The sequence below is a fragment of the Canis aureus genome, chromosome 31 (genome assembly GCF_053574225.1).
Source record: "Canis aureus isolate CA01 chromosome 31, VMU_Caureus_v.1.0, whole genome shotgun sequence".
Lineage (NCBI taxonomy): Eukaryota > Metazoa > Chordata > Mammalia > Carnivora > Canidae > Canis > Canis aureus.
Window position 1 is genome coordinate 31,978,607 of NC_135641.1, and position 144,179 is coordinate 32,122,785.

General features: G+C 40.7%; 2 protein-coding genes and 1 long non-coding RNA gene across 8 annotated transcripts in view; 2 read left to right on the forward strand and 1 right to left on the reverse strand.

Annotated features, from left to right (window-relative positions):
- The first annotated feature begins 6,296 nt into the window (after positions 1–6,296).
- Positions 6,297–18,248, forward strand: LOC144302645 (uncharacterized). 2 transcript variants are annotated; one of them, XR_013369596.1, is made up of 4 exons: positions 6,297–6,927; positions 7,394–7,435; positions 8,578–8,679; positions 18,008–18,248. It is a non-coding gene; the product is annotated as an uncharacterized LOC144302645 (long non-coding RNA). The 2 variants fall into 2 exon arrangements; XR_013369595.1 differs by lacking the exon at positions 18,008–18,248 and having other exon boundaries at positions 8,578–8,840.
- SPTSSB (serine palmitoyltransferase small subunit B) lies at positions 15,301–44,424 on the reverse strand. Of its 5 annotated transcripts, none has more exons than XM_077880189.1 (4): positions 44,262–44,422; positions 31,570–31,667; positions 22,244–22,368; positions 15,301–16,859 (listed from the first exon to the last, which is right to left on the reverse strand). In XM_077880189.1, exon 4 carries the CDS (start codon positions 16,825–16,827, stop codon positions 16,597–16,599), a length of 231 nt encoding a protein of 76 aa, XP_077736315.1. In that variant the 5' UTR covers positions 16,828–16,859; positions 22,244–22,368; positions 31,570–31,667; positions 44,262–44,422; the 3' UTR covers positions 15,301–16,596. The 5 variants fall into 5 exon arrangements, with proteins under 5 accessions (XP_077736315.1, XP_077736316.1, XP_077736314.1 ...); XM_077880190.1 differs by lacking the exon at positions 44,262–44,422 and adding an exon at positions 42,162–42,617 and having other exon boundaries at positions 22,244–22,320; XM_077880188.1 differs by lacking the exon at positions 44,262–44,422 and adding an exon at positions 42,162–42,616.
- Positions 44,425–139,581: 95,157 nt separating this feature from the next.
- The window catches only part of OTOL1 (otolin 1), a 9,903-nt gene continuing 5,305 nt past the window's right edge, over positions 139,582–144,179 (forward strand). The window contains exons 1-2 of the mRNA XM_077879529.1: positions 139,582–139,932; positions 143,891–143,980. Coding sequence (XP_077735655.1) covers positions 139,587–139,932; positions 143,891–143,980 — 436 coding nt within the window. The 5' untranslated portion in view covers positions 139,582–139,586. The remainder of the gene's footprint in view (positions 139,933–143,890; positions 143,981–144,179) is intronic.

Genomic DNA, 144,179 nt, shown 5'->3' on the forward strand with positions numbered 1-144,179 from the left:
AAGAGTGGTTTGATATTCCTATACATCATACTTGGGGTGCCTGGGTGGCTTAGTTAGTTGGCTGACTCTTGATTTCCACGCAGGTCATGACCTCAGAATTGTGATATCAAGCCCTATGTTGGGTTCCACACTGGGTATGGAGCCTGCTTAAGATTCTCTCTCTGGCCCTCCCCACCTTAAAAAAAATACCAAGCAAACAAAACATTATGCTAAGCTCACAAGTCTTGCTGCTGTCTGTCACCATAGGACACCATTATAATATCACTGATTATATTCCCTATGCTGTACCTTTCATCCTCATGATTTACTCATTCCATAACTGGAAGTCTGAACCTCCCACTCTCCCTCACTGCTTTTGCTAACTCTTTTTATTCTGGCTTTTTCCCCTACTTTGAACCCCTCCATACCACAATGACTTGAATTATTTTATGTGATGGCTTAAATACATACTGTTATATAATTAGGTACAAACCCCCCTTGTGCTTCTAGGTCGTACACAACTATAAAACCCAAATGAATTAAGGACCAACAAAATTTCAAGATAAAAAATCATCATTAGTGTAATGCAGTTTAATGTAATTGAAATGAAATTATAGATGGCTGCGTTTAATAGGATGATGTTTTATTTTTCAGTTGTTGACTTGATCCTTTTGATTTTAAGCATGATGGCCCATTTTTGTTATATCATCATCATTATTTTTATTTTTCCTTTTAAACAATAAACACTATACTTTCCTTTGATCCTATGACCAGTCAATGTAATAGATTATGCCAAACATATTGGAAATTTCATAAAGGACCATTGAACAAAAATATTTTCCATGTATCTCTACAATGACATGTTCTGACAATAAACTTTTGCAATTGGTACAGAAGGAGATACATACAAAAAATGAGCTTGTTTCCTGAACGGTACCAATAATCATACCACCACATCTGAACTACAGTGTATAGTGTGACCTGATTCTCCAACAGTTGTTTAGCTTTTGCACAGCATCAGATGAGGTAATTTGGTCTCCAGTTGAACTTGGTACCTTGTTTCCATCCTAGGTCCGTCTCAATTCTTTCCTCATTAGCTTCCTACCACAGAGTATGTTACTGTACGTTTTCATGATGTCATATCAAAATCCCAATTTATTAAGTAACTTAAGAAACTAAAGTGTTAGTCCACGAAAATGTCTTTCAATTTTGAGGATCATTGCAAATATCAAGATTTATCTTTATAATTGGCCCAAACCAATCATTTAAGTATAATAGCAGATATGTTGTCCTTTGGGTATTAAGATATGCAAGCTCAAAGGCATCCAGTTTTGTCTATAAACACATTAAAGTTAAATGCTGTCCTTTCAAATGATCAGGTGATAATAAGCTGCTTACAAAGAGCCGTGCAAATATGCAGAGGCTGGAATTAGTGGCAGTTTGTGGGTATTAAGTGGTCATCCAGATCGATCCAGAAAATGCCTATTATTTTCTTAAGAGTGTCAGCCATATGAAAATAAAGAATTAAAATAATCCCAAGGTATTTGTGGGTATACCTCCCTCCCCCCAGTTATGTGTAAGTGAACATTCACAGTTTGAGAACCACTGTGCATTGTTTTATGTTCCTGCATGGGGAAGAAAGGCAATCAGGATTGGGGGCAAGGAGGAAAGAGTTGCGGGACACCTGGGTGGCTCAGTTGTTGAGCGTCAGCTTTCGGCTCAGGTCATGATCCTGGAGTTCTGGGATCGAGTCCCATGTCAGACTCCCTGCATGGAGCCTGCTTCTCCCTCTGCCTGTGCCTCTGCCTCTCTCTATCTCTCTGTGTCTCTCATGAATAAATAAATAAAATCTTTTTTTTAAAAAAAAAAGGAGGAAAGAATTACTAGAACAAAGAATTTGTAGAGTCTCTGTCTGATACTGGCAAGGAAGTTGGTGTTAAGAAAGGGGTACTGTGGTTTGTGGGTTTCTGCCTCCCCAATCCCCAACCCAAGAAGATATTTCTCCCTTCTTCAGACAGGCTACACTAAATTTTTTCTGTGGATGTCTAAGCCCTGAAAGATTGATGTCAACCTTCCAAATTACCACTCCACTAGTTTGTATTGTGGCTTGAGGCCCTTGTTTCTTGTTTCAAGGTGTAGAGGTAGGAGGGATTCCATAGTGGTTATTGTATGGCATGTAATGGCCTCATCAATGTATTACCCTACTGTATAACTCACCCAGGTGGCATGGTGCCAGAAACGTGTTTTGTTTCTAGATCTTTTCTTGTGATTCAATATGGGTATATCCCATTGAAATAAAAGTGTCCCCTCAACCAATAGTTAAGAAAAATACAAAAGGTTAATTTTTTCTGTTTCTCTCCTCTCTCCTTCCCTCCTTTCTTTCTTTCTTCTTCTCCTCTCCTTGGTCCTTGTCTTCTTCTTCCTTCTTCATTTTTCTGCAAGATATCCTTTAGGTTACCTTTTTTGACTTGGAAGTATAAAACAGACATTCCCAAGTTGATAAATCTCATTGGGGCAGAGCTATCGCTAGACAAAGATCTCATAGACTCCCAGAACTGTGCTTGTCATACTAAGAATTTGCTAAGGGGCATAAATCAATAATATATTAATCAACACTGAATCTTACAGAATTCCAATTAATAAACATAGAAGGAATGAGGGAAATCTAAAACCGCCATCGGGGCAAATACCACTGTCGCAGGCAAAATCAACTGATGGATAAAATCAGTGGGTGAAAGTTGGAGTAGAAACAGATGATTAGCAAAACCTCAAAGTATCTCTCCCATTGTATTTGTCAGTTAAATAGTAACTTGCAATGGAGAAACCCAATAGATGCCACAGTAGCCAAATGGCCAAGGATAATGTCACTGGTACTGAGACATATCAGTATTGCAAACCTCTTGATATGATGCACTGAGGACACATCACTTTCATAGTAATCTTGTCAAAAAGGCATAAAACCTCTGTTTAATCATGAGAAAATGCCAGATATATCCAAGTCAAGGAACATTCTACAAAATACCTGTCTAGTACTCATTAAAAAGTCCAAGTCAGGAAAGACAAGGATAGACTGAGGAAGTACACAGGTTGGAGGAAACTAAGGAGAAACCAAATGCAATACAGGATCCTGAATCAATCCTAGAACAGTGAAAAGACATTAAAGGGAAAAAGTAAATACCTTCAAGTAAAATCTATAGTTCAGTCAATAGTATTGTACCATGATTGATTTCCTGGTTTTGATCATTGTGCTACTGTACAACGTATGTTGTACAACATATTAACATTAAAAGAAGGGTATATGGAAATGCTCTGTACTATTGTTGCAACTTTCTGGCAAGTCTAAAATCATGTTATTTATTAAAGATTTATTTATTTATTTTAGAGAGAGAGAGGAAGAGAGAATGGGAGGAGGGACAGAGGAAGAGGGAGAGAGGGGCTCAAGCAACACCACACTGAGTGCTGAACCCAATGTGGGGCTCGATCTCACAACCCTGAGATCATGACCTGAGCTGAAACCAATAGTTGGCTGCTTAACTGACTGTCTCAGTTTAAAATTATTTTTAAAATAAAAAGTTAAAAACAAAAAGAAAAAGTACTCGGGAGAGAGACTCTCTCTTGAGAAGGGAAGAAAAAATCTCAATCTTTAGGACCATCTTTATAGTGTCAGGCAAGTTGATGGGATATAGATCTTTGAGAACATTTGTATATTGTAGTTTGTGTGAGGATGTATGAGGGATTTCATTGATTTTATTTGGTCTTCCCTTTCCCATTTTCTGCCAAAATATCCTGCTTATCCTTGGTAAGTGTGATTTGAAAGTTGTGTTGTATTTTAAATGTTGTCATTATAAAATTCTGAGCACACATTTTTTCCTGTTCGGAAAACTCATTTCAAACTTTTACAGGGAAATAAAATGAGTCTTGCTTCCCCCAGTTATCTGTGGCAGTCTGCTTTTAGGGATTATATCTCATCTTTCAAATGAGTCACAGTTGTATCCAAATCTGATAAAATTAATCAATCAGCAAATGTCTATTGACCACTTGCTGAAAACTCAGGACATAGCTGCAGTCCTCAGTAAGCTCACAATCTCTTTGGGAAAACAAGTAAACATAGAAAAAGCAGGGCAAAACCCTAAATGAAGCTCTGAATGAGGTTGTGGTGCAGAATTTAAGTGCTATGGGAGAAAAGGAGGTGGGTGGTTGGAATGGTCACAAGAACTTTCCTGCATAAGCAATTATTTCACTGTCAAAATGTCAAGACATACACATTAAGTACAAACAATTTTTATATGTCAAAGATATATCAGTAGAGCCATTAATAAAAAGAAATCGTTTGATCTCAGTCTTGAATTGTGGGTAGAAGTCCATAGATGGTGGAGAAGGAAAGGATTTCAGATAGGGAGAGAATAAGCCAGCAAGCCACCACCCGAGTGATCAATGGCAAGCACAGCTTGCCTGGAGTAGGCAGTGGATGTTGACCTGAAGTTTGATCAGTAGCCAATAGTAGGGGAAGGAGGGGGACTGAATTATGGCAATTCTTGAAAACTAGGTCAAGAATATTAGATTACAAGCCTGTAGCAGATAATAGAGAATCGTTGCATGTTGGGGAAGAGGGAGTCTGTTGTAGTGATCCGGATGAGACCTGAGGCCTTGCTAGGTTTGCGAGTTGATGGTGGGGATAGAGAATGGACATGACGCAGAATATCATAGGAAATGTACACGATTTGATAAATATGAGGGAAATGGAGAGGAATCATAGAGGACTTGAGAATTTTAGGATCAGGTAGGTGGATGTCAGTCCTACCGACAGCAGGAAATTCAGGACGCAAAGGAATTCAGGGGAAAAGGACACAATTTGGTATAAAGTTTGAGATATTCTAAGAGATTTGAATGAAAATGTTTTAGTAATAGTTTTATAAACTCATTCATTCTTTCATTCAAAGAACTATCATGTGTTTTGTGTCAAGAATTACACTAAGTGCTGCATATCTTATTCCAGGGGAGGCTGGTAGAGACAGACATATAAGCTATGATTGTAGGGAGCATGAAAAGACTCTCAGAGCATCAGGGAAGGGCTAGTTTCTCAGGGTGTTGGGAATATGGAACTACAAGTCAGACAAAATATGGAAGATCTGGAAATGTTGAAGTCATCTGCAAGAAGTGATAAGTGGAAGCCAAGATTGGCTAAATCCAATTTTAATGAAAGCAAAAAGGCAGAAGGTCAAGGTATGAGTCCCGCTGAGACACAGAGAGAATAGGAGAAAATCAAATGTCAGTGACAGGGAGAAAGTGCTGGAACGGTTGTGTAAAAAATATGTAGTGGTGTCACAGACACTGATGAGTTTCAAGGAAATTGTTTGGATTTCGGAGCAGCTTTAAGGGGATGGTTTCAATGAAGCCAATATAGCAGGAGTTGGAGAAGAGCTTAGAGAGGAAGTGAAAGCAGGAAGCGCTCCTGTGAAATGTATAGTAATAAAAGAAACCTAAAAAAGGGGGAAAGTAACCAGACAGGGCATCAAGAGAGAGTGATATAAGATCTTCTGCATTCATTGATTCCATTAAAAAAATGTTGATTCAGTTGACAGGCATTGTGATGGGTACTTCATGTTTTCTCTTTTATTCCCGACAATTTTTGAGCGAGTAGTATCTCTTCAGCAAACGTTTATTGAGGGCCACTTGGTGCCAAGTAGTGTTTCAGGTGACAGGAATACAATAGTGGACAGAAAGAGACAATTCCTGCCCCCATGGCACTTATGGTCTAAGGGGAGAATCGACATTAAATAAATTATGTCACGCATTATGAAAAATTGAAAAAGGAACAAGGTGTACTGTTATAGGACTTGCAATAATTCAAATGGGGCTGTGCTCCAGTTCACCTTTGTCCTGTGAACACAAATTTTGCTAAACAAATTAATAAAGGGAAGGCCATGACATCTTTATGAAAAATGTTCTAATTTGCAGAGAAGTGTGCAAATGAGCACACTGGGTTTGCTGTAACTCTTAGGGCCGCTCTAATTGTAGGCACTGATGTTAAGTGACTTCAAGTGGAAATTTGTTTTGCTGCCCTCCTGAATCTTTTGATTCATCCGAAGTACCTCATCAAAGCCAAAAATTATGCCAAGAGTGTGCTCTGAAAGTAGTGGAGCTGGTGCTGAGCACTGAGCCTGGGAGGCTGGATCAGGTTGACCAAATGCCCCTTCTTCCCCACTTCCAAGGGGCAGCCTGGAATTTAGAACTTGCAGACATGTCTTACCAACAGTGGGAACCATGGAGTTTCCAGGCACTATTCCCACTCCAGGTTCTGGAGTTTCCCACTTGGTCTTGACACCCTATTTCTGTTCTCCTGGCTCTTGCCAATCCAAACAATTGGCAAGATTATTTTCTTTTTGCCCAGATCTTGATCTTGGTTTTTAACTCCTCCCAATAGACTGATATCACCTCTGTTTTTTTTTTTTTTTAAGATTTATTTATTTGAGAGAGAGAGAGAGAGAGAGAAAGAGAGAGGAGGAGGAGGGACAGAGGGAGAGGGAATGCCAAGCAGACTCCATGCTGAGCACAGAGCCCAATGCAGGGCGTGATCTCAGAACCCTGAGATCATGACCTGAGCAGAAACCAAGAGTCAGATGCTTAACCAACTGCACCACCCAGGCACCCCACCTCTGACTGGTTTTATTGTTTTTTTCTAAGTTTGTTTCTGTCTCTGGAAGAGTCAGGATCGCACCATCTTGATAGATTTTACCATTTTTTCTCCTACATCTTATCTGGGAGGCAGGAAACTTCAAGTTTCCAGGATTTATGACCATCTTTAAATCAGATCAACTTTTGAGCTTGATTTGAGTGTCCCATTATGGTAATTAACCTAGAATAACCCAGGGTTTGAAGAAGTGAGAAGCAACCATGTCCTCCTTGAGATATCTTCTCTGAGCTTCTCAATGCTTTCAGGTCTTACAGGTAAATGTGTCTTACGAGGCTTGTGTCTTTGTGTGTCTGTGGAATAAAGTCACTGTCATGGTCAGGTTGAAAGTTAATCATTATTATAATTAATTTGAAAACTATGGCTGTTAAATAAAAGACATGATCACTGAAACAGAAACAAATAAAAACAGGATTTCAATGTGTCCCTTTTTATTTTCTTTGATCAGTGTGCTGTCCTGTTGGCTCAACCATCCTTAAACTAGGGCTCAGAGTGTTTAGGTGGAACCAATCCATATTTGTCTGAAACTCACCAAAATCTAGCATCTTTTACCCGCACATCCTCAAGGAGTTACCGGCTCATTACCTTTGATTTATTGGAGAGTCTGAAGCTCTTGCCTGTAAAAGGGAACAATTTCCCTCACTCTCTGCTACCCTGAAATGTTTTCTCCTTTCCTAATCAAGAGTTTTATTAAATCTTTCCCTCCCTTTCTAACAACCCAAGGACATCACCTGGAAGTGACATTCTAAGCCTTCCGTATGTAAAGTAAGTAACCACAGTTGTGACAGGACTGCACTTTATTCTTGCCCATAACTTAATGGTTTTTTTTTTTTTTTTGAGTTTTGGGGAGGGATGGTCAACTCCATTTATGAAATAATGTATCTCAGGACCCTGCCGTGTCCAGTTCTCTGCTCCATGGGGACAGTGGGGAATCTGCTCCTCCTTCTCCCCCTGCCCTTCCTCTGTCTCTCAAATAAATAAACAAAATCTTTAAAAAGAAAGAATGTATTTTGGGGTCCAAGCAATATGACCAACTGGAATGGAAGAATGTTAACAATGGAGGATAAACTGACTTTAATTGCTGATTTTAAGGTGGCCAATTGCTATTTATTCTTTAATAAGTAACTCAGGCATCATCTCAGGTAGAAAGCCTCTGAGTTTTCCCAACACCCACCCCCCCAGACACTGGCTGAGCAAACCAGGATGTATGGTCACCCTCTGTAAAATTCTGTCTAAATCTCGAAGTGCTTTACCACATGGATTGATCTCTGGTAGCCACATGGAGTCAGTAAATAATAGAATGGAAAAAAAAAGAGTATGGTGTAGGGGGATGGTTGACGCAGACATTCAGAAGAAGACACTGTTTCATCCAATGGTTCAGCACTTTTCCTCTGGTGCAGATTGCCTCAGTTCAGATCGCAGCTCTCTCAGGGACCATGTAACCTTGAACAAGTCCCTGACATGATTGGTAGCCTCAGCTTTCTCCCTCTATAGAATGGGGCTAATAATAGTAGCTCCCTAAATGGATTGCTGTGAGGATTAAGTGAACTACCTATGCAAAATGTTTACAATAGTGCCCAACACTTAATACATGCTGCCCAAATGTTACGATTTATTATTACGGTATGTGGTTGGCCTAGTAAAAGATGTAGAATTTGACTTGGAGCTGACAGGTGAGTGTGACCAGGTAAAGACAGCTATATGCCAGTGTGTGTGTACACATGTCTGTATATGGCTATAAAGACTAGCACTAGGGTGGTGTAAATAGTTTTCATTTGATTTCTACTTGTTTCCATCCACTGTATTGGGTTGGGAAATAATTCGCTTGTGTTCAACCCAGTAAAAATTAAGCTTCACTTTCCTTCTCCTGAGAGGCACTGATAGGTTGATCATGGATTTCTTTCCAGTGAACTGATACAGCCCCAGAATGCTTCTCAACACACCCTCCAGGAAGGCCCTGTTAGTGACTGAAGAACCCAAAAAAGGCAAACACGTATGTTCCATCCCAGGTGAGTGCCTCATTTCACAGCAGAGAAACCTGGAGCCGGGATCCCTGAGTGGCTCAGCAGTTTGGTGCCTGCCTTTGGCCCAGGGCATTATCCTGGAGTCCCCGGATCAAGTCCCACATTGGGCTCCCTGCATGGAGCCTGCTTCTCCCTCTGCCTGTGTCTCTGCCTCTCTCTCTCTCTGAGTCTCTCATGAATAAATAAATAAAATCTTTAAAAAAAAAAAAAAAAACCACACAACAGTTTTTTTTTAAAAAAAAAAAAAAAAAAGAGAAACCTGGAGCCTAGAGAAGCAAAGTGACCTGCCCAACATGACACACAGCTACCGGAGCAAGAACTAGAGCTTGGATTTTTCTGCTCTCTGGTTGGCATTTATCTCTTCATCATTCACGACTGGTATTTGTTTTTCTTTTTTCTTTTTTCTTTTTTTATTATTCTATTATTCATTATCACTTGGTTAACTTAGTTTCTAATTAGAATGGCTTCTGTCACCAACTATATTGGTATAGCTTTAGATGGTTTAAAATGTGTGTGCGTGTGTGTATTGTCAAAAGGTCATAATAGCAGAAAACCAGGGATCACCTAAGTAGTAATTAGTAAAAGGTTATTGTGCACATACCAGAAAGGTGGCTCTCGGGCAGCCCGGGTGGCTCAGCAGTTAAGCACAGCCTTCAGCCCAGGACCTGATCCTGGAGACCCAGGATCGAGTCCTACATCAGGCTCCCTGCATGGAGCCTGCTTCTCCCTCTGCCTGTGTCTCTGCCTCTCTCTCTTTCTCTGTGTGTCATGAATAAATACATAAAATCTTAAAAAAAAGAAAAAAGATGGTTCTCAAACTGAGAGCACTCAAACTAATACACAGAATGAGACTCAGGGGTGTATTGTTATAATTTATATACACAATTCACAGTGATTGGTTTTATAATATTATAATTTTCTTAAACAATAGGGAATTGGTTTGTGGTTACCTCATATAACTTGGGGAAACTATTTTGCTTATGATTTCCAGAGGCACAAGCAAGAAATGACCTAGTCAAGTTAATCTTGCAAAACAAGCTAACTTAAGCTTTGCTTATTATATGACTAAACTGGTTTTGTCTGCTCAGGGAATTTTTAAGGCTGGTCCCCATTTGTTTTTGATTTTTAGCAATCTCCTATATTATGTATAAATTATACGGAAGACGGATGGGTAACTGCAAGTAATTAAAACAAAAGGTACAATCACACATCCACAAGACGCCTTGATGCGTTACAGCACGGTACGGTGAAATGTGGAAGCCTTGCACGCTCTGCAGCAGTGCTGATGGCACTATCTATCTGGCTTAACCAAATTATTGTGACATGATCTTGTACTCAGGTTGCAAATGAAAAAGCTCCACCAAGCTCATCAGCAGAAGATTGAGTGTACTTAGAGCTTCAAGCCTAGAAGCATAAATTGTGATATTTTACTGCTTTTAAATGATGCATGATGAAATGATTGAAGACATCATTACGTGGAACAAAATCTGGTGGGGAGTATGATGTTCTTAACTATTTAGCACTTCAGGCTCTTAAGGGAGTGTTAAGTGCTTTTACAGAAAAACTGTAGGGAAGTGATATTAGTTACGATGAGGACTGTATCTAGAGAAACAGTGGAGCCTGGACCATGTCTTAGGTATGTCTGGGGAACCCAACAAGTGGGAGAGATAAGTGGAGTGTCCAGCTTTAAGCTGGAGTTAAGGGACTTAATTAGCATCTAGTGAAGCCCTGGTAAAGCGGTTCTTAGTCTAGGCTGAATATTAGAATCACTTGGAGAGCTTTTTAAACTACCATGCTGGGGCTGCCCTCAGGAATTTTGATTTAATTTGCGGGGGTGGGGCCAGGACCTGGTGGTTTTTTAAAGCTCCCAGATGATTCTAACGTATACCCACAGAGGAGAACCAATGGTGTGGAACTTGAGCAAATTCATCAGTTAAGCTTTAAAAATCCTCCTTCTTTTAGCAATGAGCATGCGGGGATGGCTGTGAAGGAAAGGTTTTAGGAGCGGAAGAGGAGTAACAGGTAGGAGAACCTAACAGAGGGTCAGCAATTTCTCAAAAACCTTCATCTACTCGAGCAGAGTTTAAAAAGTCTCCTTTAAGGTGAATCACTCAGTACAAAATCTAATGACAGATCATATCTGGAATAAGACTCTAGGCTTCCCAACCTGGAATTGTAAAAGGGCTTATTCATCAATCAGTTCACTTAATGAGCTTTTATAAAATTATGTGGGGAACAAAACACACAAAAAACACATGACCTGTGCTCTCCAGAAGCAAGTCCCACATGACTCTTTGGGAACTGACCTAGGAGGGACACAGAATATGCATATGTGGGTAACTAGACTTTCCTTTTTCCCTCTCCTTTGGAGCTAGGAGCCAGTTACTTTTTCTGGCTCAGGGAAATGTAATTTGGGCTGGGAGGATGCAGTGCCTTTGCATGATAAGGTGCGAAAGATAAACTATCAGAGGTTACTTGTCCATTGGCCAGACCAGGACAGGAACCAAACTGTTTCCCACTTTTTAGATTCTACTCAGAACTGGTCCTCCTCTCTCCCGGTCCTTTGTGTTTCTCCAGTGGTGAAAACTGAGGTTGCTGAGAAGGACTGTGAACCTTTCTCCTGGGGCTGCAAGAGTCGGCAGGGGGAGGGCCGTGAAGAGGGGTGGGGCGCGATGGGGGCGGGGCTGTAGAACCCCCTGGAAGGCCTCGCCTATAAATCCACCACTTATGCAATGAACTGAATTTTTCTCAGCTGACCCTGAGGTTAAGGACTGACTGATTTTCCTTGGGATTTTGTGTGTGTGTTTGTTTTTATTTATGGACTGTGTTACCTTCCTCCCATAGCAATGATGGTCAGTGCTAAGGTTACAGAGGCCATAGAATTCCAGAAAAAGGGTTCCTATCCATAACCAGGACAGCTTCAGGAAGCTGAGATGCTGAAAGTCATGAGGATTTCTTAGACTGTAGACTTCTTACTTTGAAGACTCCATGGAGAGACCCAAGTCCATAGTCTAAGGAGGTTATTGAGCTTTGAAAAATAGTGATATAGTGGGGCTGGGTTGAGGTGAGGCAGTGAAACTTAGAAGCCAGGCCATAGGGGAGGGAAGACATAAGACCCACTGGAGGATGGGGGTGGGGATCAGTTGCCTGGTTATTCAGAAAACTTATTTTAACCATGGACAAAGGTGAACTATTTTAACAAGAGAAACAAATATTAACACGAACGAGATGTAAAACATTTGGATATGGCTCATGTCAGGAAAAAAAAATGAGATCAGGGAAGTTCTTTGAGGGGTGAGATGGAGGGACACTGTACTTGGAAGTGTGAGCTTCCTAGTATAAACTCAGAAAACAAAAATATATGCCTTCTTCCTTTTTCCTTCTTCCCTTCTCTCCCCCAATCTCTGTCTCTTCTTCCTCCTTGTCCCTTTCTCCAGTCTCATTGCTGACTGGGAATCCAACTTGGGGCTCTCCTCCGTCACTGCATCCCTAATGATCAAGATGATGCCATTGGGGGAATCTACCTACTGCCAGGTGTGTGTGTGTGTGTGTGCACGCGTGCCTGTGCCTGTGAGGGACCTGGGGTGCTCTCTCTACTATTTTGCAGTCTCCCCTCCCCCACAATCAGACATCTGGGTTAAGTGCTGCCTCTCTTAGGAACAAAAGTACAATAATAAAAAGCAGCAATTTGAATTTTGAACTCCATCTGGAAATGATTAGAAGTGTGAATTTTGTTAATGGTATATGTCATCATTGTTCACAAAAAAAGCTACAGAAATAGGCTTTGCCATTATAGTAAAGGCAACTTAATTTCATTTTGAAATTCCTTCACTTCCTATTTCCTAATAATTTCAAACCAAATAACTGAAATTGAAAATCAGTCAGCCCTGCTCCAATAACACTGCCATAATCTTCTCGATATTATTATTTTCACTGTTGTCAGCATAATAATTCGGGAATGAATCAAAGAGAACCCGCCCTGAAGTGTGCTTTCACAGCCTTTTCAAGCTCCAGAATTAGTCTTAGGATCATTTAATCCCTAGAACAACCATGCTACTGAGATTTTGGTTAGTCCGTTCTGATGATGCAAAATACCGAGAGAACAACATTCTATTTCATGGTGGGAAAAAAAAAATCAGAGTCCTTTCTTCCAGCCAGAAGTATAAGGACTCTTGATGAGATACAGTGAAGCTTTAAAAGCTGGAAAAAATAGAAAAATATATGAAATTGGCTTCCTTCAACCTCTCTTAGGATAGTTAATTAGCCCTGGAAATAACTTTACCAAAATGAGAAGGAGGTTTCTTTTGGGTGGGTTAGATGTTTAAAGAAAAAGGTTTTGAGTATTACCGAATGGAATTTCTCCTTTGATCCAACCTAGAAGCAAGACATGTTGACTTTCTAGCTCCAAAATACGAGTCAAATCAGACCATCTGTCTCTCTGCTTCTGATCCTACCTTCTTAGTGCAGGCCTTTCCTCATGGGGCTTCCCTGCCCTGACCCCTGCCCAGCCCATCCAGCCTCACACAACAGCCAGTGTCCCCGTCTTACAGCGTAAGATCACCTCCTTCCCACATTGTCCCCCTGCTTACCGTCCTACAGTAAGAGACGTTTGGATTTAAGTCTCACTGTGTCCCCCAACTGCTCCACCCTCGCCGACCCCCTGTTGCTTCTTCTCCAGTACTCTGCTGTGTCTTTCATAAGACCTTACCACAACTCATAAATATTTTGTTTGCTTTTTTTTTCTTGTGCACCAGATTGTATGATTCATGAATTTGGGGATGTTACTGTTTCTGTCTCATATTTATCTTTGTTTCCTAGTGGCAAGCTCAACGACTAGCACGTGGTAGATTTTTCCTACAGCATTTTTTTTTTTATAAAAACTTTCAAACACGCAGTAAAGTTAAGAGGATTTTACAACAGATAGGTGAATACCTACCACCTAGTTTCTACTATGCTCTCTTCATTGGATGTCTATCCACCTCTCCATTCCTCTATCAGTACCCAGTTGGCTTTTAATACTTTTGTTGAATAAGTGAATATACAGATGAATGAACATTCCTCTTTTGGTTGATAGATGGAAGCTTCATTCTGAGGTTGGCCCAATACAAATACTGAGCTTCCTTGTTTCTGTGTGGATACAGGGTATGGGGAACCATGTAATGTGTTCTAGAATGTGTATCTGCTAAACTCTGTCTTGTGTACCGGGCTTAATACTGGGGATTCAGAAATAAGAACAGATTTTCTGCCTTCCAGGGGGACATGTTCTCCTAGTGAGAGAATCTAAATATGGTAATGATGGAAGAAGAAAGAAGTAGAAAATGTGAACTAGTGATTTTTTTTTTTTTTGGTACACACAACTTATTAACAACAACTGACCAGTGTTATCATGATGTTAAAACTGCCCAATTTCCCTGCATTTTGTATTTTTTGTTGTAAAAGCAGCTGTTGACTTGGCCAATATCAGTGACTTGGCCACATATTTTATGATTCCAAGTTTAGTGAGTGACAAACGCAAGCCCATTTTAACCATGAAACTTTTGGCTATTCTATTTTTAAAAGATCCGTGACCATCATTGAAATATACAAATAATAGAAGAAAAGAAAAAGCATATAAAACGTGTTTGTAATCTAGGCTAACTATGGTCATGGTAGAGAGCATTTCTGCGTCTAGAAAATTGACAGAGCAAGCACAGCAGGTAGGGCTTTCTTCCCTTCTGCATGCAGATGGGTTTTTTTTTCCCTGAACTATGTTTGATTATTTGTTGGGCCCTGTATTTATCACTTCGATTGCTCAGAGGAAATGCTTACCTTCAAAGTGACATCCTGGGGCGGTGCTTTGCAATATCTTTTATTAAGCTTTACTGTGTCTATTCACATTTATTTTAACTCTCAGTTTTGGAAGGAGGATTTTTAAGAAGGTCAATGCAGTACCTTTGTAATTGAATTCCAAGACTACTTAGCAGGGGTCCATGTCTATAGGGGTGTTGAATCATTGCGAGCTGGGAATGCGTCCAAGTTCATGCTTAGCTGAGAATCCTCTGTTAAATATTTAAAAGTGAAAGCAATCTTTCAAAATAGGCATATGGGCCTGGACAGCATAGAAATGGGTGAACACAGCACCTGGGTAAGCAGCAAAGGTGAAAGCTGGCAGCTGGGCTTCTCGGTCCTCTGACCTCAGATGTCTCCTCACGCCCTTGACCCTTTTAGTCAATGTGGTTCTGCTTTGAAACATGTCACTGACCCCATCCCATCATCTTTCATTTGCTCACGTTGTCCTCCCATGGGCTTGCATGTGGCCAATATTTCAGGGGCCAGTGAGGTCCTGCCCTGGATTTGCTTCCTGGCTTTGCCACTAGTGGCTAAAGGACTTTAAACAAGAAATGCCTCTGTTCCAGGTTCCACATTCCATACATATAACCGGGAGACCTTAATATCTACTCCAACATGTAAAATGTGTTCACCATGGAGAAGACCCTTGATAAGTGTTTGTTATATCCTGCTGTTTTAAGATCAGCTGCCACATTGGATTAGTAAGAAAAAGATAAGTTTGGAGACAGATGTGGATGTAAGCACCTAGATATTTAGTGCAGTATGAAAAACCAAATCTAGAGGTGAATATTTTATTTACAAAATTAAACCTAATTTTATTTTGCAAAAATCAACAAGTACATGTTCAGATCTGGTTTGTCTTCAAAACACGTTTGTTGTGTTAAGAAACATGCATGTTAATTTGGCATGCCAAACATCTTTCTCTCTAGCTTTCCTTGGAAATTTTTTCCCCATAACACAAACATGGGTGCAAATATTATCCAAAAACTATTTACATTTTACCTTCTAGAATTATGAACCTTAATATTTATTGAAAGGGAAGACAAACTGTAAGGTTTGGTCTTTGGCATTCACATTTGATTCAGCAGTACAATTAAAAACTTGTATTTGTTTTAAGATAAACACTTTGAAGGAAATTTAATAAATCTTGTTTTTGCTCTGCAAAGGAGCCACTATATCAAAGCGTTTAACTGGAGCTGTCGAGTTCCTGCTGGTAGAGTATTACTTCCAGCCTATTTATTAGCTTTTCTTCCTGTAGCCTAATACGTGCTCCCCCCCCCCACCCCAGCTCCACTGAGTGAAACCACAGAAAGAAAGCAATTTCTTTTCTCTTCCCTCCACCCCCCAGCATCATGCAAGGCAAGGCAGCATTGCAAGTCACAATATCTGAATTTACTTTGATTATATTTTTTGTTCCTTACACTTAATATTTTTTGTATTATAATACTTACTGGGTTATCTAAAATCAACATTGTTGATTTTAAACTGTTATAAAGCCAGACTTTTAGAGGCATTTGAAATAATTCATGAACCATGTCTGAAAAGAGATAATTGCCTCCAGCCTATTCTTTTGCACTTGAAGTAAAAGAATTTTAGGTATCAGCAGTTTACTAGAAAATAAGACTTTAGGGGGCCCATATAATTTATTCACATCTTTTTATATGTTGTAAACAAGGATAGGATACTTTTGACAGGAGCTTATGAACAATTTCTTTTAAAAAATATACCCTTTAGTACAGAATAGGTATCAAGGGAACATTTTAAATATGATTCTGGTAGGTCTCTTATAAGCCTACCTTTCAGAAAAATTTTATATGAAGTTTCTTGATTAAAAACAAAATCTAAAGTCTAAGTTGAGAGAATATGGTTGGTATGTGAGGTAAAGTGTTTGTATGTATGGACTGATGCACAATGTAGCATGTATAAAAGAACCTAAAGAGACCTCTATCCCACGTTTCAGGCAAGATATAAGAGTGCATAGAGAAGAGAGCTTTTCAGATCAGTATTCACGTAAATTGTAAGTCATAAGCAACATATACATAGGCAATGCCGAGTCACAGAATGCAAACAAGATCAATTAGAAATTGTACTGTGATAGCCACATATTTTGGAGAAAAATTCCCAAGCCAGACGAATGTGGATTGGGATAAAAACATAGGCGGTGTATACCACCATAGCGAAAATAGTTAGTAAGATGGTATTGAACATGGATTGTTCCCAGGGCTCCAACACGGCACAGCAGCTGATGATTTGGTATTGATAGTAGAGCCAGGAGAAATAGTCCTTCACACGCTTGAAATCCATGGTTGGCTCCTTCAAGCTGCAATAAGTCTGTCCTGTTAACAGATTAGAAGAAAAATAAAATAAGGAGCCGAACACAGAATCTCCTTAGATTTTCATGATCTCAGAATGTTAATGATCATTGGATGGATCACTTTTAGGATTCCTACGTAGAAATAATTCACAGTATATTAATCATAGGAATTTATAACATTGTCACTATGAATAAGAATTACTACTAGGATTAAGGGCAACCATATTATTAATAACAGTAATATTTGGGGCACCTGGGTGGCTCAGCGCTTGAGCATCTGCCTTTGGCTCAGGTCATGACCCTGGGGTCCTGGGATCAAGTCCTGCATTGTGCTTCTTCTGCTTACTCCTGAGAAGCAGGAGCCTGCTTCTCCCTCTGCCTGTGTCTCTGCCTCTCTCTCTGCCTCTCATGAATAAATAAATAAAATCTTAAAAAGAAATAATAGTAACATTTATCTAAAAATGATAATTGCTAGTCTAGTGAAAATATCTAAAAATGAAGGATAACCACATTTTCCTTAGCCATGTATACAAAGAGTGAGGAGTGTGAATATTCTATTTCCTACAACATGTATTCTGAAAGATTTAAAGAACGGTGTACAGAGAAGAGTTGATATAGCAAGCCTGAGGCTGCTATTTTTAGAAAGGTCTGCTTGCAAGTTTTTGGCCCTTGGCTGGCATCTGGGAACTTGGCTTTTGGAATGTTCTCTCTATTCCCTGATGGTTAAGGATGATTCACGATGCCTAAACTGTGCAAACACCGTAATTTATGGTGAACACCTACTTTATTCTGGAAGTCTGAAATTTTGGCAATTGTCAGGCAAAGAGTGTCCACAGAACCAGCCCCGATAAAAACCCTGGTGCTGAGTCTCTAATGAGCTTCTCTGGGCAGCAATATTGTGTATGTATCACTGCACTTTTTGCTAGTGGAGAAAGAAGCACACTTGGTCTGTCCAATCATGGGAGTGCCCAGATTCCTGAGCCACAGAAACCATGAGATGGTCAATGGTCACTGTTTTCAACGGTAAAAAGCAATCAATCAAACAGACAATAGATCTGAAGCACACCAACATGCGTTATACCAGCCAGTGGATGCTTGGTAAGACTTCGGTTGGATACTGCTAACAATTTAAAGAATCAAGATTTTTAAAAGTTTTTCTTTCCTTGCCAGTTTTCCCGGCCCCTGGTGTCACTTCCCAGCACTCTCAGTAGCCAGCTCGGACTCGTAAAAGTGCTGGTACTGTCACATCTCACATCAGTCTCCTGAAGTCCAACAGTCAATAAAAGCCATTGATTTCTCCCCTCACTTTGATTCTTTTTTCCCTTATTGATGACAAGCGCTTTTAAATATGGTTTATTAACTGTTTCTTAGGTAGCAAGGTAACTATATAAATTAGTCACAGGGATGAAAAGTACAGTATAAGAAATATAGTCAATAATAACTAATAACTTTGTATGGTGACTACACTTCTGAGCACCGGTGAGTGTGTTGAATTACTACATTGTACACCTGAAACTAATATAACATTATATGTCAACCATAGTTTAAAAAAATTACTGATGCAGTTGAAAAAAAAAAAGAAAATAGAATTATAGTATGTTCTAGAATCTACGTGCATTTTTGCAGAATAAAGTGGGATAAAATTTTATAAAACATTAAAAAAAAGAAAAGGTGAGAAGAGAGAGTTGGTTATTATTGGTAAACCATCTGCTGCAGTCTATTGTTAGAATAATACTATATTTAGGTTCTAGATTTGCTTAGGTAATATATTTCTACTTCCTTTTGAGCCCATTTTAAAATTTCCTTTGGGACTACATCCAAAATTAAAAAAAAGAAAAAAACACAAAAAACACTCTTTAAGATGAGTAATGTGGGTAGAAGAATTCACTCATTCATTAACAAATGCATTTTGAGTACTACTGTGTGATTTCTTCTGAACAGCAATGGCTTCAGAAGGAATCTGTCCCCGAAACTGCCGGCATTGTCTTGTCGGCATTGTCGACAGGAGGTGCTCTTATAGGCAGCACACTGGGCCAAGTAACAAACACACAGTGGATGAGGGGTCAGGAATGAGCAATACCTGGGGAAAGGATGCAGGAAGGTCCTAAGGAGGAAAGTAGGAGAAAAGGCTGAATTTGAGGAGATAGGATGGCAGAAATGCCATGAAATGAATTACCCACAGGTAACTTAGACCTGGATGACAGCAAACATCTTAAAGTCTTCATTTCTCACAATGAAATGTGCAATTAGGCTGCCCACTTCCTTAAAGACCTAATGCCCTATCCTGGCAAAGCTAAACAAAGGACTTGAAATGGTAACTTTACTCAAGCACACAACAAATCTCCTTGTTCTCAGTTACTTGCTTTTGTAAGATGATTTCCATATTTGGTAGTGAGGGAGGCAGTAGTCTGTTGCCTTTAAAAAAAAATTCCCTCTAAGCTTGATGATTTTTAAAACTTTCCTACATCTTTAAGGAGGCTGTGCTTTCAGGGGTGGGATTGCTTCAGCAGATAGGATGACCGCTGATGCTGAGTGATGGGTACACCACTGGGTGAATGGGAGGGCCAGGAGCCCCCATGGAACATGAAGCAATTGAAACTCCAGGTAAGAAGTAGGGGGTGAAGCAAAGGGTCGAAGTGTTACCTGGAGGAATGGACTGTGAAGCCCAAGGAAAGGCTTTCTCTGGGCCATTGTTTTAAAAACATGAGGACCAGTGTGGGACCATACGCTAAGGTGCCTAATGGATTTGATTTAAGAGAGTCTCTCTAATACTAATAGCAAAACAATTTATATTTTCAGAGAATCACTTATAGTTTGGAAAGTGCTTTGCATAATGCAGAGTATGGGTTTGGGAATAAAGATAAATGTTGGTTCAAGTCCTGACTACTCAACAGACTGGCTGTAAGATGTTGGCCCAGTTACTTAATTGTTCTGGGCCTCAATTTCCTCACCTGTAAAATGGAGATAATAATCCCTACTGTTTTAAGGTTGCTGGAAGGATTAGCAGAAATGCAAGTAAAGGATCAGTTCAAAAGATTTGCATAGGGAGGAAGCACATAGATAGGAAGACAGAATCTAACTGGAGAAAGCCTAGTCTCCTTCCCTCCCTCCTTCCCTTTTATTTACTGAAAATAATGATTGTCATGCTGGTATTTGCACTAGGAACTGGAGATGCCATGGTGACAGAAACAGTCATCATTGCCCCTGAGGATTATAATTCAGCTGAGTACATTCCACTGATATACATTAGAGGTAATATTTACCACATGTATTAGGTGGCTAAGGTGAAATTTAGAATGTTAATGACTGGATGGACTGTAGAGATCCCCTGGACCAAATCACTCATTTTAAAGCAAAGGACCAAGTCTATGCGGCTGACGTCAAATTGATATTAAATTGGTTGACATTGAAATTGGTCTGTCCAACTGAATCCAAGTGACTAGACCAAGCAGGGAACATCCTGTATCTTGAGAACTGACATTAGATGGATGAAAATTCCAGTGAAGGTCTCTGTGATCTTAGAAGACTTAAAGTTGAGTAAGGACAGTGGAATCAGGTGTGTAGGATATCTGAAAGAGCTCAGCCCTACCCTCTGTTTCCCCAGAATCTACTCTTCCCTTACTCAAGACTCTTTCCTGAATTCCCACAGCTCAGATGCTCCTCTGACCAAGTGAGAATCTGAATACCTATTTATTATAAATGTTTCTGGGAACCGGCAAAAATTAAGGTTCTTAGCGACGTACTAATGGGTAAAACCATGCTAAGATGTCAAAATAATAAACTCTTCTATTATTAAAGAAATTCTGAAAAATATCTTCACCCAACTTGGTAAAGCAGAGTTTTACCCAGTTTAGGGGTGGAAGAGGAAAAAGGAACATTAGAGTCCTGGGAACCACAGGAAGAGACTGAATCCTAAAGGAACCAGTAAATGAATGGGTGGTGGAAAACAGTAAGGACCTGGGAGTCCCCTAAAAAGTTATCTTTAATTGATGAAGGAGTAAGTGACTAATTTTTATTTCTTTTTAAAAAATATTTTATTTATGGATTCATGAGAGACATACAGAGAGAGGCAGAGACATAGGCAGAGGGAGAAGCAGGCTCCCTGCAGGGACCCTGATGCAGGACTCAATCCCAGGACCCCAGGATCACGACTTGGGCCAAAGGCCGATGCCCAACCACTGAACCACCCAGCCCTCTATTTCTAAATGTCATTGCCCTTTTATCAACAGGTGATGATTTTTTCCTCTCACTAGATTTGTGTACAGTGAGGAAGGAGATGAAGTTACACCTCTTCTCCCAGAATGAATGGAGAGGACCTGGGACTTATGACCCACATTACTCAGGGGCAGGGCTTTGTTCTGGCCTGTATGGACAAGAAAGAATAAATAGAGCAATAAGAAAACCCCACGTGTTCCCATGAACCCACGTGTATGAGTCATGAAATGAGAGCATTGTACGGGAAACGTGCAGGGAAGGAACGAAAGGAGAGGCTGGGCTTGCTCAGGAAGTTCTGTGTTGTTGTTTTCTGTCCACGGGAACCGGAGTGGCGGGGGTTAGGCAACTGCAAGGAGGGGAAAGCATCAGGTGGTTTTGGCAGGCTGGAATTGACCTTGCAGATAATGCAGAGGCCTGATCCTGCAGCCCTCTTCCACCTAAAGAAGGTACTCCAAATTACCAGATTTTCTCAGTGTGGGATCTCCCTTTCTAAACATTAGCTAAAAATGAATCTTCTCTCGTGGGGGAATAAAAATCCTAACACATTTTAGGTTAAATTTATTTCTAAAACGTCAGAATCTGGGGCTGAGAAGAAAAGTCAGAAGGATCTGAAATTGATTTTGGGTTAATTCCTTTCCTACTTATTTTGGAACTTTGCGTCAATCACTCAGCTTTTGTGTGTGTGTGTGTGTGTGTGAGTGAGAGAGAGAGAGAGAGAGAGAGAGAGAGAGAGCGCTTCATATTTGGAACCTGAAAAATCTGAGATGTGAAGAAAGTGTCCTGCCTGCTGCAGAGATAGATGCTGTATCTAAAAAGAGACTGCGTCTGTACTCGGAAGCAGCTTTCTTTGGAAAGAACTCAATATGATTTACTCAGGTTTAAGCTTCCCTTTAATTAAGTAATTCATTTTTAAAAGGAGCAGAGTGATTTCCTCTCAAAGGGTACTATTTGACAAGGGGGTTACAAAAGTAAATTGACTGTGGAGAAGACTGATTAGCACTACCTCAGCCAGTGGACCAAGGCCAAGATCAATAGTGATAAATGATGTTGATGGTATCTATCCATGGTATCATGGCATGAAGATGGCACTTTACCTCTGTGGTCTTCCCCCAAATAACCCCCAGCCTCAGGGTAATCATGAGAAAAAAAACATCAGACAAAATTCCAACAGAGTAGCATCCTGCAAAATACCTGATCAGTACTCCTTGAAACTCTCAAGGTCATCAGAAGCAAGCAAAGTGTGAAAAACCGTCACAGCTCAAAGGAGCCTATGGAAACATGACAACTAGATGTAATGTGTTATCCTGGATGGAGTCCTGGAACAGAAAAGAAGGCTATTAGGTGAAAGCTAAGGAAATATGAGTCAAGTATTGCCTTTACTCAATAGCATATCAGCATTGGTTCATTAATTGTGACACGTGTCATACTAAAGTAAGATCTTCATAGGGGAAACTGGGTGCAGGGCATGTGGAAACTCTGTACTATCCTCTCAAGTTTTCTGTAAGCCTAAAGCTGTTCCAAACAATAAAGGCTATTAATTTTTTGAAGGCAAAATAGTAATTAGGAAAGTCTTGAAAATCCAGAGTTAGTCCTATTCTAAACTCCAGTGAACAAAACTCTGCTCTTCTGGGGATGTCTTGCTAATAACGCTGAACACAGTTAAATAATACCCTTTCATAAAGGAATGGCTTTCAAACATTTTTAAACAGACTAGAGAGGAAAAGCACATTTTACATTGTGATCCACAGTACACACACACACACACACACACTCTCTCTCTCTCTCTCACACACACACAGCTCTATAACTGCAAGAAATATCCCTCACAGCATTACTCTAAGGTGCATGCTACTCAAATAGAACAAAAAAAGTTCTATTTGATTTGATTTAATTCTACTCCATTCTATGCTATTCTCTTAGGTCATTAAAAAATATCCCAATCGTGAGCTACAGCAATTTAAACCTGCAGTTGGAAACACCCTCCTTTAGGGCTTAACTCAAGTGCCAGCTTCTCTAAGATGCCTCTGCACTATCCACTATGGCAGCCACTAGTCACATGGGGCAGCTTAAATATTTAGTGCTCAGTAGCCACATGTAGCTCACGGTTACCATACTGGACAGCATGGATATAGAAGATTTCACTGCAGCAAATTTTATTGGGCAATGCTGTGGATTCTCTCCATGTCTTATTGGACTAATGAAATATCCTACCAATGTATCCCTATTCATCTTACAACCTTCTATTCTGATGCTGGAATTAACTTTCTAAAATCACAGATTAATTTCTCTGCTTGAAACCCTTCAGTGGCTCTCCATTTCCTATGATATGGAATATTCCTGTAAGGCCCTTCACGGTATGATTTTTCTACTTCTCTAGAAGCATCTCTGAACTCTCCTGCTGAATTCCATTCACTCTTAAGCTCCCATGCTTTTGTTCATCTTTTTTTTTTTCTTTTCTTTTCTTAGAAATGTTCGTGTGCCCTTTCTCTTCTGGATAAAATCCTGTTTACTTTTGAGACCTAGCTTCTATATCCTCTCTTCTATGAAATATTCTCAGGAAACTACCCTTCCTGAGGAAAATATATTGCTTTCTTTTGTGTGTCATAATTGGAGCAACGTTTCAGCACTTATATTATAATTTCTCATGTACAGTCTGTTTCTGTAGTAGACTATGAGGTCTTTGGGGACTGGGGATACGCCCAGTCATCTCTTTCCCCCAGTGCCTGGAATGTGGGATACTTGTATGCTGGCTGGTGAGCTGGTTGGCTGGCTGGCCAGCTGACTGAATTGTAAATGGTATGAGGACAGGGACCACAATGACACTTGTACTTATATAATATTTCCACAGCACAATGTGGGGTACATAAAAGGTACTTATGAATTCTCATTGTCTGCTTTCAGGCAATGAGTTTTAGGCAGATTGTTTTTGCAAATTCAGTACAATCTGTCTTTTTATAGGAAGGAAAGAGGTTGGTACTAAATTTTTTTCAATGCAACCAATGCTTTTTCTTCTTCTTCTCATACTGTTAAAAGTTCATGGACTCTGTGGGGAATAAAAAAAAAAAAAAAAAAACACTTGTGAAGTGATTTTAAAGCCCATTAAAATGGCTTTTACAAGCGCTTACTCTAGGTGAGTAATAATATAAGATTAGCAGGTAGAAAAAATTGTTCTAATAGAGAAAAATCTCAGGATGGGAACATCTGGAGACCTGAATTCTATTATAGCTTTACTCTTTTCTATTCACACATTCATTCATTCATTTTTACTTCATGTCCTTAAACAAGTTCCAAAATTTTCTGGGTCACAGCCTGTCTATATAAAATGAAAATAATTCTTAATTGCCTCTAAGCCTGTCTCGGCGATGTGGTGGGGAATGTAGGGATAGGTTTGAGCTCTTTAGAAGTCATAGTCATGGTCATAGTAATGTTGTATCTTGTGGATTGGTACAACTTTAAACTATCTGCAAGATTTTCCTAAGTTACAGAGCCAAAGAGCCTTTGTGAAGCAATGGTTACCTATAACGGAGTGCTATGTATATTTTATAGAAAAAGAAACCAAAAAACCTCAACCCTCATTTGGGTTTGCTAGTTGAATCGCCTGGTAATATTTTTGAAAAAATAAAACAACACATGTACATAGCGATTACCACAAACCACTACCTGAAAGGCACTGCAGTCTCTGAGCACATTTTCAAATGAGTCTTAGGCAGGGCTACCACATACCATTGTGTGGGCTGTGCCCTGCACAACTTTATGTAATAGTTCTTGTCTTGGGGACCTAATTGCAAGCTGCTGCTTTATGTGAACACAATTTGATTCACAAAAGATACAAAGTTCCTATGATCAGTGGCAAAATCTCATATTGTGTCTATGTAAGAATCAGGCATAGTAGCAGTTTATTGGCCTCCCACTTTCCAGATATCTTCCAGATATCCAGCTCTAAGTTTTCCGTGGATGATGCCAATGTTTTCTGTGCCTCACAGAAAGTTTCATGCTTGCTTAACATTTTCCTATGAATTTCCTTTCCATCTTAGAATCCTCTCCAGCCATCCTTTGGCAACCAATTCCTCATGCTGATACCAGGGTTGATATTAGAAATCAGACCACAAGTGACAGATCTCAACAATTCTAGGTTCCTTGGAGAGGAAGAAACAAACCATTGTTAAATCAAAGCATATTACTGCTTTGGGCAATTAGGTTACACTAAGTTTTCTAATCTTTTACTTGAGGTGAGTTCCTGAAATAAATAATACTAAAAGGAAAAAGTCTCACCAAGAATTTAACCAGGTTGTTGTGGGTACAGTATTGGTTTGAATTAGAGGCAAGAGCAGTGTTTTTGTGACTGTCTGAACCAACCTTAAATTGTCTCCAATTTTCATTGACACTAACAAAAGCTGAACAATAGAAACCATGTATTTCTAGTCCCATCAACTAAGACCACTGGGCAACATGGCATGTGTTCAATAAGTGTAATTTCAAAGGAACTGTTGTTGTTTGGGATTTTCTGACAGATTCCAGAGGGGTTTATGAATTAAGGACTTCTGTCTGGGAAAGAAAATTTGGAACTTGACTTTAAAAGAAAATTTCATAACAGTTTAAGAAATACTAAGTTCACATTGGATCAGTCTCTATGTTGTGTCATCAAAAAGAAGATAAATATTTTGAAACCAAAAAAAAAATCAGTAAGTACATTAATGTTGAATAGGTTTATGAATAGGAAGAGACATTTGCAACAAGTGGGATGATATATCTTGTGTCGTTCCTGGTGTCTTTCATTCACTCCTACAGAAAAAGAACAAGTACCCCTGTTTATTTCTGCCAAAACTGGAGTAGAGAGTAGGGCTTCTGAGCCAAGCTTTAACTAGAATGTCATTTCTTAGGATGAACCTCTTCATTACTATTTTTATTAAAGAAAAAAACCCTATTATCCTATAATGAAGGAAAGAGTATAGCTCCTGGGTAGTCTTTTCCTTCTGAAGATACTATTCCCAGGGTCTGCCAAGCTATGTTTAGAGGTAAAAATGTAAACAGAGTTGCAGCACTAACCATGGCTTTAAAGTCATTACAAATAATTTTTTAAAAAATCAGTGAATGTACACACATGTTAACCCAGCATCATTCACAGGAGCCAAAAGGTGGAAGGAACTCAGATGTCCACTGGCAGGTGAATGAATGGTGGAATAAAGTGTAGTTTATACCCATAAAGGAATGTTATTCATCCCTGAAAAGGAAGGAAGTTCTGACACCTGCTACAATGTGGATGAAACCTGAGGACATTATGACAAATGAAATAGGCCAGTCACAAAAAGACAAATGCTGTTGACTTCACTTACAGGAGATATCTAGAGTCGTTAAACTCCTAGAGAAAAAAGTAGAAAGGTGGTCTTACCAGGAGCTAGAAGAAGGGGCAAGTTGGGAGTTGTTGTTCAATGGGTATGGAGTTTTAGTTTTGCATGATGAAAACATTCCAGAAACTGGTTGCACAGCAATGTGAATATACCTGACACTTCTGAACTGTACATTTAAAAATGGTTAAGATAGTAAATTTTTATGTTACATCCAGTTTATCTTACCACAATTAAAATTTTTAAATGTCAATGAGTGCCTCTAAACATTATAAATAATCTGAACAGGGGCACCTGGGTGGCTCAGTCAGTTCAACATCTGCCTTTGGCTCAGGTCATGATCCCGGGGTCCTGGGATCCAGCCCTGTGTCAGGCTCCCTGCTCAGTGGAGAGTCTGCTTCTCCCTCTCCCTTGGCCCTCCCCCACATTTATGCTTGCGCTCTCTCTGTCAAATCAATAAGTAATATCTTAAAAAAAAGTCTGAACAATACATATTTTTGGCATTAAAAGTTATTAAGATTCTCCATGACTAGCTGAGCAAAATCACATAGATGTACCATCCAAAGCTGAGTAAATGAATAACCCTAAAAGTCTTCAAATAATAATTCTGAGATCCCAGTGGAGTTCCCTTCTTCTCGACTTTTAGGATATAGTAGGAAAATCGGAGACTGCCAAACTATAAAGAGCCTTCTGAGAGGAGGGATGACATGTTACTGTGTATTCTTGGCTTCAGTGAAATTCAGTATATAGAATACAGTACTTGTGGGAATTGTAAATTCCATGATATGCTTATTCAAGGATGTGAAATATGGGGCTTCTAAAACCCCAGTATCCAGAGCACTTAACAAGAAGTAAGAGTGGAAAGGCAGTTAAATTGGCCAAAAGTTTTCTACTGTCATTACAAAGCCCTTTCTAGGCAACTGTGTTCCGTGCACATCCTAACAGTCCTACCTTTGTCTTTTCTTCCCCAGTTCGTGGCCCTCAAACCCACGATTTGGTAAAGGAACTATGTGCTTACTGTTTCTTTCTAAGGACTCAGTTCTCTTAGGAGCTGCAAGTCTGACCATGAAAAATTAAGCCTCTATCTCATCTCTATCATCAGTATATTTGATGTGTCTTTAGAAACAGGAAACTTCTTTCCAAGAACAATTTGATGCCAAAAAAGGTGAGTTACTGCAACACCGACTTGTCACAATCATACCTGCTGAGCACCTGCTCCTAGAATTCTGTCGATGGAAATCTGTTTGATAGGCAGCTGGTCAACTGACATATCCAACAGTATGTACTAACAGTGGTTTTATTTGCAAATTTATTTTTTTGATAACATTGAATATTTGCTTATAAAACTTTTTTTTTTGTTTTTGTTTATTTTTCTATCCTTCCTCCTCTTTCTCATTCTTCTGGTTTATTGTTTACTTCTTATTACACTGTTTGGAATGCTTCTGGTGATGAGTTCAGTGTTTTTCTTATTTTGGTGACCAGCAACACTGAACTCCTATAGGCATGATTTTTGTGACAGTAGCAATATAGTCTTTGCTTTTTCACTGCCTTCAACTGAACTGCTCTGTATCTCAGTTATTACTGCTTTTAGGCAAATGAGTAGAAATGTAGGCTGACTCCGAGGGTCATGGAGATAAAGCATTGTTGAGGTGTTTTCTCTGCTAACCCACAGGTCAGGGGGCATTTCCCTACTGGGTTGGTTGGCATTCTAGGTCAGCTAGTTTCTGGGGAAGGGAATAGATGGGGCAAAGGAAGAAGGGGAAAAAGAAAGGCAGGTGTTAACAGAGATACGTCAAAACATGCTGCTGCTTTTGGGCAATTACTCTAAATCTTATGATCTTGTACTTAAAATTGGGTTACTTAAATGATAGACTAAAAGAAAAAAGTCTCATTGACAATTTAGCCAAGTGGGTTTCTCGTTTTCCTGACAAGAACAGTGTAGATATAGTATTGCCGGCTTCATTCTCTTTCACCTGCTCCCAAGTTCATGGCTACCTTGCATGATTCTAGTGAAAAGTGGACAAGTGCTGAGCTCCAGGCAAATTGAACTCCAATAAAAAAATTAAAAATTAATTAATTAATTAATTAATTAAATCTGCTGGCTGAAAATATTTTTCTTAATATACCCAGTTGCCACTAGCCTTCTCACATTTACCTGGAACTCAACAAAGTTCTTAGGAAACAAACAAGTGCTACCCACTTAAAAGAAGTTTGAGTTCCAGGTAAATGTGAGAAGGCTAGTGGCAACTGGGTATATTAAGAAAAATATTTTCAGCCAGCAGATTTAATTAATTAATTTATTTATTTTTAATTTTTTTTATTGGAGTTCAATTTGCCAACATATAGCATAACACCCAGTGCTCATCCCGCCAAGTGCCCCCCTCAGTGCCCATCACCCAGTCACCCCCACTCCCCACCCATCTCCCTTTCTACCACCCCTTGTTCATTTCCCAGTTAGGTGTCTCTCATGTTTTGTCACCCTCACTGATATTTTCACTCATTTTCTCTTCTTTCCCTTTATTCCCTTTCACTAATTTTTATATTCCCCAAATGAATGAGACCATATAATGTTTGTCCTTTTCCGATAGACTTATTTCACTCAGCATAATACCCTCCAGTTCCATCCATGTTGAAGCAAATGGTGGGTATTTGTCATTTCTTAATCAGCCAGCAGATTTTATAACCAATTTAACTATAGGCCTAAATTGGGTGAGATAAAATGTTCTTTTCCGTCTTTGAATAAATGTGGGTTTGTTGGTCAAGAATACCAGAGGGAGGGGCACCTGGGTGGCTCAGTGGTTGAGCATCTGTCTTAGGCTCAGGGTGTGATCCCAGGATTCAGTCCCGCATCAGGCTCCCTGCAGGGCACCTGCTTCTCCCTCTGCCTATGTCTCTGCCTAGCTCTCTGTGTCCCTCATAAATAAATAAATAAATAAAATTAAAAAAAAAAAGAAAAAGAAAAAGAATACCAGAGGGAATCTCCCAAGACATAGTGTTTTTCAATTAAGATATCGTAATAGGGGGCAGCCTGGGTGGCTCTGCGGTTTAGCACCGCCTTCAGCCCAGGGTATGATCCTGGGGACCTGGGATGGAGTCCCATGTCAGGCGCCCTGCATGGAGCCTGCTTCTCCCTCTGCCTGTGTCTCTGCCTCTCTCTCACTCTATCTCTCATGAATAAATAAATAAAATCTTTAAAAAAAAAAAAAGATATCGTAATAGGGTGAACGGTGGATCCCAAAGAGATATGTCCACATCTTGGAACTTGTGAATTTGACCTTATGTGGGAAAAGTCTTTGTAGCTGTAATTAAGTTATGAATCCTGGCAAGGGAGGTGCAGAAGAAAAGTTTCTCCTAAAACTTTGGAGGGAGCGTGGTCCTGCTAACGTCAATTTCAGACTTCCAGCCTCCAGAGCTATCAGAGCATACATTTCTCTTGTTCTAAGCCACCAATGTTGTAGTGCTTTGTTATACCAGCCCTAGGAAACAAATTCAGATCTCTAAAAACACTAGAATTTTATAATGTGGAAGTCTCTTTAGGCAACAGAAATAACATTAAGCACATGGGGAGCTGGGTGAAAATCTTCCCAAGAGGTGGTGTGTGTGCTGAGTAGTGATGAGCTCTGGCCCTGGATCAGGTCTGGGTTTGGCCCTGGCTAAGTTACTCAACCACCTGACTCAGTTTCCTCAAATGGGAATTAGGCATCATAACAGAACTTCATAAGATTTCTGGAAAGATTAAAATGTGTAAGGTATTTGCAATAATACATAGGAAGAGCTAAATGATATTAACTGTTATGGTTACTATACATTGTTTTACACACTACGTGACTACACGCTGCACACTCTATCAATACTACTAATCGTAGCCTGAGCTATGAATACCAGGTATAGGTTAACAGAATGAGCTCATTTTTTTTTTTTTTTTCAGAATGATCTCATCTTTAAGACAAGGCATCTGAACTTCATTCAATTAGAGGCCCTTTTAGAGATATTCTTCTTTAGTATGTTTATTCAATTCTGCTGTGGCTGTCCTAAAGGAGATAAAAAAATATCACTTCATTTTAAAGATGAGAAAACTGAAGTTCATTAACTTTTTGTACCTCGCCCATTGGCAAAAGCCAAAGACGAAACAACACGGGGACTCAGCCCCAGGATTCTCACTCCAGGTGATCTTTCTATCACTGCCATACTTGCCTCCCATGACGGTGCTTACAAACGCTAAGTATCCAATGCATGTTTTTGAATCCGTAAAATTCAGGCCTCATTATCAGTAACTTCAATGTAATACTGGAGCTTCCCAAACTATTTTGAAGTGAAGACATTTTTGCCAACCATTTCAGAACCATAAATCTCTTAAGACATTGTGACAAAGAGAAGGATTAAGAAACAATCAATTTGGAAGATAAGTCTGTTTCTTTTTGTCCCAACTCCTGCTCCTTTTCCCATTTACCACAGAGTTCATCAAAGTGGTCAGGCAATTAGTGGTATTCTAGGTTTTTTTCATTTTATTTACTTTTTCTTACTTTCTTCAAAATAAAAGAAACAGAAAGAAAATGAATGTCCTATTAAAAGCACGGATCAACCTCACTTTCGCTGCTAACGTTTTTCAAAGAGAACTGTTTTCATTTTATCATATTTCTCAGTATGTCCCATCTGGTTAATTAAATACTTATTAAAACATTTAGTGCTCTCTTGTATCAAAGGTCTTCTAGGATAAGATGCTGCTCCATTTAAATAAAAGATGAAGGATGCTGAAACAGAAGCAGCCTTTAACCAGCAGACCCATAAATAAGAAAGGAGCTGGCACTATGCAGTCCTGACCCTGGCACTTGTACTGGGCTTGGCCAGAGCTTCTTAACCTGGAGGCCAAGCACTTGGTGGTAGGGTGCATCTATAAACCTCTTGAGATGCTTGCAAATTGTGCATAAACATTTTTCTGCACACACTTCAAAGGAGCCTGTGATGTCTGTAAGCTAAGAACCGCTGGTTGAAGTAACTGCCACATTTTATTCCTTCATATCATCTTAAATGCCATTATAATATCAAGGGTATAACGTTTGTTGGTTGCTTAAGTGAGATCCAGAAGCTCCGTGTTGTTAAAGATGTCATCTTGCCATCAAAAGAGTCAGATTTCTAAAAGTGAGATTCTATGATATAATTAGAAGAATGTACCTGCCAAGGAGAGTCCAGATCTGGGTTCTTATCCTTGTGCCTCCGTGGAATGATCCTGTGGTGGGTTACTTCTCTTCTCTGGGTTGCTGTTTCTTCATCTGTGAAATAAAGATTTGAATTAACCCAAAGTTGCCTTCAAACTTTAAAACAAATCTGTTCCATGTAAAAGATTATTAAAACTCTTAAATGGATATCTCCCACAAAATTCTAGAATATATTATGAAAACAAGGTATGACAAGTTAGTCATATTTTTAAAATTGTTTTCAGAGAAGGGTACAGTTTGAAAACATGCCATTGGCTAGTGACTTCTGAATGTACGTGGAAGACTATGAGGTGCCAGTTACCATCTACAGTAGGGTTGAGGGGAGGCCTCAAGTGGGACAGAGATGGAGGCTGAGAGTCTTGCACCTCATTTCTATTAGAACAGCCAGCTTTTAATCTGTTTTATAGAGTGGGTTTTAAGTGAGATTTTGTTTGTAGAAAAATTTCTTTGATTTTAATTAGTCTTTGTTGATATCCATGGCAGGGGAGAAAAGGGAAAAAGATATTACGCTAGTCATTGTATTTAAAAATCTGTTTTGGGGACATCTGAATGGCTCTGTGGTTGAGCGGCATCTGCCTTTGGCTCAGGTCGTAATCCCAGGGTCCTGGGATCGAGTCCCACAACAGGCTCCTCATGGGGAGCCTGCTTCTCCCTCAGCTTGTGTCTCTGCCTCTCTCTGTGTGTCTCTCATGAATAAATAAATAAAATCTTTAAAAAAATATGAAAAATTGGGGGGGGCAGGGCAAGATGGCAGAGGAGTAGGGGTCCTCAACTCACCTGTCCCCACCAACTTACCTAGATTACTTTCAAACCATCCTGAAAACCTACAAATTCGACCTGAGATTTAGAGACAACAGCTGGAACGCTACAGAGAGAAGGGTTTTCACTTCTAACAAGGTAGGAAGGTGGGGGAAAAAATGAAAAATCTGTTTTTGAAAAGGCACTGGAAACAGAAGCCCTAAGGCTTTTTCCTATTTTGTCATTTATTAGCTGTGTCACATTAGGCAAGTCAGATAGTCTTTCTGAATTCGTGTCCTCACATATAGAATGACAATAGTATCTGATTTACAGGGTACTTGTAAGAATTCAAGTGAAATGATTGCGAAAGTGCTTCATAATTGGTAAAGCATCGTAAAGTTGGGGAGTGGGTCTTTAGTGGTGAGGCTCACAGGCCTGCATTCTGTCCTGACCACCGTAGCATTTTTGTCCATCTGAATTAAGTCATAGAAATTATGCATGATCACATTTGCAGGTAAGCCCAAGTTATAGGGTGGAGTTATAAGAGACTTAGCAGATTACAGGGTTCCAGGTATGGTAAAACTTTAAGGGTTTTACCTAAATTGAAGTTTTACCTAAATTGAAGCCTTGCTTCTTCAATTCAAAAAGTTAATTGTTCAAGGGTCAGATGGGGGAAAATGTGGCCTATGATCAGTTCTAGTAAAAAAAAAAAAAAAAAAAAGACTAAAGAACTTAATTTGACTTCAAGTTCATTATGAGCCATTAATGTTGGGAAATGTTGGACAAATAAATAAGTGATCTAATTGTCTCAGTCAACTTGGGCTGTTGTAACAGAATACTACAAACTGGGTACTTATAAATAATAGTAATTTATTTCTTATAGTTCTGGAGACTAAGAAGTCCAAGACCAAGATGCCAGCCAGCATCACTATCATTCTGGTGAAGGCCCTCTTCCTGGTTAACAGCCAGCATGTTCTACTGTGTCCTCACATGGTGGAAGGGGCAAGAGATCTCTCTGGAGCCCCTCTAGAACACTAATCTCATTCATGAAGAGGCTCCATCCTCATCAACTATGTACCTCCTGAAGGCCCCCCACCTCCTAATACCATCACTTTGGGGGTTCAGATTCAACATGGTCTTGGGAGAAAACATTCAGACCACAGTGCCAGTTATTCTTATATATTTATAGGAAGACTGTACCACAGACGACAGAAGGGGGCTATAGCCCTTGGCTTTGATTAGCATCCTTCTTCCAGCTGTTAAAGCAGTTTCTCCAATAGGTTAAGTATATCCAAAGGAAGCTAGAAGGAGAAAAGTCTGGAAGGTTTTCAAGGGCAATGTTAAGAGAAGATTTGAGGAGAGAAATGTACCTTGGAGGTCTTAAAAGATCTGAAAGTTTTTAAGTGGTGTTACAGGCAGTCACGCAAGTGAAGGGTTGGAATTGTTTTATTGTTTCCAGAGGCAAATCTCAGGAAAAACTTTAAATAATAAGAGCTATATAAAGGGAAAATGATTGCCTGGTTGAAGTAGTGAAATTTCCATTAGAGAAACTGTTCAAGCAGAGACTGGACCACACCTTCTCAGAGTTGCTATCAGTCAGCAGGAAGGTTTTAAGAAGAAATTACTAAGATTTCATCAAATCTGAGATCCTATTTCCACAACAGAATTCAATATCCCACTGGAGAATGATTTGCTTCATTATTATTATTATTTTTGGTTGTAATAAAAGTGTGGATTTTGAAATTGGCAAGCTGGAGCTGGCTACTCTGTGATATTCAGGATGTTGTTTAACCTCTGGGAACATCAGTTATGTTGTCAGTAACACAGTGATGATTATTTCTGTGTTGCTGTGAAGATGACACAGCACATTGGTAAAGGATTCTTAACCATGCCTGGTCTTAGTAAGGGCTCAGAGTAACTTTTATCACAACTATTATTTGTTCCTTTTCTTTTCTACATGCATTTTATTTCTACTTCGAAGAGATTCCTTTCAGGTGACTCTATTGAATCCTTCAGAGACATATGATGTAAGTGGGTAAAATGGTGATTTCCATGAGTCTAGGAGAAAGAATCCACTCCAAAGGTCACAGGGGTACCATATCACCTCTTTTGTGTTTGCCTCAAATGTTTGTTTTCTACTAAATGGAGGAAACCTGTGCAACAACTCCTTTGTCCTAAATTATAACCTGATTTTCCTGCCTATCAAAACCAGAACTAGGCCAGCCCAATTGATTTTTTAAAATTTCGTTTAAAATTTTAGGCAATGAAACATCTTATAAAAAATTTAAGGACCAAGATCTCCCTTGTGGAGTAGAGAAAGTATCTTTTCCATAGGTTGGTCACAGGCATCTGGTCTCATTCAGAAGGTAATAAGGAACTACCTGTGAGGAGGTGCTATGATAATTCTGACCAAAGGTCTCTCACAAAAAGATTATTCAATTTGCAAGAGAAATGAAAAGGATACTAGAACACTCTTAGGTTTGGATAAGACTCAACTTCAAATAAATTCTTTTTCACTTTTCTTTCTTTTGCATCAGTGAACATTTATTAATACCTAAGGGGCATGACATTCTATGAGGCACGAGCATGTTCCAGAAGAGGGATGTCCTGGTACTTTGGCTCTCTGAAGGGGTGGTCTGGGTGTGACAGCAGAAGAGGTTATTACTGCTCCAGAAAAGTTGCTTTGGACATGCCATCCTGAACTTCTTTCTTTTTCTAGTCTGTTTAATTTTCTTGCTCAATATCCTACTTATATTAATTCCCAAATTCTCTTTTTAATCTTTTCTGAGATCTTGAACTCAAAATGATAATGTTAGCTAGGAATTCCTAATTGACACCCTTTGATCTTATAATGCAGCTGAAAGGGCAGGGATGCAATGTTTGAATAGCAAATTGTCCCCCAGATAACTGCCATTCTGTATGGGCAATAATAGCGTAGAGTACTCATCGAATGACTTATGTCCCAGAACTTTGCTAACTGCTTTATACGTATTACCTTATGTAGTTCATTTAACACTATAGTGGAGGCACTATTTCTTTCTTTTTTTTTTTTTAAAGATTGTATTTATTTATTCATGAGAAACACAGAGAGAGGCAGAGACACAGGCAGAGGGACAAGCAGGCTCCATGGAGGGAGCCCAGTGTGGGACCTGATCCCGGGTCTCTAGGATCAGGCCCTGGGCTGAAGGCGATGCTAAACTGCTGAGCCAGCCGGGCTGCCCAGGAGGCACTATTTCTATAACTGTTTTGTAAATAAGGAAGCTGAGACAATGGGAAATTTATTTATTTTTATTTTTTAAGGATTTATTTATTTGAGAGAGAGAGAGACGATGTGAGCAGGGGGAGGGCAGAGTAGGAGGGAGAGAAGTAGACTCTCCACTGAGTGTGGAGCCCAAGGCAGGGCTCGATCTCCGGACCCCGTGATCATGATCTGAGCCAAAATCAAGAGCTGGACGCTCCACCAATGAAGCCACCCAGGAGCCCCTAACATGAGAAATTTAAAAGCTGACCCAAAGTCTCACAACTAATGTAGGGTACACAGCTCTTAACCACTCTGCCAGACTGCCTATCTATGCAAAGAACTTTGATCTTAACCTAACAAATCATTCATCTACCCATCCGTCCATCCATCCATCCATCCATCCATCCATCCAATCAAATATCCATCCAACATGTATAGAGAGGAGCACCTGGGTGGCTTAGTCAGTTAAGCGTCCACCTCGTGAGATCGAGCCCTGTGTGGGACTCCATGCTGAGCATGGAGTTTGCTTGAGATTCTCTCCCTCCCTCTGCCCCACCCTGTGCTACACACACACACACACACACACACACACAAATAAATACATCTTTTAAAACAATGTACTAGAGATGTAAACTATGAATAAGACTGACATGTTCACTGGCCTCTAGCCACTTTCTAGGGAGGAGAAAGGACAGTTATGCTAGCATCCCCACACAGTGTGGTAAGGGCTATGACAGGGAAGCATAGGGTACTCTGGGGCATGGAAGGAGACTCTAACCCCATCTGTGTCAGGACAGGCAGGTCAAGAAGTTCTCACCCTCATCACTGTGTGCTTCAACTATTTTGTAGCAAAAGGCATATAATGTAACCTCTACAAAGGAAGGTCTTTGAAGCAAGGCCTTCCTCTCTACTGTTCCCCCAGTGCCTGGCACACAGTGAGTGCTCAATTAATATCTGTGGAATAAATCAATTAGAATTCTAATACTCCATAGTAACCCCATTATAACAGCGAGTCTTTTGCTTATTTCTTTTTTTTTTTGACTTATTTCTAACTTCACTCTGAACATGCTTAAATGCTTCTCTACTCTGTGCGTGAAATAAATGCTCTTTTTTGACTTAAAAAAAAATCAAGTCCCCAAGTCCCTGGGTGGCTCAATCGGTTAAGCACCTGCCTTCATCTCAGGTCATGATCCAGGGTCCTGGGATCGAGCCCCGCATTGGGCCCCCCTGCTCAGCGGGGAGTCTGCTTCTCCCTCTCCCTCTGCTGCTCCCTCTCCCTCTGCTGCTCCCCCTTCTCATGCTCTCACTCTCTCTGTCAAATAAATAAATAAAATCTTAAAAACAAAATCAAGTCCCTTTTCCCTTTTAAGCCATTTTCTAAAAGCTCTATTCCAGGAAAGCTGCCACCCCCATTGCATTTTACTAGAACAATGTGTCTTCAGGTGTCTCTTAAAACAGGTGCCTTGAACAGAGGTTCTGGGACGGTCCAGGAAAAGTGGAGACTCTGCTCCCCCCCCCCCCCTTTTTCGAGTGCTCTGTGGGATTCCTTGCTCTGTTCTCCCTTCTCCTTTCCAAGACCTGGAAAGTCTTCTTCCTCTCAACCTCTCCCCCCTCCTCTCTCACTCTTCAAAAAGATGTTAACTTTGGGAAAGCAGTTCTTAATTATTTACCACACAGTCCTCTGGCAGACTATAGGAATCCAGGGCGAAGCAAGAGAGAGGGGCAAAAGAAAACCGAAACTCCAGGCTAATGATTTCCCTCAACAAGACTTTTTGTTATCATAAGGTGGTGTTTTATTTGGGTTATAGTTCTTTGGAGCAGGTATTAAGCTATCTCTTCCACAAGGCTAATATTTTCCTTAGCAAAACAGCAGCAAATCCGAGGTAGCAAAATACTGCTGAGGGGTAGAGGAAACCACGACTCCCAAGGGGCCAGTACTCCTCATGGTCTAGCTCAGAGACACATGGCCAGGTTTGCACACCATCTTCACATTATCTAATTACATAATTTTACTTCCTCGCTTGGTGCCACAGTTTAAAACTGTACCTCATTCCCTTCCCTGCTTGATTTTTCTCTAGAGCCCTCATCTCCTACCATACACTGTAATTCACTTATTACAATAATTTTTTTTTCAATCATTCTTTAAATGGTCGATGTCCCCCTAGAGTTTAAGCTCCTCAAGGGAGCTTATTTTATCACTCATTCAGGGCGTAGAGTTGTTCCGGCACAGGATACTTGCACGATAAATATCTCTTGGATAAATGAATTATTAATCCTGACCAAAGCAATATTAATAAATAATAACTGTGATCAAGCTTTTCTTTACATGTATTTAATTTATAATCAACTGGTTGGACATTAAACATTATTTTGTATAAATCTTCTAATTGGATAAAATAGGACAGTGAGAACTTTACAAAAGTCTTGCTGGTCAAAAGCCACCTGGAACCCATGTTCATCAGCATGGTAAGCTCTTGTAAACATGTACATAGAAGGATAAGCCTGTGTTGATGAGCAGAGAAAATTCTGAGTTTTCCTGATGCAGGCAGGCTTACTTGAATCCCTAAAGCAAAGGGTATGGTTTGGCTCAGTGCACTCATGACCATTTCTAGCAGCAAGTTTAGGCGCTGCTTACCAGCCCCATTAAACTCAGAGACTCACTAATCTTATATTCTTTTTTTTTTTTTTTTAATTTTTATTTATTTATGATAGTCACAGAGAGAGAGAGAGAGAGAGAGAGAGAGGCAGAGACACAGGCAGAGGGAGAAGCAGGCTCCATGTACCGGGAGCCTGACGTGGGATTCGATCCCAGGTCTCCAGGATCGCGCCCTGGGCCAAAGGCAGGCGCCAAACCGCTGCACCACCCAGGGATCCCCTATATTCTTATTTCTAGACAAAGCACTATCATCCAATTCTTGGTTCTTACTACAGGATTGGCAGTTTTTGGGAACACAAAACACAAAAGATGAATAGAAGAGCATATTAATTATTGGAGATCTTCTCCTGTATTTGAGACTGTCATAATCACAGGAGATGCTTTCCAGCCGTGACATATCAGTGTACCCTGAGGACCATAGTGGCTAGTCCAGCTCTTCCTTTCCCCTGACACTCCTACATATGGGGCCGATCTAGTGTAAGTGAAACTGGGCTCATCTGAGTGGCAAATTTCACTTTTGGGTGAGATTTAGGTAGCCTCCTTCTCTCACTTATTGTGGCCTCTTTCAACAACTGACCTGAAGAACTGATAAAGGACTAGAGTTATCTAGAAGTCAAAGGAACAGCTGGCCTCACTGAGCTTAAATTAACATAGTAAATTGGTGAGTCCTAAAAGATAATAAGGCACTTACAAGCCAGTTCTCCAGAAGACTACGTTAATGACATTTGACTTCTTTCCTTTTTTTTTTTTTTTTTTTTTTTTGAGAGGGAGAGAGAGCAAGTGCACATGCAGAGGGAGAGGGAGAGAGAGAATTTTAAGCAGGCTCCACACCCAGCATGAGCTGGACTTGGGGCTGGATCCTGAGATCATAACGTGAGTCGAAATCAAGAGGCTGACGCCCAACTGACTGAGCCACCCAGACGCCCCTACATTTGATTCATTTCTCAACAGAGGAAAGCCTGGGTGGGCGTGTAAACACGAGCAAATCACATAGCTGTGTGACACCTGTGCCGCTCTTAATTATTTCATATATTTCAGTGTGGCCCTTGGGGAAAAGCTTCATGTGAACCATCGGTCTGGTGGTGTATGGGGATTCATGAACTCCAAGTTCTAAATCCGTCTGTTCTTTTAATATCTTGGCTAATTTATTCTTAAGAACCAGCTTTATTGAGATATAATCCACCCATTTAAAGTACATAATTCAATGGTCTTTAGTTTACTCACAGTGATATAAACATCACCCCAACAAGACACCTCTACCCTTAACAGTCGCTCGTCTTTCCTACACAACTCCATCCTTTTTTTCTGTCCCTATAGGTTTGCCTATTTTTGATGTGTTACAAACATGCAATCATACAATATATGGTCTTCTTCCACTTGGCATGTTTTCAATGTTCATCGATGCTGCAGCAAGTACCAGTCCTTCATTCCTTTTCATTGCTGAATAATATTCCACTGTGCCATTCCATATCACATTTTATCTCTCCATTTATCAGTCAATGAGCACCTAGATTGTTTTCACTTTTTGGCTATCGTGAGTAATGCTGCTGTGAACATTTGTATACAAGTTCTTACATGGACATACGTTCTCATTCTCTCGGATGTACAGCTAGGAGTGGGATGGCTCGGTTATATGGTAACTCTATGTTCAACTTTTTGAGGAACTACCAAACTATCTCCTACAGCAACTCGCTGTTTTGTATTCCCACCACCAATGTATGATGATCCCAATTTCTCTACCTCTTTTCCAACAAGTGTTATTATCTGTCTTTTTATTATGCCATTTTGGTTGGTGTGAAATGGTATCTTATGCTTTTGATCTTCATTTCCTTAGTGACTACTGATAGTAAGCACTTTTTCATGTGTTGATTGACCATTTGTATGTCTTCTTTGGAGAAATGTCTCTTTGATTCCCTTGCTAACTTTTGAATGGCTTATATTTTAGATGTAGAATTTTTCTTCATATGCCTTAAGAATGGGGGATAGTTGGAGGAAAAGCCTGAGACCTCTTGCCTGCTCCTGATTAGAAGAGAGCTTCTACATAAGATGATGGTAGCCTGCTTTTTCCAGGGTTATGCCATAGGCCCTAGGCTAGGTTCTAAGTTGAGAGGGAGCCCTGTGCTCTTGGCTGCACCCACTGGGAGTGGAGCACTATCCCCTAGCTGGAGAGGGGTGGGTATGCAGAGAGAAGTGGGTTGTGGCTCAAATGCCTCACACTCTTGCTATTCCTACTGAATTGTAGCACTGTCTTGAGTAAAGTTTTCATCATTTGTTGTATTTTGTCAGGACAATTTCCAGAGACTAACTAGTTGTTTATCTATAATTTTCACCAGTTGTTTTGCTACGGAGTGGGTTCACGGAACTCCTTATTCAACTATTCTGGAAGTTGAGTTCTATTTGGATAATTTTTAATGAAAATGTTGTATCTTTTAAAAAACGATTTTATTTATTTATTAGAGAGAGAGAGAGAGAGAGAGAGCATGTGGGAGAGAGCATGAGCAGGTGAGGGCAGAGAGAGAAGCAGACTCCCCAGGATCATGACCTGAGCTGAAGGCAGGTGCTTAACCGCCTCAGCCACCCAGGCACCCCCCCTTTTTTGTTTTTGAAAATGTTGCATTTTGTATACGTAGTGGTAAAATAATTTATGCTGACATAGTAGATATAGAATTATGAAATGCAATTTTTATCAAAGTAAATTTTGCAAATTTATAAACAGTGGATTAAGAAAACTGATTGTAGTTGAGGTCTGTTGACTTTTAACTTTATATCCAGTCAAATTCTAGAATGCTCACACATTTGGTTTGACAAACTATTCTTAATTTATCGTTATTAAATGGTTGACTAGAAATATTTGAATAATGAGGGTGGCAGTGCATGTCATGTGAGAGCTTATTATTGCTCTAGTCATCTATGTACGAAGCCATCACAGCCATTGAAAGTTATCAAAATCATGCCTGTCTTTAAAAACACAGGAAAAATTAAACTGTGAAAATTAAGTTATTAAAACCTCATCAGTTTTATGCATTAATCTAAAAGGTTCACAGGCAAAAATGACCATATATTTTGTAATTAATTCAAAGGAACGACCACACCCACTACATCTTTTAGAAAGACAACTTTCCCAATTTCCCTGATCAATTTATCTGTAGTTTTCGGGCCAAGATTTACATTTAACAATTCTTCAAATTCTATTGAATCACGGGCTCTACTCATATATGTTAATTGCCAACCAGTTGCGTGTCACTTTAGTTGAAACAGCCCTAGAACTTCTGCTCATATCTAAAACCTTCTTCTTCCCATTCCTCATATCCCACCTCCCACCCCCATGGCAAAGTTAACTAGTCCTTTCTCCCGGGGTTAAGAAGTCTGGTGATCCCATAAGCATCTTTGGGAAAATACACACTGCTTAACAATCTCGAGAAAATGTTACAATATATTTAACTCCTTGTTGGAAATTCTTCGCTTTTGGGGCAGCTGACTTGTGTGTCCTACGGCCTCAAACAGTCGCTTCGGGGGCAAAAAGTATTATATAAGGCCCTACAACTAGGATGAACTACGAATGGAACCAAGCGCCTCCCCAAAGATGTTTCCCTGAATAGTTGCTGAACTACACAAAAGACAAATAATGAAAGTAATTCACAGAGTAATTCTCTCTCCTTTGGGCTGGGAAAGTGGCGGTAATAAAGTTTGGCTTCTGTTGAGTGGAACCTTAGTTTCTCAGACACTCAAAGGCAAATGGAAAAACCCATCCAATTCTTAAAATGTCAAAAATGCAGTTAAATAATAGGCTGATAAATTGCACTGAGGCGAGGATTAATCCACCCCCCCCACCACCCCCACCCCCGGCGGAGACAGGGACCGTAGCCTCCCGAAGCCGCTGGAGGTGCCAGCACAGGTTCGGGAAGATGCTTACCTCCCGCGGGCGGACGGCGCTGCGGCTTAGGTGAGAACCGAGCTTGGCTCCTCCCCGGCGGCGCGAGCTTCCCACTGCGCCGGGCGCCCCGCAGCCCCGGAGTTAGGTGTTCGGCCCCGCCCTCCGCACTGTTGCTAAAACTCCCTTCCGCCGGGCCCAGTCGGGGATTAATGATCGACCAGAGCAGAGCACTCCCACGCCAACTTGCGCGCCCCGCGCTCGCCCGGCGATTGCGCCCCGAGCCCTGCGGCCGCGCCGCCCCCCCCTCCCGGGCCCGGCTCTACGGTCCCAACTTCCCACACGCTGCCTCGCTCAGTCCTGGGCGGCCGGGCCCGTCCTCCGAGGAAGGCAGCCCAGCGGCTCCAACATCTTCTCCGGCTTTCCTGCGGCTCGTTAGCGCGTCTGCGGGGACCGGCCTCGCGGGAGGGGGCGCTTTCCCGAGGCCGGGGGGCGGGGGGCGGGGGGCGGGGGGCCGGGGCTCCGGGAGCCACGGAGGAGGCTCCGGCGCCGCTGTCACCTCCGGCTGCTGCAGCAAAACCCCGAGCCGCGGCGGGGACGGGGGAGGGGAGGGAGGTGTCCTCCCCCTCGCTCGGGCTGGGCGCCCCGGCTCCTGCACGGGGGCGCGTCCTCGGGCGGCGCGGGGGGCGCGGGGGCCTCGGGGCTCCAGCCGGGGCCTGCGCCGCCGGGCGGGGGGAGCCTGCGCCCCGCATCCGTCCGTCTGCGGACTCGGGCGAGGGGGCGAAGCGGCGGCCGCGGCGCGGGACCGCGGGGTCCACCCGGCAGCGGGCTCCGGGCATCCCACTGCCTGTGGTCGTCCAGAAAAAGAAAAAAAAAAAAAAAATCAAAGAAAGTGAACCCTTGTAGCGTCGGCAGCGAATTCGGGTGCCTTTGAACGTGCGGAACGCCGCCCCCCCCCCCGCCGTCCCCCCGCCCCTCCGCTGCGAGGTTCGTCGCGGAAACCCTGGGCTCCCCCGGGCGAGCACACGGAAGGACCGTGCCGGGAACTCGTGTGTGCTCCGTCACGAGAAGGGGGTTCATTCGGGCCCCGACTGCGGCAGGAGAGCCAACCCGGGAGAGAGGGCCGGGCGGCGGCCGGCGGCGCAGGCTCGCTCCGCTCCGCTCCCCGGGATCTTCCCGCGGGGGGACCCCAGGCCCGCCCCCGAGCGCCGCGGGCCCCTCCCCACCGCGGGACCATCCCCCCCGGACCCCTCCACACCGCGGGGAGCAACCCCCCCGGACCCCTCCCCTACGGCGGGGACCATCCCCCCCGGTCCCCTCCCCACCGCGCGGAGCATCCCCCCCGGACCCCTCCCCACCGCGGGGAGCATCCCCCCCGGACCCCTCCACACCGCGGGGAGCATCCCCCCCGGACCCCTCCCCTACCGCGGGGAGCAACCCCCCCGGACCCCTCCACACCGCGGGGAGCATCCCCCCGGACCCCTCCCCACCGCGGGGAGCATCCCCCCAGACCCCTCCCCACCGCGGGGAGCATCCCCCCCGGACCCCTCCACACCGCGGGGAGCATCCCCCCGGACCCCTCCCCACCGCGGGAGCATCCCCCCCGGACCCCTGCCTACCGCGGGGAGCATCCCCCCAGGCCCGCCCCCGAACGCCGCAGGCCCCTCCCCACCGCGGGGAGCATCCCCCCGCACCCCTCCCCAGGACCCCTCCGCACCGCGGGGAGCACCCAGCCCCCCCGAGGCCCGCCTCCCGAGCGCCGCGGACCCCTCCCCACCGCGGACGCGGGGCTCGATGCACCCCGCGGCTGCCGGCCGGGCGCGAGCAGGCCCCGGAGGACCCCAGCCCTGATTGCTCCGCGACTGGCGCCGCCTGCCCACGACCAGGGGGCGTCCCGCGCCCAGCGCCTCTTTGATTAATGAGCGTTTGGGCAACACCTGCCAGTCAGCACCCCCTCATCCCCCCACCCCCCATCCCCCCACCCCCCCCACCCCCCCACTTAAGGAGGAAGCACTGCACATGCTCGACCAGGGCTGACGGTGCTGAAGCGCCAATTTGAGCTGCTGGCAGGTTTCTGCTCATTTTCACAACACTTCCAGCAGGTTCCAAGCTGCGGGCGCCAGGAAGAAGAGGGCGACTTACGTTACTGGGAGGGATTTTCCCGACGCAGGAGGGAGTGAGTCCCCAAAGGAAGCTGACGGCGGTGGGGGCCAGGGCAGGGGGCACCGGGAGCCCAGCGCCCCCAGCCCAGCGCCCCGGTAGCCGGTGTCACCCGGTTGTCTTTCCCTTCTCCTGTACCGTATCTACATGTCAGCAACCACTGCTAGGATTTTCTTTTTTTAATTATTTCGTTATCACTTGGTGGTGTTCACATTCCTTATCTCGCTGCTTCTGGCAAACCTTGTAATTTTGGCACAAGGAAGACCACATCATTGAGGTGTGGCAATAGACAAGGAAATGGAAAACTCGAGAAGTGACTTGCCCAGGGTCACCAGGCCCGCTGTGAGGTAGGACCAGAACTATCGCACTAGGTTTTAGGTCTCATTCTTCATTGTCTAGTTTCCTTACTAGATCTCGACTCCCTCTCCCCCATGTGATTGTGCATTCGTGGAAGTACAGACACAGGTCTCACTTCGGCCTGCCAAGCTTGCAAAAATGGATGTGAGACTTTGCAATTGCTTCAACTGGAGGTTGGGAGAAACTAGTACATTTGGCAGAAGCATCCGGACCATTAAAAAGAATCTTAAATGACATATGTGTAATATAACCACACACATAAAAGATATCTATATCTTTTTACCTCCGAATGGAAAATATATGGTTTTTTTTCTATCTAAACATAGAACATTCTCAAAACTTAACTAGACCATGAAATAAAGATCAGCACATTTTTAAAGGCAGAATCATACAGACCATCTATCGAAGCACAATGAGGATAAAATGAACAAGAAAATTTAACAAGAAAAATTCCTTCTCATTGATACGCAACTGGAAATTTAAAAATGCCTTAAATAAAAAAAAATGCCTTAAATCTAGATTAAAGAGAAGAACAAATGAGAAACTGCAAAATCTTTAGAAACAGAAGGAAAAAAATCCCACCTAACAAAGTCAGGATAGTATATTAGAGTGGAAATCATAAATCTGAAATGTGTTTATTGAGAAGTGATATGCAAACCAAGAAACTTTGAAAAAATTACAAAAGAATTGTATAAACTAGTACAGATCACAGCAGAAATTAATGAAACGGGAAAGTAAAAATCCAGGAGAATTGATTAATGAAAGAAAAACCTTATTCATTGAAAAAAATCAAGAAACTGGCACACCTGGGTGGCTCAGCGGTTGAGCATCTGCCTTTGGCTCAGGGTGTGATCCTGGGTCTGGAGATCGAGTCCCACATCGGGCTCCCTGCAAGGAGCCTGCTTCTCTCCCTCTGCCTGTGTCTCTGCCTCTCTCTCTTTCTGCGTCTCTCATGAATAAATAAATAAATAAATAAATAAATAAATAAATAAATAAATAAATAAATTTTTAAAAAAAGAAAAAATCAAGAAACAAAGACACAAGTAACATTAGGAAGGAAAAACGATATATAACCACAGATAAGGAGAATATTAAAAAAGAAAAAGCCTCAAATGCTGTTCATGCCCCATGAAGACGATTTTCCCCTTATGCTGATAACTACAAACTGTGAGATAAGAAATGGTTAAGACACACCACAGCTTGTGGAAAGGGGGATGAGATTTAAAGAACCAGGTGGAATTGTTTAGAATAAGATAGTATGAGAATTTGAAGTAATGCTAATTGCATCGACTGGACATTTTGAACCAGGCCTTTTGTCGTCATTGTCATGAAGCAGCTGTCGAATACCTCAAGAACACATGCTTCCTGGGGTCGAAATCTTGTAGACATGGTAAAAGTTAACAGTAACAAAAGAGCATATTCCCTTAGGTCATCTGGGAGGTTTGGGGACAAATATTACAGGGGAGGGCATGGGATCACTTTGCAAAAGCTGTACCTAGTGACGCAGAAAGGTTGTTTGGAATGTAGCTGGAGTTGAGCGTACCGGGAGGGAGAAGGGACGTGAGGACTCCACTTAAAATAACCAGCTGTCAGTTACCAGAGCTGGTAGGCATCTGCTGAGAATGCTCTTACTCCTAGGGGAGCAAAATTCACTGTTTGAAATGTGAGTTTTCTCAAGCTCCCAGACTTAACCAGGGTGGCATGGGAGAAAGAGTTACGGACTTTGGGATAAACTAGCCCTGGGTTCAAATCCCAGCTTTTCTACTAACAGACTGTAGTCTGAGACCATTATCTAGTGCCTCTATACCTTAGTTTTCCCATCTGCGAAGTGGGAATAATACTATTGGGTTCTTCTGAAGAATGGAACGAACCACCATTTACAAAGTTCTCATATGATTCTGTCCCCCTCCTCCCTCACTTCTCCTCTTCCCTTCTTCCTCCATTCTGCCTTCTCTAAATTCCCCTCTTTCAGGAACTTCTCTTCTGTACTCTGACATTTCTTCTGTTTTGTTAGTGGGACTCTGTGTTCCTCCCCTTTCTTTCAGTGACTCAGCTACCTTCTCCGTGACTCTTTAGCAGCCAGAAATCCAAGTGTCATGACTGAGCACCTTTGGAATACTTTAGAAAGTATTTAGAAAGGCAATTGAAAATTAACTCAGCCCCTCTCTTCCAAGGTGCTCGGTAAAAGCAAAATTGCCCACCTGCCAGTTGGCCCTTCCTACCTCCCTCCCTTCCTTTCTTCCTCCCTCCCTTCCTCCCTCCCCTTCTTATCTTTGAAGTTCCTATGGGGCTATGCTCTAGCAACATGAGTGACATTCCTCCAATTCAATTTCGCAGATATGCATATGCTTAGGCTGAAGTCTTTCTTTGTGGGAAGATCCTAACTAACCCTTAAACATTCTCAGTTTTAATATTAGAATAAAGGTCATATTAATAATGAGAGTCCAAGTTCTAAAACCTGGAAAAGCAGTGTTTCATTAAGGAACTAACGTAACCATCCCATTAATTGTCAACAGGCATCAGATGTATCATAATTGGCACAATTCTTTCCCTTAAAAGGTACTTGTTAGCAATAAAGAGACTCCCAGAGAACAATACAGAAACCCCCAGAGCTGCTGTAAGACCAGTCACAAGAGATTTTCTGCAGCAGTTATTCTAGAGCGGCCACAAACACTGTCTTTACATACACCACCCAATGTGTATCTACAGCTATTTGGATAAAGAAGACAAAGAAGACAATGGAAAGCCAGTGAAATCAAGAGAAAAGAATAAAGTCCCAAATAACTGTATCAGCAACATCTCCCTTTATCTATCAACCTTTATTCTCTTATGTTCATTTTATTACCAGGAGGAGAAAAAGTAAGAAACCCAGTAACAGATGTGAGTATTTAAAAGCAAAAATAGAAATTTGAGACAAATTGTGTTGACTTCTTTTTGGTTTGCTTTCACAATGTGCAGATTGACTCTTATTTTTATTTTTTAAAATTGTTTTCAAAGGTTTGTTTATTTATTTGAGAGAGAGAGACAGCTTGAGCAGGGGGCGTGGTGAGGAGGAGGGACAGAGGGAGAGGGATAAGCAGATTCCCTGTGGAGCATGGAGCCAGATGGAGGGCTTGAGGTGGGGCTCAATCCCAGAACCCTGACATGAGGACCTGAGCCAAAGTCAGATTCTTAACTGACTCAGCCACACAGGCACACGCTTAAGTCTTATTTTTAAAAAACACTGATAGGTTAGTATGACTTATTTTTATGATGGCATAAAATACTGTTGGTCTCCCAGAGTAGAACTCTTTTATAACACTCAGAATTCTAAAGGTTTGTGAGGCTGACATGTACTAGTCTTTACTGAGTCACCATCTAGCTTTGCAGCAACTCTGTACCTTTGGTTGAACCAGCTAATGTCTCCAGAACCATATCCTGTTTAAACCCAGGTACTTGGATAAATTACCGGAATATATAAATCAATTAAAGAAACCCATCTCAATTTCCTTCTGGTTAGTATAAGGAACCTCATTAGTAATTTTAGATTTATCCTTGTTTTCTCTGAATAAGTGAGTAATTCTGGTTTTGTTGTTTGTTTGTTCTGTTAAATGGAAAACATTTTTTCCCCTCCTAGTTATGTTGTTATAAAGATGAACCTGATATCCTCCATTACTATCAATTGTTGTGTTTCAGTTTTCCACTATCAACATAGAATTTTATTTTTTTCACTAATTAGAACTGTTAGGTTGAAAACCAACCAACCAACCAACCAACCAACCAACCAGAAAAGTCATATGGCTTGGGGTCTTTGAGCTCTGGGTCAAGCTTCAAAAGAATAATAACAATGATAAAGATAATAATAATGGTGACATAACTATAATTTATTAAACTATTACTACCAAGATTTCCATCCTCATCTCTCTGTCTTGCCACAAGTTTGCAGGGTAAGAACTTTTATCTCATTTTTATAGACAGGAAACCAAGAATCAGAGAGGTTGTAACTTTTCTAAAGTGACACAACTTTAAGACTTGGATATCAAAACCTATCATTTACCCTATACTCTGTTGGCTCGCTGTAAACAACCTTTCCATGACTTCTCATATATCACATTTCTCAAAAAAAGGTGGCTGTGTTGTGCTGGTTAAGAGAAGAGATATTGGTGCGAGACCTCCCATATTTAAATCCATGATCACTTAACTTGTGAATGAGGACAACTTAAACTTCTCCAAAGCCTCAATTTCCTCATCTGCACAAAGGATAATAAATGTATTGAGTTACTTAAATTAGTATTAAAAAAAGCACTCAGAAGTATGCCTGGCACTGAGTAAATGTCTCATAAGTGTTCTCTACTGTTGTTTTGAGAGTTCAATGAGGTTATAATGCATATAAAGCAGTTAACTAAGTCTCTGACCCTTAGAAAATGCTTAATACATCTATTTTACTTACTAAAACCTTTTATAACATATACAGTTTTAAACCAGTTTTATAGGAATGTGATTGGTCACTCCTTCCTCTCTGCTTCCCTCCATCCTTCCCAATCTCCTTTCCTATCTTCTTCCCTTTCTCCCCTTTTGTGCGAACTATGACTTACTCAACTGTGTCTTCTATGAACCACGTTTTCAGGGAAACCCATTGTTTACCCTAATGCTCCAGACCAACATAGAACATACTTTAATTAGGTGTCACATATTCAGACATAGAACCCTTCGTTTCCTCATCTGTTTAAAAGACTTTTACTAAAACAGTAGTTGACAAAAAATAAGATAAAATAATTCAGGTTTTAAAAGTAGAAATTAAAAATAAATAAATAAATAAATAAATAAATAAATAAATAAATAAAAGTAGAAATTAGCTTAAAGATAACAGCTTCCTATGTTATGGGAGAAATTGATTTGTCAGTTAAGGGTAATAATGATAGAACCCTCAATGTCTGAAATACAGATTGGTCTAAAGTGGCTGTATTAGGGGTGCCTGGGTGGCTCAGTCAGTTAAATGGCTGCCTTCGGCTCAGGTCATGATCAGTCATGATCCCAGATCCCGGAGCCCCACATGGGGAATCCTTGCTCAGTGGGGACCCTGCTTCTCCCTCTCCCACTCTCTCTGTGGTCTCTCTTTCAAATAAATAAATAAAATCTTTAAAAAGAAATACAGTGACTGTTTTAGGGTTCTCCAGAGAAACAACCAATTATGGAGAGATAGAGAGGAAAAGAGAAAGAGCAGGTGGGGCAGGAGGGAGGAAGAGAGTTTGTAAGGAATTGGACCGCGTTAGTATGAAGGTCGACAAGTCTCAGATCTACAGTTAGCAAGCTGGAGACCAGGAGAGCCAATGGTATAAATTCCAGTCCAAAAGATGATAGACTCCAGGGCAGCCCGGGTGGCTCAGCGGTTTAGTGCCGCCTTCAGCCCAGGGCGTGATCCTGGAGGCCTGGGATGGAGTCCCACGTTGGGCTCCCTGCATGGAGCCTGCTTCTCCCTCTGCCTGTGTCTCTGCCTCTATGTCTCTCATGCATAAATAAATAAAATCTTTAAAAAAAAAAAAAAGTTGATAGACTCCAGACTCAAAAAGCATTGATTTAGAGGGGTGCCTGGCTGGTTCAGTCCGTAGAGTGTGGGGTTCGTGATCTCAGGGTCATGAGGTCAAGCTCCATGTTGAGCATGCAGTCTACTTAAAATTAAAAAAAAAAACCTATTTAAAAAATGGTTGATTTTATGATGAAAATCGTAAATGAAAATGAAATGATTCTGGAATTAGGTGAAAATATTCTGGAATTAGACAGTGGTGATGGTTGCACAACTCTGTGAATATACTAAAAACCACTGAACTGCATTTTATAAATGAGCAAGTTGCACGGTATGTGAATTATATCTCAATAATGCTGTTTTTTAAAAATGATAGGTTAAAGAGTATGACAGCCATTTTAAAAATAAAATGATGGAGATCAATATAAACTTTTGGTTGCTATTTACGGTAAGATTCTGTTTTGATTTACACGGGCAATGGCATGCTGTGACCAGCCTGATCTTAAAAAGTCTAGTCTTTCTGGAAAGAATTTCCCAGGTGATTATTATGTGGTTTGTGAGATGCTTCACCAAATTCCCCCGATGCCTCCCATAAAGCTATCATATAAATTTAAAATATAGGTCACTAGGTCACTAGATCAAATATTGAAGGCTGGGACAGACTGCCCAAAAAACGGACCCTGGATTCTTTCTAGTTGCCATTATGTTTCCATGAGCTTCTTTTCCCGTTGTTGTTTACGCTTGACATCTGATTTTTCTTGTTGCCTTTTTCTTATTTTCACTATGGGTTGGTTTGTTCTTGTTATCCTTAACAGCAACCCTGACCCCAAAGTTAAATATGATGGTGACTAAAATAATACCTTTACAACGAATGCCAAATTCACAGAAAAATGTCACAATGCTAGAGTGGCTATGAATTTTCATAGTATATAAAAGTCAGGGGAAGATGTTTTGCTGAAGAAAGGTGACAATTAACTCAGTGAGGAATGGGCAATGATGGGCTGGAGTTCTCCCTTTCTCATTACACAGGTATTAATTATAGCCGAAGAATCTTACTCCAACTAATTAAGGATAAGAAAAGGAGTCAGAGAAGGCTGTTGCTAAATCAAAAGCCAAAAAAAAAAAAAAAAAAAAAAAAATAGCAGTCAATCTCTTAGCAAAAGACAGGTAAAGTAAATTTGTTCTAGGCAGAGATTTAGTTACATGTCAAAATCCAAAGTAAAATGGTTGGATCATTAAAAAACGTTGGCCACTGCAATGATGAATTGTATGTGTCAATTTGATTGGGCCATAGGGTCCCCAGAAATTTGTTCAAACATTATGAATGTGTCCAGGAGAGTGTTTCTACATGAGATTAATATTAGAATCTGTAGACTGAGTAAAGCAGATTGTCCTCCCCAGTAGGGGTAGGCCTCATCCAGTCAGTTGAAGACCCAAATAGAGCAAAATGGCTAAATAAGACATAACTCCTCCCAACTGACCTAAATGTGAAAGTTAACTAATGGTGGTATTTGGGTGGCTCAGTCGGTTAAGCATCTGCCTTTGGCTCAGGTCATGATCTCAGGGTCCTAGGATGGAGCCCTGCATCTGGCTCCTGCTCAGTGGAGAGTCTGCTTCTCCTTCTCCCTCTGCTTGCCGCTCCCCCTGCTTGTGCTCTCTCTCAATCTGTCAAATAAATAAATAAAATCATTAAAAAAGAGAGAGAAAAGTTTAGAAAGTTAACTAATGGATAACATATGAAGGCCAAGAAGGTTAACTGGCAAGGCCAAAGATACTCAGTCCACATCAAATATAAAATGAGAGCACAATTCAACAATTCCCTTACTGTTATATTAGTTCTGAAAGCTTATAAGCCAACATGGAGAAGATCAGAGGGAAAGGAGGATGGCACATTGTGATTTTTATTGAATTACATTAACGTATATTGTCATATTACCAGCTCTTTTAGGGCTAAAAGAAGGGTTTAACTCGGAAGATGAATTTCGTTTTTGAGCTTCTAAATTAGAAAAGTGAGAAAAGACTTATGGTTATCTCCATGTCACATTTCAGAGACTCATTGATGTGAATGTGCAAGACTCTTGACTTAATAAAAGTTAAAGTTTGACTACTAGAGATGGAGTTAAACATATAGCAAATCTTCTAGACTGTCTCTTCTACTTGTGTTTCAGAGGTAGGGGGAAGACATTGTCAAGGTGAGGCAAACAGATGAACCAAGAGGAGAGTGCTGGACCTGGCTAGATACTACTAATTACAGAACTCTCATTAGAAAGGGGAGGGGTAAAAAAAAAAAAAAAAAAAAAAAAAAAAGAAAGGGGAGGGGTATCTGTGTGGCTCCTCAGTTAGGCATCTGCCCTGGGCTGGGCTAATGATCCCAGGGTCCTGGGGAGTGGGGAGTCTGCTTCTCCTTCTCCCACTTCCCCTGCTCATGCTCTCTCTCTCAAATTAAAAAAAGAAAGAAAGAGAAAAAGAAAGGAAGGAAGGAAGCCAACAAGCAAGCAAGCAAGCCAGCTGAGAGTTTTGATGATGGAAATAGGAGGTGTATTAAGGGAATGCCTGTCAGGGGCCCCTGGGTGGCTCAGTTGGTTAAACATCCCACTCTTGATCCTGGCTCAGGTCTTGATTTCACGGTCATGAGTTTGAGCCCTGCATTGGGCTCCATGTTGAGTGTGGAGCCTACTTTTTTTTTTTTTTTTTTGAAGCCTACTTAAAATAAGTAAAAGCAATGCCTGTCATCAAGGGATCCCTGGGTGGCGCAGCGGTTTGGCGCCCGCCTTTGGCCCAGGGCGCGATCCTGGAGACCCGGGATCGAATCCCACATCGGGCTCCCGGTGCATGGAGCCTGCTTCTCCCTCTGCCTATGTCTCTGCCTCTCTCTCTCTCTCTTTCACTGTGTGCCTATCATAAATAAATAAAATTAAATTAAAAAAAAAACTGTTTTAAAAAAAAAAAAAAAAAAAAAAAGGTAACAGACATTGTGGCCTGTGGAACTGCCATGATTGACTGATGCCTTTCAGGTCTGACCTTGATGAATGATGATGGCTGCCTGGATGCAAGAGGAAGAAATTTTCAATTGCAAATGGTTAAGAAAGAAATGATCTAGTCTCCAGGAAGTATTCCCCAAGGAAGCCAGGCTAAAATCTATGATTTCTTCTCTGTAGGAAAACATAAGTAGAAGGACATGGGAGTGAAACACAAAAGAACTTGCGGAGGAAGATGCATGCTGACCTGCTCTTGGCCACATAGTTATTATCTCATCAATTGTTTGAGAGTCTAACCAATGGAATAAAGGAGAGGGAAACATTTTAATGAATGCCACAAAATAGACCCTGGGCATATGTGGGTATAACATTGGTTTTTTTTTTTTTTTTTAAAGATTTTATTTATTTGAGAGTGAGAATGAGAGAGATCATAGAGGGAGAGGAAGAGGGAGAAGAAGACTCGCTGCTAAGCATGGAGCTTGATGAGGGGCTTGATTCTAGGACCCTGGGATCATGACCTGAGCTGAAGGCAGATGCTTAACTAATGAGTCCCCCAGATGTCCCTGGGTGTACTTTTTTTCTTTTTTAAAGATTTTATTTATTTATTCATGAGAGACACACAGAAAGAGAAGCAGAGACACAGGCAGAGGGAGAAGCAGGCTCCCTGTGGGGATCCCCATGTGGGACTCCATCCCAGGACCTGGGATGCCCTGAGCCAAAGGCAGATGCTCAATCACTGAGCCACCCAGGTGCCCTTGGGTGTGATAACATTTTTAAGCCACTCTATTCAAATTATCTTAGAGGTCCATAAAATTTGTGTGTTTGCTGAGCCACACAGGCTTGAATCCTGAATTTGCAGTTGGAATGAGAGAGCATGTTCCTAAGTTAGGAAGTAACCTACCTCGTGAGTGGGATGTAATCTTTAAGAAGTTATTTTATTTTGCTTTCGCTATTAATTTGCCATAAGCTCTGGTAAAAACCACTAGGAGGTAACATGAATATTTGCAGTAAAATATTTGCATTCTTTGCATTTTATTTCACATTATCCCTGTCTTTTATTAACCTAGATAATAGAGTTTATTCGGAGGAGATAGAGCAGTTCCACATTTCTAGTTAGGAATCTCTTAGATATGGCAAATATCTAAGTAAGTATCCAGGTTTACTGGAGGAGAATATTAAAGGAAAACTGGAAGAGTTTATTTTTTCATCTTAGTTTCAAGGGGGCTTACGGGTTTCTTAAAAAGAGAAGAACTGGATTACGGTTGTTGCTAAGGAAAATTGAGAGACAGTTTTGAATAATAGGTTACCGAGGCATTCCCCTCCAAGTGTTGTGTGAATGAATAATATGGGATCAATCCCAGGTTATAAGGGTGAAGTTATTTCTACTGCAGTCGCTGTTGGGATGCAGCACAATTTCACGGAGGGTTGACTCCCAAATCTCTTTGACGGGTCTTTGGAAACGACAAACTCAAACTTAAGTCCTTCTAAGAACTAAGGATATTTTGAGTCCCAGGAGAAGAGAGCCAGACTTGGGCTCATGGCACTGAGCAACCAGAGACCTGATTTGGGAGAAGCACATGCAGAACTGTGAGTTCAGGGTCGGACCTGACAGTAGTAACTCGGAAGCTGCAAGGACTCTTGGAGCACAGATCGTTGTTCCTTGATGTTTATAGGCTGGACAAGTTATTTCAGTTTGGCAATATATCAACATTTGTGTCCTCCCTTTTGAGGCATTTGGCTCAGAGGCTGTCCCTTAAGTTTAGGGCAAGAAGATATTATCCTTTCTGCCAAGCAGCCTTTTCTCCTCCCAGGCATTTGAGGGATTAAACAAATGAATAATGCTAAAACCCTCCTTCTGATTTTGAAATCAATAGTAGCCAAGGACAGAGCAATTAAGAGGTGGATCAATAGCTGAAACGGAATGAACACTAGGAATTTCCCTGGACTGTAAAAAAATGTCTTATATTAAGACAAACTCTTTTTCTCTTTTAAAATGTTTTTTCTTTTCTTTCTGCTTCAGGTTTTCATTCTTTACACTGAAACAACACAATGGTTTGAGTCACTGTATCTCAACGATGGTATGTTTTATTTGTCCCAAATCTTCTTTACTGGAATTTCCTCCCCTTTTTTGGTGACTTTTATTTTTGTTTCTAAAGCAATGATGAGCTTTTACAAGAGGTCAGGGATTCCTAGATACATATCCTCCTGCGGTGTGTACTCCTTCTCCAGATCGGCAGAAATCATGCTTTTCCTGATTTCGTCTTAACATGATCTTTCAGGGAGGCATAGAAAGTGGTTTTCTGGATTTAGCAGATTTCAAGATGATTTTAGTAATTATGAACCTTGACGTTTTAAATAAGACTGGAGCTCATTTAAAAAAAAAACTGAGGCATTCTTAAGGGAGCACTATAAAAATTTCCAATCAAGGACTATGTAATTGGAGACTCCAATTCTGTACATGGCCACTAAGGGAGAGAGGGAGGGAGGACAATGAGGATGGGGTGTCGCAGAGATGGGGGGGAGGCGCACACCACAGATGTCCCCTAGAATGAAAAGAGAAGGAAGGTGGCTCAGGTTTTTAACCTGTACCCCTTGCAAAGGACGGAATCCACACCTTCCCAGTATCCTTTTAAAAATATCACTTTTGCAGCCCTAAAAGATTGACTTGCTGTTGTTGTTGCTGTTCATGAGGAAATTATCAATGTCCCTGGAAATGCATGTCCTCTCCGGTGATATTAAATAGTATTCTTGGGGATCCCTGGATGGCTCAGCGGTTAAGCATCTGCCTTTGGCCCAGGGTGTAGTCCTGGAGTCCCAGGATTGAGTTCCACATCCGGCTCCCTGCATGGAGCTTGCTTCTCTCCCTGCCTGTGTCTCTGCCTCTCTCTGTGTCTCTCCTGAATAAATAAATAAAAACTTTAAAAAAAAACTCTTAAAAAAATAGTATTCCCGACTTGACTGGGAAATATCTCTCCTACTCTTATTTACTAAAGCTAATGTTTCTTTTCACCAAGGCTAATCATTTGACACATCTAAGGTGTTAGAAATTTACTTTTCAACTTAGCTGTTGGATCACTTAATTTAAATTTGACACAGAAGTTGCCTGAGTGGCTTACTGTCGGTGGCTATCTGGATATCTAGATTACCTGGCAAGCTGAAAGTTAGAGCCTATTGATATGATGAGTAAGATGATGTTTGTAAAAGGATTTCCCATTGCCTTGCACACAGCAGGTACTCAGTGGTTATTAGTTTTCTTCCTTAATAGTGAAGTTTAGGAAAGATTTTTTTTTAAGGTTTTATTTATCTACTTGAGAGAATGAAAAAGTAAGCAGGGGGAGGGACAGAGTGAGAGGGAGAAGGAGAGGGAGAGAGAGAATCTCAAGCAGATGCCCTGCTGAGCTCAGAGCCCAATGCAGGGCTCCATCTCAATACCCTAAGATCATGACCTGAGCCAAAATCAAGAGTTGGGTGCTTAACTGACTGAGCCACCCAGGAGTCCCTATGAAAGATCTTTTTTTAAGTATCAAAATTACAACTTAGGACTAAATGAGTTAATAAAAGCTCCAGTTTTCTTTCTGAGTAGGTTTCATGTTCATAGGTACAGAAAGCCTTGCTAGGATCCAGTTAAAATGAAAAAAAAAATTAAATTTCACAACACTAATATTTAATTTGTTTCATATTTGCATTTATGGCTTAACACACTCTAAGTTTCCTCTGACTATATTAGCTCGTCTCTTTGGTATCACTAGCTGGTATTTTAGGTATGAAATACAATTTCTTCTGATATGAAGCCAAAACTTATGTCTTTGCAGCCTTGTGGGAACAAGTCATTTAGGGTTATTCTGGAAAGTTACAAATATCATTACAGCTATGAATGCCTATGATGGTCTCATTCACTCATTAATTTATCCAGTGAACATTTAGGGAGCACCTAAGTCCGGCAGTGCCCACTCTGGCCTACTACGATGGTAACAAACACAGGGTGACTTCCTCCCTTCGTGGAGCTTTTAATTTTTGTGCTGGGAAATTAGTTGAGCAGTCTGGCCTCCCTCCCAAGGGTCGTTTAGATACCATAGTTTTGAAGGATTTATTTTATAAACAGCAATCATATTGTGTGACTAGGTCAGGGATCCAGGTAAAGTTACTCTGCAAATTACTCTGGTAGATCTGTCTTCATCTTTTTGAAGACTATGGTATTTACATCTCCTAAGAATATTGCAGGAAAGTTTCTTGCAATATAGGCTGATGGGAAGTGAAGCCCAAAGATTTCTAAGGCCTCTTCCCTATCTAGGATTTGGTGACATGGACAAACCAAGGGAGGGATCTCTCCAAAATGACCACAGAAAAACACAGAAACCCCCTTAAAAGGTTTTCTGCTTGACTCTGTGTAACCATAGTGAGATCTAATGATCCGGCGGGGGTGGGTTATATCTATTGCATTATTGACCCTTGCTCATCTTTTATCATTCTGTGCAAAGAAAGTCCAGAGACTAACAGAAAAGCATTATGGAGCTTTATTGATCTCTGCTTCTGACTGTGAACTGGAGCTAGAGACTTGTTAAGCTAAATGAGCTCAGCTGAGACTCAGGTTGCCGGGTTGCCGGTGTTTATGCAGAACCTTAACATTAGCTTCTGTGTCTGCAGGGCTTTTTTTTTTTTTTTTTTCATCTTCCTGACCAGGTATAAACATTGTTCTTTGACAGTTTTAGGCTGAGTATTTTTGTTGTTCAGGAAAAAAAAAAAATTAAGTATACCCTCTTATTTTTTAGTGAAATATAAAAATTTCTTTTGCTTTTGATTCAGAAGTATGTATGTTTAGAATGTATTAGTTACAAAATGTTTTTCAGGGTGACATTTTGGTAGCCCTTCCTCATTGTTGGTAAGTAAAATTGTGACTTCCTGCTTTGCTGAGTGGGCAGTGTTAATGTCACTTGCGTGTCCCCTGGGGTTGGAGATAGTTAAACAGAGTCTCCTTAGCAATGGATATTATAGGACAGTGGTTCTCCAAGTGGTCTTCAGGCCAGCAGAGTAGCCTCACCTGGGGACTTGTTCGAACCTCCCCTTGCTCCAGGTGGTTGTGATGCAGGCTAACATTTGGGAACCCTGTGATAGGAATGAGCCTGAGATCCCTAATTCTAGAGGAGGAGGAAGGTGGAGAGTGTCAGAAACTCTGGAGTTTCTTGTCCAGCTCACAATCTCTCCTCCCCTTCTGATACTCTTCCTTCTACTCCCCTTACTGCACAGTGAGCCATTACTCTGAGAGTCTGAACACACCTTTTGGAGGAGTAGGGGTGAATCATTAGATGGATAAATGAAATTTTCCAAGAGATGGTCAGTTTTGATAAGCTTTTGAGGATACTTGTTAATAAAGATTTGTAAAATTCTGTTGTCATTGCATCTACTATAGAAATACTGATAGCGCCAACTACTCTTACGAGTTGGACAGAAATAGGAGATGTCCAATTGTTTCACAATCTAGGACTAGCATCTGGTTGCAGATTGTTCCTAGGGACCTTGAAAAATTATCTACTCTTCTCCAAAAAAAGTTTTAATCTCACTGTATTATGCCTTGCACTTTGGGTTTCTCAGAGGTAAGCCACCCTTTACCTGGCATTGGAAAAAGATCATTCGGTGACTGGGATGATCATGTGGCCTTTGTCAGGCTGCCTGGGCACAAATCCTGGCTTTGCTACTTGCTACATGTATGACCTTGGGGAAATTCCTTTATTTCTCATGGCCAATTTTTTTCAATTTGTAAAACCAAGCTGCTAATAATATGTACCTCTTACTAAGTTTTAAGCATTTAGTGAGTTAATACATGTTAAATTCCTGACGCGTAATAAATGTTCAATAAATATTAGTGATCACTATTATGACTGTTCTGTAATGATATAAAATTACCGACAACTGTGAAGGTAACGAATTAGAACAGTAGGTGAGACTGGACTAAACCTATAATCTGTCACAATAGAGTGAAGAACCAATGAGTTAGACACACATTAGTTTGACTTCTTGTTATGTATCATTCGGCCAGTAACTTAGCTGCTCCTGAGCCTCTATTTTTCTAGCTGTGAAATGGAGATAATGCTGTTCACTGTGCAGAGCTGTTGTGAGCAGAAACAACATTTTGAAAGAGGCTGGTGTACTCAATACAAATGGCTATTATTATTATTATTTTTAAAGATTTTATTTATTCATGAGAGACACAGACTGAGAGAGAGAGGCAGATACAGGCAGAGGGAGAGGCAGGCTCCATGCAGGGAGCCCAATGCAGGACTCAATCCCAGATCCCGGGATCACGACCTGATCGAAAGGTAAGCACTCAACCACTGAGCCACCCAGGGATCCCCCAAATGGCTATTATTCTTTTTATTGCTGCTTGCTATCTTGGCTAGTTTGTTTGTTTGTTTATTTATTTATTTATCTATCTATTTATCTATTTTTAAAGATTTTATTTATTTATTCATGAGAGATACACAGAGAGAGAAAGAGAGAGAGAGGCAGAGGGAAAAGCAGGCTCCATGCAGGGAGCCCGACGTGGGACTCGATCCCAGGACTCCAGGATCATGACCTGAGCCAAAGGCAGGCGCTCAACTGCTGAGCCACCCAGGCGTCCCTTAGCTAAATTTTAAATAGCAACTTCCCCTTCCTATGGAAATCTAGAAGTCTGATTTAGAGGAAATGTGTGTATGCTGTGGAATGGCCCATATGCCACTTTGCTATTAGAATATGAATCATTATTTCTAAACTTAGTGTTCCTTTCCTTGTCTGCTATTTGCTTTTCTCAGAAATCCCTATGTTCAGATCCAATCATAAACTTTGGATATTAAAAGAAAGCAACCTCAGTGAAGTGCATTTTTGGTGGGAGCTATCACATTTGCCATACCTCACTTGTATGAGGGATGAGGTTGTCTGACCAAGAAGTGACAGAAGGAGGACCATGCCACTTTTTAAATGTTATTATCCTTTTTATTGAGGCACAACTGACATATGGTGAAATGCATAGGTCTTAAGTGTGCGTTCTGGGAGTCTTAACAAACATATGCGCTTCCTTCAAGGCATAGAACATTTCCATCACCCCAGAAAGTCTCCTCATGCCCCTTCTCAGTCACTTCCTCCCACCCCAGCCCCATGCAACCACTATCCTGATTTCTATCATCACTGCTTAGCTTTCCTTGCTAGAAAACTTCATATAAATTGGCTCTGTCTCTTTTCCCTTAGTGTAATGCTTTTGAGAGTCATCTGTGTTGTTGCACGTATCAGTAATTTGTTCCTTTTTGTTAATGAGTAATGTTCTATCGTGTGGCTGCACCACAGAGTGTTTACAACTTTCTTATTGAGGGAACCCTGTGCTATCTCCATTGCTTGTTCTTTTTTTTTTTTTTTTTTTTTTTTTAAATTTTTTTAATTTTTATTTATTTATGATAGTCACACAGAGAGAGAGAGAGAGAGGCAGAGACACAGGCAGAGGGAGAAGCAGGCTCCATGCACCGGGAGCCTGACGTGGGATTCGATCCCGGGTCTCCAGGATCGCGCCCTGGGCCAAAGGCAGGCGCTAAACCACTGCGCCACCCAGGGATCCCTCCATTGCTTGTTCTGATTCCCAGGATATTGATGTTGGGTAAGCAGAAGGTTTACCATCTCCATTTTCCAGATTAGGAAGTTGGGGCTCAGAGATGTGAGGCACATGTTTTCACTGCTGGCAAGTGATGATTCCAGGCAGAAAGCCTGGTCTTCTGGTGCCAGGGCCTCTACTTCCATTTATTTATTTATTTATTTATTTATTTATTTATTTATTTATGCTTCAGCAAAATTCTTTTTCATTTTCTTTTTATTTTTTATTGGAGTTCAATTTGCCAACATATAGCATAACACCCAGTGCTCCTCCCTCCAAGTGCCCCCCTCAGTGCCCATCACCCAGTCACCTCAACCACCTGCCCACCTCCCCTTCCACTACCCCTTATTCATTTCCCAGAGTTAGGTGTCTCTCATGTTTTGTCACCCTCACTGATATTTTCATTCATTTTCTCTCCTTTCCCTTTATTCCCTTTCACTAATTTTTATATTCCCCAAATGAATGAGACCATATAATGTTTGTCCTTTTCCGATTGACTTATTTCACTCAGCACAATACCCTCCATGTCCCCCACGTCGAAGCAAATAGTGGGTATTTGTCATTTCTAATGGCTGAGGAATATTCCATTGTATACATAGACCACATCTTCTTTATCCATTCTTCTTTCAATGGACACCGAGGCTCCTTGCACAGTTTGGCTATTGTGGACATTGCTGCTAGAAACATCGGGGTGCAGGTGTCCCAGCGTTTCACTGCATCTGTATCTTTGGGGTAAATCCCCAGCAGTGCAATTGCTGGGTCGTAGGGCAGGTCTATTTTTAACTCTTTGAGGAACCTCGACACAGTTTTCCAGAGTGGCTGCACCAGTTCACATTCCCACCAACAGTGCAAGAGGGTTCCCCTTTCTCCACATCCTCTCCAACATTTGTGGTTTCCTGCCTTGTTAATTTTCCCCATTCTCACTGGTGTGAGGTGGTATCTCATTGTGGTTTTGATCTGTATTTCCCTGATGGCAAGTGATGCAGAACATTTTCTCATGTGCGTGTTGGCCATGTCTATGTCTTCCTCTGTGAGATTTCTGTTCATGTCTTTTGCCCATTTCGTGATTGGATTGTTTGTTTCTTTGCTGTTGAGTTTAATAAGTTCCTTATAGATCTTGGATACTAGGCCTTTATCTGATACATCATTTGCAAATATCTTCTCCCATTCTGTAGGTTTGTTGACTGTTTTCTTTTGCTGTGCAAAAGCTTCTTATCTTGATGAAGTCCCAATTCATTTTTGCTTTTGTTTCTCTTGCCTTCATGGATGTATCTTGCAAGAAGTTACTGTGGCCAAGTTCAAAAAGGGTAGTTCAAAAAGGGTGTTGCCTGTGTTCTCCTCTAGGATTTTGATGGAATCTTGTCTCACATTTAGATCTTTCATCCATTTTGAGTTTATCTTTGTGTATTCCTTCCCATTTTCTAAGGCCAGTTTGCTTTGATCTGACCCTGACTCATATTTGATGGAGAAAGACTCAAACATCAAAATTCAGGAATTTAGCCCAGTCCGGGGTAGTCCTTGGCCAAGCTTTAGTTTCTCAGGTGCAGTGGATGGATTTCTGAGGCTGGCCCAAGACATGACCCAGAGCAGGGGGTCTGGATGAGTTAGCCTATAGATCCACAGATGTCCTGAAGATGCTTCAGGAGAGCAGCTTTGCCATCCACGGTACAAAGGGGAAGAAGGATGGATGCAGAGTAGAATAGGCCTCTGTTCTCTTCTCGCTCGGCTGCACGCTAGCTGGGGGTGCTTGGGCAACTCAACATCTGAGTCTGTTTCTGTCTATAAGAGACATAATTTAATGCTTTTTTTCCTAGTCCTGATGAAGAGGTTTCTGACATGGGACCTGCCCTTCCTGTACCCCATCCGGGGTGGGCTTGGGAGAGCATTACAATGTGCTATTGACCTTGCTGTGGGGTTCCCACTGTGTGGAAGAGCTAACCCTCCCTTTTATCTTGAAGACAGTAATTCATTATTTATAGACTCTGAACAGAGATGGGACGTTTACTTGTTGTTAGTAAAGTCCTCACAAAAATAAATCAAAGGAGGGGAGTGTGTGGGTGGCTCAGTGGTTGAGCATCTGCCTTCAGCTCAGAGTGTGATCCTGGGGTCCTGGGATCGAGTCCCACATCGGGCTCCCTGTAGGAAGCCTGCTTCTCCCTCTGCCTGTGTCTCTGCCTCTCTCTCTGTGTGTCTCATGAATAAATAAATAAAATCTTAAGAGAAAAAATAAATCAAAGGAGGCAAAAGAGGGACTCATTCGCTAAGAGGGCTGGGAAAAGGAAGAAAGCTAAATGTGTCCTTTGAAGACATCCTTGTCATCCCTTCTCAAGAAAAATGCGAACATCTTCAGAAGGAAGCCCCCTTTGTTAGGGATGCTGATAAGGCCTTATGGTAAAGGAGGCCTGTAGGAAAAACAGGAGAAAACGTTTTTTTTAATTTTTTTAAATTATTTTTTGAGAAAACGTTTTAGATCAGGCTTCCATCACCCCATTCCCACCGCATTATGGATTTAGTAATGTCTCTGAAACATTTAGTAATGTTTCAGTTTCTCTACCAGAAAAAACCAACAACACCACCACCATTCTTTATCACACACTTCAGGATTTTTTTTTTTAATATTTTATTTATTTATGACAGATACAGAGAGAGAGAGAGAGGCAGAGACCCAGGCAGAGGGAGAAGCAGGCTCCATGCACCAGGAGCCCGATGTGGGATTCGATCCCGGGTCTCCAGGATCACACCCTGGGCCAAAGGCAGGCACCAAACCGCTGCGCCACCCAGGGATCCCCACACTTCAGGATTTGATTTGAAATCTGGATTTTGAGGAGCTCAGGTTTTTTTTTTTTTTTTTTTTAAGATTTTTATTTATTCATGAGAGACACACAGAGAGAGAGGCAGAGACACATGCAGAGGGAGAAGCAGGCTCCATGCAGAGAGCCAGATGTGGGACTCGATCCCAGGTCTCCAGGATCATGCCCTGGGCTGAAGGCGGCACTAAACCACTGAGCCACCCGGGCTGCCCCGAGGAGCTCAGTTTTCTAATAATTTACATGCATGCAAAGATTTTGGTAAAAAAAAAAAAAAAAAAGTACTTCTGTAGATACTATGTAATATAAGGTTAAGTAGGCTTCCAAGAAAACCTTACAATCTATAAAATTGCTATGTGGATGACCTAATAGTGGGATACATTAAACTAGCGAAAATGGGGACAAGTCTTAGAAGAATCTGCAGTTGGATGATTAGCTTAGTAAGAGCTTTTTTTTAATTTAGATTTTTATTTATTTGAGGGAGAAGTAGGCTCCCCTGCTGAGCAGGAAGCCTGATGTAGGGGTCAATCCCAGGACCCTAGAATTGTGATCTGTGCCAAAAGCAAACGCTCAACCATCTGAGCCACCCACACACCTGGTTAGTAAGGGCTTCTAAGGCAATTTTCAACCAGTGCATGACATTAGTGAGCTTTTTCTCAAGCAGGGTTGAAAACAGCTGATGTCAAGTGATTCAACAGTACTTGCAGCCCCGCAGAACAGCCCTGCTTTGCAGCGTTTCCCTTTCCTGGGTCCCCCGGCATTTCCAAGGGAAGGAGAGACTTTTTAAGGACTCTGTGCTTGTGTTTGGGGAGGAAAAACAATCCTAAAGTCTGGAAATCGGAGTGCTTGCCAAGTATTTATGCAGGAAATGAAACGATAGGCTTCATTTATGGCTTTCCATAATTGGCATTGAAACACCATCGCTCTGCTGGCTCAGCTTTTTAATGTAGCAGATCCCTCGAGTGTAGGAGGAAGAAAAGTGGATATGCCTCTAACCATGGAGTGTCTTTGTTAATGAAGGATACTTGAGGGGGAAGAGATGACCAGAAGACAAAGATGAATAAAATAAAAGGAATAAGCCTAAACTAGAGAAAAAGATGTCCTATGCACAGCGGATGTTTATGTAGCAATTGTTTCGTTTGGGCTCTTTGTTGGAGAATATTTTCTTTCAGGACTTACACTAATTTATGTATTACTCTCAAGTGCATTGCATAATTTCCATATTTATTTATATGCCTGTCTCTCTTAGAAGCATAGAGAGAACGACGCTTTGAATTTCAGGAGACAACAGGACATGTGATTTTAGCCACTTATTTAAAAATTAACATTTATTGAGTGGTTTTATGTGTCAGGCACTGGAATAATCACTTTTATATATAATACTTTATTTGATTCACATAACTATCATATGAGATATATGGTATCTCATTCATATATTATGAGTATAATTATTATTTGTATTATGTTACAGATAAGGAAACCCAAGGGAAGACGCTGCCAAGTTTAGACAACTGTGAGTAGCAATGGCTATATATTATATGGAGTTTCTTGACTGTGGAGGTCCTGACTCATCCCTCTTGGATCTTCCGCCCTCAGCTCGGCGTCCATAATATAATATTTATTGAATGATTTACAGAACCCACATGTTTTTAAAGTGACTTTTGCAAAACTACCAGTGTCCTTAGATCTTTTTTCCCCTCCATGCACATAATCAAGAGATGGGGCTTATAAAGGAAACATGTGGAATCTCTTTTGGAAATGTTAGCTTTGAGATGCCAATCAGACACCCAAATGTGGATGTTAATTACATAATTGTATTTATGGAAACCAACAAAGGAAAAAAGAGACACATAAAAAAACCAGACTCTTAAATACAGAGAACTGGTGGTTGCCTGAGGGGAGGTGGCGATGGGGGATGTGGGAAATAGGTGAAGGGGATTAAGAGTACTATTACTGTAAGGAGCACTGAGAAATGTATAGACTTGTTGAATCATTATGTTGTACACCTGAAACCAATATAACACTATGTTAATTATGCTTGAATTTTTAAAAATATATTTATGGGAACAGAGCTTAGAGGAGAAGTCAGGGCTGGAGATAAAAATAAGATTGTCATGAATAGATAGCATTTAAAAGCATGGGGTAGAAGAGATCTACGGTGGGTGTGGGGGCGGGTGGGAGCAGAACGTTGGAAAAAAAGAAGGCTGAGGACCTAGCCCTGGGCTTCCATGGTTGGCAACTGGATGAGAAGAAGGAAAAGGGGGTTGGAATAGGAAAATAAGGAGTAAGGAGCCTCAGATGCCAAGAGAAAAAAGTGAATTCTAAAGATAAGTCTAGACATATGAGTCTAGACAGACAGTCCCAAGTCAAGTTGGATGGAGACAAAGAACGGCCATTGGGTTTGGTGTGGCTGAAGGTCCTTGACAAGACTTGTTCTTTTTTTTTTTTTTTTTTTTTTAAGATTTTACGTATTTATTCATGAGAGACACAACAAGAGAGAGAGGCAGATGCAGGACTCGATCTTGGGACTCCAGGATCACACCCTGGGCTGAAGGCAGGCACCAAACTGCCAAGCCACCCAGGGATCCCCGACAAGACTTGTTTCTCAAGTGAAGTGGGGATGAAAGATGATTAGAGGGGTGGGCGAGAGAGTAGAAAGTGAAAACGTTAGAGTTTTGCTGTAAAGAGAGTCTTGAGGAATGAGGCAGGAGCTGAATGGGGTCATAGGGTCAGGGGAGAGTTGGGTTCTTTAAGTAGATGATAGTATTTGTATTTTATACTCAAGGGAATGATCCAGTGAGGGAGAAACCGAAGATGCTGGGGAGAGAAGGGAGAATGGCTGGGTGGTGTCCTTGAGGAGGCAGAGGAGAGGGAAGCTGAGCTCACCCTTCCATGGTGGAGCAGGGTGGACACTTCTCCCACCTTCTAGCAGGGGAGGTAGGGGGTGGGGTGCTGATGATAAATATTCCTCCTTTATTTTGTTTTTGAAAGATTTTATTTATTTATTCATGAGAGACACAGAGAGAGAGGCAGAGACACAGGCAGAGGGAGAAGCTGTCTCCCTGCAGGGAGCCCGACACAGGACTCAATCCCAGGACCCTGAGCCAAAGGCAGGTGCTCAACCACTGAGCCACCCAGGGATCCCAAATATTCCTCCTTTACATCCATCCTTTAAACTCCCAAGAGCTGACGGATTCTGTGTGCAGAACCCCGTAGAAGTTTATTCTTATGGATAAATATGTACAAAGAAAATATTCAGGCAGGAGCTAGCATAAGAATAAAGTAAAATTTAATAGTCAAAGTCGATTTCATTACCAGACCAACATTTAATATTGAACTTTAAACTGCTTGCTATTCTCTATAGCTGCTATCTCAGACTAAGAGGAGGAGTTAATCAAAATAAAGCAACAAAACCTTTAATAAAAGGGTGAAATGTAAAAGCTTGAAAATCAAGGATTATGTCTTCTGTGGCAAAGAATTCATTTCTTTGTAGAAATAATATGAATAACAGGGTCTATAATCAATTGTTGTAAATTCTGTGGGCTAAGAACCTATCACATTCCTGGCACTTCTCAAACATTCTTGATGATCCTCACAACAAAGCACACAAAGTGGTTTTATTACTGTTTGACAAGTGAGAAAACTGCCAGGGAGGTGCTGCAAGGTTTAATGATTTGCTCAAGGTCGCCCAGCTGGTAAGGTGAGATTTAAATTAGAGCTCATTCTGGATTCAGAGCTGCTTTCTTTCATACACTGCCTTGATATAGTAAATGTTTTGAAATAGGTAATACCTCTATTTAACGTGTGGAAAGCATTTGGCTCAAAAGATTAAGTTCCTCACATATCTGAAAATGTTGCATTTATTTGCACGAACTTACTCCTATTTTTCTTTTCTTCTTTTTTTTTTTTTTTTTTTAAGATTTTTGTCCATTCGTTTGACAGAGCACAAACAGGGGGAGAGTTAGAGGGAGAAGCAGGCTCCCTGCCAACCAAGGAGTTCGATGCAGGGCTTGATGCTGGGATCATGACCTGAGCCAAAGGCAGACACTTAACCCACTGAGCCACCCAGGCACCTCACTCCTATTTCTCTTTTAGTCTGGTGTATAGACATGGCTGGAGGGAAGGAAGGAAGGAGGGAGGGAAGAAGAGAAATCTATGTAAAACTAGAGAGAATAGTATCAGGAACCCTCATATCTGATGTTCCAGGTTCACCAGGGGTCTATTCCTGGCCATTCTTAACTCATCTCTGTCCCCCCACTCCTCTCCCTGCCACTAGAGGATTTGGAGCAAATTCTGGACGTTATATCATGTCATCCATTCATATTTCAGTATATATTTCTAAAAAGACAATTTTAAAAAGTGTAGCCTTAATATCACTACCACATATTTTAAAAATTGACAGTTATTCCTTGGATTTGCCAAATATCCAATCAGTATTAAATTCACTGGAATGTCTCATGAATGACTGTTCCATTCAGCTCATTCCATTCCAAGTAAGGGCTACACCATATATATAGCTGGTTGAATAGGTTCTCACATCTCTTTTAATCTATAGTTTCTACAGCCTTTTACCCCTTCCTTCTTTGCAATTTATTTGTCCCATAGAGGTTCCATATTCTGAATTTTTGCTGCTTGCCCCACTGGGCTTTGGTTAATGTGTTTTCCTGACTTGGAGTTTCTTAGAAATTGATTATTGACACTTGTCTACGGCCATACCACCCTGAACGTGCCCGATCTCATCTGATTATTGACACTTGCTCAGATTCAGCAATATGAAAGCAGACCATATATCATATATCTTAATATTTTAAAATTATAAGCTAAGCCATGTCCACAGTCAGCCAGCCATTTCCACCCATGGTCCCTTTTTTCCTGGAGTAGAAGGAGCTTTGTACTCCTGGAGACAAACCTTGCCCAAATGGCTGCCAAGATCTGTCAGGGCAAGGCAGGGTGGAGTCGGGGACAGGGCCTGGGACTCCTGGCTAAGACTAGATCTGCCTGCACCAACTGAGTGGGACTAGATCAAACTCCCCAGGGAGCCAAGGGCTCAGCTTGACCTGCCCCTCACCTTGCTTCTCTAAGTTATCATTTCCAGGCAGTTAAAACACCTCCTAAAATTTGGCCTTCTAGTACAGGTGGGAGGGGGCACAGTCCTCTGGGTAAACCAGTCTGCTGAGACCCTACTCCTCCCTGCAGATGTTTCTAAATGGGACTGAGGCTTGCTTTGCTCTGGACCTCACTAGGAGGGCCTTTCTAAGCTGTGTGATGTTTCAGCTGTTGCCTGCTGAAGGCACCCCTGCTGCGCACCCAAGCACTGCCAGCAGCAAAGAAGTCCCAGCAATCAGTCACAAGAGCTACTCAACTCTGGGAAAATCATATGTCCACTTTATTCAAATGCCACAGAGGACAGATTTAAATAACTTTATCTTTTGAATCCATCATCTTTAGCACCAAAAGTCAGTTTGAACCAGATCTTCTCATTTCTGTGTAAGTGATAAAAAGCCACTCTTACCTCTAGATTGATCAATGGTTACCATGGAGACAACTGTCTTTGTGTCAAGACTTTATATAAACAACCCAGAGGGCAAAGAATCTGGGCTCCTGGGACGCCTGGGTGGCTCAGCGGTTGGGTGGCTGCCTTTGGCTTGGGTTGTGATCCTGGGGTTCCGGGATCAAGTCCCACATCGGGCTCCCTGCATGGAGCCTGCTTCTCCCTCTGCCTGTGTCTCTGCCTTTCTCTGTGTGTCTCTCATGAATAAATAAATAACATCTTTAAAAAAAAAAAAAAAGATTCTGGGCTCCTGAGTTCTTTAAAAGCTTTGAGAGGTGGAGGAGACCAAAAGCAAAGCATGTGTACAAACCTTGCATTTGAAATTTTGGTTGGGACATGCCAGTGAACCCTCCTCACTGGTTCGTGAGGAAGCTGGCTAGGTTCTGACCTCAGACATGCCAGTGTCAGTCAGCTCTGATGGTTATTCTGTTCACAGCTTGCTCTTTCATTTCAGTTACTGAGTTTCTAACTCATAGCCAATAGGCTCAGAAGTATAAAGCATATAAGTTCCACTGAAAGTAAGTATAGGGGAAAAGGAAGGAAATTTTATTGTTTTATTTTTTAAAAACGATTTTATTTATTTATTTATTTATTTGTTTGTTTGTTTGTTTGTTTATTTATTTATCTGAGAGAGAGACAGCAAGAAAGCATGCACAAGTCTGGGGCAAGGGGAGAGGCCGAGGGAGAAGCTCCACTGAGCAAGGAGCCAGATGTGGGGCTGGATCCCAGGACCCTGAGATTATGACCCAAGCTGAAGACAGATGCTTAACTGACTGAGCCACCCAGGTGCCTCAGGAAGGAAATTTTAATAATGTGCTGAGTTTTGGGTCTCATTGAGCGGTCCTGGATTGTTTTGTTTTTTACCCTAAGGCATGTGAGCCAGGATTCCCAAACTTTACCCTGGAATGCATCCAAAAGTCCATTTATTTGCCCTCCTCTCCCTTCCCCTAGGTCTCTTTCACATGCTCCCAACGACCCAGCATTTAACTTAAGTCTTTTTTAAAATGAAAAATCGGTGCAAAACTTATATTGAACTGCATAATGCTCTTTTTAATATAAGCTACTTCAAGTCAATAAAATTACCCCAAATCTTTAAGTAACATAGATGCTCCAGAATAATGTGTCCTGCTACCTGTGGCTGCGAGTACAGCCTAGCGTACTGCCCACACTCCGGTGGCGCACAAAACTCCATCTGAGAAATAACAGAAAAGGCAACGTTTTGCTAAAAGCTATGCAGAACCATTGCCTCTGGGCCTCTGTGATGTTTGAAATTCCATTTGAAATGCTGTTCTTTAAGCTCTGTGTTCTCCTTGACAATGCAACTAGAAAGGGGAGCTAATCAATGATTCACACCTTAGCAGTGGCTTAGTGATACCTCCAAGAGAGCACGCACTGAAACTGAAGTAATGACAGCTGCATCATAATCGGTTGGGCGGGGGGGGGGGGGGGGGGGGGGGACGGGGATTGGGAATGAAAACCGAGTGGCAGTTCCATATCTAAGGGCTGAGGAAACCAAAATAATTACCTGTAAGTCATGGAACTGGTTGGTGAGCATCTACAGGGACCTCATTTAATGATTTCTGACTTTTTAATGCCTAGTACACAAGAAGCACTAAATCAACGCTTGTTGAATGAACAACTGGATAAAGTAGGGTTCACAGCTCAGGCCACAATGATTTCTATTTGGGGAAACCAGAGGATCTCAGCACCTTAGGAACAGATTTTACATTAACTCAAAAAGGGTTTCTGCTCCCGGTACCCCTCCTCTCCCTGGAACTGGGGGTTGAAGTCTCCTCTTCACCGCATCTGATCATTCTGTGTTCTGTTCCTGGGGCTTCTTCCCTTGCGAGGTCTTTTCTGAATTCCCTCTGCCCTTCTCAGGTTCAGGCTCTGGTGTTCTCCCTGCCGGAGAATTACACTAGGTTTCCAGCTGGTTTTTCTGCTTTTAGACACTTGCCCTCCAGATATTCTGATAGACTGTCTGTGGGGTAGTATTACAACTCACACATCACTTGTGCTTACCTCTGGCCCCCAAACCTTTATCAATGGCCTGTGACCCATCAAATCCAGTTGAACTTCTTTCTTTGGTTTTGAAAATCTTCCTGCTCTCACCTAACCCAACTTTTGGGACTTATCTACCAAGCTACTGACATAAAACCTACATTCTTGCCAACCTAGTTTGTTTTACAACATTTCCTCATGCCTGTGGAAATGTTATGAGAACCTTCTATTGAATTGTGAGGTTACCTTTGATACTTGATGGTAATCAGTTTGAGGATGGGGTTGTGTGTCTTATACATCTTTGAATTCACCTTCCAACACAGCAGATACCCCTGTGGCAGTGCCCACCAGAGATGCCGATTTCTTTCTTTTCTTTTTTTTTTAAGTTTTTATTTTTTTATTCAGGAGAGACACAGAGAGGCAGAGACATAGACAAAGGGTTCTGAAGCAGGCTCCCTGTGAGGAGCCTGATGTGGGACTCGATCCCAGGACCTGGGAATCACGACCGGAGCCTAAGGCAGACATTCAGCCACTGAGCCACCCAGGTGCCCTAATTTCAGCTTCTCCACGGGGTCCGATGGCAGGAAAGGTGCAGCATACAGGCCTGGGATGCAGAGGGCCTGTCCCTGATGCTGGGGCACAGGTTTGAGGACATTAGAGAATATGGGAATAACTCAAGTCGGGGGGTAAGATGGGAGAGCTGGTGCTGGAGGCACAGTTTACCTTTTCAAACTCCCTGGAAGTGTCAGATCATTGGAGGCGATCCTGATGTTCGCTGGTATGGTGAAGCAGCAGACTTACAGACTGGCGTGTGATGAGAAAGAAACGTACAGAAAAGGACTCAAACTAACATCAGGAGGAGAGATCGGTGGGTAGAAACCCTATGAAACTAGCACACAGGTCGCTAGGTTGAGAGCTGGGACGCATGAACCAGGCTGATGACCGGCTTTTCCGGATTGGGGACAAGTATGCCTTTTTAGGGCAAACACTGGTTAAGCAGGGATTGCAGGCAGCTAAGCCCTATCTATGTGCAAAACCGGTTTGAATATTTTGGTATGCATTAAGTTCAGATGCTCCTGTGTGTGTGTGTGTGCGTGTGTGTGCGTGCGTGTGTGTGCACACAGGCTAAGCAAAGAAAGCTCTAAGTGACACTAGGACTTCCTGTGGCCATGCACCAAAGGGCCTTGTGAAAGGAAGGGTCTGTTGAGTCCTGGGTTAGCAGAACGTGGGTCCAGGACAATTCAGATTTCCTACGTTCTGCTAACTCTTCCTAGAATAGCATGCATATTTATCCTACTCTATGTCTTTATTTCCGGTGCCCAAACATGGCACTTTTCTATCTCAACACCACTGTCATGGGATTTTCTTTAAATACAAGGAGAACAGGGAGATCCCTGGGTGGCTCAGCAGTTTAGTGCCTGCCTTTGGCCCAGGGTGTGATCCTGGAGACCCGGGATCAAGTCCCACATCAGGCTCCCTGCATGGAGCCTGCTTCTCCCTCTGCCAGTGTCTCTGCCTCTCTCTCTGTGTCTCTCATGAATAAATAAATAAAATCTTAAAAAAATACAAATAGAACATTTTCCTTTCTTTGCCTTTCCTTACTTTCCCTCTGCCACTTTGCCTTCTTCCATTGTTTCTTCAGGACTTTCTTTTGCACTTTGCAAGAGGCTCAGCCCTCAGAATCGAGTCTCCAGTGAAGCTTTGTGGAGGAGTGGGGGACCCAGAGACGTGAGAATTCTTTTGTTTCTAGCTATGGGTTTTCCAGCACCACAGAAGAACACTTAGGGTGGTAAGAAATAAGATTTCTCTTGAGACATCTTCATGTATGGTAGAACAGAAGTCAGGAGATGTCAAATGGTTGTCACTAAGAGTAGATTTTCTGGCTTCAAAAATTCTTTTCAAAACAAATATGTATATTTGGTACCTGCAAGTTTGGAATGTGCAAATGTGGGCACCATCGGTGGATGAACCCCTGTTCATCCTGTATTTTTCCCCAAGGGTTGGGCCTCTTATGACTCTGACTGAAGGTTATATTTTTCCTCCCCAGCTGATGGATTTCCCAAAACAGGATCGTTTCCCACCCAGAATATATAACATCTATGGAAAATGCTAAATAGATTTTGAAAATTCGGATTCAAATGGAATTTCAATTCATTGAGAATTCATTTTATGGTTTACGCTAAATACCTAGTCTCACTCCATCCCTTCCTTAGTGACCCCTGCTGGTGACCTAAGTCAGGTCACTAGGAAATTTGATGGGAATTGCTGAGTCGTTTTATTCATTTGATTTTTAGTATTCTCATTTTGAGACTGGTGAAAAATCTGCCCTCTTATAAGCAAAGAAACTTGAAGGATGGAATTTCAAAATGTTCAGGATTAGTTTTGGAGATAAACATGTAGTAAGATCTTAAACTGTGAAATACTGTATTTGCATCAAATCTAAACTGTCAGGCAGTAGACATAGTTGTTCCTAAATATGAACAAAGCAAAGCAAGGTACGTATAGTTGAATCATTAACAACCACCGGTATCCTCAGGGAGTGCAATGACTTAAAAATACCTAAAGTTTCTTTAAAGTGAAGATCAGACAAGTCATTAGGCAACCTATTGGCACAACATCGTTTTCATAAAAGCCTGTACAGTCATTTTTGCAAAATTATAGCAAGAGGCATTTAAAAATGCTGATAATTAATGGATGTGCCTACAGCTACGGGCCCTAGGGATGGAGACAGGCTACTGGTTTCTTGAGACCCGCTGGAAACTCCCCCATCCTTGCTGGAGCTCACCCAGCCAGGCCCCACTGGTTTTGAGTAATGTCACCATTTGGTGCCTAATCGTTGCTAGAGGTGGCTGCAGTTGAGGAAGGGTTTTTACCCGAGGCCCTGATTTCCTTCTACACCAAGGTCTTAGGGATTCAGGTTGCGGGAGGTTATCCCCCACTTTATGCTCCTGGGCATATGTTGTCTTCAGGATCTTGGCTCCAAACAGGTAACTCAACAATCTGTTGGAATTAACTGTGTTTTCAATCAAATCTTACCTGTGCGGGCACAGCGTTTCACTGGAAATTAGCGTCTGCCCTCCGTGGTAGGCAGTGGAGGTGATTTTAGCCCTGCTTAGCAAAATGAAGTTGGAGACCCAAAGTGGGCAGGGAACCACCCAGGGTCTAACTTCAGTTCTTATACTCCCAAATTCTGATATTTAGCTCTCATTGCCTTTGGAGGGTGTCACAGAGCTTCTAATTCCTGGCAGTAATTCTTAAAATCAATTTTTAGCATATTATTTTTGGAGTAAGCTTGGGCTGTGGAAAGTGTTTGAGGTTAAAGAGGCAAATCAGGTTTTTTTTTTTTTTTTTTTTTTTTTGGTGAAGTAGTGCCTCACCTATCTGATGGCCCCATGTTGCCCCCTAATGGAACTTTCGATATTTGCAAAATTCTTTACTGACTAGTCTTTCATGAAATGGAGACAAATAAAACAAGGTTTGTGAGCATTAACTTCTCTCAGGATAACATGTTATCTTACCATTTTCGTATTTAAATAAACTGCTACTGAAATTTTGCCAAATTCAAGGAACATGTGGTTGGGATAAGTACAGAAAATTCTACAAATTTGTAACTATATGTCTCACCCCCCTTCACCTGTATCCTCAGGGCTGATCGTTTTGCACACACCTCTTTTTTATTTTTATTTTATTTTATTTTATTTTATTTTATTTTATTTTATTTTATTTTATTTTATTTTATTTTATTTATTTTATTTTACTTTATTTTATTTTATTTATTTTTTATTTTAAATTAATTTCACACCTCTTTTTTGAAAAGTGCATCTAACAGGGACACCTGGGTGGCTCAGTGGTTGAACATCTGCCTTCCCCTCAGGGCATGATCCCAGAGTCCTGGGGATGGAGTCCCACATAGGGTTCCCCACAGGGAGCCTGCTTCTCCCTCTGCCTCTATCTCTGCCTCTGTGTCTCTCACAAATAAGTAAATAAAATCTTTAAAAAAAAAGTGCATCTAACAAAGTGGGATGGTAGTCTTATTTTACTGAATTTGGAGAATACGAGAGTGGCTAATTTTAAGTTTTGTATTTGTGACACATTTGGAAAAAAAATTTCTTTTAAAGCGAGTTTGAATTCTAGCCCTGCCCCTTTTATTGGCATCATAAACTCAGGTAAGGCTTCATTTTCTCAAGCCTCAGTGTGTTTCTCTTCCAAAGTGGGGAGAAGGATGCAATTTGTGAAACACACAAAACAATTCCTGCTGCAGAGTGTGCACACAAAAATCAAGTAGTAGGGCAGACCTGGTGGCTCAGTGGTTTAGTGCCGCCTTCAGCCCAGGGCCTGATCCTGGAGTCCCGGGATCGAGTCCCACATCTGGCTCCCTGCATGGAGCCTGCTTCTCCCTCTGCCTGTGTCTCTGCCAATCTCTCTGTGTCTCTCATGAATAAATAAATAAAAATCTTTTTAAAAAATCAAGTAGTAGTGGTGGTTGGATAGTAGTAACCACTGGGTCTTATTCGCCTCTATTTTACGTGGGAAGATTGTAGCAGAGGAGCTCTGTAGAATTTTAATGTCTTTGTTCCTACCCCTAGATGCAGGATGAGAGGGAAAGGAGGAAGTGTGAGCAGCAGTGTTCATTTCTGCCCACCTGGGAAAGCCCTTCCCTCCCACCACACCTGGGAGAAGCAGGAATTTCAGTTCATTTGTCAGGAGGGGCTCCTGGTGTGGGCCACAGTTTTGGAGTACTCTGTGGAGTTGGATGCAGTGAAGGGCCACTTCAGACACTAGCCTCCCTCTAGGGGAATAGAGTCAGTCTGCCCAGGGCCGCAGTCCCCACATGGTGTCACGGGTTGGGGAAAGATGAAACTGGTAAATGGGAGCTGGTGGTGGGTGGCAAGGATGGTTGAAGCCAGGTGGGAATGTGGGGCACCATCCATGTCCCTGAAGTGGGCTAGAAGAAGGCCCCAGGAGAGGTCGATAGGAGGGTGGGCGGGGAGGGGGGGTTGGAGACTCTGCTTATTGTCCTAGTCTCAACTTCAAAGGGGGGCATTCGTTAAAGCAGTGCAAACAGGTTTTCCTGGGTAACTACTGACAGTAGGGGAGTGCGCTGAGCTCCATGCTGATCTGGGGAGCGGTGAGGGGGGTGTGGTTCAGAGGGAGGAAGGATGGAGGAAGAGAGTGGTGCTCACGTGCAGAAGGACAAAGAGCTGGTCAGTATAAATGCTTCGAGGCCAGTCCTGCGTGCTAGCTGTGGGTGGATGGAAGTGAGGATCTATCCTCTCACTGGGAGGCAGAGGCTCTGTTCTTTCTGTTGGTTTCCTTCCTTCCTTGTCTGTCTTTCTTTCCTTCTTTCCTTTAGATTTTATCCACTTATTTATGAGAGACAGAGACACAGGCAAGGGGAGAAGCAGGCTCCCTGCAGGGAGCCCAGTGTGGAACTCGATCCCAGGACCCCAGGATCACGCCCTGAGCTGAAGGCAGCTGCCTAACCACTGAGCCACCCAGGTGCCCCCTGAAGGTTACATTTCAAAGGCTCTCAGGTCCTTAAGAAGGACCCTCCTGAGTTGTAGGAGATACATCTCCAAGGGAAGGAGGGAGGATTCACAGCTGTAAATTCTTTTTAGTAAATGCTCTAAGAAAGAGAGGTTGAAAAAAAAAAAAAAAAAAAACCAGAAAGGGAGGTTGGGCCTATCCTCAGGTGTTAGCTAGAAAAGCAGTCAACTTTTCAGGCAGTTGTGAGCTTCCTCAGGTAGGTGCTTTTATGGTGGGGGTGGGTGGGTAGTGCTGCAGTCATCTAGGGACACAGCCTTGCGCTGCTAAAAGCCATCCTAGGGTTTGGGCTCTTAGTGCAGAGGTGGGCTAGATTTCTGCAGTTCTCACCATGAAGGCTTCTCTGACCAATATAATTCTTTGTCAACTTTGATGGCATTTGGAAACCGGAGAATTGGTTGTTCATCCACTCACTCCACGAAGATTAGTTGGGAGTCTTCTACGTGCAGGTCATAGTTCAGGAGTCAGGGATAGAATTGTTTGTATTGTTCACTAGTCTATGTGTGTGTGTTAGTCTTACCTTAATTAAATAGTTAACTTCTTTGAGATAAGAAATACTGTCTTTTTTTTTTGTCTTCCCCACATTTTGTACTTTAGAAGAGCCCAATAAATATACAATTGAATTTATTCAATATAATTGAACAGCACAGAATAAATAACGAAGGTAAAGGAAACTATTTTGAACCAGGATTTGAGCAATTTGGGAGTTAAGTGGAGAAGAGAGCATCAACATTGAAATGATGAGAGAGGTGATTTTACTGGTGTTTTTGACAGGAGAGAAAACTAGAATTCACCCGAAAGGCCATGCTAACTTCTCCTATGTTTCTTAAACAGTCTAGGAAATAGTTACTATTTGCTTCCTTAAATGCAAGGAAGGACTGAATCTCCGAGATGCATTGTATAGATGATATTAAAACTACACTTTTATTGTGTCTGAAATAGTGAATATTCCTACTAGTTTAACATTTATCTAAACCCTAAAAATAGGTCCAAGGGATTTTATTTCTTCTCAATGCTAGGCATATTCTCAGATCTTGCCAGCTCTGCAGCGAATGGAGGGGGTGGTTCTTGGATGGCAGGTTTCCCTGGAGGGAGGCCAGGCTGCAGTTGGCCGAGTTGTAATGTTTTCATCTGAGGTGTTGGCATGAAGGCTTCCACCACTGTTTCCTCCCCTGTCATTTCTAAAGGAAGGCCAAGGTTGGCTAAGGGTCAGGGCTGGCAAAGAACTGAAATACAGGGCTGCTTTTACAAAAATGGGTGCATTTTACCTAGCAGCCTTTTCCCTGTGACAGCCCCTACATGTCATTGACTTCAGTGGATCTTGGCTAGGGTGATTTGCCGCCCAGTGGACAGTTAGCAGTATCTGGTGGCATTTTTGGTTGCCATAACTGGGGAATTTGCTACTGGCATCTAGTCAGTGGAGGACAGGGATGCTGCTAAACATCCTACAGTGCAGGACATTGAACTGTCTACAGGATGGCACCTCACAACAAGGAATCCTCTGGCCCTAAATGGCAAAAATGCCGAGGTTGAGAATCTGCGTTCTGTATTTTAAGACGAGAAAACCAGTTTCTTGCTTCTTGTGCCAGCTGACACCTTACTGGTCAAAGGCTGGTCCCAGATGACAGCAGCATCACCTGGTTGTTTGTGAGAAATACAGACTCTTAGGACCCACTCCAGACACATGGTTAGAATCTCCATCAATTTTGATGACTAACATTCTCTGAGAACTACAGAGGGCTTGGTAGTGTGACTTAAGTGCTTGGGGTAACCAAGTCAAGAAGACACGCTGTCTGGGCCCTGCCTAAGGAGTGTTTTTAAATTCACAACAACTCACCTCTCCATCTATTTTTGTTATTCATTTTCATTGGAGTGTCTTTCACTTCTTTGCTCCCTTTCTTTCCCTTCTTCACTCCCTCTCTCCTTCCTTCCTTCTCTTCAGAGGCAGTTACTCTTCTTCATCAAAGCTGTATTTGCCTTTATCCCATGGGTGTGCATTGCTGGTCCTAGCACTTTAATCTTGAGCCACTCTTGATACAAAAAAAAAAAAAAAAGAGAGAAAAAAAAGGGGTGGGGAGCAGACACTTATTTCTTTAATTAAAGGAAATTGTCCTAGAGGGAAAAGTGGGTAGAATCTGGAAAAACAGTCATACTTTCTGAAACCTGATTTAACAATTAAATTCTACCCTCCTGCACTGAGTCTTCAGTGGTGAGATATTAAGAAGGTGGGCGATAAAGCTCATCCAGCACTAATTTAATCAGAAGCCAGTACACTCAGTCCTTATGATATATCTTTTGTCAACACAGCTTTCTTTTTTTTTTTTTTTTTAATGGAAGTAGAAATTTTAGCTTTCGGTTTTGAATTGACAATCTAAAACCCTGGAGATTTACCATATTGACTTATCAGCAAAATTTCTGCTGAACCCAAATAAAATAGAACTGATGAAAAAAAATATGTTAGTCTGTACGCCATGCCAGTGTACCATAAAATAATGGAGTTTTCAAAATATCTTATTTAGAAATTCTTTTTCTTTTTTTAAAGCTTTAGACTGTCAGGTTCAGCATCTATTAGCTCCGTGTTTCTCTACAGAAAACATGGGCCACAGTTTTAAACCATTAACGCAAACTCCAGTTCAATTCGATAAACCTTTACTAAGTCCCCACTTCTGCAAGAACTAAAATAAGAATTGTGGGAGATTAAAGAAGATTAGGACATAATCCTTGCTCTCGTTTATAATCTGGGGTGTGTATGTGGGGAAGTGGAGAAACATTTGCAGAAGTTTGTTGATGAGCAGTATGTTAACATGTACACCAACAATGAGCTGCGGGAGTTTGTAAATATTCCTTTTTTGTTGTTGCTGTTATAGAAAAGTGGATTTTGAAATTAGGAAAAAAACAAAAGAACTGAAGAGGGTCCAGTTCCTAAAGCTGTGGTTTTCTTAGTGACATTCTCTATTCCAGTTATCGATCATATTCCATTTCAGGCAAGTTTAGGGAGCTTAAGCAGACTTGACATTTCCTTTTATCACCCTATTTATGCCTGTTTTTCCAACAGTTTCTTCATATATACATTTTCCAACACCTCTCATCACGTTTCCCTGACTTTTTCTGTTTTTCCCTTTAAAATGACAGTGGCACCAAAGCAGAGACAGTCTTTTTTTTTTTTAAATTTAATTAATTTTTTAATTAATCTTTTTTGTTTGTTTTAAAGACTTTATTTATTTGAGAGAGAATGAATGAGTGAGAGAGAGAACACAAGCTGGGGGAGCTACAGAGAGAGAAGGAGAAGCAGACTCCCCCTCCCTGAGCAGGGAGCCTGGTACGGGGCTCTATCCCAGGACCCCGGGATCATGACCTGAGCAGAAGGTGATGCTTAACAGACTGAGCCACCCCGGTGGCCCTCCTCTCTTTGACTGGGGATCTAAGTCACACATGAAAGACAATGAAGCTGCTATGTAAATATTGAAGAGAACCTACTAAAAACAATAGGCAATGGGTATTTTATCCATTTAATTGAATAAAATTGATCTTGCTTAGGAATGCCTTTTTAAAATAATGCCTGTATTAGTCACTATGTAAATTTCTTTACTTGGCATCTACTGGAGACTTTAATAATAAGACTCTAAAAATGATCTTCAACTTTCCCCTGAGATCCATTCGATATTCAAAGAGACATACACTATCTGGAAATGACAAGTAATAAGAAATTTAGTCTTTTTGATCGAACCCCCCTGACCTTGCAAGTGACTGTGTGTGCCAACAATTACATCAGTATTTGGACTGAATTCCTAAAAAAACTCCAATACGATTGAGTCATACCAAAGCTTTATTCAATTAGGCAATCACATTAGAAGATTAATTTTTAAAAGAAGCTAGATAAAACTGGTTTTATATGATGAGTTTCATAGGGCAGTGCTCACCTTTTCAATCTGGCAGGTATGTCCTCCCTATGTGATGCTGAGGATCATTAAGGTAATTATGGGTGTGTGTTCACCACCATATGAAACAAGGTCTGCTTCATTAATAATGCTGGCCTTGATTTAACAAACATACTTTTACGTGCCCCAAATTCTGTGAGTCACTTTCTTTCTCAATTGAATATTGTCCTATGTTCTCACACTTGGCTTTTCTGCAGCTACAGCCCTTGCTGCTCACTGCTTTGACTTGACATCAAACCTCAGAGAACTGGTTGGGTGGATTTGTTTCGTTTTGTTTAAATGAGATAATAACTTGTCTTTGGAATGTCCTGGTAACTTCGGGAGCCAAAGGCTGGCGAAGAACTCTAGAAAGGAGTTGAAAAATGCTGCTTCTGAGAAGATAGAGGTTGAGGGAATCACATTTTGGGAAATGTTGAAGTATTTGGAATTGCTTTTGTTTTGTCCTACAATAATTTTTCCCCTCCTTTTCCTTCATCTTTAAGCTTGAGCCATGAACTCAAAAGCTTCAGAGAAGGGTAGGGAAGGTTCCATCTGGGGACTCTTTGGATTGAGTGCATGACCCACATTCTGTCAGGTATGTCCTGGTCAGAACAGAAGAGAAAGAAGGGAGCCCATCCTTATGGGAGGAAGGAGGTAACAGAGGCAGAGGGAGTGGATGGTGAGACAAAGCGTGTCCAAGTGACTCTGTCTAGGCCAAGGTGTTGAATATGGAGACATTTTAGGGAGCATGAGGGTGGAGGTGAAAGGTTTTTGCCCTATTTCCTTCTTGAGAGGAGGAAATCTCACAGAACGATTCTTCCCAAAACAATGTGGGCAACTGCAGGTCAGGTAGGTGGAGTGCAGATGGCCGGTGACCTTAAGGGGAGGGATATAAACATGGTTTGGGCAAAGTGACTTGAATCAAGGGTAGGCTGGTCCAGCTGGGCTGGAGGTTGAATGGAAATTGAAGATCAGACCTCATCAGACCCAGCTGAGAAACATCTCATGGTTTCTCAGGCCCAGATTTGAAGACTAGATGGCAGGTGGGGGCTCTGGTGACCAGGAATAGGAGATAGAAGGCAGAGAATGGTGTATTTGTATCCAGGGCTCACCCCCACTCCTGAGCTGCCATCTTGGAGAAGAGCAAGGGAAGTGGAGGAAACCAACAGAGCTCAGCCTTCTCCTCAGAAAGCCCACATTACTCAAAGACACTGTATGTTTAATGGAGTTTACCAATTTGATTGTGTTTGCATTTTTCTCCCTTTGTCCACAAGGAATATCAAGTATTACAGGAAGTAAATAAACAGAGGGTACAAATATATGCAGAATGATAAAATTTGCAAGGCTGCCATACAGTCTGGCCCACACACCCTGGGGCCGATGAATGTGATTCATAAACTGATGGGCTGGTTGGGCCCAGTGATCCCAGAACAAGGACCTCTCAGATGAACCTTCAAATGATCCAATAACGTCAACCACCACTACAGAGAGCATGAGGCCGTTTCCTGTGATGAGGGAACATCTTTTATTTTGTTTTTTTAAAAAGACTTTATTTATTTGAGAAAGAGAGTGAGTGAGCATGAAGCTGGGGTGGGTAAGGGGTAGAGGGAGAGGGAGAAGCAGACTCACTGCTGAGTAGGAAGCCTGATGTGGGGCTCAATCCTCGGACCTGGAGATCATGATCCCAGAGATCAGATCCTTTCTGAGAGGAAGGCAGACACTTAACCCACTGAGCCACCCAGGTGCCCCAGGACATCCTTTTATAATTACCTGCTCTGATAGTCAAGACAACAGGACAGTCAAAATCGGACCAAACAATGTTGTTTTGTTCATTTCAATTTGTTCTTCAAAGCTGCATGGGAGAGCAACATTCCTAATTTGTTGTGGTGGTTGTTGTTTTTAGGAAACTATTGGGTCACCTGGGTGGCTCAGTGGTTGAGTGTCTGCCTTTGGTTCAGGTCATGCTCCTGGGGACCTGGGATCGAGTCCCACATCGGGCTCCCCATAGGGAGCCTGCTGCTTCTCCCTCTGCCTCTCTGCCTGGGTCTCTGCTTCTCTCTGTCTCTCATGAATAAATCAATAAAATCTAAAAAAAAAAAAAAAAAAGAAACCATCATTTCTCCTTTCTCTTAAGTGTTTTTTTTTTTTTTTTTTTTTTTTTTTAAAGAATCTTATCATCTTCACTGTAAAGTCTGAGAGCAAAAGTATGGTCATTCACTAACAGATTTCAGACTCTATTAATCTCGTGGGTGATCACTAATGAATTTATGCTACTCAAACATGGCACCCTCTTATTTCCCCCATGAAGACACAGGGCCTGGAGTAGACAGTTTGGTAGGGCCTGAAGTAATCCAATGTTAATAAAATGCTGCTAATCGAACAGATAAAAAAGACTCAGATAAGAAAGAAAAAGCAGCCATGTTGAAAAACTCAAGGCAGAAAGAATCACTAATATTTGCCTAGGGAACTGGTGGCAATGGGAATATATATATATATATATATATATATATATATATATATATATCACAAAGTATGTTGCTGATGAAGATAATAGAATATATAGTAAATTCCACAAGTTCATGAGCTTGTGATCTTATTTTTTTTAAAGATTTTATTTATTTATTAATGAGAGACACAAAGAGAGAGAGAGAGGCAGAGACACAGGCAGAGGGAGAAGCAGGCTCCATGCAGGGAGCCCAATGCAGGACTCGATCCCAGGACCGAGGGATTATGCCCTAAGCCAAGGGCAGACACTCAACTGCTGAGCCACTCAGGTGCCCCGAGCTTGTGATCTTAAATTAGAGTGAGGTGGTTATGAAAAAGGTGAAGAAACGTCCTTCCGGTACAGCTGGACTGAAAGACTCATTTTGCCTGTGAGTAAATCCTGTCCATAGAATCATGTATCCTGGGGCGCCTGGGTGGCTCAGTAGGTTGAGCATCTGCCTTTGGTTCAGGTCATAATCCTGGGGTCCTGGGACTGAGCCCCGAGTCAGGGTCCCTGCTCAGTGGGGAGCCTGCTCCTCCCTCTTCTTCTGCCCCTCCCCCTGCTGTGCTCTCTCTCTCTCTCTCTCTCTCTCAAATAAATAAATAAAATCTTTTTTTTTTTTTTTTTTTTTTTAAGAATCATGTATTCGTCAGAAGAAAAACAAGAACTGACTCCTTTCATGGTTCTGGGCAAGGATGAGTGGATAGAATTTTTGAGAAGGTAATTACTTTGCAGGATGTTGTCAATAAAGTAAAAGGACCAAGTGAGATGTAGGAAATTTGGCTCATCATGGAATGACTTTTATGTGCTAGTCCAGTGCCTGGCACCGTAGTATTTATTGAGCAAATAATTCAAGAAGATTTGTTTCTAGCTACAGGAAAGTAACTTTTCTAAAACCAACATGTAACAGCGTCCTGATTTCAGAACAGTGAGGCCCTGCTGTTCTCCCTCTGCCTGTGTCTCTCATGAATAAATAAATAAAATCGTAAAAAAAAAAAAAAAAATCACAAGCTCATGAACTTGTAGAATTTACTATATATTTATTATCTTCATCAGGCCCTAACTGACCCAAATTTCACTCTAACTCCTTCCCACCATACCGTGCCACCTCCTGATTACGCTGAGGAAGCACCTACATTGGACGTATCAAAATTGGGTGAGGCCCCGCTGTTCTTGTGGAGGATTTTTCCTGAGAAAGCCCCCACTGGATGAGAGCAGTGCCTTCCGAAGCAGGCTTCATCAACCCATATTGTCACAACGCCCCCCTTGTGACACCTAAGCCCAGGCAGCTCTGGGATGGACCACTCTGAACGATGGAGGGATGAATAATCAGGCTGCTGTGTAAACTCAATTCGTTAGATTTGGTATGGACAGCTTTATTTCCCGATAAAGATGCAGAGTAACGGGCCATGGAAACAAAATTCTTATTCAAAACTGCTCCCACCTCCTGGTGTCTGGGCCCATATACTTGGCCACATATTTAAAGTGCCTCGTACCCACCTTTTGCATTAGATCCCATCCCCTTCGTCTACTCAAGGACATTTCTGTGGAAAGTGTCCTGTCCTCTCTTTCTTGCAACCACCAGGTTTCCCTCTCTTGAATAACCTAGAATCATGCTGTCATTTCTCCCATCTTTTGAAAACCTTCTCTTGACCTTGTATCGCTCTCTGGCTGTCACTTCATTTCTAGGTTCTTTTTTTTTTTTTTCTTTTTTTTTTTACCAAAAAGTCCTTGAAATAGCTATTATACCTGCTATCTCCTATGGTATGCTTTATTTCCGTGGTCCTCTCTGCTGAGGCCTCCAGCCCCATGACCCCAGGAATGCTGCTCTTGTCAGGGCCACCATGATCAGCCCTGCTAACATCAAGGGTCTGTCTTTACCCTTTTGATGCAAAGGGTTCATTTTATGCTTTTAATGATGGTTTACTTTATGCTCCTGGAGGCTATTGGTTTCTAAGTGCCTCATTGTTGTTTTTTCTCCTACCTCACTTGACTTCTCTTGCTCAACCTTCTTTGATGGTGTCATCTGCTTGCCTCAACTTCTAAGCACTGGATGTGTTGAGGTTTGGTTTCAGGCCTCTTCTCTGCTCTTTCTATACTTGTACTCTTTATGATCTTGTTCCATCTCTACACTGATGTGTCTCAAATTTCTATTTCCAGCCCAGACGTCTGCCTTGAATGCCTGTCTCCTGCACGCAGGTACCTATTCAGTACTTCATAGGCATCTCAAACATCACTGCCCCCAGCCTTCTGCTGCTGCTGCTGCTGCAGGGGAGATTGGTTCTTGTCTCACAGAGTCACAGAATGGATCTCATGGACAAAGTTGAGTGAATAAAGCGATCAAAGTTTAATAAGCAAAGGTGCAGAGAAAGCTCTCAGAAGTGAGAGGGGTCCCAACAGGGTTGCCAATGAGGGCTTTTTTGACTGGTCTTTTATAGAAAACCTGACTAGGGAATTGATGGCTTTAAGATTTCTTGAGTAAATGACATAGGACTGTTTTGAGTCTCAGTGATTACTTGATAGCCATCAAAGGAAGATACTCCCCAGTATTTTGGAGTCAGGGGGGTCAGATTTACTTCCTTATCTCTCTTTTTGTCACCTTATCTCTGTTGCATCTCAGTGTCCTTGGGATTTATGGGAGCCCAGAGATTTGTGGGAGCCTGACTCTGGGCCTTTCCCTTATTTTCCCCTGCCTATCCCCATTTGTCCCCAACTTACTGCATCAGTCTGGTCCAATCACTATTGTTTCCCATCTACTTAATGGCAGTGGCTTCCTAACTAGTCTTCCTGTCTCTACTCCTGGCCCTCTCCAGTCTGTTCTCAAAATGGTGTTACCCGATGCCAGGTTCACCTCTTGAGTGTTGAGCCAGAAGATACAACCAAGCCAGAGAATGAGAAAGGAAGGACTTTACTTGCAACAAATGTAGGAAAACCCTGAGGATATTTTCCAAAGCAGTGTCTCCTCAAAGAACAAAACTGGGGAAATTTCAAGCTTAGAGTTCATGCATATTCCTGCAAGGGCTTATAGCTTTCAGTATGGAATTGGGGGCAAAGTCATCTTGGGGTGACAGGGAACCAGGTTCCAGTCCTGAGGGCTGGCGAGAGTCAGCATCATCAGTTCTTTGGCTTAAGTTGGCCTGGTATCTGAGTGCTCGAGGAGGTTTAGATCCTGCAAAGATAACTCGGATAACTCAAGAATGTGTGGCAGGTCAGTCTTTACTTTTGAGCCCACACTGGGAGATTTACTCCTGGTTTGTTGTCCCTGATAGGATTAGAGTATCTCCTGGCCTGATAGTGGCTGTTTGTTCTCACATTCTTTAGTTCCCTTAAAACCATTATCTACTGGGGTCTATTGTTTCTCCAGTTTTCAACATATCCCAGGAAATTCTGCAAGAAATCTGCTTTGGGCAAGTAGTGCGTGTCAGGTCCCCATGCGTGGTTGGGAGCCTAAAATGACTTATGTCAAGGGAACTAAGCCTTTCTTTCTTTTTCAGGGGACCCCTAACTCTTTCTGCCTACAACAGTAGTCAGAATGATTCTTTATGTGCATCAAGATCATATCCTGCTTATGCTAAACCCCAGCTTTTCTTCATCTCCGAGTAAAAGTCCCAGTTCCGATGCTGCTGCCAAGGCCCTCTCCCTCTTTCTGGGTCATTTTTCTCCCACTGCCCTCGCTTCCTTGAGTTTTCTCATTAAGTCAGATCCACCCTGGCCTCAACACCTTTGCACTTGCTGTCCCTTCTCTTCATGGCATCATCTTTTTTCAGATCCACATGACTGAGCTTCCTAAGCTGTCTGCTCAGATGTCAAATCGTGTATGAAGCCTCCACTGGCCACCTCCATTTCCTCAGTGTGGTATAACTCCCTTTCCAGCTTTATAGCCCTCTTTAGCCCCTATAACCTTTGCCAGGAAGAAAACAAGGCCCAAAATGGAGACACTTAGGCTAAGCCAAGTCACCAAATTGGAGCAGAAATGAGGTTTTCACAGGTCAGTCAGGAATTTTAGGGTCAGCACCAGTGAGGTAATCCATTGTGTGGGCCTCTCAAAAGGAGATGAGATAATCTGCTTGGTAAGACCCCTCTTAGGGTGAAAGTGACCTTGCCTGAAGCAGATAATCTTTCTTTCTTTCTTGGTTTCTTGTTCTTTCTTTCTTTCTTTCTTTCTTTCTTTCTTTCTTTCTTTCTTTCTTCTTTCTTTCTTTCTTCTTTCTTTCTTTCTTTCTTTCTTTCTTTCTTTCTTTCTTTCTTTCTTTCTTTCTTTCTTTCCTTTTTTTTGTGTGTGTTCATGACTTTCTTGCCCCACCTTCCTTCCTATAAAAACCTTCCACTTTGTTCAACTCCCTAGAGCTTCTTTCTGTTTGCTAGGTGGGCTGTTTCATAAGTGAATTGCTTAATAATGCCAGTTTGATCTTCAAATGCACCTAAATTCAAAGGAATTTTTAACACCTTCCAGTGTGTATGTAAGACATAGGTATCTGTCTATCCTCTCTGCTCTACCCCTCCAGTGTGAAAAATCCTTGAGGTCAGGGATTTCTGTTTTCTTCATGACTGTGTTTGTAGGGCCCAGAAGAATGCCCTGCAAATTGCAGGTGATCAGTAAATATTTATTGAATGAAAAGAGCAAATCAGGCTATATCTGGTAGTGCATGGCCAGCCAGTTGTAATAAGTATTTGGAATCAAGAATTAATCTGGTTGCCGTTTAGCCATTCAAGAATGGCTTTTCAGGAATCTGTTGCTTTTCTTCCGTTTTTTATACTAATGATTAATGAAGTTTCAATTCTAAATCATGCTGTAATCACCATTCTGCAGTAATGATAATTTCACTAAATATATGTAATAGTAAATACTTATGGAGGCATAGTTCTCATCTGAAACACTGATTATGATAATTAAAATACCGTTTGTACATTTTCTTGTAACAATTAAGTAGAATATTTAAAATGTTAATTTTGTGTAATAATGTGTTATATGCATAGTGAAGTATTTATAACTCTTTACTCCATGTAAATATTTTTTAGAAAAATACTTTTTAGGGAACATAAATGGAGCAATCTTGGGGGGTGGGGGGAGCCGTCTAGAAGCCAGAGAATAATAGACAAGCTAATACTGTCCTCTAGTGGAAATCATGAAACATGCACTTTTGGAATCAAATTTTTAGATGAAAGATTCCATTATTTTTGTCCAGGCAATGCCTAGGGCTTGGCTTGTTTCCAGTTTATCATCTACTTTTATAGTGTTGAGTTAAAGTTTTTTATTTTATATTTAAAATCTGAGTCATTATATAAAAGATTCGAATAAGTAACGTATACAAACAATACATGACCAAATCAACTTTTTAAAGAAAGAATTCACGTTTCATCAGTAATCAAAAAAATTAGGATAATAGTGGTATACTTTTTTCATCTGTCAAATCAGTAAAAAGTGTGAGAAGAAAGTGAAGGTGTGAGCAAAGAGGCATTACATGTTGGTAAGAGCATAATTTGACAGGTTCTCAACCTGGGGTCATTTTGTGGGGGAGGGTTTCCCTAAAATTGTGTGAAAATTTTTGTGTGTATTTACCTTTTTTTTCTGAGGAGAGGTGAAAGTTCCAGCAGTTTCTCAAAGGGACCCATACTCTCAAATGTTAAGAGCAAATGTTTAATTTATTTCTGGGGGTCAAACTGGCAATTTGTGCCCCCCCCCCCAAAAAAAGGTCTCGGATATGTGCATTCCAGGATTGTGTTGAAGGCTTCACAAGTACAAACCACCTAGATGTTCAACTATAGGGGAATTTCGAATAAATCATATTCCAGCCCCAGGGTGGAGTCGCTATGGCTGTTTGCAATGGTGGTGTAGAATCAATGATTCCTTCACTTGCAAATGTCATTAGTGAAGGAGCTAGGGAGGCTGGGTAAGGAGGCAACGATGCCTGAACCTGAATTTTAATTTTTTTTTAAACTGCAAGTTATCAAACAGAACTTTTCCAGGACAATTGTGCCATTGAAAGCCTTGATTAAGTCTTTCCATTTGATACTGTGTTTTAGGCACAAACCTGCCTTCTCAGTCCTTAGCGGGGGTGGGAGGTGGGAAGTGGGGAGAGGGGGCATGTTGTAGTATTGTGAGAACACTGCATTACTTGTGTAGATAAGATCCCTACCCTGGAGGAATCTTAACTCTGGAACACAATGGGTGCAGCTGTTACAACTAATGAAACAGCTACTGATAGGGCAGGATCTTCAGGATACAAGGTAAAGAGAAAACACCAGGTGCAGAACAGGCCACAGCAGTATCTTTGGTTTGAGTTTGCAGGCGTCTTTGTTTCTGTAATTGTGGAGACTAAAGACCCTGGGGGCAGGGGTTGCCTCCAGGGAGGGGACCCGGGGAGCTGAGAGGCACCAAAGGAGGCCCCCTTTATTAGTAGTACTGCCAACCTTTTTGCATGCAGCTCTCCCGGATTAAAAGAATTCTGTTTATGGATCATTTCTTCAAATCATAGAAACAGAAAACTGCAGTAGGAAAAATCTACCCAAAGAAAATTTTGTCGTAACAAAAATACTTCTGAGCCTCAGAGTTTTGGCTTCCTTGTTTCGAGTCACCTCAAAATGTTCACGTATTTAGGTGAAGCTCTTTGTTAAGCTTTGTGTCAAGCTGTGTCATGCTTTTTTTTTTTTTTAATTTCCCATTGCAGGGTTTCTGAAATCCCATCTTGTTAATGAAGTGATTTTTAGCTGAACTATTAATTGCAATAGATGAAAGTAAACAATAGATTTAAGACATTAATTGTGGTGTTGCTATTTTTTTTTTTTAAAAGGATGGAATTCTAGAAAGATCTGCTCTTCTGTAGGAAGGTCAGGTCCTTTCTGTTACGTGTATAATGTGACACATTCGTGCTTCAGCACGGATGGCTTGCAATGTGAAGAGGCCAACAATCAGAGTTATAATTAGGTCCTGCTTATTTCCTTTGGAGTTTATGGTCCAGAAAGCTTGTGGATACAATGAGAGTGTTATAACCTTCTGTTCTGGGTTGAATTGGACAACTTCCCTCCCCCACCCAAAGTCATATGTTGAGGTCCTAAGTGTCCTTGCAGATGTAATTAAAGATGAAATCATATTGGAAGAGTGTGGGCTCTAGTCCAGTATTACTAGTGTCCTTGTAAAGAGGGGAAATTTGGACAAAGACAGGCAACCGGAAGGAACACCATGTGAAGGCTGAGATTGTGGTGAGAAATGCCAAAGACTGCCAGCAAAATGCCAGAAGCTGGGGAAGAGAGCTAGAACAGATTCTCCCCCATGGTCTTCAGAAGGATCCAACTCTGCTAGTACTTTGCTCTTGGACTTCTGGCCTCCAGAATTGGAGACAGTTAAGTTTCTGGTTAAGCCATTTGTTTCTGGCATTGGGTTGGAGCAACCCTTGCACACGAAGATACCTTCCAATCCAAGTGGAATCAAACGGAGGGGCACCTGGGTGGCTTAGTGGCTGAGCATCTGCCTTTGGCTCAGGTCCTGATCCCAGAGTCCTGGGATTGAGTCCAGCATCAGGCTCCCTGTGGGGACCCTGCTTCTCCCTCTGCTTCTCTCTCTGTCTCTCATGAATAAATAAATAAAATCTAAAAAAACCCCAAAAGAAACAAATGGAATCAAACAGTGAAATAAACCTGGAACCTGGAAAAGAGAAGGCGGACCACTCTAGAGTGGCCAAATCATCCCTTCATTTTAAAATAGCTAACTTTTTTTTAATGGTACAAGAAGACTCTGTGCAAATAGCAAACATGAGAGAATCCTATTCCCAAAGCATCAAGAGCTTCACAAAAATTAAGTGACTGAGCAGTACCATGCATGCCTGTCTGGTGCTGGGCACTTTACTTCGATTATCTAGAATTCTCCAACAATGCACAAAGTAGACTAATTCTACTTCAGAGACAAGGAAACTGAACCTCAGAGGAATAAGTGAAGGTTCAAAGGAGGCAGGGGCCAAATGACATGAGTTCAGGATTTGGACTCAGATCTGAAAGACATCACCAGATTCAGAATTGCTAGACTGTAAATTCATTAATTGTGATTTCAAGTTGCTACTTACGCCTTTTTTTTTTTTTAAAATGCAAGATTTACCTATTGTTTTAGATACAATGTGGGGTGACAAAGATGGTACTGGGGACAGGCTGAATGGTGGTCCAGTCTTTAGAACCTTGACAAAGGGCCTGTTGACTGTGTGAGAGTGTGTGTGTGTGTGAGTGTGAGTGTACGCACAAGGTCACAGTGAATGGTAGTCGTCTGAACTTGTAGTGACAGAGAGAAGTGTCTCTAATAAAACTGATGTTTTTTTTGTGTGTGTGTGAGACTAAAGAACATAATCACAGTTCTATAATCTATTTTTCACCATTTTAAGGATGGAGGGATGATTCTGCTTGAAGACAGCTTCAGCGATTTTGTAACCTGGTGATTTCATAACCTGAAGTCAATTTATGAAATCAAGTGGACTTTCTTGGGTGAGAAATATGATTTTCTTTTCTATTCACTTGTATGGACTCTTTGGATTACTTGAAATTTCTAAAAATTTTATGGTAGCAATCAAATTGAGGCCCAATATTTTCCCACAAAATTCTTACATAATGCTAACATTTATAACTTAATTAAATCCATCTATGACATTTGACTATGTGAAAGGGATTATAAATTTTAATACTTAATGAATGTTTGAGGAGTAGAATAAATAGTTCTCCATGTGGGCACATCTGCACCCTCTCCACAAGATAAGAGAAGTCTTGCTTTTCTTTTTTAGCATATGCTGTGTTTTAAGGTAGAATTTCATTTAAATGCAAAACACTGTTATTTTAAATATGAAATGAAATCTAATTTACTTTCATCTTCCATTATACTTTCTAATTTAATTTTGTAATCTATTGGCACCTTTCCCCTATTTGTGGGTAGTTGGTAAGGTTAAAAAAAAAGATAGATTCTTCATTTAATCTTTTTTCACTTCTCCATACATCAAAGTCTAGCAAATTCGTATAACACCCCGTAAAAGTGGTATATTTACTCAAAATCTTCTCTCACATATTTTGAGAGATTTGTGAAGTGTTTTTGCCTCAAAGGCATAACTTCTGAGCATTATTTTTCTTTATTTTGTTACATATAGCATATATGAATAAAAATGAGAAGCCATTGAAAGCCTTTTCTTTGGGGAGTAGAGAGTTTCTTTAAAGCACCTTCATAGGGAGGCCTGGGTGGCTCAGTCAGTTAAATGCCTTTGGCTTAGAAAATGATCTCAGGGTCCTGGGATCGAGCCTGGTGTTGGGTTCCCTGCTCAGTGGGGAGTCTGCTTCTCCCATCACTCTCTCTCTGTGCTCTCTTTCTCTGTCTTTCAAATAAATAAGTAAAAATTAAATAAAAAAAAACAAAACCAACACTTTTACAACAGCATTTCTTGCCTTCTTTTTTGTTTTAGGCATGTGATTTCTAATTTACTAATACATGTTCTCTGATGAACTATCTAGGGGCCTATAACCCTGTCCTATCTTCGGCCTGCCCAACTAGTTACTGGCCTTGCAGCAGGACAAAGTGTTTTAAACAAACCTCCTCTGTTCACCCAGAGTTGCTTTAAAAGAGCTCTGAAACCGATCCAGGCGCAGATGGCCGGGTCTCACCAGCCTTCCCAGCCTGCTGTAACTTCCACCATTGCCGCCATTTTCCACAGGGAGATAGATGGAGCGGAAAATAATATTAATCTTCAAGGGGAGGATTCATGCACTATTGGTCTCAAGAACCTATCATTTAAAAACAATTTACCACCACAAATTGGGTGCCATTTTAAAGAAACATGAAACAGAACAGAAGAAATCTGTTTTCTAATAATTCAACTGGCTGGTTCCAACAAAGGCACTGTATAGAGCTATCAGTTTGCTTGTATTTTAGAAACACCACTAAACCATACTGTGCCTGAAAATAGGAGAAAACCAGTATCAAGATCCTTTTCTCTTTAGATGGTCTTCATTTATTGCCTAACTCCCAGTTTTCTTTACTAAAGCAGGTAGGTTACTGTTATGGAATTGTGGACTCCAATAAAAATAGAAACTGGGATAGAAATGATTCAATTAACTCTATGAAAGATTTCTTGATTTCCTACTGCTCACGATAAAAGCTGTGCCCAGTTACCTTGAACATGAACGTAGGTTTTTGTTTAACTCAAAGAACCCTTCTGGGCCAAAGTCGATATGTCCAGTATCTTTGCAATGAGAAGTTTCAGTCTCTGCAGGAGAGAAGCCACCATGGAGTTTTAGGGACTGAGGGTGACTACCACAAGATAGGCCACTTTGGAATAAAGATGATCCTGAGCTGAAGGCCATCAACACCCTGGGGGCTCAAGAGAAACATTTCCCCTCCTTTACCTACATATGAGAATCTAAATTTGAGTCTTTCCCAGAATAAGAGTTATTAGGAGAGATACATTTTATCTGAGTGACCCATCTGAATGGCAGGGCAAACATCTAATTACCAAAAATATCCTCTTCTTATTACCCTGTGAAATGTATTCCTTTCCTCTTAAGTCTCAGACCCCTGCTCCCTTCTCTTTGTTCAGAATGAAGACGTAGACCTCATGTTTCCTGACTGTCTTTGGAATTTCCATGTTTGTGTGGCTTCCCTGTATGCACACTATTACTTTTGATTTTCACCTGTTAATCTGTCTCATGTCAATTTTTAAAATATTATTTATTTATTTATTCATGAGAGACACAGAGCATGAGAGAGAGAGACAGAGACACAGGCAGAGGGAGAAGCAGACTCCCCATAGGGAGCCTGATGTGGGACTCCATCCCGGGTCTCCAGGATCACAACCCAGGCTGAAGGCAGCACTAAACCGCTGAGCCACCCGGGCTGCCCTATGTCAATTTGGTTCGTAGTCAACCTAGAGGGACCTGTGAAGGGAACAGAAACTCTTGTTGCCAGATAGAGTTTAATGAAGAAGAAATTATCATGTCTTTTTTATTTTCTGTTGATAGGGGTTATCAGATCATTGATCATAATTATTCCCAAGTGTATTCCACAAAAGTGTGAGTGGGGTATGTTTAGGAATTAGGAATATATTAGGAATTTAATAGAATTTTTAGTGATTTTTTCCAAGAAGGTCACTAAGGGTTTAGACATACTGTCTATTCTTTTGAATACAAATAGTCTGTGTACCCATCAAAAGGAGATTGAAGGGCACCCGGGTGGCTTAGTCAGTTAAGCATCTGCCTTCAGCTTGGTTCATGATCCTGGGTCATGATCCCTGCTCAGTGCAGAGTCTGCTTCTCCCTCTCCCTCTGTTCCTCCCCCTGTTCGTGCTCTCTTTTCTTTGCTTTCTCCCTCTCTCAAATAAATAAATAAAATCTTTTTTTTAAAAAAAGAGTTTGAGAAGAGTTTTATTAAGCATGCTTTTTCTTTTTTCCATTTATGGCCTCTTAAAGCATCATAACAAGGGTATTTTACCATGGTTTCTGCTTGTCCCTGGGGGTCCAAAGTCTACACTCTTCACTGGGGGCTCATAAGGATCCTGGATGCTGAAGGTAAGGCTGCACTAAGGAATTAGGTATAGACTGTGCAAAAGCTCAGGGCACCTTGTGTGTCAGTCTTGCCAAAAAGTCAGTGGGCAGGCTATCTGCAGGCAGGTGAACTGTGAAAGGAAACTGCAGGACCATGGCTCTCACTGGTGAGACTTCAAAAGAGATCTTGCTTTAGAAGATAGACGCTCACTTACCTGCGGGACCAAAACCCATCCTCATCTAAGACCTTGGGAAGTAAGATGCATAGCTATTTTCTTGGTTGAGGTGGAGGATACCCAAGACCACGACTCCCCTGACTTTGGGTAGGAGGAGAACCCAGGAGATGAGAAGTCTTCCTGTGGGAAGGAAGGTATTTGGAATGAAGAGCCTTGAAGAAGCATCTGCACCAGCTAAATGCCAACATTTCCCCTCCCACATGCTGATCGCTGTCTGAAGTGTCTGGACATGCCCTCACTGTCTGGTGAGCTGGTCCTGGGCCACCAAATGGTGGCAAAGGGGAGAGGAATCCTGTCCATCTAACCACCCTCAGCCTCCAGGGAGGAGAGGGCTTTAACCTTGCCAGGGGGTTATGTCAGAGTTTTGTGGGACGGGTGGAGGAATTACAAGAACCAAGGAGAACCAACCCCAAAGCCACAGCAGTCAGTGCCAGACCCTCCCATGGTGCTGGGAAAGTCTGGAGAGGGCTATGGGAGATGTCACCAACAGTACATATTCTAGCAACCCTGATGACATGTAGAGGGGTCAGGGGTCAGCACAGACTCCTCTTTGACTTCAGTGAGGGAGGAAGGTGGGGGGCAGTGATAGAGAGAGAGACTATGAATACGCACAACCATGTCTTTCTCAAATCTTTTAGAAAGATCAAAATTTTAGCTGCTCCTAATGATCAAACTCTGTTAGCTATTTTATAAATGGAAACAAAGGGTTCTTAGATAAAGGAAATGGTAATAAAGGTTTTTTTAATTTTAAATTTTACTTTAATCTCTTCTTACAAAGTAGGCTGCAGTCATATAGGCCTTCTGTCAGTTCCTAGAACTTTCCTGCCTCAAGGTCTTTGCTCAGGACATTTGTCCTACTTGGAACATTTCCCCCCCCACTTTGCAGAACTGTCCTTTTTCACCCATTATGATGATATAAATGGTATATCTTCAGAGAGTATCTCAACTACCTCATCTGATTAAAATATTTGCCTCCGTTGTGGTTCTCCTGTTCATTTGCTTTCTAGCATTTCTCAAAATCTGTAACCATTGTATCCATGTATTTCTTTTCTTGTTTCTTGTTTATCCCATTGGAATGTAATATTCATGAGGGCAAGGATCTTGTCTGCCTTGTTTAGCTTTTGTCTTTACTACTTAGCACAATGCTTGGCCTATGGAAAAAGAAAAATTGTAACTGATGAACAAATGTAAGTCTGGTATATTTACATGCTTAGTTGCTTTATAAGTGTTGGCAGGAAATTTTTGAAAAGGTAGCATCTCTTTGGTTTCAAGAAATCCACTTCTTACCAAAATAGACATTTTTCTAAAGAAGACATACAGATGGCCAATAGATACATGAAAAAATTCTCAACATCACTAATCATCAGGGAGACACAAATCAATACCACAATGGGATATCACCTTATACCTGTGAGAATGGCAAAATAAAAAAGACAAGACATAACAAGTGTTGGTGAGGATGTGAGAAAATGAACTCTCGTGCACTATTGGTGGGAATATAAATTGGTACAGGTACTGTGGAAAACCGTGGGGAGGTTTCTCAAAAAAGTAAAAATAGAACTACCATATGATCTAGTAATTCCACTACTGGGTATTTACCCAAAGAAAACAAAAACTTTAATTAAAAAAAAGTTTACTCCCCTGTTTATTGCAGCATTATTTACAGTAGCTAAGATATGAAAGCAGCTGTGTCCATTAGTAGATAAAGAAGACACAAGATATATGTACAATGGAATATCACAGCCATACAAAAGGAGGAGATCTTGCCACTCGCAATACCATGGATAGACTTTGAGGGTATTATACTAAGTGAAATAAGTCAGAATGAGAAAGACAAATACCATATGACTTTACTCATGTGGAGTATAAAAAGCAAAACAAATGACTAAACAAATAACAGAATAAGACTTTAAATACAGAGAATTGATTGCCAGAGGGAAGTGGGGTGTGAGGATAGGTAAACTGAGTGAAGAGGAGTGGAAGATACAGGCTTCTAGCTATGGAATGAATTAGTCACGAGAAAAGAAGTCACAGCATAGGGAATGTAGTCAACGATATTGTAATAGCACGTATGGTGATAGATGATAGTTACGTTTATGGTGAGTATAGCACTGTATAAAGATGTTAAATCACTATGTTGTACACCGGAATGTAACATTGTGTGTCAACTATACAACTATACAAACCCCCCCCCCACAGAACCTACCTCTTAATACAGAATTGTTGGAGAGATTCTGAAGTCATTCTTCTGGTGTACTTCCTTGCCAAATGAATCAATTAGCAAGAGAAATCTCATTTATGTCCAGACATTTTAAAAAATATTTTATTCATTTATTTATTCATGAGAGACACAGAGAGAGAGAGAGAGAGGCAGAGACACAGGCAGAGGGAGAAGCAGGCTCCATGCAGGGAGCCCGATGTGGGACTCAATCCCCGGACCCCAGGATCACGCCCTGAGCGAGAGGCAGGCACTAAACCGCTGAGCCACCCAGGGATCCCCATGGACATTTTTTTTTTTTATTGCTCTTCTTTCTTGACTATTTGCTAATGATTTTAAAAAGATGCTGCGCTGTCAGGTAATTCAATTGAGAAAAGAAGTTAGTATGTTTTAACATCTGTTTTCCCAGTGATTATCAGCATTGATCTCTGGAGGATAGCTCACTCAGTAAAGGAGCAACTTTCACAGGTGAGGAAAGTCTTTCTCTGACATGGGTAGTGATTCTGTAATATTTTTCCTAGTGTTGTTTTAAAAATCTAATGGCTGACTTTGTGGGAGACAATTCTTCTCGGTTTCCTGTATTTCTGCATGTTGTACATGAGCTTTTGTTCCAAATATTTTTTGCAGGATTTTTTTTTTTTATTTTAAAGATTTTATTCATGAGAGACACACACACACAGAGGTGCAGAGACATAGGCAGAGGGAGAAGCAGGCTCCACGCAGGGAGCCCAATGTGGGACTCGATCCTGGGACTCCAGGATCACACCCGGAGCCAAAGGCAGAGGCATAACTGCTGAGCCACTCAGGTGTCCCTTTTGCAGTATGTTTGTATGGCAAAGTCTTGGAAGATAGTGATGGTGTCTATCTTCAGGCAGGAGGCAGATTTGTTTGCTGTTCAGGAGAATAAAGATCGTCTCTCCCTCTGGAACAAAGGTTGAGCAGGTTTGCTAGCAGTCCCCTTTAAACTTCAGGATTTCTGAAAGTGTGGGGCTCTCTGGCTGGGATCCAAACCCATGGTGTATGTGTCGTGTCCAACGTTGTCCACTGGACCTTGACCTGGAGCACTTGAGGGGGTGGCAAGGAGAACTGATGTGAACGTGTACGTCATGCTGCCTGCTGTGCTGCAAGTAATAAAGTCCTTTGTCTTTGGTCCATATGATGCATGTCTTATTATGTGTGGGTACTCAGCCTCATACTTGTCCTGTCCCCCTGGGCAGAGCTATGACTCCTGGACTTCCTTACAGCTGATGTTCAGTGAGATCTTCTAATGGGAGGGAGCCTTACGTGGTGAGAAGGTGGATGTAAGCAGGAGCCCTTTGACTTCTGGCTCCAGCCCAGTGGTGACGTGTAGTGTGAGTGCCCGCAGGGTGTCACTGTCAGTGTCAGCGTCAGGGGCGGCAGCAGTTGCTACAAATGTCCTCCCACTGCTTTGGGCAGAAAGGCATGGCCCCTCGGGGTCCTGGTTGCTAATACCTCCTTCCCTTCTGATCCCCTCTAGGCCTTCCAATGAAGCTATAGCCCCATTCCCTGCATTCATTTCTTTTCTATTTTTTTTTAAGGTTTTATTTATTTGATAGAGAGACAGAGAGAGAGAGAGGACAAGCAGGGGGAACAGCAGGCAGAGGTAGAGGGAGAAGCAGGCTCCTCACTGAGCACCTGCTGAGCAGGGAGCCTGATGTGGGGCTGGATTCCAGGACCCTGGATCATGACCTGAGCTGAAGGCAGGTGCTTAGCTGACTGAACCACCCAAGTGCCCCTCTTTTCTGTTTTAGGTAACTAGAATGTTTTCTACTTTTCTGCTTGAATCCTGACTGCCTCCCTCCATTTAAGGCTCTTCTGGCAAGCTCGTTTGGAGGACAGCAGAACTACCAGGACCTAAAGGTTTCAACAAGCTTTTTTGAAACTAAGATAGGTGGATCTAAAGGAAAAGATTTTGGCCAGACTCATCTTTCCAGGCTCACGAGGAGCTGCTGGAGCACAGAGAACGTTGTGGAGTTGCTCCAAAGAACCAGGGTCACATAAATGTACTAATTAGGTTGGAGAAGCAAAATGGATGAGAAGCATCCAAATGTGGCTGCAAGCCTTTTAAGAAAAAGCAGCCTCCTCTGCTAATAAAATGTGGGCCAATGACCAGTTCTTAATTCTTTTCCCCTGCTTATTGGAGGAAAAAGTGAGGGGAATGGATGGGAGCCCCAAGACTGCATGGGGAGCTGGACGTGTCTGCTGCCTCCGAGCAGTGGTGGAAACCAGGCAGGTGGGAGAAGCAGTCTTGCTCCATAACAAAACTCCACTCACTCTGTCGGTCAATCAAGCATGAGAAGGAGAAGCCCACGTTTTGTAATTGAGACTCTCACGTGGGCAAAATGAGACGCGTATTTCATTTGCTCTCCCTGTTATCACCCACACCACAGCTGGTGTGCTTCTTGGGCAGCTGAGTTCTTGCCAGTGAGATCCCAAATCCAGTAAAACCAGGGGATGCTTCATGCTTATCCATTCTGAAGCTCATTGGAAGTTTTCAGGAAGGAATCTTGATTTGAAAAGGTTAGGAGTTTAGGAACACTTGGATTTGACCTCAGACAAAACCCTTAAATCCTACTAGATTTACACTGGAAAAGGAGAGAAGCCACATGCATCCAGAGACGTTTTGATGAAAGTTTATGGCCTGGGAAGGGTCAAGTTGGGAGTAGCTCGGAGCAGGGGTGGGTGAGGGGGTGGGGAAGCAGCGTCTCTTCTAAATTATGTGACTCATTCTATAACGGTTGACATTTCTCCCGATATTTCACAGCTGATCATGGAGCTGACATGCAAGTTTTTTCAATAAAACTAATGATGTTTCCCAGTGCAGCCAGCTCGAGCGTTTTGCTTGCTATGTGCATGCTGATGCCATCAAAGAAAAAGTCCCCTTTCTTTTTTGGAAACTGGAAAGGTTGTCAGCAGCTTCAAAATGATGCCGTGCTTCTTAGCCAAGCACAACTTTGCCTGGAAGAAAAATTGTGACACTCTGTGTACAGATGGGGTCTCTGGATGCTTGGCGCCACACTTGGCTTTACTGCGTGGTGACATGTCAGAGTGACTTACTGTTTTTGACACAGGCATGTGTTGGCATCAAAACCCTGTCAAGAATTCTGAAAGAAGTCATGCTTACTGCTATGAAAAGTGTTAAATTCACAACTAGCAGCTTTCCAAGGGGTTTTGTCAAGAAAATGAGAACTAGATACAAAGTTCTTCTCTGCTCCACAATTTACTGGTTTTCCAAAAGCAAATCTTGAAACAAGTGGTTGGATACCAGTTGGAAGTTTCCCTTTGCTGAGAGAAAAAGAAAGTAAATCTACTCTCAGAATGGTTTTGACATGGGAGTAGCTCCTTCATGGCCTGACTTACCTGGCAGATACTTTTAGTCACGTACCTGAGCAAATCTTTTGGTTCAAGGTTCTGCACTGATAGTTGGGAGCTATTGGAAAATTACATGCTCTGGGGCCAAACTGCTGCTGGGCTTGGTCAAGTATGTGTCTGAATTTTCTGATGCTGGACAAAGACGCCTGGAAACAGGGATGCTGAGGAAGGAGCATAGTACAGATTCCTGGCAATATGGTAAGTTTGTTTGAAAGTCATTTTGCTTCGATAACCTTAAAATAGGAACTTGGGTTTGAAATGTCTTTTGCTTGCTGGCAAAGATAACATCAACAGTTCAGACTTTGCTAAAGATACCATGATGGTTAGTTTTATGTGTCAGTTTGCCTGGGCCATGGTGTGCCCAGGTATTTAGCCAGATATCATTCTGGGTGCTTCCATGAAGGTGTTTCCGGATGAGATTAACATTTAATTTGGTAAATTGAGTAAAACACATTGCCCTCCGTAATGTGGGTGGGCCTCATTCAATCAGTTGAAGGCCTGAATGGAACAAAAAAGCTGACCCTCCTCCTTTGAGTAAGACAGAGTTCTTCCTGCCTGACTGCTTTTGAACCGGGATATTGGCCTCTTCCTGTCTTTGAACTCCAATTGAAGCGTTGTTATTTCCTGGGTCTCAAAGCTACTAGCCTTTGAGTTAAAACTACACCATTGGATCTCCTGGGACATGCCAGCCTTCACAATCCTGTGAGCCAATTTCTTTTCTTTTCTTTTTTTTTTCTAAGATTTAATTATTTATTCATGAGACAAAGAGAGAGAGAGAGAGAGAGAGAGAGAGAGAGAGAGAGAGAAAGAGAGAGGCAGGGACATAGGCAGAGGGAGAAGCAGGACCCCGGGATCATGAAGCAAGATCCCAGGACCCCAGAATCATAACCTGAGCCAGAGGCAGACGCTCAACCACTGAGCCACCCAGGTGCCCCAAGCCCATTCTTTATTATCTCTATGTCTATATCCTTTTGGTTTTGTTTCTCTGGAGAAACTTGACTAACATAGATACCTTTATTGATGTGAGAATAAAAGAGAGAATTTGACTAGAGAAGTCCTAGAGAATCCTGGTGTTGCTTGACACAGGTTTACTTTAAGTTGGCAGATCAAATGATGGTAGTTTTTATTCCATTTACTGCAGAGAAGATACTGTAACATTAAGGGATGCCCCTAAATTCCTCTTAGAATTGTCCTTGTTGGAAATCCTACCTTGATAAATGTGTAACTGGGATGGATTTCGTCATTGTAAGTTTTTTCCTAGGTGCTGCAATCAGTGACTTGCCCCGCCATACTTTGGCAAATCCTGGGCTTAAGAGAAATGAAGAATCTATATGACACATTTTGGATGTGGGAAGAGTCTAGATAGATGTCCTTCTGGTGGATGGTCAATGGGTAACAAGTCTTACCCCATCAGCAATGGGAGGGTGGCTGACATATCCCTTTGGGGTAGTCACTGAGCTGGTTGTGCTGGTCACTGGAATGACTGTGGATGGTGGACATCATCATAGCTTCCATCAGGCTCCCTGAGGAGGGTGCTTTAGAGATCTGCTTGCCCTTGATGGTGACTTTGCTCTTTCACTTGCTATTCCGCCATTCCCCTTTGTGATTCAGCCCCTCCTGCCTCCTCTCGGCGACTCTTGCTCCTGTCACCTCCTTACCCAAGTAGGTCTCACTTAGTTCCCATGGAGCTTTGAGATCGGAGTTGTCTCCTTCAGTCTTCTTTCTAATAAATTATTATATATAAATTCCATGCCCTCAAGACTTTCGTATTTTCCACTTAACAGACCATTGCAGATAAAAACCAGAAACCAAAAGGTGAATGAAGGACAGAAATCTAGCAAAAGTGAAACCTTACATTAGGATTTTTGCTCCTTGTATGCCTGCCTTTATGATTCTAATTATTTTCAAGGCAGCATGGCTGCCTCTTACTGACTGCATCAGTAAAAGAAGTAGTGTAAGAAAAACAAAAATAAGGTACAAAGATTATCACTGGGTTAAAGGTGAGCCTCCTTGGAACCTGGACATCAATGAGTCTCAAAGCTTCCAAGAATGGCCATAACTGCTTTGTCTAATAGAAAGATAAATCTTTAGACTCAGTAAAATAGTAGAACATTGTTTGATGTGACCTTTTGGCATACCCCCCACCCCCAAAGAAAAAAACATGCAGTCAAATCTATTAATGTCCCAAAAGTTTGTGTGTGAGAAGGGCCTAAGATAGTGTCAGTGTCGGACTTCAGGCCCTAGAAGTGAGACTGGGCACATGCCAGTTGGTGTAGGATTAGCAGAAAACTTGAGATAGAGCTTTGGATTTCAGGAGCTGTAGAATTATTGACTACAAGGAAATTTTAGCTCAAGATCAAGGGGACAGTGAGGACTCCAACTGCCTTGAGGGTATAATAATTCACGTCTTTGTGATTAAGCACCTATTAGGAACCAGAAATGGAAATAAGTTGGCTATTAAAGCGGACAAGTGTGTTAGGTCAAGGATCACTGTAATAGGAACTTCTTGTTCTTGCCAGATGACGTCAGAATTCTTTCTGTGCAGCCATCAAGCTAATTTTCATTTCATGTGAACAATTTTATTTCACATTTTCCAGAAGTTACCATTCTTTTCTAGAAGAGAAAAAAAAAAAAAAAGAAAAAGAAAAAAGAAAATGTACCAGGCACGGCTGATAAAGCAGAAAAGGATTTTACTGAAAGGCTCTGGGATTGCTCCCAGAGTTTCCAGGAGGGCTGGCAAATGAATCTGGTGAAGATGTCAGAAACAGTGGCAGATTAGGAGTCAGAGCCATGGCCGAGAGGCTACCACAGAACCCAACCCAGGAAGGCCCACTGCTGCCATCACAGGGCCCCAGATGTCTCTGCCTTTATCACTGTCACAGTGGGCACTGAATGGTACACCTAGCTGCCACTGCCCTCAACACCGTAACGGGTTCTGTGCCGTTCCTTCTTCTTTGTCCAAATCCAGAATGCCAGGCTGCTGCATTTAATGAACCAAATCTGTGCCCTGTCAGAGGAGATGGGGAGCAAGCTTCTGGGTTTTGTGGCTTCCACGATGGGAAGTAAGTTTGAGCAGCGAATGGGGTTAATAGTCCAGGAAATCAAAAGGAAAAATAGAAATGACCATCATGCTATATTGAGAGAAGTGTTTTTTTTTTTAAGATTTTATTTTTATTTTTTATTTTATTTTATTTTATTTTATTAAGATTTTATTTATTTATTCACAAGAGACACACAGAGAGAGGCAGAGACACAGGCAGAGGGAGAAGCAGGCTCCATGCAGGGAGCCTAATGTGGGACTCGATCCCAAGACTCCAGGATCACCCTTGGGCCAAAGGCAGGCGCTAAACCGCTGAGCCACCCAGGGATCCCCAAGATTTTATTTTTAGAGGAGCTCCTGGCTGGCTCAGTTAGTAGAGCATGTGACTCTTAATCTCAGGGTCTTGAGTTTGATCCCCATGTTGGGTGTGGAGCCTGCTTAAAAAAATAAAATCTTAAAAAATTTTTTATTTTTAAGGAAACTCTACACCCAGTGTGGGGCTTGAACCCATAACTCTGAAATTAAGAGTCACATGCTCCACCAACTGAGTCAACCAAGTGCCCTGAGAGAAATTATTTCTTTAATAAAAATAGTTTCTTTTTCTATGTTGCCTATGTGAAAGCAGTAAACATTCAAAGCAATGATATAAATTGTATATAAAAATGAACTCAGGTTTTTTTTTTTTTTTTATTGAAGTAGAGTTGACATTCAATGTTCTATCAGTTTCAGGTTTACAACATAGCGATTTGACAACTCTGTACACTACCCAGTGCTTATCAGGTAATTGTAGTTACCATCTGTCACCATTCAAAGTTATTATATTATTGACTATATTCCCTATGCTGTACTTTTCATCCCTGTGACTTATTTATTTTAAAACTGAAAGTTTGTACCTCTTAATCTGCTTCACTTTTTTGCCCATCCTCCCACTCTTTTTCCTCTGGCAATTATTGTTTTTTCTCTGTATTAATGAGTATTTTGTTTCTTTTGCTTCTTAGATTCCATGTACAAGTGAAATCATATGGTATTTGTCTTTCTGTGTCTAACTTAGTTGGCATAGGTCCATTCGTGTTGTCTCAAATGGCAGGATTTCAGTCTTTTATTTATGCATTTTAAAAGATTTTATTTATTTATTTGAGAGAGAGAAAGAGATAGTGAGAGACAGCAGGAACAGGGAGGAGAGGAAGAGGCAGGTTCAATGAGGGCTCAATTCTGGGACCCTGGGATTATGACCTGAGCTGAATGCAGATGCTTCACTGATTGAGCCACCCAGGTACCCCTCAGTCTTTTTTATAGCTGAAACATTTTCCTCTTTTTTCCCCATTTAATTAAAAACTTTTTTAAAAATTTAAATTCAATTAATTAACATATAGTGTGTTAATAGTTTCAAGTGGAATTCAGTGATTCATCAGTCTCATACAACACAGAGTGCTCATTACATCATGTGCCCTCCTCAATGTTCATCATCCAGTGACCCCATCCCCTACACCCTCCCCTCCAGCAATCCTCATTTGTTTGCTATGATTGCTTTTATGGTTTGTCTCCTTCTCTGATTTTTTCTTGCTTTATTTTTCCCTCCCTTCCCTTAAGTTCCTCTGTTTTGTTTCTTAAATTCCACATATGAGCGAGATTATATAATTGTCTTAGAGCTGAGAAATATCCCGCTATATATAGAGTTGATCCTTGAGTGACATGGGTAATAAGAAGTAAGCTCCCATATGTGAGAGGACTTTGGAGGGGGTCCTGGGTAATATCATCCCAGCTGACAGCTAGCAAGAAAATGAGAGTTTCACTATAAAACCACAAATAACTGAATTCTGCTAACAACCAATAAAGTTGGAAGAGGACTCCAAGCTTCACGTGAGATTACAGACTTGGCCAATACTTTGATTTTAGCCTGGTATGATGCTGAGCAGAGGGCCCAGATAACCTGTGTTCAGACTCTTGACCCATGGACATGGTAAATAGATAATTGAACAAATTCTAGATACACAGTTGCTCCCCTTTATTCTCTATTTTTTAATTTTTTAAAAAAGATTTATTTATTTATTTAACAGAGAGAGCAAGCAGGGGAAGCTGCAGGCAGAAGGAGAAGGAGGAGCAGGTTCCCTGCTGAGCAAGAAGCCCTAAGTGAGGCTATTGTGATCCCAGGACCCTGGGACTATGGTCTGAGCCAAAGGTAGATGCTTAACTGACTGAGCCACCCAGATGCCCTTCTCTTCTTTAAAAGACAAAATTATACAACATAATACTTAGAACAATGTATTGCTGGGTTTGTAACATAATAATTAGAGCACAAAAAAAGGGAAAGAAGGAACAGAGCTGTACCCAAGAGAATTGAAAACATATGTTCACAGGAAAACTTGTACACAAATATTCAAATGTAGCATATTTCATGATATCCCCAAACTAGAATCAGTTAAATGTCCATCAACTGAGGAACAGAGACACAAATGTGGTACATCCATAGAATGGAATAGTATTCAGCCCTTAAAAGGAATGAAGTACGGATCCATGCTCCAAGGGGGATGAACCTTGAAAATACACTCAGTGAACAAAGGCAGACAGAAAAGGCTGTGTCTTGTATGATTCTGTTTATATGAAATGTTCTTAACAGATGAATCTACAGAGACAGAAAGTAGATTAGTAGTTGCCTAGGGCAGGGCAAAGGCCGAGGGTGGGAGAAATGGGGAGTCACTGCTGATGGGTAAGGGATTTCTTTTTAGGAGAATGAGAATGTTCCAAAATTTATTGTGGTGATGGGTGCACAATTCTGTGAATAGAATCAAAATCGAATGGTAGACCTTAAAGGGCTGAATTGCATAGTATGTGACTTATATCTTAATAAAGATGTATTTTTAAAAAAGTCTAGGAAATCGTGCTAACAGGGCACAGGAGCCAAGTGGAAGGGAGCTCCCAGTGTGTGGGATAGTTGAACATTAAAAAGACTGACCACACTGAATGAAAACACAGCATGTGTATAAAAACCAGTGAGTTTGTAATGACAACAAAACAAAACATCTCTCCACTCACCACTGGAGGTTGCCAGAGCACCAATCATTTCTCTGAAAAGCTGAAAAAGGAAAAGAACCAAGCACATCCTGTCTTGCCTGCATGAATTGTATATTTATGTAACTGCATAGCTGATGAGGGAAAATTCTTCTTTAGAATAGAAGCACCGTGTAGATGTAAGAAGACTGATAGAATTAGAAAATTGCTGTTTTTTGCCATTTCTAACAAAATAATGCTTCTAGGCAACAATTACGTATAAATGATGAAAGGGTAAGGTAAAACATTGATGAGGAGTAGACTGATATTACCTGAACCCTCTGATTTCATAGTTTTAAAAAGTAGCTTTATTGGGAAATAATTTACATATGATAAAATTCATCCCTAACGTGTATAATTCAGTGGTTCTTAATATAGTCATAGAGTGGTACAGCCATCACCACTGTCTAATTCCAGAACAATTTTCTTCACTTCTGAAAGAATCCCCATGGCTATCAGAAATAGTTCCCCATTTCTCCCTCCCACCAGGCTTGGGCAACCACTAACTACTTTCTCTGTCTATGGATTTGCTTCTTCTGGACATTTCATTCAAACAGAATAATGTAATATGGCTCTTTCATTTACTATAATGTTTTTATGGTCATCTACTTGGTAGCATATAGCAGTATTCATTCTTTTAATGGTTGAATAACCTATTGTAGGAATATACCACATTTTGTTTACGCATTCATTAGTTGATGGACATTGGGTTGTTTTTATTTTTGGTGATTGTGAATAATGCTGCTAAGAGCATTTATATACAAGTCTTTGAACATGTATTTTCAAGTTCTCTTAGTGATATACCTAGCAGTGAATTGATGGATCATATGGTAACTTATATTTAATTTTTTGAAGTGATTACATGTTATCACTGAAAGTAGGACAATCAAGTATTATGTACCTCATAATGTGATGCAAAATAACGACATAGCATATCTATGAAATATTCTGGTCTAAACAACTGGATCTGACTATAATCAAGCATCTGGATCAGCAGTCTAAACTTTTGTCTGTTAAGGGCCAGGCAGTAAATATTTTAGTCTTTTTTTTTTTTTTTTTTTTTTTATGATAGTCACAGAGAGAGAGAGAGAGAGAGAGAGAGAGGCAGAGACGCAGGCAGAGGGAGAAGCAGGCTCCATGCACCAGGAGCCCGACATGGGATTCGATCCCGGGTCTCCAGGATCCCACCCTGGACCAAAGGCAGGAGCCAAACCGCTGCGCCACCCAGGGATCCCTTCAGTCTTTTGAACCATACTTCTCAACTCTTCTGTTGTAGCACAAAAGGTGATGACAATATACAAACAAATGGTATGGCTTTGTCCCAATAAAACTTTTTTTACAAAGCAAGTAGCAGGTCACATTTGGCCCACAAGCCACACTATGCCAATTCCTGTTTAAGATTTTAAATCTGGTAAATATAGAAATACCTTAAACCACGCAAACCCAGAGTGAGACAAATGACTAAGTTTTTGCAAAAAACCATGAAAGGCTTAAAGAAGGCTCACATTCTACTTTTCCCATAAATACTTTCTTTTTGATCTTATCCTGCATGTTTCTTGAGTGAGTAATAAAAAGGAAGTCTGTGTGTATTGAAAAGGGCATTCTGGAATTACGCTGTATCTTCCAGGGACTTTATTGTGCCTTTCCTTCTCCTAGTGGTAAAAGAACCTTCTGTTTGGACCAATTATAGTTCTTCATCCATATGGCAACAATCATCTCTCCAAGATATGAACATTTGATCTAAGGCAGACCAATTCGAATTTTCTCCATCAGATTTTTTTTTTTTTTCGAAATAAAGCTGGGAGAAAAAAGCTATCTTTTCTCTCGGCTGTGGGAGTATAAAGATGTAAGCCCCAAGATGACTCTGGTCAGAGTTTCAGGTTTGGGTAGCTATTGATCTTCAGAGAATGAAGCCAATGTGAAAGGAGAAGGAAAAATATGAGTAAGTGACTGAGTGGGTCAAAGAGAGAGAGAGAGAGATGGAAACAGAGACTAGGAAAGGAAGAGAAGGGAGAGATGTTACTTGAGCTCTGTTTAATATGCTCATCTTAAATAATTTTTTAAAAGACTTTATTTATTTAGAGAGTGAGCAGGGGGAGGGGCAGAGGGAGAGGGAGAGAGATCCAAGCAGATTCTATGCTGCGCCCAGAGCCTGAAGCAGGGATCGATTCCATGACCCTGTGACCGTGACCTGAGTGGAAATTAAGAATCAGGCGCTTAACCAACTGTGCCATCCAGGTACTCCTCATCTGAAATAATTTTTGAGACGATTAGACATAATATGTGTAAAATTGCTGACTTTTTAGAATTTTAATAAATGACCTCATTTTTTGCTAAGTGGCAAATTGCTTATTAAATCTCCCACATTATTATTTTTAAATATTTTATTTATTTATTCATGAGAGACACAGAGACATAGGTAGTGGGAGGAGCAGAGGGAGAAGCAGGCTCCCTGCAGGGAACCTGATATGGGACTTGATCCCAGGATCCTTGGGATCATGACCTGAGCCAACAACAGGCTCTTAACTGCTGAGCCACCCAGGTGTCCCTCCCACATTATTTAATTTCCTATGTTTTATACACGTTCTCTTAAGCCAGAGTATCAGTTACCTGAAGGCAGGAAACACGTATGTTATATATCCTTGCTTTCTAGAAAGTTTAGCATAAGCTTAGTTAATTTCTCTAAAAAAGATATACTTCATTGATAAATAAGAACATGAAACTGAATTGAGTATAGCACTAGAATGGCCTTAGTATCTTCTAATGAAGACTTATTTTCTGTCAATTTATCCCATGTTAGAAGTGGCATTTTATTGTAACTCTTCTGAGGAGTATGACTACTTTTTTCGGTTAGTAAAAGCAGTATGGCTAGTCACTTAAATTCTAAAAAAGTTTTTCTTGGAAATTCATGGATGAGATGTTATTGCCCATGTAATTTAGGTTCTAATGTTGAATATTTAAGGCACATTTTTAGCTTAATTGCTGGAAAGCAATATCACCACAAGTTTAAATAGTTTTAAAATAGAGAAGACTTAAAATTATAGTGAACATGTCATTTAGAATAATTGGCATTCTAAACAAAATGTGAAAGAAGTCATTAGAGGTATTCAGAGCAATTAGCTGATGGTTCTTAAAAAACCCATGTAAGTTGAATTTATTTACTCTGTACATTTAAAGCCTTTAAATATATAACACTAAAATTGCTGTCCTGGTTTTTAAATAAGTAAGTGAAACTTTTATTTTTTCTAAAACCCAAATTGTTTAGAACTCTAAAAATGTCTATTCCTATTTTGAATATAAAGCTTATTTACTTACCAAATATGAAGTCAGGTTCATATTCCAAAATGTTGAAAATAAATATGTCTTAGTTGGAACATCTAGGTGACACATATCCTATAGATTCCTCTTTTTAGCTAATTTTTAATAACTATTTCATCCTCAGGAAATAGTACAATTAAGTAAAAAATTTGTTGGAGCACCTGAGTGGTTCAGTCAGTTAAGCATCTTGGTTTTGGCTCAGGTCGATCTCAGGGTCATAAGATTGAGCCCCATGTTGGGCTCTGTGTTCAGCAGAGGTTCTGCTTCCTCTCTCCCTCTCCATCTCCTTCTGTCTCTCTCCCACCCCTCCACCCCCTGTTTGTGCATGTGCTTTCTCTCTAAAATGAATAAATAAATCTTTGGGAAAAAAATAAAAAATTTATCATATTACTTAATATTTCATTTTTTAACTTACATATAAAATTTCTTTTCCAAAAATATTGTCCTCATAAAATATTTTCTTTTTAAAAAATTTACATTCAATTAATTAAACATATAGTGTATTATTAGTTTCAGAGCTAAAGGTCAGTGATTCATCAGTTGTATATAACACCCATTGCCCATTATATCACATCGCCTCCTTAAGGCCCATCACCTAGTTACTCTATCCCCCCACCTACCTCCCCTCCAGCAGCCCTCAGTTTGTTTCCTATAGTTAAGAGTCTCTTATGGCCTGTATCCTTCTCTGATTTTTGTCTTATTTTATTTTTCCCTTTCTTCCCCTATGTTCCTCTGTTTTGTTTCTTAAATTGCACATATGAGTGAAATCATATGACAATTGTCTTTCTCTGATTGACTTATTTTGCTTAGCATTATACTCTCCAGTTTCATCCACATCATTGTAAATGGTAAGATTTCATTTTTTGATGGCTGAATAGTATTCCATTATATATCTATATCTATCTCTCTATCTATACCACATCTTCTTTACCCATTCATCTGTCAATGGACATCTGGGCTTTTTCTATAGTTTGGCTATTGTGGATATTACTGCTCTAAACATTAGGGTTCAAGTGCCTCTTGGGGTCACTATGTCTGTATGCTTTGGGTAAATACCTAGTAGTGCAATTGCTGTGTCATAGGGAAAAATATTTTCTTGTGGTTTATGTAATATATGAGCATCATTTAAATTACATAAGTCATAGAAAAAAACTTATGCTTTTGCTTGAGTGTTATATTTAATTTAATGTAAATATTTACAAATTGTATTCTTGACCACCATTTTTGTTCATGATCAATTAACCACAGATGAGATTTATCTTAAACAACTAAATAACTAGAGAAGAGATATGAAACAATGGTTTTCAGATATTGGACAACAGGCAGTAGAGCAAAGTGATCTTTACGAGAAGAGTACAAACCAGGTGAGCCCTATGACTGCCCAAGCTACAGGCTTCAGGGCAGGAAGGAGAACCCAACCAAAACCTGGCACTCTTCCTTAGTTGAGGAGACAGAGTGCAGAATTCATGGAAGCCAAGGCACTTAAAATGGAAAAGGCAGAGTACTGGAGAAAAGACAGTGCCCAGCAAGAGAGTTCTAGAGACATGGCCCTCAGATATTTTTCAGAAAGTCTCAGGCAGAGTAGCCATGGGGCTTACATGGTGCCAGGAATGGTTTTTTGGTTTTTACCAGCCAGAGTGGAAAGGCCTCTTTATTCCCAAGGAATTGAGTAGAGAGTCAAATTAGCCCTGGATGAGGGTTAGAAAACTATGGCATGCAGATCAAATCTGGCCTTTATTGTACAATTGAGGATGGTTTTAATTTTAATTTTTTTAACAATTTTATTTAAATTCCAGTTAGTTAACATACAATATAATATTAGTTTCAGGGCAGCCCCGGTGGCGCAGCCCAGGGTGTGATCCTGGAGACCTGGGATTGAGTCCCGTGTTGGGCTCCCTGCATGGAGCCTGCTTCTCCATCTGCCTGTGTCTCTGCCTCTCTCTCTCTCTGTGTCTCTCATGAATAAATAAATAAAATCTTAAAAAAAATTAGTTTCAGGTGTACAATTTAGTGATTCAACACTTACATGTAACATCTGCTGCTTATCACAAGTGCTATACTTAATTCCCATCACCTATTTAACCCATCTCCCCACCTACTTCCTTGGTTTTACTTTTTTTAAAGAGTTGTTGAAGGCAAGTAGAGTATGCAACAATTATATGTGGCCCATAAAGCCTAGATTTTAAATATGGCTTTTTATAAAAAGCTTTTTATAAAGAAGCTTGCTGAGCCCTGTCCTAGAATAATGGCTGTTCTAAATCTGCCTAATAAAGCTAAAAAGTAATTCTCAAGATATCTGTTTCCAAGTAAACTAACCACATCTTAGAACATAGCCTAAAATATATAAAGAGAAAAAATAGTATTCATTTCCAAGAAAATTTCTGCATCCCTGAAAAACATCCAAAAATATTTAAATGAATATAAAACATCCAGTATCCAACAGTGTAAAAAACACAATGTCTAGCATCTAATAAAAAATTACTAGGCATTAAAAGAGATAGTGAAATATCCATAATGAAGGCAAAAGTCAATGAATACAAACATAGATGGTGGGATAAGATGGATGATAGAATTAGTAGAAAAGGACAATAAATCACCATATATTGAAAAAGCCAGAGAAAGGCAGGAGCATGATGAAGAGGGAAATGAAAGATATAAATAAGACCAAAAATGGATTTCAAGTGATGAAACATATGATGTTTAAGATAAAAATACATCGAATGGAATTAAACAGGTGATTACACAGTACAGAAGGAAAAATTAGAGAATTTGAAGACACAGTAATGGACACTATCCTAAATGAAACACTGAGAGAAGAAAAAGAAAAATTAAGAGAACACTAGGAAAGTGTGGGAGATCATCAGTATCTTCACGTGTATGCCACTGGAGTCTCAGAAGGAAAAAAGAGAAAGGGGAGGAAGGCAATAAAAAATCTCTGAAGGAATAATGGCTGAAATATTACCCAACTTGAGAACTTACCCAACTTGAGAAGACTGCAAAACTCCTATTGAGTTTTAGGAGTTCCTTATATATATTTTGGCTCTTAATCCCTTATCAGACATATGATTAGCAAATATTTTCTCCCATGCCATAGGTTGCTTTTTCATTCTATTGGAAGGAGGAATTACACAGAGGAACATGGAAACTTTTGGGGTGAATGTTTTCTTGAGTAAGGTTTTTATGGAGTATTTTATGGATATATCCACATATTAAACCTTCTCAAGTTGTACACTTTAAATATGTGCAGTTTGCTGCATGCTGATTACATTTCAATGAATTGTAACAAAAAAAAAAAAGAAAAAGAAAAAATAAAAATAAAAACAAAACAAAACTCCAGAAATTAATTTACATTCTCTTACCTATAGGTTTTTTTTTTTTTTGGTGTTACATATACTATATATTATATACTTATTTGCAAAATAGTTGATTTCTTCATCTTGAAAACTTTGTTTCATGAATATATCTTAAAAATATTGTTACCAGTAGTTTTTTGTTCCTTACACAACACATCATAATTAAATATACATCATGCCAAATTCTGAATAAGCAAAATGGATTAACTTAAATTAGAAAGCACTCCAATGGAACAATCTTTGGCTTGACATTTTAAAATATGCTAAAGTATTATGTGATTTCACAACTGAGAATTTTTATATTTTTGAGTGCCAGGCTAATCAGTTTCTCTCTTCATCCCTTTATGAAAGAAGGGGACTGAAAGCCCCAGGAAAACTGGCTATGAGCAGAGAAAAGCCTGTTCTGTGCAAAAGAAGTCAGGGCTTTGGGATTTGAGGACTCTGTCTCTTCAAAACTGATATAGATGTTGGAAGATGACCTGCAAAAGAAATGGACATATATGTCATCTCTACCATTGGCAAATACTAAAAAGATAGATCAACTATGGTAATAGGAAAAATAGCCAACACGACTCCCCCAAGTTTAAAAAATTCCTCCACCTATGTTATTTTCTTTAATAGACACTGGTCATGGTCCCTGGAATAAAGTAAGTGCTCAATAAAAACTTGCAGAATGAATGGATTGAAATTCCTACCGGTGTCTAGTAGATTGTAGGCACTGCATATTTGAAGGTAATTCTCTATAATCTCTCACATTTGCACATCTTGTGAGCAGTGGTGCGGATTATGTTTATTACGAACTGTCTTTTCAAGGATGCTTGTGTAGTAAAGGGCCTTGAAAGATATAGTGTCTCCCTCCAGAGCAATGGAAGGAGTTTAATAAATGGACCAGTATAATAAAGATGTCTCATTTTGGGGCAGAAGTCTGACAACTTTACTTCCCATTATAAACAATTTGGGATCCTTATGCTGTTTTCATGTGTTGGCATATTTTTATCTTCTTGATGTCACACTGTGTAAACTGAGGCTTGAGGAAGTGGCACAAATGATGGTACTCTGGCTATTGCTATGAGTAACAAACCATCCTTTGTCTCTGACCCAGGAGTCTCATCTCTTCTGCCAGCATCTGTCAGACTGTGGGAGGCTATGTGCTATTTACGAGTAGGTTAAAATCTCAGGCCCCTCAGAGTTCTTGACATGCCTTATACATGTGTGTGTGTTTTTTTTTTTTTTTTTTTGCACAAGGTGCATAGTCTCAGGAAAACTTTAAAAATCAGAATAAGCAGCCAACTCTATTGGGTAAAGAAAACAATATGCAAAATCTAATCAAAGACATAACTTCCTCACCCTGCAGAACAAAGCTGCTATTAAGAGCTAAAATAGCCACTATTTTGCATTGGGGAAGAAGATGAAAAGTAAAAGAGCCTACTTGATGGTAAGGTAGCAGATCAAAATAATTATAGGGACCAGACAAAGATACAGAAACTGCAACACAATAGAATCTTAACATGTGGAAAGTTGCAAATTAAGGAGAGGAAGTTGACTCAAGAAGCTTCCAAAGAAGTATTATGCTGACATCGATTCTTTTACAACCTCTAGAAGGAATTATAAAATATTGCAGAGTGGTTGTTTTTGAGTAGGCAAATGGGGTGGGAGAAAAATCTACATTATATATATTGAGTTTTGTAACATCTGCAGGTAGTATTTTTCAAAAACTACATGTATAAAATTTAATTTAAAAAAGCTTTTAAATAATTTTTTAGGTAAGAAAGCATGAATTGTTTTTAGATTATAAAAAACTACACAGAAGGACTTTACCTTTTAAAAGATTTACTAAAAAAAAATAAAAGATTTACTGAGGAAACTGTTCGTTTTGGTGTGGCTGGCGATTTGGCTTTAGGGAGGTAAAAATGTCTTTACTTCTGGAATGGACTACTTTTGTTAAGGAAATGCTTCAGAATAGGCTCTTTCATTCTGGGTCAATAAGATCAGGAAATACTCACCCATTGCTCTCAGATAAAGGTATGAGGTTACCTTGAATCTGAGAATGAACACATTGTGTTCTATTTAGTAAATGTCAATTAGATGTACATATTTTACTTCTAAAAAAGGGGACAGAAATAGTTTTCCTAAAAGATATCCAATCAGGACTATTAGTGTCCTCCACTGGGTTTGTTAAAGTATTGAATAAGGAAGAATTTGAGATGGTCCCTTCAGGAGCATAGAGTTTGTACTTTAGTTATCCTTCTGAAAAGTCAACAAGGTGAATCTGGCCAGGCTTAGAGCAATCACAAGAGAGGCTGGTTCTGGGCACAAAGGGTGGCTCATACTTAAATGTCTCTGGCCCTGTACCGACAGAACTACAATAGCAACCACAAATGGGGCATTTGTCTGGGTGGTTCTGACTCCCATCGGAAGAAACTGTAGGGGCTTGTTGGGCTGTCTGACAAGGCTCAGATAACTATAACTGTGAATTAACTCATTAAGTAAACAACCCTAGAGGTCCTTGGGAATCTCATTAGAACCCTGGAGAAAAAGATGTTTTTTTTTTTTTGCAGTTGTAGGATAGGACTTGGAATTGTGCTAATAGTGAAAAGAACTTTTTGTGACCCTAAAATGTTGGAGTGAAATGTTTTGATTATTTGTTAGAATATGCTCATTCTTTTGTAATTTAGTCATTTAAGATATGAATAAAGTAGGGACTCCAGCTTGAGTCTAAGTGGGGTTTGAGTGTGACTAGAGTGAGGTTATGGGTTATGCCCACCACGTACCTATATGTAAGAGCCTTGGGGACTCTTATTTGGGGAAGAATAAGCCAGTTTTGCTGAAAATACCCAGTGAAAAAAACTTAGTCATCAGTCAGGAAGACATACTCTGAATAGAATGTAGTCTCTATTGGGTTCATGTTTATGTCCCGTGTAACTCAGAAGGGCTGTGAGAAACATAGGAAGAGCTGTTTCAGTGAAAGCTTCATAAAACATTGAGGTTGCTCCTAGCTAGGAGTGCTCTGGAATCCTGCTAACAAAGGCAAAAAGAAACAAGAGACTATTTGTCTCTCACTTTGATCCCTGCATAGATTAAGTGTCTGAAAAATCTGTATGGTTCTGCTGTAAGCCTAACCACCACTTTGGGTTGTGAGCAGAGCCTCCTTTCTCAAGTTGCTCACTTCCAAATTGAAGCCTCATTGTGAATCCTATATTGGTACAGTCTAGGTCACATGTTTGAGTCCTAGCTACAAGGGAGGATGAGTTTCCTGGGTTTTACCTTGTAGATGTAGGACTCTGAAGCTTAAAACCTTGCCAAAAGAAGAAGCTTTTCAGTGAGAAAACCCACAAGTGTCTACTACAACATGTATCTTGAAAGTTAAGCTACGAGAGTTGGAAGTTCTTATTTTAATATGCAAAGAAAGAGAAGTAGTCTTGAAAATGTTTTAGTCATACCTACTTTTCTTTCTTTCTTTTCTTTCTCTTTCTTTCTTTCTTTCTTTCTTTCTTTCTTTCTTTCTTTCTTTCTTTCTTTCTTCTTTCTTTCTTTCTTCTTTCTTCTTTCTTTCTTTCTCTCTCTCTCTTTCTTTCTGATTTTATTTTTAAGTCATGTCTACGTAGACCCAACATGGGGCTTGAACTTACAACTCCGAGATCAAGAGCTGCATGGACTACTGGCTGAGCCAGGCAGGCATTCCTACATATTACTTTAGATGCAGGTAATCACTGGGACCAGGGATCTTATATTTAAAATGGGACCCATATATTTCTGGAGTCGTGTGGAAAATGCTGGGTTAGCCCTAAGGGATAGGAAGCTGATAAGCATGAGGACTCAGAACTCTCTCAAGGAGAGGAATTCTTTCTTGTCATAGAAGTTGCCACTTGGAAAGGGGAATTCTAATGCAACCTATCTGTGTTATTTAGATTTATCTCCCAGGCTAGCCCTCTGGGGTCTCATGTTTGAGTTCTATGTGGACCAGGAGAAACAGGCAATGATTTTCAGTTAAAATTCTCTATGGCATCAAGAGACTAAGTGAACGTCCAAGTGGGTGTATACAGTGGGGAGAGGTATCTCCCCAGCTTCACAAGTACTGTCCCCCTCCATTGCTGGAGGAGGAGCAGACATAGAGTCCAGTAGAGGCTTGAGGAGAAGTGGGACACAGAGGACCATGCAGGGCCTGTGGGACCACCCGACAAAACACCCATGGGGAATCCTCAAAATACTTAGGAGAGGGTCTTAGGATATAGATGAAAAAGTAAGTAAAATTTGAGTAATTACTTTTTAGGTGACCTAGAATTTGGAGAAAAATCAGGTCATGCGCATATTTCGGTTATAATTTATCATTATATTGTTGGGGTTGTTTGTGGCCACCCAGGACTGTTTCCATATGCAGAAGAGTCACTGCTCTAACAGAATTCAAAAGACTGGGAAAGGATTTCATTTTAATTGGTACCTTATCTTGTATTTAAAACAAACACTTAGATATTAATGTATCTTAGTGATGGATGCCTATTAGCAAAAATTAATTGGTTTCATGGAGGGAAGTATAAATCTATCAGACCTTAAGAAAATGTACTATATAAAAGAAACTATTTTTAGTGTTAAATTGAATTGCTGGTATATTGCAATATTTCAAAGGTCCCTGGCGAGAGATTTGCCTATATTCTTGAACTTCGCTTTATTGAAAAAAAATCCCAATGTTATAAAACTTGAATATTTTCAGGAAGCAAAAAGCATTTTCAAATATAAGTTGTTCAAGGAACATTAGGTTTCTTATTGCTTGAATCAATGGGAACAAAGCTAAATGGTTTTAGAAAAAGGTTTGAAGCGACCAAAAAGATAATCTTTCTTTTCTTCTGGTAGTCGATTTGAATGATGAACAAGTGTAGTGAAATGTTTAGCTGTTAAAATTTGACTTTATTTACACATTAAATTACAAAATAAAAGGAAGCCCTCTGTCATTTAAATTTCCTACTAGAAGGTTTATTAATTTTACCAGAGCTGAAAACAAATGAATATTTTTGCAATAAGATTTTCAATAAGAGGAAGGACGAAACAAAACTTCATAGCAATTAAAATATTATAAAATTAATTTCAAACTGGAGCTTTCATGCTTCTGGTAAAACTAATTTTTAAATAGGGAAGTTTAAAGGTAAAATTGTATTATTGAAAACAAAAGCCTTCTGAAATACAAAGATTTTCTGCTGTTTGCTTAGTAAGGGAAACTTTCTCCTTTAACTCCATTCTCTTTTGTGTTTGATCAAAGTGGTCAGGGTCAAGTGCACAGACCTGTTACATGAGATACACATCGGAGAGTAAAGGTCAGTAAGAGCTAAAGCAGAGAGGCTTTCTGGACTGAAGCCCAACAGGGCTGAGGTACTTAGAAAGAAAGAAGGCTGACAAACTCCTTTAATTCAGGGTCAGGAATATAATCTGCTTGGTGATGTAGCTGATTTATAAAAGGAGCTTTATTCTGGGCTACCTTGAAGGGGAACACAATGAATGTATTTGAATGTATTTGGTTTTTTAAAATATATTTATATTTATGTATAAAATATATATTATGACATATATCATATGTAAGATAACATAAATATATACCAATATGCTTATATATTTAATTTTATACTGCTCATAATTTAAATTTCACCTTGACACATTTCTGTTTCAAAATTTAATAGACAGAAAAGACTCTTTCAAGTGAGCGTGATGACCATTAAAGAAAAGTTAGTGTTTAGAGACTGCTTTAGTATAAGAAATGCTGATTTTCAGGGTAATTTTCTCAGTGGCAAGGAAAGTACACTTTAGTGAACTAAGTCAGAAGTCCAAAGCATGACTCAAGCTTGAATTTTATCCCAGAGTTCCTCATGGATATCTGGCTGCAGGGACAGTGAATCAGAGCAGCTGCCTTGGGCTCCCTGTCTTCTGGGATCTTGAATGGCTGGAAGGATGGTATTCAAAAAGCCACCTCCTTGTTAAAATTACTTACCTCATTTCACATACCCCATTATCAAGCAAAGTGAAAAAAAGTGTTTATCCACCTATATGACTCCATGCGCTTTGTAACATGATTTCTCCAGTGAGGCCTCCTTTGATCTTTCAAAATTGACTTAAACTTTTTTTTTAAAATAAATTTTTATTTATTTATGATAGTCACACACAGAGAGAGAGAGAGAGAGAGAGAGGCAGAGACACAGGCAGAGGGAGAAGCAGGCTCCATGCACTGGGAGCCCGACATGGGACTCAATCCCGGGTCTCCAGGATCGCGCCCTGGGTCAAAGGCAGGCGCCAAACCTCTGCGCCACCCAGGGATCCCTCAGAATTGACTTAAAAAAAACTTATGCTGTATTAGGTACAAATATTCTCTTCCTTTTCTTTCTCTGATGTTTGTCCCCACTGAGCCTTTTCATATTTGAGAAACCTATTTCTGTGATAGATTGTATTGCTTGTCATCATTTATCCTTTTCTCCCCATACTTGCTATGTTCATGTGGGTATAATATGGTTTCTAGACCTGTTGATGTTGGGATTGACCAGGTCTTGACCTGATGTTGGGAATGACCACTATGGCTAGTGGAATATGGGAAGAAATCACTATTGTGATTCCAATCTGAAGAGATGTTGTAGGTTTCTCTTAACGGCTGGAACTCTCATCTGCTACAAGATGAGCAGATGCTTGGTAGCTACCTATCTCAGTATATGAGATATAGGGATATGTAGAGCAGAAATAAAGCTGACCTACATCTTAAAGCTGATCTGTTTAGCCAATTTGTAAACCTGTGGATAAGAAATCAATGAAAGCTTTTTGTTGTAAACTGCTGAGATTTTGTATTTTTTATACAACAATATCACAGCAGAATCTGACTAATACGATGGCAACTTTTCATTTTTCAAACTTTGAAATCTACAGAAACATGAAAGAAGAATAGAATGAGTACTAATATGCTCTTCACTTAAATTTAACAATTGTTAACATTTTCTAATTTTTATCTCTAAGTATTTGGGGGAGCACTGAAATTAAGTTGTAGGCATCATGATACTTCACTAAAGCTAAATGCTTTAGCTTTTCACTCTAAGATTAAGGACATTCTTCCATTCAACGAAATTCAAACTAAGTTATAAATATTAAAAAACTGTTAATTTTATCTTAGAAGAAATGCATAAAAATGACCAAAATGAAGTGATCTAATACTATTGTCTTAGTCAACCTGGGCTGTCATAACAAAATATTATAGACTGAGTGGCTTAGACAACAGGAATTTATTTTTTTACCATTCAGGAAATTGGCAGACTGAGATCAGGGTGCTAGAGCATGGGGGGGGGTGGTGTGGGGTGTTCTGGTGACAGCTCTTTTCCTGGTTTGCAGATGGCTGCCTTCTTGCTATGTCTTCCCATGACGGATATAGTTCTCTGGTGTTTTTTCTTATAGGGACCAGTCCTATCATGAGAGCTCCACCCTCATGAACTCATCTAAGACTAATAACCTCCTGAAGTTCCCAAATATCATCACACTGGGGGTTCGAGCTTTAGCATCTGAGTTTTTTTTGGGGGGAGGCATAATTCAGTCCACAGTAACTACATGAAAGGTGACCTAGTATAGAGATACAAGATGTAGAAAGCTATGATAGCTCGTCCATAGTGAGTCGCAACAGTCCAACAGCTTCTTGGAAAACATTATTTTCAATTTTTAAATTGTAAGTAAAGATAATGATTTATAAGTATAGCTACATATATTTTATCAGCATTACTGAGGGTTTAGGCAATGAGGTGTTTTAAGCTATCTAAGTTTAGTGGTACATAAATCCATCCAGTGCTAGCATGCCAGAGAGTATAAAGAATTATAGGCTGGCATGAATTCCTAATGTGACTCAGCATAATGTGTGATGCCTGCTGAAACACTTTCGAGTGAATTGATGAAGATTTCCGTAGGCCACACTCCTTTAAACTGCATGCTCAAGGTTGTTTCTTATACTTCAGCAATGAAGTCCTACACAAATGTGCAGAAGAAGGATAAAAATCACAGACACGTGTGGATTAGAGATGAAAAACAGTACACAGCAGGCTCATGAGTTTACCAGTCAGACCTGGGTTTGAATGCTTTCCCTGGTTAATTATATTGAATAAATTTCTTAACACTTCTGTGCTTAGTTTTCTCATCTATAAAATACAGATAATACCTACCTTTCAAGCTTTCATTTAATGGCAAAGGCTTAACTAAATACGATTATTAATATGTTAATATTTTTGGCTTTCTTTGCTCTGTAATCTTCTAACCACAATGGACATGGGTCTTTGCTCATTTAGCTTCTCTTTCCTCTTCTGCTGTCTGAGGAGAAAGACTTTTCTGGCAGATGTGGTAGTAACAGAGGGAAAATAAGAGGAAAACCAAACTGTCAGAGCAGCAGGCCAACCTCACGCTGGCAGAGGGCAGTGTGCATTAGGAAGCCAAAGCACATGCTGGGAGGGAGCAGTGGTGGAAACAGATGTGGATGGAAGGGACAGTCATAGGGGTGGGATATAGAGGTGACAGCTAGCTCTTCTGGGAGTGTACTTGGGTGTGAAGCACTGTGTCCATGGGCTGTCATATATTTTCTTAAACGTAACTTTGGGTTGGAATCCAGATGTAACTGAACCCAACTCTTGTCCTGGAATGTGGGAGTTATGATTCAACAGGAAATATGAGTAAAGCTCCTAATGCAATACCTTGCATATGGAGGTGGTTGGTAGGTGAGCCTTTTAGTTCATTTTTAGAGACAGCACCAAAGCCACGTGGTCTAGGAGTTCTCCCACTTTATTGTGAAAACCACCCAAAGTGTTTAAAACTTAGCTCCTGGCTCTCCTATCTATGAATTCTGGCTCAGAAGGTCTGAGATGGGACCAAGAACGTTTGGTCCTTCTTCTTTCTTCCTCTATATTTCTTCTCTGTTTTTAATAAACATTCCTATGATTCAGATGGTCTAGGGTCTATAACTTGAGTCTAGACTCAGCTGCCATCATTTGGTGGTTCCTCTTCCTGGAGCCATTCTAGCTACTCTTATGTGTACAATAAAGGGTGTACAAGAATATTTGTTGCAACATTTTGTAGAGGATAAACATTAGAAGAAGTCTAAATAGCCCCCACTTGATGAATAGTGAACAAATGTAGGGTGTAGTCATATAATGGAGTATTACGCAACGATTAAAGAGATTAAGGGAGAGCTGTATGTTCTGATATGGAAAAAAATCTCTAAGATATAGTGCTTAGTGAAAACAAATTACAGAGCAAGAGGTACAATGTGGAACCATTTATTAAATATAAAGTGAACAAAACTATATTAAACTATAGTTTATAAGTAGCTAGGTATATGTGGACATAAATAGATCCTTAAAGACTTGGAAGGATTCATATGTGATAACAGTGCTCACCTTGGAGCAGCAGAAGCAGGAGACAACAACTGGGGTGTTGTTCCCTATAACGTTTTATGCATTTACAGAGAAAATGTATTAATATATTACTTGTGTCATTAGAAGTCTATGAAAAAAAGACCTAGCCCAACTTCTCCATTTCATAGATGAGGAAACTGATATTTTCTTGCCAAGGATCTCAGATAGCATGATAAACTCAAAGATGGACTTCAGTGAGCTTGATTGCTTATTCCAGGGCATGAGCTTTCTTCCTCATGCCTGGTTGAACTTAAATTTATGAGGCAACTTAGATGAAGATGTGGGAGCCACAGACATATGTATACATATATCTCCTCAGCATCAAGGGGCAGTGGCTGCTAAGGAAAGGCAAGCTAGAGGTTGGCTGGGATACTCTAGGTAGAGGCTTGATTAAATTTGCATTTTGGGGGTCCAGCAGTGATCAGGACCCCAGAAACATAAAAATGAGGAGGAGGCAGATAGCTTTCCTAATGCCCATTAATTTACAATGAAAAATATAACCACATGGGCCACTATACTCTCATCAGTTTGTCTGTAGCATTTTCTCCAAGCCAGCAAGTTATAAGGGAGGCCAAATGGTAATCAGAAACCCACTGTAACTTACCCTGAGCAATCACTGTGTCGAATTATTTGAAGTCTTATGACAGCATATTCTCTCTGAGGGCAGAGACAGGAAGCACTTGGTAAATGTGGAATCAGGATGAGAGGATTTACATTAATCAAATATTTCATGGCTTCTGGTTAAGCTAATCAGCTGCATCCAGTTCATAATGGGGATCAACTTACTAATGGGACTGTGATACTTAAGTCCCATTGGCTTCAGCTCCTTGGGACTGTCTGGATGGGTTCTAATTCCTTTTGTGCCTCACGGACTCCTTTTTCTATGTTTTGATGATTGAGCAGTCCTCTTGTATAGGTCCAGTCTTAGATATGTTAATATACTTGATCACATCACCATTTTGCTTTAATTTGGGATTTAATTTGGTTGTCTTTGGAACTGTGTTCTGATCCATTTTGTGTCACCCTGACAGCCTAATGCTTGTTGCCATCTCAGAATCTCTCCATTTGGGATGCTCTTGCCTATCCTCTGGTTTCCTCCACCTCCACGGTTCTTTTTCATTCAGGTTGCAGCAGTTTAAATGTCAGGTTGTCAGAAAGGTCTTCTGTGAGCATCTAGTTTAAAGAAGCTACTGAGTCATTCTCCATTACTTCATTTTATTTTAGTTTGTGCATAATGCTTGCTAGCTTATTAGTATCTGATTTTTACTGTTTGCATCTTTTTGTTTTAAATTTTGTCTCTCCCATTAGGATATAACCTCCATGAAAGTAGGAGCCCTGTCAATCTTTCTCCTGCTCTGTGCCCAGCACGTAGAGCAAGTACTTGGCAGGTTCTTGTGAATTCTGGTATGCTTATTTGCATGCTGGCTGGCTGAATGAGTGATCTATCAAGAGGCTGATAGTGCTTTTGTAATTTTTAGGTTCTTGGGGACATCTTATTGTAGTCCCAACCAGGATGACACAGGTATCTTCCTAGAAATGAACCTGGGCAAGAATCTATAAGTCTTGGTCAATTTTCAGTGGGTGGCAGGCCCATGCAGTAATAGGGACAGTGGTGGTGAGTGTATTTGTTCAGAAGTGTTACCTAAGTGGTTGTTCTCTAGCATTGAGGGCTCACCAGCAATGGAAGCAGATGCCTCTGTATACCCAAATGCTGTCTGAATAAAAGATTCCAGTGGACATCCTTCAGAAAAATATAGTATTTACTAAACAGGAGAGTTGTTTGACATTATGATGTCATGACCTTAAAGTATTAGGATGAAAGATAATCCCTTAAACCAAGGGGACTGGCAGACAAGGTCAGGCCAGTGAAGAGCTAAGACTTCAGTGTTCCTGAGGCATTTGCCTTTCATCAGATTTCAGAGCCTTTCTTCAGAGTCAGAAAAAGTCACCACTCCCCTCATCAAGGGCACTCACCTCTCATTGGGCAGGGGCAAATCTTGAAAGAAATAAAACAGACCCCTGTCTAATGATAAATGAGATTGAATTTTCCAATGTGCCTTCTAGGAGAGGGATTACTGATAAGGAAACATCCATAAGGTAGGTGATGATTACAAACATTGATTTATTTTATCTTCCATCAGGCCTCTTGCAATAAGATCCCAGGCTTAAAAAAGTCCCGTTGATATAATTTGCCTCAAGGAAATAAGAATATGAATAGAAATGATAAAAGCATGCAACTGATAGAAGGCAGTCTATCCTCTACGGTATTAAATCTATTTTTTTGTATTGATTTTTGAAATGTGGAAGGTTGTGGTCTGGAGTATAGAATCATTTTTAATTTTAAAGCCCCTAAGTTTATGAATATCTGTGAGATAAGTAGAATAAATAAATTCTAAAGGGAGATGGCAATATATTGAGATTACTGGGATAGAACTACATATTTTTGTTTCCATGCACTATTTAATCCCCTTTCAGATATGATGTGCAATGAAGGTCTTAAACAATCAGCTTTTGTTTAGGTTATAATAGTGTGGTATATCTTCAGTTAAGATGATGTAGGTAGTTGCATGAAAAATATGGTTTCTATCATAACAATTATCTGGTAAGGAGAAAAGACATTTTGCTTTAAAAATGTGTTATGCCTGTGGTATTTTACAGAACAATTATGAATAAAAACACAAATTTAAACATGCATTTAGCTTTCTATGATAGAATTAGTGGAACATTACATTTCCAGATCTATTAGTCATTTTATTTTCCCTCTCTTCTCTAAAGGATCTATAATTCACGAATAAAAATTAACTGCTGGCTTAAACTTGACTTGAGGGTTTTCGGGACAGAAACTAATTTTTATATATCGTGTTCTTGCTGCCAGTGTTTAGGAAAAATCACTAACTAAATCACTAACTAAAATCACTATTGGATGCCGAATGCTATTTGCATTTTTGAAATTTCATAAAGGGGATCCCTGGGTGGCGCAGTGGTTTAGTGCCTGCCTTTGGCCCAGGGCACGATCCTGGAGACCCGGGATTGAATCCCACGTCGGGCTCCCGGTGCATGGAGCCTGCTTCTCCCTCTGCCTGTCTCTCTCTCTCTCTCTCTCTCTCTCTCTCTGTGTGTGTGACTGTTATAAATAAATAAAAATGTAAAAAAAAAAGAAATTTCATAAAGAACTCTAGCATTTATTTTCTATTTTGTAGAAGCCCATTTTCCTGATGGCATATCTGCACATATGCAGAAAATGTGTGCTAAATGTAGGAATGAAGTCAGACAAGTCATAAACAGAGAAATCTTATCTAAAGATCTTTCTGAGAAATAGTATTCTTTCTGAAATTCACATTTTATCCCTTCCTCTTCTAGTCTTCCTGCTTAAAGTCCATTGGCAGAAGCCCAAATTAAAACTAATAGCTATATTTTTTAATCCTTAAAAAATAATTAACTAGCGATATACAAAGTATGACTTAATTAGGCCAAAGGTAGGAAAGAAGAAATTCAATTCAAACATGACATCTTTGATCTCATTTCCTTTATTGTTGAATAAAGACTAGACACTTGGTCGCTCTTTTCAATTTCTGGGATTTATGAGATATTAAGCAAGAGTCCATATTAGAAAAACTTTATTTTCATTTATGTGATACCTACTGTAGTGATATGACATTTACTATAATTTAGTCTTACTGGGTAGTTTATAAGATTTGAAATCTAAGGGCTTTGCATAATTTCCTTCCTAGTGTTTTAATTGACATTCCGCTATAATGAACCCCACAGACCATTACCTGGCTAATTGCTTGAGTTACAGAGCTTATACAATGCCATTCTTTGTCCTTGGTCTTTTGGGGTATTAAATAGCAAGGCTGTCCTGAAAGAGAAAGTGACTGCTGGTTTTCATGTGAAGCATTAACATCTTGGTAGCTTTTTCAGGGACAGACTCCCTTCTGTTCTTCTCTGGGGTTGATACCAAACCTGATATTTATCAGAGATACCGTTATTCTGGGATTTTCCATTCTCCCTGGGAGAGCACTTGACCTCTGCAGGGTCTTCTGGAGCCACTGCTACAGGTAGAGCTTTCCATGACCTCATTCTGAAGTCCTGGCATAGACCCCGGAGCAGATGACAAAATAAAGATAGAATATCATTTAATTACCGAGTACTCTATTTAGAATTGGTTGGGAAAAGAGTGTAACTACTTTAGACCTAGAAAAGGCTCTATTTCTGGCTCATCTAGTCCAAACTTACTGTTTATAACATAGGGACCCTGAGCCCTAAGTGGCAAAGTGACTTGGCCCATGTCTCATGCAGTTGCTAGTGACCCAGGCTCAGGGCTCCCTTTCATGGACTTTGCAGAACCCAGATCCATGAACCTAAGGCCAAATTACAGAGTTTGAGCAAAGGAGGAAGGTGCTAGGAGCAGCCTGTCAGCACAGCCCAGATAAATACAGTGTGGCCTATATCCTTCCATGTTTTGGCCTTTTTAAAGTGTTGGTACAGGTCAGGGATGATGGCCTTTTGAGTGCTGAGGAACAATTAAGGGTTTTTCAAAAAATTTTTGAGAACTAGAGACAGGGTAGGAACTAACTCCAATACCTGTAGGTCTGGACTGATTTGTCTTGGTAACTTCTGATTAAAATGTTTCTATGGTGCCCACTCTAAGCTTGATTTAAGTTGTTTATCGGCTCCGAAACTAGTTCAGATTCCAATGGGCAGGAGAGCCTGATAACATTTTGGGATGTACGCAATGTCTGTTGAGAAACTTCTGACTTTCCAAATGTTCGTTTATGAGGCAGAGCCCTGGAGTAGGTTCAGAACCCTGGATTGAAGAAAAAGGGAGAAGGATCTTAAACACTTCAGAAATTAAAGACAAATGGAAGTTTGGTAATTGGAAATATTTTTATAATAAAGCATTTCTTTCATGCCGTATCTTTGTTAGTTTTACTTCATATTTGAGTTCCCTACATCTGAGCATGTGAGTAGGCTGATGAAAGGAGCAACACACATCCGTCAACACCAAGGAGCAAGGCTATCAATGGACGGTAAGTTGCTAGTGATGAGAATTCTGAATCTAGCGTGTCATCTGCAAACAAGCTTTTCCTTCAAAGACCAAATCCTTTTCTTTAGAATGCTCCAATCTATTAGATTCTGAAGCTTCCCCAGAACCTTCCCTTCAGGGAACCTCTGGCTAATTGTTGGTGGACCCGATGGAGCAGGAATAAGGACCTCCTACCCCTTTTCTGTAGTGATTCCCTACAGAGGAATCCTACAACAGGCATTCTGTACGGTCTCCAGAAAGGTAAAGTGGTTTGCTTAGGTTTGTATACACTTATTTAATGGCATATAAATAATATATATCAAGGAAGTAGGAAAGTCTCCTTGAAATCTCTGCTTCATGGAGGAAGTTTCTGACACCGAACTTGGTTTGGCTTCATCATAGATTCTTATTAATATGCCATGATCCCTTTATTAACAAAAGGGTATTGTGAGCACACGTAAATTTTAAATTCAGTTTTCCAACAACAACTTTGATAGATCATTAACTGCTACCGGGACCAACTAATAAACAAATAAGTGAACAAATCAATCATGTTCAGACTCCATTGCTTCTTTTTCTTTTTTCAATTAATGGACTTTAGTGTTTAGACTAGCTCTAGGTTTATAGAAAACTGGAGCAGGAAGCACAGCCAGTTCCCATCTCCTTCCCCTCCCCGACCTTTCGCCACTGTCCCCCCTGCTGTCTTACAACCAGACCCATCAGCCTGAAGATGTTCACACTGTGCTTTCCCCACCTCCCTTCCATCCCTAACATAGGCAAACTATTTCAGCAGACAAACCCAGAGTTCCTGAGAAGGAAATGAAAAAAAAAAAAAAAAAGATGAAATAGAGTTGTAATAATTTTGTTCTTGGCTTTGCCTAATCCCATCCTTAAAGGTTTCTTTTAGATTTTGGAGATGTGGGATGAGGGCTTATTTTTATGTCTAAATTTAATGTATATTTTTAACCTGTCTACTCATCCATGTGGGTGAGCTCGCTTTTCCACCAACCGGTCCCCTGAATGGTTACTTTGTCCCTCCCTGTTTTGATTGCTCCCAGCTCTGCTGAGCGCAATTCCTTCTCTGCACCCAGTCCTGTACCACCGGCCTCGTGTGCCATTTGGAACATTCTGCTTCCTGTCATACTGCCTTGATTTAAGACAAGGTGGGAGGAGGAGAGGAATAACTGAGAAAGTGGTGGCATGTATTGAGAAAAAAAAAAAGTATCCACATTTGCTGCTGGGCTTTTTTTTTTTTTTTTTTTTTTTACAGTGTCAGATCCTAAACCAAAGCCAATCCCTTTTATCTAACAGAAAAATGCTGAGAGTGTTTTTATTTTACTGCATCCTTGTTAAATACAAGAAGCATTTATTGTGGTGGAATGTAATATTATATTCAGTGTGCTTAATAAAATTATAATGGATTCACTTATTTAGACACTCTGGGAGAAGTCGTCTCCCATCGGATAATAGAAATTATGGTGCTTTTGCTGCATCTATCAACACAAAGGGATGAGCAAAGCTTATCAGAGCTGATTACAAGTACTCTGGAATTGCCCTTAAACAAATAAAGCGAGAAATAAGAATCTGCAGTTACAAAATTTCTCCTTCTTCCCTTTGATGGCATTACATTTGTGAATGAACCCAAAGCCTGAGTCTTAGAAGGCCCGAGTTCACTGGAAGAACGAGGTGGGAGGAAACAGCTTATCAGAAATCCTCCCTCCAGGTTGCTTAGCATTGAAGGCTCAACACCAGGCATGTTACAAGGGAAAGGAGGATCCTTTGATGGATGGATGTAGCTCTCCAGGAAAGAGAAGAAAGTCATGGTACCAACTGTCCTTCCCTGTTTTCCTTTTCCTCACACCCTCTCTACCACACCCATGTTGGGGACCTGCCTCCTGAGGGTAAATGCACAGAAGTGTGCTTGACCGTGGTCATCCCTTGTAGCTGCTGCCTCTAACTCTCCACTCCACCTCCTGTTACTTACTGAAGAGGGGAAGTCAGCGGGGAGGCTGACATCCCTGCAGGATGAACAAGCCCTGAGGTCATCCCTTGTCTTGACTGGAGCTCAGGAGTCTTACAACCCTGCCTCTTCTCCTTCCATACCCGAGCACCGGGAAATCCTCTCAGCCCAACCCAGTTCATCTCACTCAAGCTGTTGTATCAGCAGTTGGGGCTAAGATCTCACTTTGCTCCTAAAATCCACTCAGAGAAGCTAGGGATTCATTACTCTGGTCTTAGGGAGACGCAAGTTAACAAGCATTATTTCTATGCAAACATTTGTGTGTCTAGGTTGTGCTGTCTGGTGCAAAATTATCTCAGATTCATTGTGCATTTTAAACTAAAACCTTGACCCATGACTGGACCTCATCTCATGTTTCTAAAAGAAAATAATTATGAATTATATCCTTTGAGAATTTTCTCACATATAGACTTATACTTTGCTCTCTTTATCTTCATTTTCTCAAGGTGATATATGTTAAAACCACAGTTCTATGGAGTCTTCTAGACTCAAACTGTAAAGTTAAATTCTTTTTTTTTAAAGATTTTATTTATTTATTCATGACAGAGAGAGAGAGAGAGAAAGAGGCAGAGACACAGGCGGAGGGAGAAGCAGGCTCCATGCAGGGAGCCCCATGTGGGACTCCATCCTGGGTCTCCAGGATCACACCCCAGGCTGAAGGTAGTCCTAAACCGCTGGGCCACCAGGGCTGCCCTAAAGTTAAATTCTAATTTAAGTTGAAAAATGCACTTTTCAGATGGATTTTCAATAAAATAATGATTATTTTCTTCAATGGGTTGATCTTTCAATTTGTGAAGTAATGGCCACAAACTTCTGAGCCTCCCTGGTCTCTTGTTGTCTGGACTATGACAGCTCCCATTTGCTTTTACTGCTTCCTGTTTTGTCTCAACTGCAACCACCCTCCACACAGCAGCCAGGGTCTCTCCCCTGCTTGAACATTCAGTGACTTCTTGCAGTCTGTAGAACAAAACCCAAATCCTTGTGATGGTCTATAGCAGCTGCACGGTGTGTTTTGAAAGAACATGCCAGGCTCCCCCTCTCTCACCCCGTACATTCCAAGCCTTAGGGCTCCCTGTTCTCTCTGTGCCAGGGTGCATTTGGCTCCTGATGCTTGGAAATCTCTTCTTGCTTCTCCAGAGACTAGCTCCTTCTGATTCGTCAGTGTTCCTCCTCAGGACTTCCTATCAGCTTAAGTGCTCCTTCCTCAGATAGGCTTTCTCTAAGAACCTGTCTGAAACAATCTTTCTTTGTCACTCTTTATCAAATACCCCTATTTATTTCCTCCATAGCGCTTATTACAGTGTGAAATATTGATCATTTTTACCATCTGATATTTGTCACTGCCATTAGAAGGTAAGCTCTATGACAGCAGATATTTTTTGCTCTAACTCCTGCATATAATACAATGTCTGCCTCAGAGGAGGCATTTAATAAGCATTTGTTGATGAAAGAAGGAAAGAATAATGTGAAACTTGGGTATGAGAAGGAACACAGCGTGGAATATTGGTCACGATGAAATGGGAGAAATTATTATTATTATTATTTTTGAAATGGGAGAAATTAAAAGTAACTATTAAGATAAAGGAATGCTGTATACATAGAAGTTCATCTTATAATTTTATATAACTATACAGGGGTTGAGGAAAGATTGCTCTGTATAAATTCAGAAAGGTCATCATTTTTGTAGCCTGATATATCCATGTGCTTCAAATTATTTCAAAGTCTGTACATTTATACTTAAATCAGTATTCAAGAATGCACCTGGAATCCAACATTGATGTGTATTATGTATTTGTAGACTCAGAACATTGTGAGAAGATCTTTTTTTTTAAGATTTTATTTTTTATTTTGGGGGGAAGGGCAGAGAGAGAGAGAATCTCAAGCAGACTCCCCACTGAGCATGGAGCCCAATGAAGGGTCTGATCTCATGACCCTGAGACCATGACTGGGGCAAATTCAAGAGCCAAATGCTTTACCCACTAAGCCACTCAGGAACCCCTACAGGAGGATCTTTTGACAAAACTTTTTGGGATGTAATTGGATCCAGCTAGTTTCTAAGAGACTAAGATGTTATGGGTGGCCAAGGAATGAATGGGATAAGAAAAAAGAGAATATAGGATTGGATATAGGACAGGATAAAACAGGCTGGATATTTATAATAAAGAAAGTAGAGATAAAGTAAATGGACAAGAAGAATAAAACTGGATTCAGGATTAAGTACAGGATTAAATTTGGGATTTAATACAGGTAATTAGGTGCTGATGCAGTCATTGAAGGAGGAAGGGGCCCAGGGCTGCCACTAGCAGCCAGGTTTGCTTCTAACCTTCAGAAGAATTGGGACTTTGCTATTAACGCCCAGGTCAGAACTGCAAAAGACTGCTGCCAGTGGTCACAGCCACCCACAGAGCCAAGACAGGAAATGATGTTGGTGTGCCAAACCGCACTTCTACCCAAGTCCATGCATTCCAGCTGCAGCCAGCAGAAGAACAATGGCTTCTGCTATTTTTCTGTCTTCTACGTCCTCTGCAAGTGTCTCTCACTGGCAGAAGCTAAACTGGAACCCTGATGACAAGAGATTCTGGGAGAAGTAGTTCTCAGGCTTTGAGTCCTTGAGATATAGAGGAGTACATAAAAGAATATGGGAACAGGGCCAAATGCCAGTCTGACACAATCTGAGAACAGGAAATACTTGTCACTGCTTTGAAATACTATTTCTGGCTAGTTAATTTCATTAGCTCTAATCCTCACTAAAAATAATAGCCCACAGTTGCTGAGGGCACTATGTTAAAAGCTAGCTATTCAGGCATTATCTCATTAAGTTTCACAACCACACAAAATGCAGCTACTATTATCCCCATTTTAGAATGGTGGAATCAAGACTTAGAGATGTACAGTAACCCTCTCCAAATGAAACGACTAGAACGTAGAAGAGCTGAACCTTACTCAGGATGACTGTCTACAAAGCTAGTGGCTTTTAATCATTATTGTTTAGTACTTGCTAGTCGGTTATTAAAATTCTTTATAATTCACGGCCCTAGACTCAACATGAAACTCGCCAAGTCATTTTACAAATGTTGACTCATAGCGTAAATACCTTTTTTCTATGGGGAAAAGAATTAGCAGATCTCCAAAGAACTTCCTCTCAAGCATGGGCAATATATTTATGAGAGAGAAAAGTTTATCAGCAGAAGAAATGTAATGTCTCCTATATTTAGAATGAAATTTTAGACTATGAACAAATTTTAATTTTTTGGTGAAGTGTCTATAAAAGCACATCATAGAATCTCAAGGTTAGAAAGCGCATTCAAGGTTGAAGAATCTTCAAGATCCCTTCTGATAGCATCTCAACAAGGGTTGATAACAGCTTCTGTTAGGAACCGTCAATGGGTACAACTTCCAGGACTATGGAGGCTGATTGATGAGAAGGAAGAGCACACACGTGGTCTGCTGCTGGGCGAAGATAAGATGGTGCTGCCTGGAGGCTGCTTACTCAGTTTTGTCTCAGTGACAGCAAGTATGGTGTTAGGCTAGAGGCTGGAACTATTGGTACTAGTTAGCTTTTGCTGCCAACCTTGTCAAAATTCCATGGCTTACAATTTATAGCTTGAGTGTCGATGGTGGATTCAAGATGGCCAGAGACTGGAACTCCTCCCATTGAGAATGAGAGCCTGTGCCCCTTCCTTTGGATCTGGCTGGCCTCTGTGACGACTGTGATTTTTAGAACTTAACAAAAGTGTTGTGTCATTCTCAGGTATAGCCTAAATGGATTGGCCACTTCCATGTTCTTGGAATATTCTCTTTGAGAGCCCTAAGGGGCATGATTGAAGAAATTTGACAATCTTGAGATTGGCATGCTACAGAGCCTAGGTGGTTGAAGATCCCTAGTTTTTTTTTTTTTTTTTTTCCCATTTCCACTGAGGCACTGGACTTGCAGTGAAGACTTTCCAGACTAGCCCATACATTAACTGAATACTGCTAAGTGATCCTAAGTTGATGTCTCATGGGGCAGAAGAATCACCCAGCTGATCAGGCCCAAATTCCTGACCTACAAGATTGTGAGCTATGATAAAATAGTTCTTTTCAGGCACCAAGTTTGAGGTACTTTGTTGCACAATCTCAGGCATATGTCTACTGGATTCATGAGGACTGTCTGATATAGATTGGCCTCACTTGGCCTCCCCTGGGCTCACATACATATCTATGGATCAGTTGGGGACAGTTATCCAGATTGTGCTTGGCTACGGCAGCTTCCCTGAGGCAGCTCTGCTCCATGTGTCTCTCATCCTTCTCCGTGACCAGCAAGCTTGGCCATGTATGTGTCTCATGGCAATGGCCAAAAGGTGCAAGAGAGCAAGTGGAAGCACAGAAGAGCTCTTGAGACCTAGGCTTGGAAATGGCATCCTGTCACTTCCACCTCATTCTACTGACTGAGGTCACTGGGCTGAACACTTAAAGTCAAGGGTTTAGAGTATAGATCTTATTTCTTTTGTGGGAAATGGTGCAAAATCCCTTGTATCAGAGAGTCTGAAAATGGGGAAGAGGGGAAAATTGGAGAAAATAATGCAATCTATACCATTTACTTCACTTCTGTTCAGCAAATACCGATGGTATACCTATTATTTGCAAACATTATGCTAGGCACTGGGTACACAGGGAAAAGAAGAGACCTAACTTCTGCTCTGGAAATGCTTATAGCCCAGGTGATCTTCAGGATAAGTAAAAAGGCTCACAGTATTTGTGCTTACTGGGGACTTCAACCTCCTTTTAAATCTTTACCTCTAATCCCGCCATAAAGATTTATACCTGCATTAAACTTTAGAGTTAGCATTTGAGTTATGTTTTATTGTTTCAGTGACTTAAAATTTGGTTAGAAGCCCTTACTTGCTTAGCTCACTGTGGACATTTTGTTTGGTTAGGTTTTTATGTTTTTGCATAAACATGAAAAAATTCCAATTGAAAGGAAATTGTATATATGCACCATCAGCTTGCTATCAACTCTTGCTCTGCTGTTTTTATGTTTTCCTCATCTCCGATTCTTGAGGAGCCTCATCATAGTCTTAAAGTACCAACTATATTACCCTTTAACATCTCTATTTAAATTGAGAAGCAGGAAGCCACAATGGAGGGAAAACATGTATAAGTCACACTCCCCAATAGGGCACTGAGCACCTTCCTTATATTGTTTGCTCTGCTCATTCTTTTCTGTAGCTCTTTGGTTTCTGTTTGGATGGGCTTTGTTTCCCTCTGTAACGTTGTGTGCTCCACACCAGTATGTTCCACTGTCAGAACCAGACTTTTCATCTCTCGTCTTCTTCATGTCTCTCATTAAGTTCCTGTTTCTTCTCTGTGGGAAACCACTTTCTTCTACTGACAGATCTAGAACTGAGCTCCATGAAAGGTTCGACTTAGTTCCTTCTGCAGCATCAATGACCACTCATTAATCCCCAGGCAGTAGGGCCCAGTGGAAAGTGCATGGGCTGATTTTTGAGTCCAAGGACCTAGATTTTATTTTATTTATTTATTATTTTATTTTATTTTTATTTTTAAAGATTATTTATTTATTCATGATAGACAGAGAGACAGAGAGAGGCAGAGGGAGAAGCAGGAATGCAGGACTCAATCCCAGGTCTCCAAGATCACGCCCTGGGCCAAAGGCAGGCGCTAAACCGCTGAGCCACCCAGGGATCCCCAAGCACCTAGATTTTAATCCTAGCTCTGTTGCTTACTAACACTGTGATCTCAGGCAAGCTTCTTAACTTCTCTGTGCCTGAGTTTTAAAGTTTTTATTTAAATTCCATTTAGTAACATACAGTATAATGTTAATTTCAGGTGTATAATACAGTGATTCAGCACTTACGTACATCACCCATGCTCATCACAGCAAGTGCCCTCATTAATCTCCATCATCTATTTAACCCATCCTCCCACCCACCTCCACTCTGGTAACTATCAGTTTATTCTCTATATTTAAGTATCTGTTTCTTGGTTTGTGTACCTCTCTCTTTTTTCCCTTTTGCTCATTTGTTTTGTTTCTTAAATTCCACATATGAGTGAAATCATACAGTATTTGTCTTTCTCTGACTAGCTTATTTCACTTAGCATAAATACTATCTAGTCCATCCATGTAGTTACAAATGGCAGGATTTCATTCTTTTTTATGACTGAGTAATATTCCATTATATATATGTGTATTATATATCTCATATCTTCTTTATTCACTCATGAATTGGTGGACACTTGGGCTATTTCCATAACATGAGTATTGTAGATAATGCCGCTATAAATGTCAGAGTGCATGATCCCTTTTTTTAAAGTAGGCTCTACACTGAACGTGGAACCCAATGTGGGGCTCGAACTCACGACCCTGAGATCAAGACCTGAGCTGAGATCAAGAGTCGGAAGCTCAACCAACTGAGCCACCGAGGTACCCCTGTATCCCTTTGGATTAGTATTTTTGTATCCTTTGAGGGGCACCTAGGTGGTTTAGTGGTTGAGCATCTGCCTATGGCTCAGGGTGTGATCCCAGGGTCCTGGGATGGAGTCCCTCATCAGGTTCCCTGCAGGGATCCTGCTTCTCCTTCTGTCTATATCTCTGTCTCTCTCTGTGTCTCTCATGGATTAATAAATAAAATCTTAAAAAAATATTTTTGTATCCTTTGGGTAAATACCTAACAGTGCAGTTGCTGGGTCCTAGGGTAGTTTTATTTTTAATTTTTTGAGGAGTCTCGGTACTGTTCTCCAGAGTGGATGCACCAATTTGCATTCCCACCAACAGTTCAGGAGTGTTCCCCTCTCTCTACATCCTCGCCAACACCTGTTGTTTCTTTGCTGATTTTAGCCATTCTGACAGGTGCGAGGTGATATCTTATTGTAGTTTTGATTTGCATTTCCCTGATGATGAGTGATGTTGAGCATCTTTGGTCTGTTGGCCATCTGTGTGTCTTCTTTGGAAAAATGTCTATTCGTGTCTTCTGCCCATTTTTAACTGGATTATTTGTTTTTTGGATGTTGAGTTTTATAGGTTCTTTGTATATTTTGGATACTAAGACTTTATCAGATATGTCATTTGCAAGTATCTTCTCCCATTCCGTAGGTTGCCTTTCAGTTTTGTTGATTGTTTCCTTCACTGTGCGGAAGCTTTTTTATTTTGATATAGTCACAATAGTTTATTTTTGCTTTTGTGTCCCTTGCATCAGGAGACATATCTAGAAAGAAGTTGCTATGGCAAATGTTCAAAGAAATTACTGCCTGTGTTCTTTTCTAGGATTTTTATGGTTTCAGGTCTCACATTTCAGATCTTTAATCCATTTTAAGTTTATTTTTATGTATGCTGTAAGAAAGTGGTCCAGTTTCATTCCTTTTTCCTTTTTTTAAAGATTGATTTATTTTGAGGGTGGGGAGAGGCAAGAGAAAGTGAGAGAGAGTCTTAGGCAGACTCCACGCTGAGCACGGAGCCTGACTTAAGGCTCGATCTCACCACCCTGAGATCCTGACCCAAGCCAAAACCAAGAGGTGGACACTTAACCTACTGTCCCACTCAGGTGCCCCAGTCCAGTTTCATTCTTTTGCACGTTGCTGTCCAGTTTTCCCAGCACCATTTGTTGAAGAGACTGTCTTTTCCAATTGGATACTCATTCCTGCTTTGTTGAAGATTAATTGACATATAATTGTGGGTTCATTTCTGGGTTTTCTATTTTGTTATATTGATCTATATATCTATTTTTGTCGTGCCTGAATTCTATAATCAATTGTATGGACATAGGAAATCTTATCTTGCATGGTTTGTGTGTGATGTAATTGCCACAACAATTATAAGGTGCCTGGACATGACTGTCATGTTCTTTGTGTTATATCCCTTCCCCTCCTGCTCCTAACAGCTAACTCTTATTTGCCAATTTGGGGTTGTTTCCCAAAAGGCCATCATAACATGTCAAAAATACTTTGTATGAATGAAAGAATAACACAGACATGTTTTAGTGAGAAAAAAGGGTTATTTTCCCATTTGTTTAAGACATCATAAGGCTTTAACACTCAGCATTCTGGAAACTCAAATTTTTCGTATAGCAAAGTGGTTAAAGAATTAAAAGATACCAATATTTCACTTCAGATACTTTGCACTTTGGATATTTGCTATGTTTGATGCAGACAAGATCCTTAGGGACGGTGCGGGATTTTGTCTTTATACTCTGTGACCCAGCACAGGACTTGAGAATTCTGAGATGCTCAAATAAATGTTTTTGAACAAATAAATGAATGTTTCATGGAATGCAATTGTGTGAACTAATGAAAGTTGAACTATTTTATAACTAAATAGAATATTTCTGTTGTCTAGTTTTTGCTGGTGCTGAATTTAGCTGACTGATGCTTGGTAACCATGGTTTATGTGCTCACTCATGCCAGGGTCAGGGGGGAGAGGGGCCTGGGGTTTATATTTGGGGAAATGCAGTGTGATCATTTGCCTTTCATACTTTTCTCTTTGCTTTTGTTGTTTTTCATCTTTCCTAGTAGATTGTAATCTCCCTGAGGACAGAGACCATGGCTCATGTTTGATTTCTTAGTACTTGTCACATTGTTGATATTCAGTAAAAACTGGTTGAATGGATGAATATAGTAGCAAAGACAGCTTGAAGGAAAGTTAGCATTTTTGGATTTTTACATGATTTTAGAAATGCAGCATCCTATCACTGTCCATTTTCATCTAGTCTGATTCATTCTGTCTCCTCTCTGGCTCTTCCATTGATCCTATGCTTGGATTTACTGTCCTTTAATCTCATCCTTATAAATGCCACGTGATTTGTGGGACAGGGTTGAGGCTTTGAAATTAAACAGACCCTGATTTCAGTTCTGAATCCACAACTTCCTGATTGTGTGATCTTGAGTGAGGCATGTGACCTCTTGGTCCCTCTGTCTTTGTTGCTAAAGAGAAGGTAATTAACTAGTTTGTCTTCTATCTGGCAGAGCTGTTTTGAGAACTGATTGGCTTGATGACTGAATGGCACCTAGTCATAGTAGGGGCTCTAGAAATAGTAGATGTTGTCACTATCCTTATTTCCATTCTTTTTACCCTTGTACTCCTTTTTCCAACCAGAAAACATGCATTTCTAATGCTGACCATCTGTTAGCAGTCTCCGGACTGCTGTGAGTTGCTGGAGACCACCCCACTATGAGCTTCACCATTTCACTTCATTTGGAGCTTTATATCATATCACTCTGATTAATAAACGCCTTAATAAGAATCACTATTCTTTGCCCCATTAAAATAAAACGAGGATAAATGCGACTTTTCAGAAAAACTCCTCAAATTATAAAGCAAAGAGTTGGAGAGTTAAATGACATGTGAAGAATCTAAGGACACAGCATACATTCAAGTTTATGATTTTTTTATTCTCTTTCTCTCCCCATTTATTACAATAGATTCTAAAAAAATTGCTCTCACAACAGGACCATTAGCCCTAGTAGATTTAAGGACTCTTTCACCAGTATTTTTTCTTGAAATAATTGAGTTTGCTGGAAGAAATTACTCAGCTCAATATTTTTCATCTCCCTCTAATACAAATGTATTTGATTCCTATAAATCTGAGTGAGGTCAGTCAGGAAATTATACATATTTGTTTTCCACAGGGTGTATAAGCTATTAAGTCATGTTGCATTTATTATAGATCATGTTTACTTGTTGGCAAGATAATTTGAATGATTGAGAACAATATTTTAGAACATGTAACACTAGGAAAACAACCAGAAAGGAGGATTGAAGCAAACTGTTCCTTATAATAAATACTTTAAGTAAATGAAATATTCTATTGTGATTCAGGCATCTATTTGCATTAAAATACATTAAAATATCATTCAATATTATGCATACTGTTTATTCTTAGGGTTTATATATGTATCTATATTTCCTTCCTATATGTTTATATCACTTACTAATTACATTGGGATCTCATGTAATAGGTGTATCTATTCCCATTATATCTTTCTTCCAGCCTCAAATATGTGGATGTTTTCTTGGCTTTGTACCATTTTAATTTTTTTGGCAATCGCTGGTATGGACACAGTAGCAAAGACCACACCACATACCAAATTTACGAAGAAATCTGAGGGGAAAGAGATGCCAAAGGGTTTCAAGCCATCCAGTGGCCCAGCTCCAGAAGAAGAGGAGATTCCTTTCACAGAAGCAGCTGAAAAAGCAGAACCGACCCCCAGGCCCCCAGCCCTAGAGTCGGCCTTCCCCTTTGAAAACTTCACTCTTGATGCAGGCGATTTCTTTTTGAACTGCTGTGATTGCTGTTCTTCTGTACCAGGGCAGAAAGGAGACCCCGGAGAGACTGGAAAGACAGGTACTTGCAAATACCCAAAGCCATATTTGTTACCTGGATGTCCTTGGAGTTGAAAGGTAGATGGGAAGCAGAACTGCCTGCAGGGGTTCTACGTGGTCCTGCAAATGGTGACAGGCCTGGGTGGAACACGGTGACAAATGCAAATGGGTGCTATGTTGTCCATTAGCCGCATATGTGGCTATTAACAAAAATAAACCTAAGGTTTAATATTAAGTATTCAGTTCCAAAAAAACAAAAAAACAAAAAAAAAAAAAAAAGAATTCAGTTCCTCAGTCATACTAGCCACATTTCAAACGCTCAATAGCTACATGTGGCCAATGACTCCAGTACTGGGCTGTACAGATATAAGTCCTTTCATCATTTTTTTTTTTTTAAAGCACTTCCATCATTACAGAAAGTTCTACTAGAAAGTGCTGGTTAGAGCAGAAACGGGGCTACCAACCCCAGCCCTGGCACGCGGTTCTTCAAATTACACATTTCCTACCAATATGGTTTTTTCATCAGCGGCTGATGTAAAAAGGGTAAAGGAAAATCCTGCTGTCTAGGTAGAAGGTGTGTGGACTGATGGGTTTCTGGAGTGCTATTTGTAGTTTGGATTAGAAATGGCATGTCTGTGAGGTGGAGAATAAGGGGCAGGGTTCAGTTTGCTCTTCATTGAAATTCCAAGGCAACACTGTGTCCTTGCCCCACAATTTTCTCCATTGAACATCATGGTTACATATTTCAATATTCCAGATACCTTTAATACATACATTACTCATACACTGAGTTTTACTGTAATACATTTCAGCTTTTACATGTCATATAGCAGAGAATTCAGGTAAAATTGAGATCAGAATGTCAATTTCAAATTTGCTATTCCCTGGGGAAAAAAATGACTGTATGGATATATTTGTTGTGTCTTGCTTGGAGAACTTAAAGTTATAAAATCAGGAATTGTGCATCCTCGTTAAGCTTTTCATTCATTTCATCTTATAATAGGAAACTTTTGGGAAATGTGATCAATATTCATGCAGAGCTGGAATTAAAGGGTACAGTTGCTGGGCAGTGGTCAGGGCATGAAGATTACTGGGTTGCTAAAACATTATTGGAAATGCAATGATACTGAGAAAATTACATTTACCAGAATTTCTCTTAGTATCATATCTGGCTGGTGAGCTGCTTGGGGGTGAAGACCCCCAAGGGCATGCTCAAGTAAACACAGCTGGTTGCTAAATTGTCTTCTAAGGCCATGGGTCTGTCCCATCAGAGCTTTTGTTTTACCCAGTGATGGATTAACCGGGCTGTTCTCAGAGCTCAGTCTCTTCTGTAAATACATAGGACAGATATTTTGGAGATTTTGGAGATGTGCCAAATTCTTTGCCTGCCTGGAGTGCTCATATGTTTTAGTCTGGCTGGTTCTGTACAGAGCGGAGTGTTTAAGAGCTCAGAATGTCTTATCTTGTCTCTCACCATCCTGAAACTTGGGGAAGCTTCATTACCTACATTTCAGTTTTCAGAGTAGTAAAATGAGATAAGAATAATACCAACTTCATGGGGTCATCAAGAGATGGAATGAGGTAATGTGTGTGTGTGTGTGTGTGTGTGTGTGTGTGTGTGTATAGGCTCAGTGTGGTACCTGGGATAGGATAAATGCTCAAAAAATGATGTTTCTTTTTCCAGTTAGCTGTAGTAGGAGTCTTTTCCTAGCTTGGGAAATTCTCAGCCTTATAGGGTCTTGTTTCTGAGATTCATAGACATTTGTTCTAGCTTTTCCAGTGTTTCAGAAGTACTGTTTTGTTAAGCAATCAGAGATCCAGCAGAAGAGGGACATTAATCAAACTGGAAAATGAAAAAGAACCTACTCAAATACGACTATTTTAATTTTTCTTCGTTATCTTTCAGTTCTTGGACGCATGAACACACACACACATACACACACATAAACACATTGCATACATGACTTTTACATTATCCACTGTAATGCAGATAGTAAAGGTAGACTTTAAAAGTCACAAGCCGGGATCCCTGGGTGGCGCAGCGGTTTGGCGCCTACCTTTGGCCTAGGGCGCGATCCTGGAGACCCGGGATTGAGTCCCACGTCGGGCTCCCGGTGCATGGAGCCTGCTTCTCCCTCTGCCGGTGTCTCTGCCTCTCTCTCTCTCTCTGTGACTATCATAAATAAAAAAAATAAAAAATAAAAAAAATAAAAGTCACAAGCCTAATTTTATAGTTTATGAATGAAAATGTCTTAAAGTGTACAGATATAGCTAATAGCTAGCAAAGGAAAGATTCCACCTGAAATTTTATCTCCAACTTCTCTCATTTAGTTCAGTTATAATTATAGTTACCTACTATGTGCTAAGAACCATGAAGCACTTTATGCTGTTCCTAATCTTTACACAAACTGTTAAAAAATCATTACATTTCAATGGATGACTTAATCACATTTCCAAGAGTTTTAGTAACTCTAGAGGTAATACCACCTGGAAGTGTAAAACATGGAGTCAGATCTGGGTGCACCATCAAGCCCCAGCTCTTCCCATTATGTCCAGCCTTTCAGTATTTATACTAATCTCTCCTACATGTATGTGTCACTTAGATGGATGGGGTAGCCTTCCTGCCTCTGTGTCCTCTCATGCAGTTTCCATGTGCTCCCTGTGCTAACCTGGACACTGCTCTTTATTATTTCCCTCAATAGTATAACCATACTGGGCATTTAGGGCTCATGAGGAAGGGAGGCATTGCACAGTGGACCGCAACTGGCCATCTTACTTGCTGCTAGCGACACTGCTCATTCCTTCTCCATTCCTTTAATCTCTGCTCTCCTTTCTTTTCTAGAATGTAATTACCACCTTTGGTTATTTGAGTTTGCTTTTAGCTTTAACCTCCACCGCAAGCACTTTCTTCCAAATAATGTAGTGGTTTTTTTTTCAAAGAAAAATTCTGTTGAATATAATTTTCTCCATTCCATCAACTCCAGTTACAAAAATTAAGATGAAGTTAAGATGAAATATTACTATTTCATTGAGTTCACTTATCTTTATGGTTAACTTCCAAAGAACCTGGCTATAAATTACTCCAATCAGGAGTAAGACAGGATACCCTTGAAGTCTGAGCTGTGCACCATCTGACCCTCGCCTGCCTCTCAGCCTCCTTCATCCTATTACGAGTTCCACCCACTGTACTCTTCTTTCAGTTTCTTAAAAACACTGTGGTTTTTTTCCACACTTGTTTTTCCTGAAATACTCATTTATGGGTGTTTTGTTTTGTTTTTTTCCTCAGAAAATCATAATTTGTTTATTGGGTCTTAGCTTAATGCCATTTTCTCAGGGATGTCTCTGCTGATCCCGTAAATTAGGTTCTTTTATCACAATCTGTAATAGGACCTGCCTATTTTTCTTCACATCACTAACTACAATGTGATAACTTCTATGTATTTTTGTGGTTATTGTTCAATGCATCTTTCTTGGGCTCTCAGCTCCCTGAGAAAAAGGATGGCTGGGATGTTGATGGCTAATGCCGAACACCTGGCAAGGGTGCTGGTGTCTAGGAGCCTCAGCAATAGTTCCTGAAGAATTACATAAGTGAGTAAATGGGAAAACCAAAAGTGCTACGTATTGTAGTTTTACTTCCAATTTGAAAGTGTGGTCCACATGAGGTTAAGAGCTAGATAATCATTTTGTTCTTGTTGTTCGATATTGCACTGCTTCCCCAAATCATTTGATTGCTGCCATGAATCCAGTGACAAGTACTAATGGGCTCAATTTATCTATTCAGGTAGTACAAAATTACAAATCAGATGAAAATATTGTCTTGAGAATTATGTAGTAGTCTATTCTTACCCAGATTTTATTATTAGGACACTGACAGTCATTGGTCTCAATAAAATGAGTGCCTAAAAATCTTTTTTCCAGAACTAATGCATTTCAAAAGAGATTTTTTTTTTATCCTGATGGTTTTTAAATCTCATTTCCAGGTCTTAAGGGAGAGGCTGGTGATATGGGGATCCCAGGGCCACCAGGAGTTGTTGGACCCCAAGGTCCAAAAGGCCAGAAAGGAGAGAAGGGTAGGTAGTTATATTGATTTCATGTCAAAACTCAAGATGTATTCTGCATCCTTTTTCAGTAGAGCAACTTGCTAAGTAAATACCATATTCTTGCAGGTGGAACAATTTTTTAAAAAGATTATTTATTTATTTGAGAGAGAGAGAGAGAGAGTGCAAGCATGAGCACGAGCAGAGGGAGGTGCAGAGGGAGAGGAAGAAG

Coding starts and splice junctions, on each gene's coding strand:
- SPTSSB (XM_077880192.1), bottom strand. CDS start 16,827: ATGGATTTCAAGCGTGTGAAGGACTATTTCTCCTGGCTCTACTATCAA.